This window comes from Lithobates pipiens, unplaced genomic scaffold (assembly GCF_037356315.1).
Source record: "Lithobates pipiens isolate NorthernLeopardFrog02 unplaced genomic scaffold, aLitPip1_a1.2 Scaffold_18, whole genome shotgun sequence".
NCBI lineage: Eukaryota > Metazoa > Chordata > Amphibia > Anura > Ranidae > Lithobates > Lithobates pipiens.
In genome coordinates, this window is record NW_027507758.1 from 517,622,583 (window position 1) to 517,766,761 (window position 144,179).

General features: G+C 42.6%; 2 protein-coding genes and 1 long non-coding RNA gene across 3 annotated transcripts; 1 reads left to right on the plus strand and 2 right to left on the minus strand.

Moving 5' to 3' along the window:
- Positions 1-5,540: 5,540 nt before the first annotated feature.
- On the minus strand, positions 5,541-7,739 carry LOC143988848 (uncharacterized). Its single transcript, XR_013276928.1, has 2 exons — positions 6,494-7,739; positions 5,541-6,229 (listed from the first exon to the last, which is right to left on the minus strand). It is a non-coding gene; the product is annotated as an uncharacterized LOC143988848 (long non-coding RNA).
- A 19,228-nt stretch (positions 7,740-26,967) lies between these two features.
- On the minus strand, positions 26,968-53,377 carry CMPK2 (cytidine/uridine monophosphate kinase 2). Its single transcript, XM_077488740.1, has 5 exons — positions 52,598-53,377; positions 48,724-48,835; positions 39,728-39,929; positions 29,561-29,794; positions 26,968-27,390 (listed from the first exon to the last, which is right to left on the minus strand). Exons 1-5 carry the CDS (start codon positions 53,360-53,362, stop codon positions 27,270-27,272), a joined length of 1,434 nt encoding a protein of 477 aa, XP_077344866.1. The 5' UTR covers positions 53,363-53,377; the 3' UTR covers positions 26,968-27,269.
- Positions 53,378-68,087: 14,710 nt separating this feature from the next.
- Positions 68,088-84,681, plus strand: RSAD2 (radical S-adenosyl methionine domain containing 2). Its single transcript, XM_077488741.1, has 6 exons — positions 68,088-68,482; positions 71,830-71,991; positions 73,449-73,678; positions 75,392-75,541; positions 77,280-77,312; positions 80,964-84,681. The coding sequence occupies exons 1-6, from the start codon at positions 68,182-68,184 to the stop codon at positions 81,126-81,128; spliced, it is 1,041 nt and encodes a 346-aa protein (XP_077344867.1). The 5' UTR covers positions 68,088-68,181; the 3' UTR covers positions 81,129-84,681.
- Positions 84,682-144,179: the final 59,498 nt, after the last annotated feature.

Genomic DNA, 144,179 nt, shown 5'->3' on the forward strand with positions numbered 1-144,179 from the left:
CGCCTCCCATTGAGGTGGAGATTTTTTCTATTTTTTTGTGTCCGTGGGTGCCGTGATTGAAGATGGATGGACATTGCGGGGCACTTTTCTGTTTTAATAAAGGAATTGTGAAAAACTTTGTGTTTTTCCCTTTTTGACACTTTTTTTGGTGAATGGGTAGGGGTAAAATGTGAATACCCATTCACGTGGGGGGCGGTATATGGGGGCCCCCGTTTTAAAGGGGGCTTCCAGATTCCGATAAGCCCCCCACCTGGAGACCACCACAACCACTGGGCAAGGGTTGTGGGGGTGAGGCCCCTGACTCCATCAACATGGGGACAAGATGATTTGGGGGACCCCAACACCCTCCCCATGTTCGGAGCAAGTGGCCTGGTATGGTTCAGGGGGGGCTCGCTCGTCCCCCCCATCCTGGCCTGCCAGGCTGCTTGCTCGGATAAGGGTCTGGTATGGATTTTGTTGTTGACCCCCACACCATTTTTTTTTTGTTAACTTTGGCTTGAACCCCCACACCATTTTTTTTTGGCATGGGGTTCCCCTTAACCACTTCAATACACTGTGCTATATACAGTATCTCACAAAAGTGAGTACACCCCTCACATTTTTGTAAATATTTAATTATATCTCTCTATTATATCTATAGCTTGTATAACCGTGTAAATTTGCTGTCCCCTCAAAATAACTCATATATATAAATCCACCCATGGGGCCAGAATAGATTGCCAATCCCAATTTCAGTATGAAAAGACAAAACACCCCCCAAGATAAGTACAAGGGACTTTGCAGGCAACAAGAAAAAGATATGAGCAAAAATTAGATGAATAATATTTATTTGTAAGAAAAAATATAAAATGATTCAGGTGCAAACATCACCAAGAATAAAAATGTATAAAAAACAACAAAATACTATTAGAAATCATTAGTGCATGGTAATTGTGGATATTCAGTCCGACGCATTTCAGGACAACTGTGGGGTCCTTTCATCGGGGGCATTTAGGATAAGATGCAACTACCATAGCACATTCCAAAAACAAAAACAGACAAGAAAAATAATAGGAAACAGGCAAAAAACAGAGAACAACATAAGCTCATCATGAACAAGGACAAGGAGAAGAGGAGCATCGTTGAGACCGAGATTAGGAAATCACCTACCGATTTACTGGACATTGCACTGATATACACCTCCAATTGAAGTGCCAGTTGGTACAACACGGCCGAAGAAAGAAACACACAATGGATGCACTCCCACACACCCCCTATGGCATCCATTGTGTGTTTATATTAGAAACTCGAATCAACCCAAAGGACGTCAATCCTCAAACACACATCTTTAATGATTATACAAACTTTAAAAAACATTTATTAAAATTGCAATATAACTTCCTATTAAAAAATATTAATGTAAAGAAAGAAAAATATCAAAATAATAGTAAATTAATGAGTAATAATAATAAATAATAATATAAAAATAAAGATAGAAATAAAAAATGAATAAAAATAATACAATAATAAATAAAAATATAAATAAAATAAAATAACAATAAAAATATATATATTTATTTATTTATTTATTTGAAATGAAAAAATATTTTTAACTAAAAAATGTTACCAATTTAAAAGAAAACTATTCAAATCCAACTCTATTTTTAATCCAGATGAACTCATCGCCCCCAAACAATGGATCCACTGGGTTTCATTCTAGGAGATGGCCCTCTTTAACCACTTAACAACCGGCCCATAGCCGAATGACGGCTACAGGGCGGTTGTTTAACTCTGGGAGGACGTCATATGACGTCCTCCCAGAATTACGCTCTCGCGCGCCCCCTGGGGCGCGTACTCGAGAGCATCCGTGACCGCCAGGTCCACAGGACCCGGCGCATCACGGATCACGGCCATCACGGATCACGGCCATCGCGGCCGTTTACCACGTGATCGCTCCGTCAAATGACGAAGTGATCACTTGTAAACAAACCGGCGTCATGTTATGATGCCGGTTCCTCCCTCCCCCTCTCTGTACCAATCGGTACAGCGGAGGGGGAAGAGATCGGTGTCAGCAGCGCTGTGGGCTGCATCTGCAGTGCCCACATCACTGCTCACCGAAATTTAACCCCTCAATTCCCTGCCATTACTCTGCAATACTCTGCAATACCCTGCAATACCCTGCAACACTCTGCAATACCGTGCAACACTCTGCAATACCGTGCAACACTCTGCAATACCCTGCAACACTCTGCAATGCTCTGCAACACCTGCCAATACCCTGCAACACTCTGTAATGCTCTGCAACACCCGTCAACACCCTGCAACACTCTGCAATGTCCTGCAACACCCGCCAATACCCTGCAACACTCTGCAATGCTCTGCAACACTCTGCAATACCCTGCAACACTCTGCAATGCTCTGCAACACCCGCCAATACCCTGCAACACTCTGCAATGCTCTGCAACACCCGCCAATACCCTGCAACACTCTGCAACACTCTGCAATACCCTGCAACGCTCTGCAACACCCGCCAATACCCTGAAACACTCTGCAATGCTCTGCAACACCCGCCAATACCCTGCAACACTCTGCAATGCTCTGCAACACCCGCCTATACCCTGCAACACTCTGCAATACCCTGCAACACTCGCCAATACCCTGCAACACTCTGCAATGCTCTGCAACACCCACCAATACCCTGCAACACTCTGCAATGCTCTGCAACACCCGCCAATACTCTGCAACACTCTGCAGTGCTCTGCAATACCTGCCAATACCCTGCAACACTCTGCAATGCTCTGCAACACCCGCCATACCCTGCAATGCTCTGCAACGCAATACTCTGCAACGCCATACTCTGAGATACCCAGCCATACTCGGAGATACCCAGCCATACTCGGAGATACCCTGCAATACCCAGCCATAGACATCCTCCCCCTCACGCCGCCCTCCGGTGCTTCTACCGACTCACCAATACAATCATAGGCAGAATCTTTTTTTTTTTTGTTCAGGCTTCCCAGCTTAGAGGTGAGATGATGTAAAGAGGACCTGTCATGCCATATTCCTATTACAAGGGATGTTTACGTTTTTTGGGGGAAAAAAATGTCAAACTAAAATAAATAAAGTAAAATTAACAATAAAAAAGCGTCCCTGTCCCCATGTGCTCGCATGCAGAAGCGAACGCATACGTAAGTCCCGCCCACATATGAAAATGGTGTTCAAGCCACACATGTGAGGTATCGCTGCGAACGTTAGAGCGAGAGCAATAATTCTAGCCCTAGACCTCCTCTGTAACTCAAAACATATAACCAGTGAAAAAAAATTTCATCGTCGCCTTTGGGGATTTTTAAGTAGCGACGTTTGGCGCCATTCCACGAGCGTGTGCATTTTTGAAGAGTGACATGTTAGGTATCTATTTACTCAGCGTAACTTCATCTTTCACATTATGCAAAAATTGGGCTAACTTTACTGTGTTTTTTTTTTTTAAGCACAAAATTGTTTTTTTTCCAAAAAAAAGCATTTGAAAAATTGCTGCGCAAATACCGTGTGAGATAAAAAGTTGCAACAACCACCATTGTATTCTCCAGGGTGTTTGCTAAAAAAACATATATAATGTTTTGGGATTCTATGTAATTTTCTAGCAAATAAATTATGATTTTTACATGTAGGAGAGACATGTCAGAATTGTCCTGGGTGCTCCAGAACGCCTGATAGCGCTCCCTGCATGTTGGGCCTCTGTATGTGGCCACACTGTGTAAAAGTCTCACACATGTGGTATCGCCGTACTCGGGAGTAATAGCAGAATGTGTTTTGGGGTGTAATTTGTGGTATGCATATGCTGTGTGTGAGAAATAACCTGATAATATGACAATTTTGTGAAAAAAAAAGTAAAAAAAATCTTGATTTTGCAAAGAATTGTGGGAAAAAATGACAACTTCAAAAAACTCATCATGCCTCTTACTAAATACCTTGGAATGTCTTCTTTCCAAAAAGGGGTCATTTGGGGGGTATTTGTACTTTTCTGGCATGTTAGGGTCTCAAGAATTGAAATAGGCTGTCAGTACTTCAGGTGTGATCAATTTTCAGATATTGGCACCATAGCTTGTGGACTCTATAAAACTTTCACAAAGACCAAATAATATCCACCAATTTGTACTTATTTTTACCAAAGATATGTAGTAGTATACATTTTGGCCAACATTTATGAAGAAAAAATTACTAATCTGCTAAATTTTATAACAGAAACAAAGAAAAATTCATTTTATTACAGAATTTTCTGTATTTTTTCTTTTATAGCACAAAAAATAAAAAACTGAGTGGTGATTAAATACCACCAAAAGAAAGCTCTATTTGTGTGAAAAAAGAGACAAAAATTTCATATAGGTCCAGTGTTGCATGACTGAGTAATTGTCATTCAAAATGTGAGAGCACCGAAAGCTGAAAATTGGTCTGGTTATTAAGGGAGTTTAAGTGCCCAGTGGTCAAGTGGTTAAATTCCCTCCTCTCCAGTTGGCTTCTACTCTATCAATACCACAGAACGTCAAACAACTCATATCCCTCCTATAGTGGAGTCTAAAGTGGTTGGACAAACTATGTGTAACCTTTTTTGTTCCTATTCATGTCCTCTGAGTCTGACCCCCAACATTCTAGTGGTTCTACCCACATATTGTAGCCCACAAGGACAGGATAAAAAGGTACGTGACATGCATGGTACCACAAGTGATAAACTTTTTTATCCTGTGGGACTCACCCCGTGCAAAAGATGTGAAGTGTGTGGTGCTCCTTGTCCTAAAATTGGAAGTCTTATGCCATGTACACACGATCAGATTTTCCGACGGGAAATGTTGGATGTAAGCTGGTTGGCGGTAAGTCCGACCGTGTGCATGCTCCATGGGACATTTGTTGTCGGACTTGTCGTTGGTTAGCAGGTTCTCAAATTTTCCGCCAACAAATGTTTGTTGCCGGACTTTCCAATCGTGTGTACACATACACAAGTCAGTTGTTCAAAAGTCCACGCATGCTTGTTATCTATTACGAGCCGGAAGCGTTCGGTCTTGTAAAACTAGTATTCATAATTGGAGATATCACATTCGTGAAGCGGCAAATTATGAAATTGCTCAATGCAGCGCATTCCCTTCTTCTTTATAATGGTATAATAATAAAGTTGCTTTGCTGCTCATAGTCACAGAGTTCTGACAAACATATTGTTTTATTATTTCTAGTGATCTCCGGAATAATATTTTTTTTCTTTTTTTTTTCTAGTGAGCTCCATAATATTTTTTTGTTTTTGTGTTTTTTTTCTAGTGATCTCCAGAATAATATTTTTTTTCTAGTGATCTCCATAATATATTTTATTTGTTTGTGTTTTTTCTAGTGATCTACATAATAATTAGTTTTTTCATTTTGTGTGTCAAGTTACCACACCACCATTATTATCTTGCATTTTTTAACCTCAAAGGTACAACTATGTTGGTGTCCCTTGTTAATTTGACATTGTATGTTTTAAATGTACCTGCCTACTCACAAACTGTCCTGTTTGAAGTAAAACACATAGCCAAGTATGTGTCCCTTAATTTTTTTTTTCATTTAATAGAGAGCACAAGGTCATAACAAAATATAGAGGAAGGCAATGAGAAACATTTGGAATTTGTAAAGCCTTTGTACCCCAGGGCAGACATCAATTATTTGACTGTCAAAACTGTTAACCTGAGGAGTCCATTTAATAGGGAGCACAATACTGTCCAGGACTCTGAGAGATTAGGAGCAGCAGCAGATGACATATATGTCCCGAGGCTGTAGTCTTACAACAGCCTGCATTTTTTTGCCAGACCACACCAAGCCCAGGTGATCACTCTCAACACTTCCTTCCAGACTTACTTCCATGCTGCTGTGGTGGATGGGGTGGTTGTGGTGTTGGTGGAGGTGGTGGAGGAGCATGGTCAAACTCACAGAGTTCGGTTTGATGTGTCAATTCACCCCTCGTCCCCTTGTTTAGGGCCTGTAGTATTATCTCCTCGCATATAGTGCATTGGGCCTGCTCCTTGCGTTCTAATTTACTGGTAGTGACTCATCCAAACGCCTCTTGGCTACCAGTGGTCATGGTAATTGCCACAGTGGCATGTCTTAGGAAAGCAGCCGTGGTCTCCATCAGGTTCCTTGCCTTCTTGGTCCTTTTGGTTAGAGGGTGGAGGGGAGGAACCTGTGATTCGGTCAGGCTGCTTGCCAGGGCTTCCTCTTGGCTGAGACTTTCCTGTGTATGAAAATTGTACATAGTTCTAGGTTTTTGGTCATCAATTACATACAATTTTGAGCTCATGACTGTTGCAAATTGAATGTTAATAAATAGAAAAGACTATCATTCTGACCCCACATTTTTCATTCTTATCCCAATAATTTTTGGCTACTACTGTCTATTGATATGTAAACCACTTTGTTAAATCAGAAAATTAGGATTAATAACATCTAGTTAACATCATTCAGTTTTTGACAAGAAATATCTTCAACAATGCTATACCTGGGTCAAGCCAAGCTCCTCCACATCTTCTTCCTGGGAGGAAGACCCAGGTTGGACCTTTAGGAGCCTCAGCTGATGTGGAAGGAAGTGTTGATAGTGATGGTCTGGGTTCCGTCTGGTCGGACAAAAAACGCAGGCTGTTGTAGTACCACAGCCTGGGGATATATACATCATCTGCTGTGCTCCTGATGTCTGCCGTGGGATACACAGGCTTTACTAATTCCAACAGTTTCTCCAGCGCTGCCTTCCTCTTTAGCTTGTTAGAATAGTCCCTGCATTGGACTTGCTAGAGACATGGCAGCTCCCTGTATTTGTCGATGAAGTTTGGCAGGAAATCAGGGGCTGTAAATTTGCCAACCATTTTATCTGCAAGACACAACACAAGACAAACCCTAATTTCAAGGTAAACTCTCCTAATCTTGTCCCAATATAGGCCTCAATCTATAAGCAATATAGGCCACCAACCACTGTTGCCACAAGTTACAATTGTACATTTGTTTGAACGATCATACAAAACGGTCCTCCACTCGTATGTACATTGCACACGTGTTATGCATTATATACACTGCACATGTGTGGAACTCCGCTCCTGTCCTTCTTTCTAGTGTATTCCCTGCCTCTTCTCTTTCAGAGAGAGAGCACATAGCGGAGACACAGCAGGTGTGTGCTGAGAGCAGCAACAGCGAAATACCAGAGCAAGGCAGTTCCAGATCCAGAAATAGATAAAAGGCCTCAAATATGTCCTTTGAAGAGATGGTGGAGAAGGTGGACATCTTGAAGAGCACAGACTATGATGGGAAGCATGGACCGTACAGAAACCCTAATGTGAGAAAGGCCAAAGTTTCATGGCTAAAGTTGTCAGAAGTCTGCACAGAAATTTTGGGGTACGATGATCCAAGGAGCAATTGAGGAAACGCTGGTCAGACCTGAAATTGAGGGAGCAAGATCAATATAGAAAGATTGGGAAAGTGCTGCAAAAAAAGTATTTGTCATGTGTTCCTATTATTATTATTACTTTTGTGCTGGTCCATGTGCTCTTTACTGTTGTACAGTTTAAAATGTCAAGTCTGAGGTTCGTGGACACAGGAATCGTTTGTATTAAACATCGTTCATTCAAACACTAATACAACGTTTTTGGCAGATGCAGGTTAACTACATTTGTTCATGCCTATTTTGATTAAAATAATTTTAAGTTTATTACATTGTTGTCTAGATGTTTTTGAAACTATAATGAAATGACAACTCGATTCAGAGCCCATTCACACAGGGGCAACACGACTTGTAGGCGACTTGATCAGGCTACTTGGACACGACTTGACAGCGGCGACTTGGGACGACTTCAAAACGACTTGTGATGACTTCAAGCGCGACTTGGGACGACTTACAAGTCGCCCCAGGCCAGGCGACTTTTGCCGCGGCCAAGCAGAGAATGAGCTCAAGGGGAAACTCCACGGCAAATTTCTGAAAAAAAATTGGCGTGGGTTCCCCCTCCGAGAGCATACCAGGCCCTTAGGTCTGGTATGGATTCCAAGGGGAACCCCCTACGCCGAAAAAACGGCGTGGGGGTCCCCCCCAGATCCACACCAGACCCTTATCCGAGCACGCTACCCGGCCGGCCAGGAAAGGGGGTGGGGACGAGCGGGCGGCCCCCCCCCCCTCCTGAGCCGTACCAGGCCGCGTGCCCTCAACATGGGGGGGTGCCTTGGGGGAGGGGGGCGTGCGGCCCCCCCCACCCCAAAGCACCTTGTCCCCATGTTGATGAGGACAAGGGCCTCTTCCCGACAACCCTGGCCGTTGGTTGTCGGGGTCTGCGGGCGGGGGGCTTATCGGAATCCGGGAGCCCCCTTTAATAAGGGGGCCCCCGGATACCGGCCCCCCACCCTATGTGAATGAGTATGGGGTACAATGTACCCCTACCCATTCACCTGTGAAATAAAGTACAATAAAACACACAACACAGAGAAAAAGTATTTTATTGCACAGCCGGGGGTCTTCCGTCTTCGGGGGTCTTCTCGCCGGACTCCTCCGCTATGTGTGTGTAGCTCTTTTGCCAGCGGAGGAGTCCGGCTTTCTTCCTCCCCGCCGCCGGCCTCTTCTCCCGACTTCGGGGGTCTTGTCCCCCTCTTCGGTTCTTCTGCCGGGCCACCGCGCCTGGTCCGGTGGCCCGGTCTTCTGTCGCCGTCTTCCGTTCTTCTGTCGCCGCCTTCGGTTCTTCTGCCGGGCCACCGCGCCTTCTTATAGCTCTTTTACAGGCGGTGGCCCGGTCTTCCGTCGCCGCCGCCGCCGCCGCCGCCTTCCGTTCTTCTCCTTCTTCTTCTCCTGGAGATGTTGACTCGACGAGCTCTCCGGCCGGAATGCCAGGGACGCGCTCCGCTGCCTCTTATATAGGGACAATGGGGCGGTGTCACATGGGTTGATGTCACATGGGTTGGTCACATGGGTTGATGTCACATGGTAAGGGGGCGGGGTCACCATGTGACATCAACCCATGTGACCAACCCATGTGACATCAACCCATGTGACACCGCCCCATTGTCCCTATATAAGAGGCAGCGGAGCGCGTCCCTGGCATTGTGGCCGGAGAGCTCGTCGAGTCAACATCTCCAGGAGAAGAAGAAGGAGAAGAACGGAAGGCGGCGGCGGCGGCGGCGGCGGCGACGGAAGACCGGGCCACCGCCTGTAAAAGAGCTATAAGAAGGCGCGGTGGCCCGGCAGAAGAACCGAAGGCGGCGACAGAAGAACGGAAGACGGCGACAGAAGACCGGGCCACCGGACCAGGCGCGGTGGCCCGGCCGAAGAGGGGGACAAGACCCCCGAAGTCGGGAGAAGAGGCCGGCGGCGGGGAGGAAGAAAGCCGGACTCCTCCGCTGGCAAAAGAGCTACACACACATAGCGGAGGAGTCCGGCGAGAAGACCCCCGAAGACGGAAGACCCCCGGCTGTGCAATAAAATACTTTTTCTCTGTGTTGTGTGTTTTATTGTACTTTATTTCACAGGTGAATGGGTAGGGGTACATTGTACCCCATACTCATTCACATAGGGTGGGGGGCCGGTATCCGGGGGCCCCCTTATTAAAGGGGGCTCCCGGATTCCGATAAGCCCCCCGCCCGCAGACCCCGACAACCAACGGCCAGGGTTGTCGGGAAGAGGCCCTTGTCCTCATCAACATGGGGACAAGGTGCTTTGGGGTGGGGGGGGCCGCACGCCCCCCCTCCCCCAAGGCACCCCCCCATGTTGAGGGCACGCGGCCTGGTACGGCTCAGGAGGGGGGGGGGCCGCCCGCTCGTCCCCACCCCCTTTCCTGGCCGGCCGGGTAGCGTGCTCGGATAAGGGTCTGGTGTGGATCTGGGGGGGACCCCCACGCCGTTTTTTCGGCGTAGGGGGTTCCCCTTGGAATCCATACCAGACCTAAGGGCCTGGTATGCTCTCGGAGGGGGAACCCACGCCAATTTTTTTTCAGAAATTTGCCGTGGAGTTCCCTCTTGAGAGCTGATAATTCTGTCAAAGTCGCCTCCGTATAGACGGAGATCCGACTTGGAGGCGACCTCCATTGAAATCAATGGGTACCGGTCGCCTACAAGTCGGATAGAAGTAGTACAGGAACCTTTTTTGAAGTCGGAGCGACTTCAGTAGCGTGCATTAACACGGCTCTCATTCACTTACATTGCTTTTTAAATGTTGTCCGACCTGAGGCGACCTGAGGCGACTAGGGGCGACCTGAAGTCGGATCAGGAGTTGCCCCTGTGTGAATGGGCTCTCAGTGTAAGGAGAGGACACTCAGCAGCTGTTTACACATCTGGACGCAGAAGCCCTAGTGTGGGATGTCATAACAACCTTGTTATGGTGTCCCACACAGGTGCTCCAGTGGATACTAGGGGTCTCTCTATGTGTGAAACTTGCACAAAACAGGTATGTATTCCAGGTTTTGAAAGTGAAAAAAATCATGTCTTCAGCTTGGAACTCTGCCAAAACAGACAATTGGTCAACACTTTCATATTACTATTTCTAGCCTAACATATCTGTCTGCTAAGTATACCTTTTTTTGTATTCACATAGGGGAGAAAAGAATAGGGACGTCTGAGGACACCAGTAACCCCACACCGAAAGAAGAAAGGCAACTCACCACACAACATGAGGATGTGGATGCAGAGGTTCAGGAAGTGCTGGGTGAAGTGGTCAAAATGGTGTTGACAACAGGTCAGTGTCTGAGACCACGGCTTCAGATAATAGATGGCTGCCTGCATATTTATAATACATGGTGTGTTTTTTAATTTTTAGGTGATGTTGATGTTGTGGCAGAAGAAATTCACTCCAGCAGTGCAAGTGCACAAATACTCATCAGTGAGATCATGGTGCGAAATTGTGATTATGAAAAGATTAAATTAAATATCCATGATGTTCAAAAAAGACTGAGCAACATCATTGATATTTTAGGAAAAATCTAAACCAAACCACATTTTAAAGTGGTCGTTATGTTGTACATGTTTTTACAGTTTTAAATGAATTGCAAAGCCAAATTTTGAAGATGCACACAGTGTTTTTTTTTTTTTTTTTTTTTTTACGAAAGGTAAATCCACTTTGCACTGCAAGTACACTTTCAAGTGTACTTCCAAAAATTAAAAGTGCACTTGGAAGTGCAGTCACAATAAATCTAAGGGGTATATCTGAAATGAGTGGAAGCTCTGCTGATTTTATCATCCAATCAAGTGCAAGCTAAAATGCTGTTTTTTATTTTTCTTGCATGTCCCCCTCGGCTCTACAGCGACTTTACTTCCATGTGCACTTCCAGTGCAAAGTGGATTTTCCTTTAGTAAATAAGCCCCAGTGCTATCTGCCATGGGATATCAATGTACGTGTTTTGTGGGTGCAAACCCTTCCTCCAAACTAAAGTAGGTGAGAGGAAGGGGCTGCACTCCCGAAACACATCAATTGATCCCCCATGATGGGAGCTAGCAAATGTTGACACACTGGGGCTTATTTGACACAGTGAGGCTTATTTCAAAAAGGCAAAACCACTTTGCCCTACAAGTGCACGTGCACTAGTAGGGCAAAATGGACTGTCCTTTCTGAAATTAGACCCAGTGTGTCAACATGTGCTAGCTCCCATCATGGGGGATCAATGGAGGTGTTTCAGGGTTGCAACCCCTTCTTCTCACCTACTTTAGTTGCAAGGAAGGAGTTTCACCCACAAAACGCGTACATTGATAGCACATGTTGACACACTGTGTGTTTTCTGGCTTTAGCAAAATAGGTGTAGGGAAAATACACACATTTTAGGCATGAGATCATGAGGGAAATCTAACTTGTGAGTCCCAATTTGTGCGCATCTTCAAAATTTGGCTTTTAGAGGGGTGAGATCACCCCATCTGATGAAGGCAAAATCAACACAGTTTTGACATATGAATGTCTCATATGGCCTTCAATTTAGTAAAGTTGAACTTTGTAAGTTCCTGAGTTGGAGATGTGTATGTTACGTTTTTAAACATGCCTGTTTAGCCCCCCAAAAAAAGCACATTTATGTCAAACATACATGTTATTCATCAAGATGTTGGTTTTTTACAAAACCGTTTATAACACACATGTGAATGTGCTTGGAGTAAAATGTTTTATACTCAACAATGTGTGGCTTCTTATTTCAATGCTCAATACCAGTTTATTTTTTTATGTTGGTGTAGATACACTGACAATGGGGGTTATTTACTAAAGGCCAATCCACTTTGCACTACAAGTTCACTTTCAAGTGCACTTGCAGTGCATTAGCAAACATTAAATACATAGAATGTGATGTTAAAGTTTAAAGGATAAAGCTTACCCTGATATAGTCCTTCTGCAGGACTTGAATTATGGCAGAACAGGTCTCTGGAATAATGATTCCCATAGCCTGGGGGGAGATCCCAGTCATGAACCTGATGTCCTGGAGACTTCTACCCATTGTTAAGTAACGCAAGGTGATGACGAGCCTTTGCTTGGAAGAGATGGCTTGCCACATGCAGGTGTCCTGCTTCATAATATAAGGGGACAGCAAAGTCAATAGATGGTGAAAGACGGGGTCCGTCATCCAGAGATAATTCCTGAAATCATCAGGATTATTCTCCTGGAGCTCCCGCAAAAAAAGACATATGACAGAATTGGTCAAGATTAAGCAACCAATTCTTCGTCCAAGAACTCCTCCTCCCCCTGTTCATGGACTGGACTTGGGTCAAAGCAATAACTCCAACACCAAGCCCAACAACAGCACGAATTTTCCGACGAGTATGTAACCACAACATGGCTAATAAACAAACAGCTGCTCAGAACGAACTGACAGAACGCACTGAAAATCAGAAAGGACCTGACAAGAACGAGCTGAAAATCAGAAACAACCAGACAAGCACGCACTGAAAATCAGAAGCAAACTATAAATAGAACACACTGAAATACAGAAACGACCTGACAAGCATGCACTGAAGAACAGATACGAACCGACAAGCACAACCTGAAAAGCAGAAAAAAAGTGAAAAGCGTGAATCGACACTCACCAAACTTCTAACATGAGATAAACATGAGATTAGCAGAAGGGGCCCAAAGGGTAGCACACTGGCTATTGAATTTCTTTTTATCGGCTCATCATATCTTGTATGTCACTACATTAGTAATTGTTGGCCAACATTTGTGTGACCATGTGTATGCAAGACAAGTTGGAGCCAACACCCTTCAAACAAAAATCTGTGGTTTTGTTGTCGTAAAGTCCGATTGTGTTTATGGGGCATTAGAAATCACATACCTCCCACAACTGAAAAAACCCACTTGATCCAAAAAAGTACAAACGTTCGTCAGTGGATCCACTACATTAGGAGCTAGTTTTAAATGCAATGTAGGGGGCTTGGCGTAAATGAACTGTGGTCCATCAGGTAATATTTTCTTTAGTTCTGCATCTTTTACTAGTATGAGCTATAGTATATGCTTTCTAATAATTTTCTCCATTTGTTTATGCTGGCACGTGAACCCTGTCATGAAGGCAACGCGAAAATCCTTTCTACTAGCCTCCTTATTTTTGAACAGATCCTCTCTCTTCATACCTCCAACCATTCTCTTAGGTTTCAAGAAAAATGATATAATTTTAAAGATCTAGAGAAAACTATCTACTCCCATTCCAGCTTGTACATCATAATCTTCTTTCCTAACACAATTACATCTTACTCATCAGTTGACTTTTAGGAATGGCACCCAACCATCTGGGATGATGGCAACTTCCCAGTGGGATGTAGCCATTTCTGTCAACTTTCTTAAGTTTTGGTGAACAAATGATAATTGTTCTTAAACACTACAAGATCTAAAAAAATGTATACATTGCTGATCGGATGTTACTGAGAACAAAATACCATACTGATTGTTCCCAATCTCACCACGAAATTGTGAAAAAGTATCATGTGACCCTGCCCAAATGATCAGGATATCAACTATGTATCTCTTATAAAATTTCAACTGAGGTATAGCATTATCAAAAATGGCATTCTTCTCTCAGTCACTCCCCGAGGGGGCATATCTGGCCCTCATCGCCACACCTTTCCTCTGTCTGAAAAAAATATTTTCATGCCAGAACAAATTGTGGCTCATGGCCAAATATAGACACTGGATAAAAAATATTTTTGTTTACTTTTAATGTTGGTACTGTTCAAGGCCCATTCCGCTGCTTCCATTGCATGTTGATGTTGTATATTAGTATATAAGGAATTGACATAGATGCTGGCCAGAATGCACTCTTCATCAACTTCTGTCCCCTGTAATAATCCCATCAAATCTTTACTGTCTTTCAGATAGGCTGGACATTCTTGTGCCAAGGGCTGTAAAAACAAAATATTCACCTATTCTAGCAAATAATGAATCTACTCCACTAACAATAGGTCTGCCAGGAGGCTTGGAGGGGTCCTTCTGAACTTGAGGCAATTGATAAATAACAGGAACCCTATGTGCATCTGGCACCAAATTCCTGGCCTCCCTTTTGTTTACAGTTCCTTCATCTTGAGCCCTTTTTAAGTTTAGCCTTATGTTTAACTGTTGGAAATCCCCCTCAGTTTTTCTTAAGTCACCTATCAATCTATTTAATTCTGCTAAATTATCTGATTTGTGAAGGATCACCAAGCCACCCCTCTTATTTGACCCTCTAATAACAAAACATGTTTGTTTTTTTCCAATGACTCTAAGCCTTTTCCAATCTCTGTCTTCCGTCTAATGGCGTCCATTTGAAGTTTTTTAGGTCATGTTAAACAAAGGCTTTAAAAACTTTAGAAAATGTATTATTGGTATTCTTAGGATTGAAAAATTAACTGTTCCTCAAATTAGACTGTTGATAATTTGAATGCTCTTGTTCCAATGGAGAGCTATTTTTATTAAAATGCTTATGTTTATCTTCCTCATAAATTTTTGAAAATCAATAAAAATAACAAATTTATTAAGATTCCTATCTGGAGCATATTAAAGGCCTAGTTTCAATACTTTTAATTTGTCTACTGTAAAAGTGGCATCACTAAGATTAAAATCCCCCCCACTCCCTCCCCTACACCCTCTTGTCCTTCTTATTTTTTCTCCATATGATTTGGGGGGTACCACAGGGTACCAGGGTCTCCATTCCCCTTCTCCCCTTTCCTGGCAATATTGGCATCTCCCTCTCCCTTTGAAGAAGGGGCCACCCCTCCCCCTTAATGGGGGACCTCCATACCCCCTCCTCTGAAAATCCCCCCTTTGGTTATTGTATCCTGGGTGGCACCTGACAATAAGCATAATCCAACAATGAGCAGAAAGTCAGGGCAGGTAGCAGACAATACCATAATGCAAAGACAAGTCAGCAAGGTCAGAAGCCAGAGTATTAGAAGCAGAGTGTAGTACCAGTGTAGTACAGAACTATCACAAGCCCAGAGCACTTCCCTTGTAATAATGGAGTGCCACTGACTAATCAGAGAATTAAAAGAGCAGAGAGAGCAATGAGGACATTGCCCAAGAGCATTGCTATTGTTGCTAAATAGAAATAAAGGGGGCATTGTTGCCAAAGTAGGACTTGAGTTAAGTGAGCAGCAGAGTGGTGGACTGCAGGAAGACCAAGACCTGATGCGAAAAAACATGAGAGAAGAGATGCTCCTGACCTAAAACAAAAAAACAAAAAATACTGTGGTACATATCTGCAGTTGGGTTCTATTTAGCATCATTCGGTAGTCTATACATTGTAGCTTTGCAATCTTTTTTGCTGCAACACCCCAATTAGCCCCCTTCACTGAGTAATCCCACTTTCTCCAAGCTCTACATTGCCCCATTACTGTTGCTACACTCAGTACTGCCCATGCTTTTTTTTTTACTGAAGTATATATATATATATATATATATATATATATATATATATATATATATATATATACACGTGTGTGCGTTTTTAAATGCATTAGGTAGTTTATGTGTTTTAGGTTAAGTGGCTACATTGGTAGAACTATAAAATAAGCATATTTAGTTAAGCAAATTTAGCAACAGTATCTACATTTACCTTTTATACATTGTCCTCTTTACATAAAATCCATCTACTTAAAACCCTATGTGCCCAGGGGAAACCTGTGCTTCTGTTAATTCACTTTACAATATCTATTTTAAAAAGATGAAAGTGCAATTCACTCTCACAACAAAGGATACATTTGTATGCTGTTTCCTGAACTTATATAAAAGGATATGCATACAGGGGATATGGTAACATAATTGATTTTTTGCTGCAGTGTTTAATTTAAGTGAAATGCTTTGGCATGCACATTTTAATAACAGAGGGAATATGGATATGTTCGTGATCAGGAAACTGAGCCTGTTCCTGTCAGGAGGCAATGTGAGATCTGTTTTAGGATTCGGCCTCTAGAGCTTTTACCTTCATCTCATAGTCCTTAAACTGCTCTATTCTTCTATGGACACTAAAGGTTTGTACATGAGATTAAAAGGCCAACTCCAGGAAACCTAAAAATTAGCTCATGCAGTGGGGCTAAGACTGCATTGCAAGGGATATTGCTAATTTAGTTATAGGGGATTTGTTAAAGTATATTAACCTACCTGATCCTCTGCACCGCTAGACTGGTCAGTGCAGCGTTTTCTCCCCTACACTCCAGCAGTCTCAGGTCCTGACATTATCAAGACCGATGCCTTGTGCTGGATGTGATGACACTGAGGGACAGTCCACCGCCAGAGCATGGGGGAGCACTCTGTTGGGGTAATAGAGAATGAGTAACATTAAAGTGCATCCTCTCTCCCCTGGACTAAATGAGTAATCCATTTTCAAATTTTCCAGAGTTGAGCTTTGAAGCAGAACTACAGTGTGGTGTGTAATGATATCATGTACCAGACACACGAAAATTCGTGTCTGGCAGCTATGTTTTTCAGAAATCATAGGTCGCCATGACAGATTTGGAGAACAGGTCTTGAATATCAAAGAGCCTGTTATCTCAATTTAGGAACACTACCAGAGCTGTAAATATCTAATTGAGGTTCTGGCAGGGAGTCTGGCAGTATATGCTAACCATAAACATCTACAGATTATCACTTCCCTCTGAGGGGAATTGGGATTGACCCATTGTAAAACAGTCACAAAATTCTTCAGCTCTGTCACCCATGGGTTGTAGGGCAATAATCCTATTAGGAATACACAGAGTGTCGTAAAATGTTGTACCCAGGACCAGGGCTCAAGTCCTGCAGGAACGCATGGGAACGGAGTTCCTGTACTTTTTCCACAACAGGAACTCAGTTCCCATTAGCAGCCGTGTCCTGCAAGACTTTGAAGTATGTGAGCTGTGTGGCAGTTGCTACACCAGCAGCCACCGACACAGCTCGCAATAGTAAGTGCCGCCAGGGGTGGACTGACCATTCAGGCATTGCCAGTAGGGGGCCCTATGACAGCTTGTGCTTCGATCTACCTGTCAATCACAACTAGCTGGCGGGTAGATCAGGTCCATGCTGCTAAGAGATTGTATTTAGTCAGACCTCTCGTGATGCGCTCCTCCCTGCCGACCCCTCCTGATTTTCTGTCTCCCCATCTCCCCCCCAGTCTCCTGCATACTTGCTCTGTGTGTCCCACTGAATCCCCCCCTCCTTTATCTTTAGTGCCATATGATGAGAGAACCCAGAGGAGGAGCACAGCTATTCTGCTCACAGGGCATGCAGGGAGAGAGGTGAGCTGAAGGAGGAACATCAGTTTGGGGTGGTAAGCTGAGCACAATACCTGGCAAAGTTTAATGGCAGGAGGGAAGTTTATGTGGAAATATGTGAAGGGTTGGAATAGCAGTGAGCGTGTGTTGGAGCCCTGCAGAGTTTGGAACCCCCCCCCCCTCCCAAGCTAACATACATCTCCTAAGCAGGAACACATCACTATCTCCACAAGCATTCTGTCCAGATAATGTGCAGTTCATTTATGACCTTTCCGTTTAACCCTGTGTTATCCAAACTCTTTTCAATGAAAAGTGTAAACTCACCACATAAAACACTCTATATACAAAATACAATTCCCCAATAAAGATCAGAACATGATGTTCACATTTGCATGGAAGCACAATTGAATGAATGCTGATTATTCAGAGAATTACCGTATTTATGTTTATCGAGGATTGTTTTTTTTTTATGTACTAACAGTTAAGCTTAAGTGGATCTTGGGTGGGAGTTCCCACACTTTTTTCCCCAGGACTTGACCCCTGCCCAGGACTAATTGGCACTGTAAAGCCAGTCAGGCCTGCAGCGACCTTTCAGAGATCTCTGCCTCACTCAGTTTCAAAAAATCTACACACAATTCATGAATCCAGACAGGAACAAGATAAATTGATATTAAATATATATTTGAAAGGAGAAGATAATACTGAACAAATTGAGGTCATGCATGATTAAGCTATAGTATACAGAAGGTGAGATAGCAGTCTTCTACCTCCTGGGTGACAGGCCTATCCAGAGATCCCATGTTCAATGATCAACAATAATCTGCCAGTTTCCAAAATGCAACCTTTACATTTTTGATGATATTAATATCAGTATAAAACAGTGTGTAAGAAATGGCCACGGTACAGCCATATACACAGTGACATCCCATGGCCACTCATTAGCTGCTTAATTGGTCACATCGTTTCTATCAACACCCCCCTCACTGACAAGAAAAGGGAGCTGCCCTTACTGTAGACAGCTCTTGTGTACCTTCAAACGAAGGAAGATTTGTCAAGTTTATGAGTGCCACTTTGCTCATTGATTGAACTTGATCAAACCAGAACTTGATAAGTATTTTCATTTTTTAACCCTTTTTTTGTTTTGCTGTTGCATTGTTTTCTCTTTTTTTCTCTGTAATGCCTCTTTTCTGTAAATATTTTACTTGCACCATTTTTTTTACTTTTAATTTTTTAAACAATATTTTGAAAAGTGTTACAGTCTTTAACCACTTGAGATCCGCGCTATAGCCAAATGACGGCTACAGCGCGGATCTCCTTTTCCGGGACGACGTCAATAGACGTAGTCCCGTGTACGAGCAGCCTGCGCGCCCCCTGAGGGGCGCGTGCGGCGCGCTCTGTGATCGGTGAGTCCATGAGACTCGCCTGATCACCGATCCGTGCAAGGGGTCGATCCCGACCCCTTATCACGTGATCAGCTGTCAGCCAATGACAGCTGATCATGTGATATAACGGAGCCGGCAATCGGCTATTATTCCTCCTCGCGCTGACAGCGCGAGGAGAAAAAAAAAAGCCGATCACCGGCAGCCGTGATCGGGACATCGGTCCCGATCACGGCCAGCCCTGCTAGCGCCCACCTGCCCCCTGCCAGTGCCCACCTGCCCCCTGCAGTGCCACACTTATTAAAAGTAAGTGCCCCCATCAGTGCCACCCAGCAGTGCCCATAGTGCCACCCAGCAGTGCCCACAGTGCCACCCAGCAGTGTCCACAGTGCCACCCAGCAGTGCCACCCACAGTGCCACCCACAGTGCCCACAATCTGCCTCAAAGGTGCTGCATCCCAGTGCCACATATCCGTGCCCTTTAGTGTCATCTACCAGTGCCCAGCAGTGCCGCCCATCAGTGCCCAGCAGTGCCACCTATCAGTGCCCATCAGTCCCATCTATCAGTGGTACCTATCAGTGCCCATCCGTGCCACCCATCCGTGCCACCCATCCATGCCATCTTATCTGTGCCCATCTTTGCCCATCAGTGCCGCCTTATCTGTGCCTATTAGTGCCGTCTTAACTATGCCTATCAGTCCCGCCTTAACTATGCCTATCAGTGCCCACCAGTGCAGCCTATCAGTGCCCACCAATGCAGCCTATCAGTGCCCACCAATGCAGCCCATCAGTGCCCACCAATGCAGCCCATCAGTGCCCACCAGTGCAGCCTATCAGTGCCGCCTAATCAGCGCACTTCAATGAAGGAGAAAAATGACCCGTTTGCAAAATTTTATAACAAACTATTAAAACATGATTTTTTTTTTTTTTTTTTGCCTCTTTTTTTGTTTGTTTAGCAAAAAATAAAACTCCGAGCTGTAACTAAATACCACCAAAAGAAAGCTCTATTTGTGGGAAAAAAATGATAAAAATTTCATTTGGGTACAGTGTTGTATGCCCGCGCAATTGTCATTCAAAGTGCATCAGCGCTGAAAGCTGAAAATTGGTCTGGGCCTGAGGGGGGTTTAAGTGCCCAGTAAGCAAGTGGTTAATGCCCTAACGCAGAATGTAAAGAATCCCTGTCCCGTTAGGAGTGCTGTAGTGTAAATTTCTGAATATACCTTTCTGTTGTGTTGACAGTGTATGTTATAGCCATTTATTTAAATTCATTGCAGTTATTGTAAAGGGCTGAAAAGGCCCACATCTATCTAGTGGCAGGTTATGGTGTAAAGTGCTTATCTAGCTACACCCAGTGACAATCCCTCTCAGTCTGTTGGCACTTAGGTTATAGTCTGGCAAGCTGGAAAATCTTTGTGCAGGGTAAGGCTAAGAGTGTCATTGTTGCGAATCAGTGACACTGCAGTGTGAGGTTGGCCAGCCATTTGTCATAAATCGGTGACAAGGGCAGTGGTCTTACCTGCATTTGTCACATGGGGCATACTTGCATGTTATGGCAATGTTATATCTAGTCTGTCCTTGGCTGAGCTAGAGCTGCACGATAAATCATTAAAAAAAAATGCAATCTCAATTCAACCCCCCACCCCCCCCCTCTTGATCTTAATCCGGCATTTCCACAATTCAAGTAACAAGTGCAGAGAGCTGTCAAAAAAAATAAAAAAAATAAAATAAAAAACAGCAAAGTTCATCACAACATTGCTCACCTCTGAGATAAAAAGGAAACTTTGTATTATTTGGTTCTTTTAGATCAAAGGGATAAACTTCCATCTGTAAAATGAGGTCAGCTTAACCACTTAAAGACTAAGCCTTTTTCTGACATTTGTTGCTTATGTTAACCACTTAAGGACCGGAAGGATTTGCCCCCTAATGACCAGGCCATTTTGTGCGATACGGCACTGCATCGCTTTAACTGATAATTGCACAGTCGTGTGACGCTGTACCCAGACAAAATTGATGTTCTTACTTTCCCACAAATAGAGATTTCTTTTGGTGGTATTTAATTACCTTTGCGGTTTTTGTTTTTACAAAAAAAAAAGCGTAAACTTTGAAAAAAAAAAAGCAATATTTTTTACTTTTTCCTATAATAAATATCGCCCCCCAAAAAAGATATAAAAACAAATTTCTTCCTCAGTTTAGGCCGATATATACTCTTCTACATATGTTTTGGTTAAAAAAAAATATATATATATCACAATAAGCGAATATTGATTGGTTTACGCAAAAGTTATAATGTCTACAAAATAGGGACTAGATTTATGGCATTATTATTATTATTCAGGATTTATATAGCGCCAACAGTTTACGCAGCACTTTACAATGTATAGGGGGGGACAGCACAATTACAGTACAGTTCAATACAAAAGGTACAGGAGGGCCCTGCTTGTAGAGTTTACATTCTAAAGAGAGGGGGTGGTGGTACAAAAGGTAATAGCTGCAAAGAATGATTTGATGGGGGTGGCTCAGGGGCAGTTGTTAGGGGCAGGGAGTTCCAGAGGATGGGAGAGGCTCTGGAGAGGTCCTGAAGGCAAGCATGGGAGGAGGTAACAAGGGAGCTAGAGAGCAGGGGGTCCTGGGAGGAGCAGAGGGGACGATTTTGGTGATATCTGCAGATGAGATGAGGTTGGTGATGTAGATGGGGGCGATGTTGTGAATGGCCTTGTATGTTATGGTGAGGTAGGGGAAGCGAATGAAGGGATTGGCAGAGAGGAGCAGCAGTCATGGATTGGTTAGTGAGGTGTATTAGTCTAGCAGAATTCATAATAGACTGAAGGGGGAATAGCCTGCTTAAGGGTAGGCCATTAAGGAGAGAGTTGCAGTAGTCAAGGTGGGAAATTATCAAGGAGTGAATAAGTTGTGGTGTCATTAGTAAGGGAGGGTCGAATTCTGGAGATGTTGCGGAGGTTAAGGCAGCAGGATTTAGCCAGTGATTGGATATGGGGGCTGAAGGAGAGGTCAGAGTCAAGGATTACACCCAGGACCCTGGCATGCGTGGAGGGACCAATGGTTGTGTTGTTGATATTAATGGTGAAGTCACAGGGGGAGGATCGTGAAGGAGGAAATATAACAAGCTCAGTTTTAGAAAGATTGAGTTTGAGGAAGTGGTGTGACATCCATATCGATATGTCATTCAGCAAGTTTGAGATCCATGAGGAGATCAAGGGGGTGTGTTGAGGAGTGGAGTGCTAGATCTGGGTGTAGTTGGCATAGAGGTGGTATTGGAAGCTATGGGAGGTTATCAACTGGCCCATGGAAGAGGTATATTGTGAGAATAGGAGAGGCCCAAGGATGGAGCCTTGGGGTACCCCAAACAGAAAGAGGAAAGGGAGTGGAGGAGATAGAGTTGTGACACTGAAAGTGTGCTGAGATAGGTAGGAGGAGAACCAGGATAAAGCAGAATCACGGAGGCCAAGGGAGTGTAATTTGCTGAGGAGGAGCAGGTGGTCAACTGTGTCAAAGGCAGCAGAGAGGTCTAAAATTATGAGTATGGAGTAGTGCCCATTGGTTTTAGCAGTTAGTAGGTCATTGGTAAGTTTTAGTAGGGCAGTTTCAGTAGAATGTTGTGGGTGGAAGCCAGACTGTAGGGGGTTGAAAAGGTTGTTGTCCGTGAGGTTGCGACTCATTCGGTCATGGACAAGGCGTTCGATGAGCTTGGAGGCAAATGGGAGCAGGGAGATGGTAAGATCTTAAGTTATTCAAACAGATAGGGTCTAGTGAGGGTTTTTTGAGTATAGGGATAACCAGTGCATGTTTGAGTGAGGAAGGAAAGATGCCGGAGGAGAGGAAGAGGTTGAAGATGTGGGTTAGGGAGTTGAGGATAGAGTGGGAAGGTGGTCGCAGTAATTGAGAGGGGACAGGGTCCAGGGCAGTGGGGGGTGAAGTAAGGAATTAAGGGTAGAAAATAGTTAACGAGGTTTGGATGAGAGGGTTTGTAATAGGTTTGTTTATCAGTATGGAGGCAGGCGTTGTATTTGAGAAGGGCAGATTTGTAGAGGGTAAAGCCTTGCAGGGATTTAGATTTATGCCATACTCGCTCAAGAGCATGGCTGTACCACTTGAGACTTCTGGTGTCATCTGTTTGCCAGGGTTGTGGAAGATGGGGCCTGGTTCTGCGTGTAGAAAGAGGAGCAAGTATGTCTAGGGAGGATGACAACGTGGTGTTGTAAATGGAAGTGGTCAGGTCTGGGCAGGACAGGGGTGCGATTTTTTTGTCATAAAGGCCATCAGTAGCAAAGTGAAGAAGGGAAGGGTTGAGGTTGTGAAGGTTTCTGCGGGCAGTGGTTTGTGGGTTGGCAGCATGAGATGTAGGAGACAAGGAGAGTGTGAAAGTGATAAGGTTGTGATCAGAGAGAGAGGAAAAGGTGTGTTAGAGAGGTTGCAGGGAGTACAGCGATGCGAGAATACAAGGTTGAGAGTGTTGTCATTGGAGTGAGTGGTGGTTTGTGTCCATTGTGTTAGGTTAAAAGAGGAGGTTGGGTTGAGTAGTTAAGAAGTGGTAGCAGTATTAACATTGAATGCTAAAGTCACCTAGGATGATGGCAGGCACTTCAGATGAGAGAAAATAGAGTAGCCATACAGAGAAGTCATCCAGAAAGCGTGACACTGGTCCAGGAAGCCGATAAATTTCTGTGACCCTCAGACAAGCTGGAGAAAAAAGACAAATGCAGTGCATTTCGAAAGAGCAGGGGGAAAGAGAGGGAGGTGTGGGAAGTAACTGGAAGGTACATTGTGGGGAGAGTCCGACACTACCTCCTTTTTGTCCACTGGGTCTGGAGGAGTGAGTCCAGAGGAGGCCACTGTGGGACAGGGCAGCTGGAGAGGTAGTGTCGAATTTCTGGAGCCAGGTTTCGGTTATAGCAAATAGATTAAGGGATTTGGAGAAGAAAAGGTAATTGACGGAAGCTAATTTGTTGAAGACTGAGCGGGCATTCCAAAGGGCACATGGAAGAGGGAGGGCAACTTGTGGAATCAGGGGAATTGGGATGAGAAGGTTGAAGTTACCACTACTGTTGGAGGAGGTAGGTGGCTAATTTTGGCATTGGGAATTGGGTGTGGGAAGGCTGGGGTTTTTGTGCTATGTCACCAGACATAAGGAGTAGTAGGAGGGTGAGGGTGGTAAGGCGGGTGTGGGATTTAAAGGAGGGCAGATGCTGTGGTGGAATGGAAGTGGCGATACTGTGTGGGCTTAGAATGAGCAAGAGGTGATAAGTGGAGTAATATTGAGTCGGGGAGAGAGAAAATGGCTCACTGGGCCCAATGTGGACATTTTAACTTAGGGGCGTACTCACTTTTGTTGCCAGCGGTGTAGACATTAATGGCTGTGTGTTGAGTTATTTTGAGGGGACAGCAAATTTACACTGTTATACAAGCTGTACACTCACTACTTTACATTGTAGCAAAGTGGGATTTTTTCAGTGTTGTCACATGAAAATATATCATAAAATATTTACAAAAATGTGAGGGGTGTACTCATTTTGTGAGATACTGTATATATTTTTTTTAGCAGAGACCCTAGAGAATAATACGGTGGCTGTTGCAGTATTTTATGTCACACTGTATTTGTGCAGCGGTCCTTCAAATGCAAATTTTGGGGAAAAAATACACTTCAATGAATTATAAAAATAAAAAAAAACAGTAAAGGTAGCCCAATTTTTTGTATAATGTGAATGATGATGTTATCCTGAGAATCGTGATCTTTATTCTAAGCAGAAATATTGTGATTCTCATTTTATCCAGAATTGTGTAGCTCTAGACTGGGCTCTGCTATCTTCTTTGAACCTTTAGCTACAGGTATAGAACACCTAATGATGATGCAATACCTGATACCATCTCACCACTAAGCTCTACTCTGCAGCTTCTCACAGACTGTGCTAGTCTCCTCCACCAAGAAATGCTACCAATTAGCAATTATTTTCTATCTGACTTTAGTTCTGCTTGAAGAATATCACTCAGTTGATATTCCTAATATCTTCCGTACACCTTCAAACACCAGGCTAGGTATGGGGTACCAAGCTGTACATCAATATACAGCAGCTTCAGAAAGCTTTGATCTACAGCATATTAAGATCAAGGTAGCCAGAAGCATTTACTGTAGCTGAGTCTGTTGCTTCAGCCCCATGTACTACCTTAGCATTCCAAGGTAGTAGACTTACCTGCAAACCTGAACCAGTGGAGGTTGCACATAGAAGTCAACAAGAGCCTGTGTTGACAAGCTTTGGGCTTGTATTGATGGGCAAATGCAGCTTACTTTCAGGTCTATTCTGCCTGCACTCGTCCTACATTTTAGACACACCAGAAATCATTAACAGTTCATTGACTAATATAGTTGACCTCCTTCTAACCAGCATTAGACCCCCTTCTAACGTGATCAATCTTTTTTTGTGTTCACATTGGGAGAGAAGCAGTTCTGATGCAAACAAAATCCTGCCGACACATATGTCAAGGAGGCAACATATAGAAGTTTTTAACTGAAAAAGATTATTAGTGCGCTAATATCATATATAACAATGCGCAAAGATAAATAGAGTAAATAAAAATCTGTGTACACGGAAAAACCATAAATACTTCACAATGCGTGCTCCATGAATAAATATAAATAAAAATATGAACAGAATAAAGTTTCCAATCCCTGTGTTCGCCTGGCTGCTTCAAAAGGGGATGGATGGATGGATCACAGGTATTGTTAATCATATGCAAACAGAACACTTCCGTGCAATGATACTAATAAACCTCAAATATAGCAGCTTCCATCTACAATGATAGCTTTACAGTAGTCCCATTTTGCAGTCTCTTATATTAAGTCCACAAACATCATGCCCTTGCAGTACTTAAACACTGTTCTAAATGTATCTCTTATCTTTTACTCTCTGATTTCCTCCTCCTCTTATTTACACCATTCACATGAAAAGGAAAAAAAGAGACAAGGCATAGCGTGGTACTACAAGGCAAATGAACTACCAAATACAAGCATTTCCCTTGAGAATGTCATGTGACCTGTGACGCAACGCGTCGGGAGGAGGAGCCAGTGACGCCAAGCCTACAGTGTACGGAAGCACGGGGAGGCTGTGAGGAGGAGTACAACCTGACAGTTGCCACTACTTTATGCTCCAAACAAGAGAGGTTTTGTGAGTGAAACGATGAGTATTTGGTAATTAATTTGCCTTGCAGTACCACGCTATGCCTTGTCTCTTTTTTTCCTTTTCATGTGAATGGTGTAAATAAGAGGAGGAGGACATCAGAGAGTAAAAGATAAAGAGATACATTTAGAACAGCGTTTAAGTACTGCAAGGTCATGACGTTTGTGGACTTAATATAAGAGACTGCAAAATGGGACTACTGTAAAGCTATCATTGTAGATGGAAGCTGCTATATTTGAGGTTTATTAGTATCATTGCATGGAAGTGTTCTGTTTGCATATAATTAACAATACCTGTGATCCATCCCTTTTTGAAGCAGCCTGGAGAACACAGGGATTGGGAACTTTATTCTGTTCATATTTTTATTTATATTTATTCATGGAGCACGCATTGTCAAGTATTTATGGCTTTTCCGTGTACACAGATTTTTATTTACTTTATTTATCTTTGCGCAGTGTTATATATGATATTAGCGCACTAGCAATCTTTTTTAGTTTTGCATTCTATAAGTGAGGGTTCACTATAATTGGCACAGCTTTTATTTCGATTTTATATATTTATTATTCCTTATTTATATTTTGACACCTTACCAGCGCTTGAGCACTTTGCACTTTATCAGTATATAGAAGTTTTTTGTCTAGAGTTCACCTGTTACAAGTTATTTCATAAAAGTGTCACAATCGTCTAAAAAAATAAATAAATAAATAATTGGAAAAAAATAAACCTTTGAGTACAAATCAAAAAACAATCCAATCTAGAACATGAGATTGCTACAGTCTCTATTTTATAGTACATAGTAAAATGCTTACCAGTTATTACAATTATTGTTTAATTTCATTTGGATCATTAAGGTTATGTGGTACATTATCTGAAAAACTGCATTTTTGTTAAGGGTACCTGTCATCTACACACATTGGAGACGGCCATATTGAAAGCCAGCATGATAAATAACAGATGAAGAACATTAGCATTGAATGCCATATTGGTATTATAGACTAGACTTCTTTAGATCTGGTGCTTAAACATCTTCATAGAATCCTGGTTTATCTGTTAGAAGGCCGTACCTAGATATCACAGTGTCTCTTTATAATGGATAATGTGTTTTTTAATACAGCTTCCCTTGAAGCACTGGCATCAATAACTACGCATTCAGGATTTTCCATTCTTCTGTATGCTTCTTCAACTCTACAAGATAATTGTTGAAAGTAAGTTGAAAAAGTCAAAATGGAAACAGTAGGGACACAGTACTCATTAATACTTGCTTAACCTGCCCATCTGAAACTGTTCCAAGCAATAAATCATGGTGCAGATCTATTTGGTATCTGCTTACCACTTGAGCCCAGTCAAACCTAAACCCTGATAAAGAGGGGAGTCTGGACCCAAAATACATTGGATTTTATATTGCTATGAACTCATTTGATCATAAAAGTTTGGAGTCTTGAACGTTTGGCTGAATGTGCGGGAAATAAAAAACGATTCCATTCAAAACGAGAAACAAAGTTTTGGCACGAGATAACTCTAATATAGAAGCACAAAAAAAGTAATAGTAGTGGGGTGGTTTAAGTGGCACGAGGCTCTTTTTGAGAGCTGTGGGTGTTCTTATTCTTTCTGGTATGTTCTTCATTTAAAATAAATTACAAATCAAAGCAGGAGAGTGGACCCACCTACAATGGTGTGCAAACGTGGGAGCTAAATGTAGAAATCTGTCTACAGAAGTCCACAAGAAATATTGGAAACTGGTTGAATATTTAAAGCTCCAGTATCAACCAACAACTGAAATATCTTTTGGGGTGGACTAACCCTTTAAAAAAAGAGCTATAATCATAGCCAGTCTCTATAAGTGCCAGCATTTAAAGTTGGACTCTAGGCAGATGTTTCCTTATGTTCACACACATGTGGTTTTTAGCATGTTTTGCAGTTTGCAGAAATGCACTACAGTCCATTTAACACGTTTTCCTATAGTACACGTTCACATCTATGCGTTTTTTAAGCCGGTGCACTTTTGGAAAAAGTCAGGGACTTTTTTTCCCAAAGTAGATTGCATTTTACGTGTATAAGACTTTAATAGAGCTGCATTAGAAACGCAAGTTTTGTGTTATGATGCATTTTTTGATGTGTTTTGCGGGTTTTTTTTCCCCACTTTAATACACTGTGTATAGATCCTTGCTAAAGAGTGAGCCAGGAAGCAGGTCGCTGCATCCTTATCAACCAATGAGACATCAGCTGTCAGCTGGCAAAAAAGAAAAAAAAATTGTGTAAAAACGACATGGGGTCCCCCCAATCCATATCAGGCCCTTTGGGTCTGGTATGGATTTGGAGGGAAACCCCATGCCCAAAAAAAAAAAAAAAGGCATGGGGTACTCCCCAAAATCAATACCAGACCCTTATTCGAGCATGCAGCCGGCAGGTCAGGAAAGGGGTGGGACGAGTGAACCTTTCCCCCCGAACCATACCAGGCCACATGCCCTCAACATAGGGGGGAGGTGCCTAGGGGCATGTTGATGGGGACAAGGGCCTCTCTCCCACAAAAAAAGGGTGCGATTGTGGGGGTGCGGGCAGGGGGCTTATCAGAATCTGGGGCCCCCCAGATTCTACCCCCCCCCATGTGAATGAGCGTATATCCCTACCCATTCACCAAAAAAGTGTAAAAGTGAATAAAGACAATAAAGAAATAGACAATAAAGTCTTTTATTAAAAATTAAAAAAACAATGCCCCCCGGTCAATCACGACACATGCCACCACCCAAAAAAATAGAAGCTCAGTTCGCAACTAATGCTCCTGCGATCTGCCTGCCCCGCCTTGTGACTTTTCTTAAATAGCTAACTGGCGGGGCCACCCGGCAATATCATCTGGTGGCACTGCCCCCCTGTGACATCATTGACCAGTGCATATCTATTTTGAGAAATGTCGCACAGCAGGGCAGGCAGACCATGGAAGCATTTGTTGCGAGTCAAGCTTCTTTTTTTTCTTTTTTTTTTCGAGTCCAGCGATGGCGGTGGGCGCTGTGATTGATGATGGATCTACATTGTTTTTTAATAAAGCACTTGTACTGTCTCTATTCACTTTTACACGTTTTTGGTGAATGGGTAGGGGTACTATGTAAAGGGGGCTTCCAGGTTCCAATAAGCCCCCTGCCCGCAGACCCCCACAACCCTGGGCAGGGGTTCAACATGTTTTTGGACATCTACAAAGATGGTTACTTGTACTTTGCACCATTAGGAGCTAAATAATCTTAAAAAAAATAAAAATAAAAAAAAGTGATACTTCTTTTTTTAGGGTTTTATATGTTCTGAAAACTCTAGCAGTCTTCTAATCTGCTATAGATGGTGTTTCATTCTTCATATATGCACTTACTTCTGACGGAACATACTATTAGCCTCAAGCTCTTTTTCTTCCTGTGTTTCCTGAAGTCCCCTCTTGCGAATACGACGGATCCGCTCATCATCACTGACAGTCAACAATATGACAAGGTCAGGTTTAAGAAGGTCTTCTGGCCATTGGTAAACAACATGGTGATGGTCTGGCAGATTCTGAATGTTACCTCCGATTTCTGTGGCTATAGCATAGGCAGCTGTGCTGTGCCAAAACCTAGAAGGATCATAAAGTTGAGCTGAGTATATAAACGCAATTTTTTTCCCCTAAAACAACAAGTTATACTTCATATACTGCAATTGAATGGCACAGCACTGTCCCTTACCTTCTCTTCTGGGGTCCCCCAGTGGTGCTTTCTACTAGTCCTCTTCTGCAAGTGACCCCATAGCAAGCTGGCTATTATCTAAGCACTTGTGCAGGTATTCTCCAGATCTGGGCTGTGTGTGTTGCTACAGGCCCCACCCTTTCTGTTCTGAGGTCCCCCTGTGGCGCTCTTTACTCCTCCCCTTCTGCAAGTGACCCCATAGCAAGCCAGCTACTATGGAGGCATCTGTGCAGTCACACTACCGAGCTGAGCTGAGTGTGTCCGTAGACATACACAACGTGACTTGGCCCCAGCTCCCTCCTCACAGGATTTAATTGACAGCTAGGAGTGTCCTGTGAGAAGAGGGAGTACTGCTGCAGACAGGCACAGCTATGGTTCGAGAGAGGGCTCAAGTAAGTGTCTAGTAACTTGGGGGGTTTACTTCCTCTTTGTCTCCCTGCAAAGGTAAAGCATAATGGGCTACTATGCATTGAATAGTAGCCCATTATGTGTCACTTACCTGACACAGGAGCCAGCGATGGCACCGCTGTCCCCTGTAGTCTGGAGCGTCCATCTTCTTCCAGGTATCGCTGCTCCGGCAACTCACAGCGTCGGAGCAGCGATGACATCACTCCCGCGCATGCGCCGCTTATGGATTATCGCCGATAGCAGCGGCATGATAGTGCGCCTGCATGCCGCTGTCTTAATCTAGGCTTACCTGTAGGTCAAAGTGGCTTGTAAGAGTTTACAACCACTTTAATATGTAAAAAAATAAAAATAAAAAATCACACAATAGATGTCTTTTGCTTCCAGCTAGCCTGATAAGTATACAGTTAAAGTGATACTAAACAGAGGAGTGTCAAGTGCCATAATTCATTCACATAAATCATATATATCAAGTCACTGTTAGGAATGGGTCGAACACTGTGAAAGTTCGGACCCAAATAACGAAACCCATTAAAGTCAATGGTACCTGAGCATCAAAATTCAAAAGTTCCCGTTTTGAAGGCTTATATGCAAGTAATTGGGCATACAATGGTTATAGGGGTCCGGGTCCTGCCCTGGGGGATATGTATCAAATAAAAAAAAAAATTGTGAAAAATTTTATTTATAAATGAGTAGTGATTTTTTGATTTTTAAAGTGAAAAAATGAAAAATTCCTTTTAATATAGTGCTTGGGCCTTTGAACGCTTGGGGGGTAACTGATGTTCATAGGACAATTCGGCAGAGGAGGGCATGGAGGTGGCGGAGGAGGAGGAAGAGGAGGGGGTAGAGCTCACAGGTCTGGCATCATCACCACCAGCTGTATGGAGATGTGGGGGCACAATAAGCTGCAGCACCGAGCCCTGTCCTGCATCCTTTTGCGTTGCAAGCAGCGTTACCCAGTGTGCTGTGAACAAAATATATCATCCCTGCCCATGCTTGTTGGACCACATGTCAGAAGTAAGGTGGATTTTACGGCTGACTGCCTTGCCCAACGATGCTAGAACATTCCCTTCCACTTGGTGGTAGAGAGATGGAACGGCCTTATGTGAAAATAGTAGCGACTGGGAACCTGCCATTGTGGTACAGTACATTGTGCGAATTCATGGAAGGAGGCAGAATCCACCAGGCTGAAAGACAGAAGTTGGAGAACCTACAGCTTTGACAAGCTTGCATTCAGATGCTGGGCATGTGGGTGGCAGGGACAGTATTTTTTTCCCGCTGCAGCAGATGGGGCAGAGAAATTTGCAGATTACAGTCTACAGCTGGTGGTGTGCTGCTGGCAGATGCGCTGCTAGGACCTGGGACACCCTGTGCTATACCATGGGCAGCACAGTGGTGTAGTGGGTAGCACTCTTGCCCATGAGTAAAAAAAGGTCGCTGGTTTGAATCCCAACCACGATACTACCTGCCTGGAGTTTGCATGTTCTCCCTGTGCCTGAATGGGTATCCTCCAGGTTCTCAAGTTTCCTCCCACACTCCAAAAGACATGCTGGTAGGTTAATTGGCTTCTGACTAAATTGGCCCTAGTATATGAATGTGAGTTAGGGACCTTAGATTGTAAGCTCCTTGAGGTAGGGACTGATGTGAATGTACAATGTATATGTAGCGCTGGCTCCTGACGAGCAGGGGCTATGTTTTTTTGAAAAGTTAATTTGCCTGAAACCACAGTTGGGTTTCAGGACTATTGCTCTAAATTTCTGGTTACAGTACCAGCCCAGCTGGGCTGCACTGGGTTCTCCTTGACTGCAGGTGTCGCTGTCACCACCGGCAAGAGTAGAAACGCAGTCTAGCAGGATGTATTAAATGCCATTGTTTCCTGGAACCAGCCCAGTGGGAGTGTTTCCTGCTGTGCATTCTGGGAGGTTCGGGGTTCCATATTTTATTTTCTGTCTGTTCGGTTCTGGTGGTCCTCCTGACCCAGCCCCATGGCCCTCCTGGCCTCGGGTGCAGAACCATGCATCCCAAGTCTCGGGGACCGGCTGGCCCAAGGCGACGCAACTGCAGGGAGACAGGCCCAAGCGAATTTCAAGGCCTACTGATCCAGGGATGCCATCTCACCTGAAGGGAGAGGCCCAGCAACTGAAGAACCCTGGGGGAGGACTCTTCAGGAGAAGGCCGTGCGCAAGGCTGGCTTCTCTGAAGGAGATCACCCTTCCGGCTGCTAGGCCTAGTGAGAGGAGGTTTATCTGGGGGTTGTTAAATGCAGTTGTGAAATGGTCTTTATCCTCTGGCTTTTCTATAAGGATTTACATTATTTTTGCAACCTAAGTACCTGAACTCACTCCTAACACTCTACCCTTTATTGAAAGACTCTGTTTCTGTTCCAAATAAATAACCCAAAAGAAGATTCAATGTCAGTTTCCACATTCTTTGGGCCATCTATCACGGGAATCCCTAGACGGAGAAGCAAACTAGAGGTAACGGTAAGCCCAATAAAACCAGCAGCTCCTTCGGGGGTTAGTGCTACATATATGTAAAGCTCTACGTAAATTGATGGTGCTATATAAGTACCTTTAATAATAATAATAATAGATAATAATACTATCATCCCTGTCAGTAGAGGCTGCTGAAAGGTAATGACTCAATATCGCACTGGCAGACTGAAGTGGGTAAGGAGGGGGACAGAATTGTTCCCCTTTTTGTGGCTTTTAGGTGCTCTTGCCAACGGGCTGAGTGGTTGGATGTCAAATGCCTTGTTAGGAATGTGGTACCCAAATGGCTGGTGTTTTTGCCATGTTTGATGTGCCTGAGACACAGTTTGCAGATAGCAACAGTGTGATCTGCTGCAGATGTGCTGAAAAAGCAGAATGTGATGGAATAGGGTGGCTGCTATCTACGCTTCCTTGATGTCGGCCTCCTTGGGGTTGTGCCACCTCACCTTCAGTTTCCTCCTTTGCTCTATCTGGCACCCAAGTCTCATCAGTGACCTCATCATCATCATCATCATCATCATCATCACCTCCATCTCCATCTCCATCTCCATCATTACCACTGGAGACAACTTGGCAATACACTGCATCCCTTGGGGAACACAAATGCCAATTTGTCTACCAGTGTTACTCCCTCTCCCTAGGCTCATGTTCCTGTCATCCTTTACCTCAGAACCAACATCTGAATTCAGTAATCACTGAGCATCATCAAGTGATGATGCAATTGGCTAACACTGTGGTTAAATAACTCCGCTGACTCCTCAATGGCTGATGCATAGTTGCCAACTGTCCTGAATTTCCCCGGAAAATTCTGGGATTCAGACCCTTTTCCTGGTTTTCGTGATTCCCGGGAAATCTTTGCTTTACCCTTTTTCGCCGCCGGCCGACGCTAGAGGACCGCGGCCAATAGAGACATTGCTCATTTTGCAGAAGACCAGAACGGCGGGTGGCTTCCAATAGAAATTGAGCTGCGGCGCTGCCCACCCCGCTGTTCATCTGACAGTCTGTGACATGTTGTGGGAAAGGCTGCGGGGCAGGGGGGTGGGCAGCCTCCTAGGCAGCTCAGTTTCTATTGGCAGGCACCCGGCCGGCTCCGCCTATTGTTCCACGCTGCCTGTTAGAGTCTCCGTTGCTGGGGGAGGAGGGCTGCTCCACTAGGGGAAACTGGATGTAAGGAGGGCTCCACTGCTGGGGACACCAGAGGTAAGGAGGGCTCCGCTGCTGGGGACACCAGATGTAAGGAGGGGGTCCGCTGCCAGGGACACAGATCTGTAAGGATGGACTCGGCTGGGGGCACCTGATGTAAGGACGGACTCTGCTGGGGGCACCTGATGTAAGGACGGACTCTGCTGGGGGCACCTGATGTAAGGACGGACTCTGCTGGGGGCACCTGATGGCATCTGGTGGCAGATGACACGCTGAGGGGTCCCACTGTTTCTGGATTATGGTGAGTTGAATGATTTCATTCTATATTACAATGTAATAATAGTAATAATGCGCTTCAATCATCCTGACACCACAACAACCATGTTGTTGGGATGATTGAAGCGCTAACATCAGGTGTTTGGAGTATCTTTATCTGCTGATTTGGAATATCTGGAATACACATTTCTATTGTGGTGTAGGATCTGGGCCTGCTGTCCTTCCATCCTTCTTTCCTTCCTTCTCTCTCCTTCCCTCCTTCTTTCTCCCTCCCTCCCTCTTTTCCCCTTTCTTTCTCCATCTCTCATTCATCTCAGATTCTAACCACACCCCCATTTGAACCACGCCCATATAAGCCACGCCAACTATTTTTCGTAAACCACTCCCATTTTTCACCATGGCATGCTTCACATGCCGCATTTGGATTTTTAGCCTGTACCACGACATAAGCACATGCCCCACCCCCTAATTATAAGACTCTGTCTACAGCCAAAAAAGTGTCCCAAATTTTTTTTACAATGTTGGCAAGTATGCTGATGTTGGGGCTATGGCAGGAATAGATGTGTACAAGGAGGCAGGTTTATCCACTCTGGCAACTGCAGGGGACTGCACACTTGTCTCTACTTGGGTGACAGAGGATGAGGAGGATGAGGAAGGTTTAGTAAGCCAGTCCACCACCTCCTCTGCATGCTGTGGCTGGATAGCATGGGCAAACTCACTAAACAGAGGAAATGATGCCCCGCCTGAGGACTGACCACCACGTCCACCTTTGCCTGTGGACACTGTGGCATGGGGGATTGTTCAGCTCAGTGGTAGATGCGTTTTCATGTAGTGAGTCCACATCAGATAGGCGTTTATCGTTAAGGGCCTGGTAGCCCACATTTATTGAATGATAAAAACGAAACAAAAGTCCACTCAGGAAATCTACGCAGGGGTTTAAACGTCATTCAGACAAGGTTTCAGCGGACAGTTTTTCGGAAATTCCGTAAAACCTTGTTCGTCAAACTGTCCGCTGAAACTGTCCGCTGAAAGCCCACACACGAGCGGACTGTCCGCCCAAACACTGTTCAGCGGACAAAGTTGGGCGAACAGTCCGCCCGTGTGTACGCGGCCTCAGGGATCTCCAAACTACAGACTCCCATCCAGAACTAGCAAAACCTTGAGAAAACTGACAGAGCAGTTTTCTCCATTAAAACTCTACTCTGTAGTCATGCAAACTCCGTTTGTGTATCTGCAGAGTTTGCAGATTGCGCTGTTCTATCCGAAGACTGTTTGTTTTGTTTAGGGAATCATTCATACTTATGAACTTCACTCTAGTATCACATTAGCAGCTGTTATAGCCCATATTCAGTGCCACCTTATGGACAATCAGTGGGATTTTTTCTGCGTTTTATTTACAATCTTTTTTGGCTGACTTCCCTGCCTTTGCCGTCTCTTGCTGGCTCGAGCCCTCGAGGAGATTGATGCCAGCCCTCCCGCAAGATTCAGCAATCCGCTGGGAGTTATTCACGTTTGTGAACAGGTTGGACTGGCACCAATCTATTCGGTGTCCGGACGTTGTTTTGTGTTCATTGTATTTTATGTTGTTTTGTGTCTCCATCTGTCTGTGCTTGTCTTGACTGACCTATTCAGGCTAGTTGGCAATTTTTATACATTAGTGATCTAGACAGTGGTTGTACTCCTTCACCCACATGTGTGTTTGTGTGTTTTTTGTACCAATTTATTTATGAATAAACAGTAATTTTTGATTAGAGATGCACAATGTGATTTGTTTTTCAGTGAGCCTCATCTTTCTTGTCCCCTTCTGTTTGGGATACTTTTTGTAACAGTAATGCATGCAGAACTATATGGCGCTAAACTGGCAGTAACGCATGAAAAACGATATGGCGTTAAACTGGCAGTAACGCACAAAACTATATGGCGTTAAACTGGCAGTAATGCACGCAGAACTATATGGCGTTAAACTGACAGTAACGCATGCAAAATTATATGGCATTAAACTAGCAGTAACGCACGCAAAACGATATGGCGTTAAACTGGCAGTAATGCATGCAAAATGATATGGTGTTAAACTAGCAGTAACGCACAAAAAACAATATGGCGTTAAACTGGCAGTAATGCACGCAGAACTATATGGTGTTGAATTGGCAGTAACGTACAAAACTATATGGCGTTAAACTGGCAGTAACACATGCAAAACTATATGGCGTTAAACTGGCAGTAACGCACGCAAAACGATATGGTGTTAAACTGGCAGTAAAGCACACAAAACTATATAGCATTAAACTGGCATTAATGCACACAGAACTATATGGCGTTAAATTGGCAGTAACACACGCAAAACGATATGGCGTTAAACCTGCAGTAACGCACGCAAAACGATATGGCGTTAAACTGGCAGTAACGCACACAGAATTAAATGGCGTTAAACTGGCAGTAACAAAATCAAATAGACAGTGTTCAACTATCGCTACACTGACACTATCTGAACTTTCCCTACTCTAGCTATAATGTCAAGATTGCTGACATGGTCTCACTGCCCCTACTCCCCATGTATGTATGAATGACATGATCTCGCTACACTACAGTGAAACTATCTCTGAGCTGTCCCTACTCTAGCTGCACACTATGCAAAGCAGAATGATAGTCCTTCTCACTACACTCACACTATCCCTAGACTGACACTAAACTAATATTCTACACTGACAACTGAAGCAAAATTGCACAGTTTAGCACACTAACTAACTGATAGCACCGAATCTCTCTCCGTGCCAAAATCACACTGAAAATGGCTGCCATTGAAAGAATACTTTTATACTGTGGGGCGGGAATGAGCCATGATTGGATAAAGTCATGATGACAGTGGCAGTGACAGTGGCAGGGGTGGCACAGTGGTATAGTGTTTAGCACTCTCACCCAGCAGTAAAAAGGGTCACTGGTTCAAATCCCAACCAGGACACTACCTGCCTGGAGTTTGCATGTTCTCCCTGTGCCTGCGTGGGTATCCTCCGTGTACTCCAGTTTCCTCCCACACTCCAAAGACATGCAGGTAGGTTAATTGGCTTCTTTCCAAAAAATTGGCCCTAGTATATGAATGGGGACCTTGGATTGCAGGCTCCTTGAGGGTAGAGACCAATGTGAGTGTGCAATGTACAGGGATAGGGGTAGTGGTCACATGATCTTTCCCTGTTCTTTGGCATCTGCAGGGAAAGATACTTGGGAGAGGCTTCTATTACTGCAGACGTATGCTCTCTACAGTGCGAGTCTGTGCCTGGCCAGCTCTGATTGGTTCTGTGCCAATCACATGACAAAAAAAAAAAACTGTTTCTGAAGAGCAATTCAAATTAGATTATAAATATCAAATAACTGTTTTACAGCTCCCTATGCATCTTTATTGAATAATGATTTATATTAAAACTAAGCTTACTTTCTAAAGAGTTATGAACTCTTGTAAGATTGAATGTCATATGGTTTACAACACCTAGCCCTGTGTTTATTTATAACCCTTTGAGGCCAAGATCCGCCTGCAGTTAGTTCCCATTGGGGTGAGCGGAAATTGGTTTTTCAAATACACGACCAATATCTGATATACTTGTAATTCCTACATTCTTGAATTATTATTTTTTTAATTCTCACTACATAACCGTTAAATGTGTTATTTTATGATTATATACTGTGAAAATAAATACCAAAATAACTGTCTTACCTACTATTGAACTGTTTATCTTGAAACTAATAACCATTTAAATTAAAAAAAAAATGTATAAAAATATAAAAAATAAAACAAAGCTTTCTGTAAGTGTAATCAATGTAATCAATCAGCATACTATATCCCGCTTCCATAGTGTTTAGCAATAGAAGGACGAGGATGGAGAGAGAAAGAGGGAGGTGAGTGTCATTTAACACACTGTATATGCCCACATGTGTTACTCTAGTAATGTGGGCTGCACAGGTAAGAAAAATTAGGAAATGAAGATCTTTGAAAGGAACTGAAACAGAGCATGCTCCATAGAGGACACCAGCTGATCTACACAATCTCAACCTGTAAGTGGGGACACAGAGGATAGGAAGGACAGCTGAAGGCAGGATCTACCAGGTATATTTCACTATACACAAAAAAGTTACTTTAGTGGCTTTGTAAGTCTGCACACTCTGTAATATAGTGTGTAAAGGGAGTTTGTCTGGGTTTAAAGACACTTTAATAGTATTTTGTTGTATCTTTTCAATAAGAGCAGAAAACTGTTGATCCTATTCCTACCAGATCTCTTCTGATCTGATCACTTCCTATGCTCTCTGCCTTTGCTCAAGGTTATTAGGTAGCATTGTTGCAAACTCTCTTTTAGGATCAGAGAACACCTTTCCAAAGTTATGAAGAAGAGGGAGGGGGGGGGCGTTCTGTAGTCTGATTTTAAGGTGACAATTCCTCTCTTCTATAGATACAATTCACTCAGTAAAGCCGCGTACACACGGGCGGACTGTCTGGCCAACTTAGTCCGCCGAAACACATTTCAGCGGACAGTCCTCTCGTGTGTGGGCTTCAGCGGACTTTTTCAGCGTGCAGTCTGGCGGACTAAGGCCGCGTACACACGGGCGGACTATCCGTCCAACTAAGTCCGTCAGACAATCCGACAGACAGTCCGTCCTACTTTCGAATGAACGGACTTGACCACACACAATGAACAGACAGTCTGCCGAAAGCTTGCGCGATGACGTGTACAGCACGTACGACGGGACTAGAAATACGATGTCCAATACACTGCAATGCAACCTTCGGCCGTGTAAATCCTTTCTGAGCATGCGCCATACTTAGTCCGTCCAACTTGCCTACTCACGAGCGGACTGTCCGCTGAAACCAAGTTTGGACGGACAATATTACGGAAATTCCGAAAGACTTAGTCCGCCAGACTGTCCGCTGAAAAAGTCCGCTGAAGCCCACACACGAGCGGATTGTCCGCTGAAACACGTTTCAGCGGACCAAGTCCGTCAGACAGTCCGCCCGTGTGTACGCGGCCTAAGTCTTTCGGAATTTCCGTAATATTGTCCGTCAGACTTTGGTTTCAGCGGACAATCCGCTCGTGAGTAGGCTAGTTGGACGGACTAAGTATGGCGCATGCTCAGAAAGGATTTACACGGCGAAAGGTTGCATTGCTGTGTATTGGACTTCCTATTTCTAGTCCCGTTGTACGTGCTGTACACGTCATCGCGCAAACGGACTGTTTTGCATCCGTGTGTGGTCAAGTCCGTTCATTCGAAAGTAGGACGGACTGTCCGTCGGATTGTCTGACGGACTTAGTTGGCCAGACAGTCTGCCCATGTGTACGCGGCTTAAGAATTTTCACCCTAGGAAACGTGTTACTGAAAGGATCACCACATGAAAATAAGGTTAAAAATAAGTGGGAAAAATCCAAAAGAAGGAGACTAAGTCAGCCATCACATCGTAGGACTGGTAAGCTGCAATTTACCAAATTTTTGTTCTTAGGTTTAGATATTTTTTAAATATTACCCAACCTGTCCACAATCACTGGAGACACTTCAGATGCTTTGGCGATGTCCACTGCTGCAACATAGTTACTTAATGCATAGTATGCTCTTTTTATGAGTGACGCCTCGTCATCAAAGCTTTTCCTCCACCGACTAATGGAATCTGGTGGTGATCTAAGTAGTGTTGCTTTCAGATGCTGTTTCAAAGATTCTGTCAAAGTGGATTTTCCTTAGAGGAAAAAAAAACATGATTATATATTTTTGATGATCAGATCAATACTTAAAATGGTTGTAAACCTCAGATATGAAATATGAACTAAGCATATCCCTTTATATTGTGTACTGTTCTTGTACTTGTGTAAGAGCACTAAGTGTCATTTCTGGCTGCTGTTCCGTTCCTCCGCTATCAGCATGAATCAATCCCTGCCTGACACCAAGAGAAAAAAGGTAACGGGATGGATCTCCAGCTGATTGACAGCCTCAGTTCTGTTCCTGTGTGCTGTGTGTGGAGGGGGGTGTGTCCCTTCCCTCCAATCAGCTCTCAGAGCTCTCCTCACTGAGCTCTGCAAAGTGTAACTTTAGCTCTCTGCCCCTTTTTTCTAACAGCTCACACAAGCTTTATACATTTTGTATTTTGAATGCCTGTAGAGAAGAGAAGACCGCAGATAAATAGGTGCAACTTATGTAGGAGGATGTGTTTCATCTCTGTTTACCACCTGAGACCAGTCACATTACTGGGTATATGTAAGGGTTTACAGTTATTTTAGGATTAAAGTTAGGCTTTGAATAACTTTAATCCTAAAATGGCCGTAAACCCTTACATATGCAGAGCATATACAGTGCATGAGGGCTTGCCATGTTTGTTTATTATACAGGTCCTTCTCAAAAAATTAGCATATTGTGATAAAGTTCATTATTTTCTGTAATGTACTGATAAACATTAGACTTTCAGATATTTTAGATTCATTACACACAACTGAAGTAGTTCAAGCCTTTTCTTGTTTTAATATTGATGATTTTGGCATACAGCTCCTGAAAACCCAAAAATCCTATCTCAAAAAATTAGCATATTTCACCCGACCAATAAAAGAAAAGTGTTTTTAATACAAAAAAAGTCAACCTTCAAATAATTATGTTCAGTTATGCACTCAATACTTGGTCGGGAATCCTTTTGCAGAAATGACTGCTTCAATGCGGCGTGGCATGGAGGCAACCAGCCTGTGGCACTGCTGAGGTGTTATGGAGGCCCAGGATGCTTCGATAGCGGCCTTAAGCTCATCCAGAGTGTTGGGTCTTGCATCTCTCAACTTTCTCTTCCCAATATCCCACAGATTCTCTATGGGGTTCAGGTCAGGAGAGTTGGCAGGCCAATTGAGCACAGTAATACCATGGTCAGTAAACCATTTACCAGTGGTATTGGCACTGTGAGCAGGTGCCAGGTCGTGCTGAAAAATGAAATCTTCATCTCCATAAAGCTTTTCAGCAGATGGAAGCATGAAGTGCTCCAAAATCTCCTGATAGCTAGCTGCATTGACCCTGCCCTTGATAAAACACAGAGGACCAACACCAGCAGCTGACATGGCACCCCAGACCATCACTGACTGTGGGTACTTGACACTGGACCTCAGGCATTTTGGCATTTCCCTCTCCCCTGTCTTCCTCCAGACTCTGGCACCTTGATTTCCGAATGACATGCAAAATTTGCTTTAATCCGAAAAAAGTACTTTGGACCACTGAGCAACAGTCCAGTGCTGCTTCTCTGTAGCCCAGGTCAGGCGCTTCTGCCGCTGTTTCTGGTTCAAAAGTGGCTTAACCTGGGGAATGCGGCACCTGTAGCCCATTTCCTGCACACGCCTGTTCACGGTGGCTCTGGATGTTTCTACTCCAGACTCAGTCCACTGCTTCCGCAGGTCCTCCAAGGTCTGGAATCGGTCCTTCTCCACAATCTTCTTCAGGGTCCGGTCACCTCTTCTCGTTGTGCAGCGTTTTCTGCCACACTTTTTCCTTCCCACAGACTTCCCACTGAGGTGCCTTGATACAGCACTCTGGGAACAGCCTATTCGTTCAGAAATTTCTTTATGTGTCTTACCCTCTTGCTTGAGGGTGTCAATGATGGCCTTCTGGACAGCAGTCAGGTCGGCAGTCTTACCCATGATTGCGGTTTTGAGTAATGAACCAGGCTGGGAGTTTTTAAAAGCCTCAGGAATCTTTTGCAGGTGTTTAGAGTTAATTAGTTGATTCAGATGATTAGGTTAATAGCTTGTTTAGAGAACCTTTTTATGATATGCTAATTTTTTGAGATAGGAATTTTAGGTTTTCATGAGCTGTATGCCAAAATCATCAATATTAAAACAAGAAAAGGCTTGAACTACTTCAGTTGTGTGTAATGAATCTAAAATATATGAAAGTCTAATGTTTATCAGTACATTACAGAAAATAATGAACTTTATCACAATATGCAAATTGTTTGAGAAGGACCTGTATATGTTTAGTTTCTTGTTTTGAAAACTCCAATTATTTTAGAGTTATGTGTAAAAACACAGCTCAAAGCCATATGGATGCAGCCATATATGGTTTAATGTACAAAGCTGACACATTTAAAAAGTGACAGTTATTTTAAAGTGGTTGTATACTCTTTTTTGTAACTTTTACCTACAGGAAAGCCTATAATAAGGCCTACCTGTAGGTAAAAAAAATATCTCCTAAACCTGTACGGTTTAGGAGATATTCCCCTCGTTATGCGCCGCTGACTGCAGCGGCGCATGCGCACGAGGGGATTCTCGGCCTGAAAATCTGGCAGTGGCCGGCGGCCGGAAAGAAATCTCCCGCGCGAATGCGCGGGAGTGACGATATCGCGGCTCCGGCCACTCACAGCGCCGGAGCCGCGATACCCGGAAGAAACGCCGAGGGAGCATGTCAGCTCCCTCGGCGTGGATCGTGCCAGATGTCGGGGCCTTGTTCTAAGGTAAGTATTTCATAATGAGCTAGTATGCAGTGCATACTAGCTCATTATGCCTTTTGCTTTGCAGGTGTTAAAAAAAAAAAAAAAAAAAAATAGCGGGTTTACTACCGCTTTAAGCTGTGTACAATGAGATTTGAAAATAACAGTCACAGGACTAAAATAGAAATACGTATTCTTGTGTTAAAGCTTTGTGAATTGAGCCTGAGGCATACTATGCAATGAAGCATCAAATTGTGGCCATGAGGTCAAAAGCACAGAAACAACCTGAAGGGGGACATAACTGTAATTTGGCTTTAGTCCTACTTAAAGTGATATTAAAGTCTTGTGTTTTTGTTTGTCTAAAAATAACAAACATAGTATACTTAGCTGCTCTATGCAGTGGTTTTACAAAGAGCAGCCCGGATCCTCCTCTTCTCAGGTCCCTCACTGGTGCTCCTGGCCCCTACCTCCTGCCGACTGCCCTCACAGCAAGCAGCTTACTATGGGGGCACCCGAGCTGAGCTCCTGCTCTGTGTGTCCATTCAGACATAGAGCTGCAGCTTGGCCCCACCGCCTCTCTCCTCATTGGCTCACTGACTTTGATTGACAGCAGCAGGAGCCAATGACGCCCGCTGTGTGTCTCAGCCAACCAGGAGAGAGTCCAGTACAGCCGAGTCAATTGTGCAACATCGCTGGATTGAGAAGGGGCTCAGGTGAGTATTAAGGGGGCTGAGGGGAGCTGCACACAGAAGATTGTTTTATCTTAATGCATAGAATGCATTAAGATAACAAACCTTCTGCCTCTAGAACCATTTTAAGGTCCTTTAGAATAAAAATATTACGTCTTTATAAGGCTAGATGTTTAATAGAATAGCTATGCAGCTGCTGGTGCTAAATCCTAAACTCCTTTACACAAATGTAAGCTCTTTTAACCCATCTACCATTTATTTATTTGCCACTTTTAACCACTTGCCGACCACGCACTGTACATCTAGTGCAACATGCGGGTCGCTCTAGATGTACAGTGCGTGGTCAGCAATTGGTCAAAAGTAGCAAATAAATAAATAACTGTACATCTAGTGCGGCAGTGCAGGCCGGTCGGCTGCATGTATATATACCTAATGCTGCTCTTTTGGGTAGGGGGCACAGCACAAGATGATCAGTGGGTGCCGAACAATGGAGGTCCGCTGGCACCCGCTGATCGACCAGGAGAAAAACAGAACAGAGCTCTACCTATGTAACTAAGACAGAACTCTGTCCTGTCATTGGGAATGTGGGGATTTCCCTGCAAATTGGGATTTTTTTTTAACCAAAAATATGTATACATATTGGTCTAACTTTATGGAGAAATTGAATTGTTTTAATTTTTTTTATTGGATATGTTTTATAGCAGAAAGTCAAAAATATATATATTTTTTTTAATTTTTCATATTTGTTTACTGCGCAAAAAATAAAAAATAAACCCGGTGGTGATCAAATACCACCAAAGGAAAAAATGACATAAATAAAATGTATGTATAGTATTGCACTCAATTGATAGTTTAACTAACGCAGTGAAAAAAATGGCCTGGTCATGAAGGGGGGGGGGGGTAAATCTTCCAGCAGTCAAGTGGTTAAGATACCCCAAAGAAAAACATAGACAACTTGGTAGGTATAACACACTATCTATCTATCTATCTATCTATCTATCTATCTATCTATCTATCTATCTATCTATCTATCTATCTATCTATCTATCTATCTATCTATCTATCTATCTATCTATCTATCTATCTATCTATCCTGAGCAGTGCTCAGCCTGACTTGGCTTTGCCCTGGGAGATGGACGGGAAGTTCCCATACCACTGTTGGAACACAGCGCTGTATACTGTGCATAGCTGATGCTAAATAAAGTTCATACAGTGCCGATAGCAGGCGCATCTATTTGTTTTTTTGGACCAGCTTTTGGATAAACTAACTTCAAACCTGGAGCTCCGCTTTAACTTAGTAGGTCACAGACAGCCAACAAAAATACTAAACATTCTCTACCCTTTCCAAAACCATAGAATGTTTTGGATAAAATTCTAAAAAAACTGAACTCTTTCCACAGGCTCCTCTCCTCTGCTAAAATTAGCTTTCACTGCACACTGTGAGCTTCTCATAGTGTGCATTATAAGCTGTAGCTGGAGTTACAGCTCACCTTTTTTATTGGCTTCAGGATGTCTGACATCATCTAGCCAATTCCTCCCCAGTCTGCCCTTGGCCCACCCATTTTACGAATTTTATATATATATATATATATATATATATATATATATATATATATATATATATATATTATATATATATATATATTATTATTATTATTATTATTATTTTATTTTTTGTTTTTTTATTTATTACAGGTACTTATATAGAGCTGTCGATTTTACACACTGTTGTACACACATTTATTATACCTTCACATGTTTACATGGCAGTTTCCTCCCACACTCTAAAGACATGCTGCTATGTTAATTGGCCCCTGTCTAAATTGGCCTAGTACTGTATGTGTATATATGAATGTGAGTTAGGGACCAGTTCTTTCAATCATGAAGGCTCAGCAGCACATGTGGGCTTACCAAAGGCATGCTGCTGTTTTTAGAAAACTATATAGAGCCCCCCCCCCCCAGCCATGATCTGCACGCTTTGCATAAAGAAACATAGAGACCCAGTGACATCACCGAATCTAAAATAAAGTATGTGAAGTAAAACTTTGTTATTGTGTTACTAAAGGAGGAAGCAATAAATCACAGAAAGAACTTCAGCTTTAAACCCTGTTTACACCAAAACGCGGTGCTAGAAACCTGCGTTCTATGCATGTTTCCAGCACCATGTTTAAAGCGCACTGCATTTGTGATCTGCAGCAGATGTCAATGCAAAGCTAACAACACCCCAAATGCAGGTCATAAGCTCAGTGCATTTGCCTGCACTGGATAGCATTTACAAAAGTACTATGCAGTACGGTTGCAGTGTGTTTTATAAAGTAGTGCATGCACTACTTATGGTGCGGTGCAGTTGTGATTTCAACCTATTCAAATGAATGGACTGAAAATGCACTGCATTCAAATCGCAGAGGAACTCACTCGTGCTCCAGTGCAATTCCTGGTGTGAACCAGCCATTAACCACTTTCAGACCGGACCATTTTGCTGGTAAATGACCAGAGGTCTTTTTACACTTTGGCACTGCGCTGCTTTAACTGGTAATTGCGCGGTCATGCAATGTTGTACCCAAACAAAATTTGCGTCCTTTTCTTCCCACAAATAGAGCTTTCTTTTGATGGTATTTGATTGCCTCTGCGATTTTTATTTTTTGCGATATAAACGTAAAAAGACCGCAAATTTTGAAAAAAAATGATATTTTCTACTTTTTGTTATTAGAAAAATCCAATAAACTCAATTTTAGTCATACATTTAGGCCAAAATGTATTCAGCCACATGTCTTTGGTAAAAAAAAAGTCAATAATTGTATATTTATTGGTTTGCGCAAAAGTTGTCACATCTACAAACTAAGGTACGTTTTCTGGAATTTACGCAGCTTTTAGTTTACGACTGCCTATCTCATTTCTTGAGGTGCTAAAATGGCAGGGCAGTACAAACCCCCCCCAAATGACCCCATTTTGGAAAGTAGACCCCCTAAGGAAATAGATAAGAGGCATGTTGAGCCCATTGAATATTTTATTTTTTTGCCTCAAGCGATTGAATAATGACAAAAAAAAAATTATTTTTTTTTTTTTACACAAAGTTGTCACTAAATGATATATTGCTCACACATGCTATGGGCGTATGTGAAATTACACCCCAAAATAAATTCTGCTGCTTCTCCTGAGTACGGGGATACCACATATGTGGGACTTTTTGGGAGCCTAGCCGCGTACGGGGCCCCGAAAACCAAGCACGGCCTTCAGGCTTTCTAAGGGCGTAAATTTTTGAGTTCACTTCTCACTACCTATTACAGTTTTGAAGGCCATAAAATGCCAAGATGGCACAAAACCCCCACAAATGACCCCATTTTAGAAAGTAGACACCCCAAGCTATTTGCTGAGAGGCATGTTGAGTTCATGAAATATTTTATATTTTGCCACAAGTTGCGGGAAAATTACAAACTTTTTTTTTTTTTTTTTTTTTTTCACAAAGTTGTCACTAAATGATATATTGCTCACACATGCCATGGGCATATGTGAAATGACACCCCAAAATAAATTCTGCTGCTTCTCCTGAGTACGGGGATACCACATATGTGGGACTTTTTGGGAGCCTAGCCGCGTACGGGGCCCCGAAAACCAAGCACCGCCTTCAGGCTTTCTAAGGGCGTAAATTTTTGAGTTCACTTCTCACTACCTATTACAGTTTTGAAGGCCATAAAATGCCAAGATGGCACAAAACCCCCACAAATGACCCCATTTTAGAAAGTAGACACCCCAAGCTATTTGCTGAGAGGCATGTTGAGTCCATGGAATATTTTATATTTTGCCACAAGTTGCGGGAAAATTACAAACTTTTTTTTTTTTTTTTTTTTTTTCACAAAGTTGTCACTAAATGATATATTGCTCACGCATGCCATGGGCATATGTGAAATGACACCCCAAAATAAATTCTGCTGCTTCTCCTGAGTACGGGGATACCACATATGTGGGACTTTTTGGGAGCCTAGCCGCGTACGGGGCCCCGAAAACCAAGCACCGCCTTCAGGCTTTCTAAGGGCGTTACAGTTTTGAAGGCCATAAAATGCCAAGATGGCACAAACCCCCCCCAAATGACCCCATTTTGGAAAGTAGACACCCCTAAATTTAGGGGTACACTAGTGAGACTAGGTAATAAATGGCGGGTGCCCTGAAACTATAAAAAAATAACTAACCAACCAGCGTCACCTGTAACAGTTATATGGTGATCACAGGTGAAAGGGTTAACTAGGGGGCAATCAGGGGGCTTTATGCGGTAGTATATGGGGGTCCCTGGCGCTATAAAAAGCTGCGGCGAACCTAAATACCTACCTGCCTAACTAGCGTCACCTGTGACACTAATACGGCGATCAGAAAAATGATCGCTTATTAGGCTGGGTTCACACTGGAGCGATGCGGAAACGCCGCGAATCCGCGGCGGGTTCCCGCATCGCATGCCTCCCGGCGGCAGTTCACACTGCCCTATGCGGACTGCTGGGAGTGTCAGTGAAATGTTACTGACACCCCCAGATCAGTTCGCATATCGCAGTGCGATCTGCAAACTCGGATCGCATGGTGTGAACACCCATGCGATCCGATTCTGCTGCGGGCCAAAAAAAGGGTCCCGTGCGAATTTGCGGCGGGTGCGGCGGGTGTGGCGGGTGCGGCGAATGGCTGAACTCGAATCGCACAGAGATCGGATGTGATTTGCACTGCAGTGCGGTGCGAATCACATTCGTTCTCATAAACCGCTGCAATGTGAACCCAGCCTTAGTGACACTGGCGACGGGGGGTGATCACGGGGTTAAACCTTTATTGGGGGGGTTAGGGGGGTACATTAGAACTAAAGGGGGCTAACTCTAACTGCCCTAACAGTTATTACAGTCACAAATGACACCAATGCAAAAAAAAATAAAAAAAAATGACATTGGTGTCACTGTGACTGGGGGGCAGGGGTAATTGGGGGGGTGTGAGTGTGCCTGGCATGTTCTACTGTGTGTGTAGAGTGTTGGTGCAACTCACCGATCCGCTCTCCTCCGTGTCGGAACGAAAAATACCGACACGGAGGAGAGAATACATCACTTCCTCTCCTGTGTTTACATTACAGGAGAGGAAGTGATGTCACGGGGGATTTCCATTCGTCGAGAGCGATCGCGAGGGGGTGGCCATGAATGAATGGCCGCCCCCTCATCCCGGATCGCTCTCGAAGGAATGCCGACCGCCGCAGGCACCGGGGGGGGGCCCGATCGGGCCCCCCACCCGCGGGCAGGCAGGGACTTATATATACGCCCATATGCCTGCCCGTGCCATTCTGCCGACGTATATCGTCGTGCGGCGGTTGGCAAGTGGTTAAACAATACATAGTTACACTTTCTGTTTTATGTACTCCCATTGTGTCATACCTGTAGCATCAAGCCCTTCTATTACAATGACAGGATGGGATCCTTTTTCTGGAATGGTACCAAAATCCATACATTTTAAAAGTTTTTCCGCTTCAGGGATCACTTTGGCGCTCTACAAAGAAAAAAAAACATATTTGTTAATGTTTTTCTACTTTTTTATTTATTTATATGAAGTGGATGTCACGGAACGGCTTCCCGCACTTAGCTGAGTGCTTCCGTCAGTACACTGCTTCCTCCGTTCTGGACCTTCAGATATCAGATATTACAGCCACATATTGTAACCAAGAACCAGTCGAGACTAACTCAGTTGCTAACTGGAACATGGAATGTTTTATTGGACAAGGATATAGGCTTTTTATACACTTGAAAAGTATGTTAGTCCCCCACAGACCCAATAACCCAAATATTTACCCAAAACATCACCCAATGGGTTAGATAACGAGGTAAGGGCTGACTCATGGCTACTCCCCCTTCCTCTAGCAACTACTAGCTGACAATGATATAATTAACATACTAATTAATGCAGCACTTAAACCAGCCCAGGTGAACAGACTGCCCGGCAACAAGGGTAAAGCAGAGTACATTATACATTATCCTAAGTATAATCACAGAACACCTTATTAAACAGACAATAGCAGGAGACCCCAGTAGCAGACTGATCATTGGAGAGATCAGTGTGGCCAGTTCTTTCCAGGAACATGTATAGTTAAGAATCAAACAAACCAGTAATAGTCTTCTTTATATATTTCCTGGAAGATATTGTGGATAAATATTACTGTCCCGTCTGAAGTATTCCAAACCACATTCTCAGTGTCCATTAAGTGGTGGTCCATCATTAGAGATCTATGTGCTCTCTCCCTGGGCTATAGTCAGTGGGTAAGAGGCTTGCTCTCAGTCCTCTCCAAAAGCACCTACTTAGGTTAGGTCTGTCAATGTGGTTCTAAAGGCAAAACATTTTTCTTTTACCTTACTGAATTCGCTCTATTGAAGTAAAAAAAAAAAAAACTTCCATTAGCAGCCCCCCCAAAAAACAATTACCTGAGTCCATTCTTAATCCAACACTGTCCTGTCTACAGCAGCTCTTCTCTCCTCTGTCACAGGCTTGATTGAAAACAGTGGGAGCCATTGGCTCACTCATACCCTGTGAGAAGGGAGTGAGGAGGGCTGAGCTGTGCTGCGTGTGTCTATAGATGCACACAGCCTGGCACGGTAACCCCCCACCCCTCACACATATGCCCCCAAAGTATATGCTATGGACACAGACACAGAAGAGCAGAAGCCAGGAGCTCCGGTGGGGGACCCAAGAAGAGGAGGTTCGGGGCCACTCTGTGCAATACCATTGCACACAGCAAGTGGGCAGGTAAGTATAACATGTTTGTTATTCTAATTTAGAAAAAAAACTAAAGACTTTACAATCACTGTATTATATAGGAACAGTAAAACATATTTACCTTATATCTCTATTAATGTGGTTCTAAAGCCTAAAGGTTTTTTTTTTATCTTAATGCATTTATTGCATTAAGGTAAAAAAAAAAGCTTCTATAATCAGCCCTCCTAAATACTCCCCTGAGACAGATCTCGGTCCAACGCTGTGCCCAGAGCAGCAGTGCTGCTCTCTCTACTCGCTGTCTCAGAGACAGAATGGCTCCTGCCGCCAAATCCAGTGAGGAGGAAGCAGGGGGCGGAGCATAGCCACGCTATGTAAGTTTATAGACACACACAGCCCCGCTTGGGGGAGTGAGCCTGCAACGTCTGTGCCCATAGAAAGCATCTTGCTATGGGGGCTGACAGAGAAGAGGAGGAGCAGACAGCATCAAAGAGGAACCCCAGAAGAGAAGGTTTTGCACAGAGCAGACAAGTATAACATGTTTGTTACTTACAAAAAAAAAATTGCCTTTAGTGATGCTTCAAGTTCTCCACCTTGATACAGTATGTCAACTCCCATCATCCCACAATATCTTCTTTTTTTTTTACCAAGTAAGAGGGATGCCATTATTACACTGACGAACTGCCAAAATATAGTTTAAAGCTGAAGTTTGGATTGCATTAGATTGAATTGTTCGGATTTGGTAAATCTGAAAATCGTACAGTCAGATTGTAACGTGTATGGCTAGCTTAAAGTGATTGTAAACCTTCAGACATGAAATATGAACAAAGCATATCCCTCTATAGTGTGTACTTGCCACAAATACGAGTACTAAATTCTGATTTTTTTCCTTCAGATTTACCAAAACCATGTAGTGTAAGGGCTTTGTCTGATTGCATACAAATTTAAACTCCTAAGATTTGACCTCATATTATATGGTTTTAGTAAATCTGAAGGAAAAAATCAGCAGACAATCTGATAGTGTGTATGGGGCTTAAGTGTGATTTCTGTCTGCTGCTTTATTCCTCTGCTATCTGCAAGAGTCCCTTCTGACAAGTTTTCCTGACGCCAAGAGAAAAAAGGTGTCAGGGGAGGGACCTCCAGCAGATTGACAGTCTCAGCTCTGTTCCTGTATGCTGTATGAAGGGGGGTGTGTCCCTTCTATCCAATCAGCTCTCAGCTCTCCTCACTGAGCTCTGCAGTGTGTAACTTCAACTCTCTACCTCTTTTTTTTTTTTGACAGCTCAGACAAGCTTTATAAATTCTGGGCTTTGAATGATGTAGAGAAGAGAAGCTGCTAATAAACAGGTACAACTTATGTAGAATGATTTGTTTCATCTCTGCTTATCACCTGAGGCCAGTCACTTCACTGGGTAAATGTGAGGGTTTACAACCACTTTAAGGCTTCATTCAAAACAAAACATCCTGTGAATGTGCAAAAAGCATGTTGTGCTTGTAGTGTAATTTATTGTTAATGGCACCCAAAATAAAAATGTACAAAAATGCGCTGTTAAACACTGTACAAATTTCAATGCTCAAAAAGGTACATGAGCTCCCTTGTGCATCAGATGAATTGGCTGCCCTATGTGTTCAGTGCAGAACAAAGCATGAAAAAACACACAATCGAGTCACGTTTTTACATGAGTAGAGGAGAGCCAGGGATGCCACTAGGACCACCAGGGATGTCACCATCAGCTATGCCACCCTAGACCACCAGGGATGCCATTCAGTGCCCACAATGGGCATCACTGATTGGAAGGCATTATTGTTTGGTATTGATTGGCATCCATCCATACAATTAATTCATGTACATCAGTGCCACCTATCAGTGCCCATCCATGCCCATCCGTGCCACCTATCAGTGCCCATCTGTGCCTCCTTTCAGTGCCCATCAGTGTCACCTATGTGTACCCTTCAGTGCTGCATATCAGTCCCACCTATCAGTGCCCATCAGTGCCACCTATTACTGCCCATCATCAGTGTCACCTCATTGGTGCCACCTCATCAGTGCCGCCTTATCAGTGCCCATCAGTGCAGCCCATCAGTGCCCATCAGTGAAGGAGAAAACATAGTTATTTACAAAGTTTTGTAACAGAAACAAAAAAACATTTTTTTTTCAACATTTTTGGTCTTTTTTTTTTTATTTGTTTAGCAGAAAATAAAAATCCCAGAGGTGATCAAATACCATCAAAAGAAAGCTCTATTTGTGGGAACAAAACTATAACAATTTAGTTTGGGTACAGTGTTGCATGACTGCGCAATTGTCATTCAAAGTGCAACAGCGCTGAAAGCTGAAAATTGGTCTGGGCAGGAAGGTGTATAAGTGCCCAGCCCAGTATTGAAGTGGTTAAAAACCCAACTCAGGTAGTGTGTGTATAGAAATATGTGAGTGCCAGCATGAATCTGATTGTGTGTGATACTAAATCATGTCTTCTCTGCACCCCCTATGCAATGGCAGTCCACAGAGACAATAAAATAACATGGGATACCTTATATTGTAGATCTCACCTCATGCAGCACAGACAGTACATCTTGCAGGGAGGAATACACAGCAGAACCTCTGAGAATTTCCACAAATGGAGATGGCATTGGACCATTCACTGCCACTACCTCTGACCTGTCCATCTCCTTCACTTGTCCATTGACTTCCCAGCGGCTCTGCCAGACCCGGCCCTCTTCTCTGGTATAGGTGCACAGCTGGATGTCCTGCTGGTTCTCCCTGAGAAGACCCTCCAATTTATTCTGTAGTTCACAGTGATGCTGTGGATCCAGAATTAGGAACCCTCTCTGCAGAGACCCATGAAAGTTATCAGGAATATACGAAAGGAGTTTTACAACCTGAATCCCAGGCACCATGGCAGTCAGTTCTTTTCCCATTGACTTCTGTAGCCTTGCTGCTTGCACCCATTGGCTGGTAGTTACACACAATGAATGAGCATACCCCCCTTGTGCTAGAAATGGCCAGACATTGGATGCCCCAGAGGACACCGGGCTTACATTGTCCTTCAAAGTGAAATAGAAGGGAGCCTTACAGGCAGATTCCACAGCATACATTTGGGATTTTACTCTGTGCTGACTGGCAGCACTGGCCATCCTTGTGCAGGTTCTCAGCATAGACCTGGTGTGTAGATAGAGCTGGAGGCAGAGAATGGGAAAGGCTTTACAGCCTGCCATCATTCTGGGGAAATGGAAACAGCAGCAGCTTGTTATGGTATTACTGCGGAGAATAGAAAGTGAAACCAGGAGCTCAGAGGAGAATAGAAACTTAACCATATCGCAGCCTGTTTACAGTTTCTGTTTCCTAGGGAGGTCACGGAGAAGGAATGCATGTCATCAGGAGGAAACACACATGATACAGCCCAGCCCTGTGCCTAGCAACAAACTGTTTACGTGGGCAGTTTTCATATGCGTACTTATGTAACTATATAGAAAACAAGGCAGTGTTTAAAGCAGCATTAGCAACTTCCTACCCAGGCCAATTCTGACATTTCTCTCCTACATGTAAATATCATAATTTTTTTGCTAGGAAATTACATAGAACCCCCAAATATTATATATGCTTTTTTTAGCAAAGACCCTAGAGAATACAATGGGGGTCGTTGAAACTTTTTATCTAGCACGGTATTTGCGCAGCCAATTTTGTTAACGCGTTTTTTTTGGAAAAAAAAGTTTTGTTCTTTAAAAAAAAAACAGTAAAGTTAACCCAAATTTTGCATAATGTGAAAGATGAAGTTACGCCAAGTAAATAGATACCTAACATGTCACACTTCAAAATTGCGCACGCTTGTGGAATTGTGCCAAACTTCAGTACTTAAAAATTCCCATAGGCGACACTTTACATTTTTTTTTTTACTGGTTACATGTTTCGAGTTACAGAGGAGATCTAGTGCTAAAATTATTGCTCTCGCTCTAACATTTGCGGCGATACCTCACATGTGTGGTTTGAACACTGTTTTCATATGTGGGCGGTACTTCCATAAGCGTTCGCATCTGCGTGCGAGCACACGGTGACAGGGGCACTTAAAAAAAAAATGTATTGTTAATTTTACTTTTTTTTTTTTTTAGTTTGACACTTTAAAAACTTTTTTAAAAAAATTGATCACCTTTATTCCTATTACAAGGAATGTAAACATCCCTTTTAATAGGAATATGGCACGATTAGTCCTCTTTACAGTGATATGTGGGGTCAATAAGCCCCCACATCTCAACCCCGAGGCAGCCTCGTTGTTTGAATGCAGAGGCCGGACGTGACGTCATAAGATCGCGCTTGGCCTCCGAATGATCTTAGAGACTCCGGCAACCATCTAATCCTCTGGAAATCTCGATGTAAACATCCCGGGCCGGCGGATCCTGTCTCTGTCTCACTGATGGAAGCGGTAAGTCGGTAGAAGCACCGCAGGGCACCGAGGGGGGGGGGCCTCCCCTCTCGCTGCTTGTAAGAACGATCAAGCGGCACCATTCCCTACACCATTCTTATGGTGTAGTGAATCGCTGGCTGAAAAAGCTGAAAAAGCCGATATCTGAATGATGCCTGTAGCTGCAGGCATCATTTAGATATACCTGCTCAAAGTCAAGGACGCCCTGTGACGGCCGGCGGGCGGGAAGTGGTTAAACCCAAAACTTAAAATGTAATATATTGCAGCTTATCAATCACTAGATGTGGTGGCTGCATTCGTTTTCACCTGGTAATCTGACCAGTAACACACCTCCTGTATGAGAGCGCCCTCACTCTGGATGAAGGAGCACAGGGGGCAGCAGCATTGTCAGCCTGAGGGTGAGGGGAGTGTTAGATGGATTAGCGTATTTAAATACACTAGCGAATTGAAGCAAAACTCCAGCTCACACTGCAGTTAGAGAAGCAGTTACAGCAATAGTTTTCTTTTTTCTTTTGGGATAAAACTTTCACATAAATAAATATAAGTTGATCATTGTAAGCTCTGTGTCAGTAGTAAATGGTTTGTCATCACATTTTTAATGACAGACTTGCAGGACAGCTTGTTCTGTTGATAAACAAGAGACTAAGGCTTGGTTTACATATATGTGAATTGGATGCATTTTTAACCGCATCCAATTCACATAACATGCGAGCGTGACTGGCTTTCAATGGAGCCGGTTCACACATGCCTGGAGCAGCTGAGGTGCAGTTTTGAAAAGGGTTCTGTGCGATTTTGGGTGCAGTTCAGGTGCAAATTCAAGGAAAAATTTGCATCTGAATCTCACCTGAACTAGGGAACAGAAATGCACAGGATGCCAGACTGCAACCCGCACAGCAGATATGTGAATCCACCAGTCGAAAAGCATCAAAGAAAGCTGCAGTTAAGCTGCAATATGATAAATGATTGCTCTTGGGTTTATAAGTGCTTTAGGTAAGACCGAACAGATGTCGGGCTCATTCTTATGGGTGTCTAAAACGTCTCATGTTTAGATGCAGCACATATTTTTACGCTGTATGTGTTTAGACAAATAATTTAGGCACATATTTTAAACACGATCTTCTGTTAGTTCTGATAGCAAAAAACTTGCATTCTATGCAGAAAATAGACATATGCCCATGTAAATGAAGCTTAAAGCGGTTGTAAAGGCACAAGGTTTTTTTACCTTCATCGCCTCCTCTTGATTCAGCGAAGTCTATGAGAGCCTTGCTCTCCCCGGACTCGCACTCATGAATAGCTTTTTGGCAGCAGTGGGAGCCATTGTCAATCAAAGCCAGTGAGCCAATGAGGAGATGGAGGGGGCAGGGCCGCGCCACGGCTCTGTGTGTGAATGGACACACAGAGCTGCTGATCGGGAGCACACCTGCTTGGGTGCCCCCATTGCAAGCTGCTTGCTGTGGGGGCACCTGGCAGGAGGGAGGAGCCAGGAGCTCCGGCGGGGGACCAAAGAAGAAGAGGATCCAGGATGCCCTGTAGAAACCACTGGACAGAGCAGGTAAGTATAACATGTTTGTTATTTAAAACAAAACAAAAAAAACAAGACTTTAAATCACTTTAAAGTTAGTACTAAATACTTTGAATTGTTTAGCTTAAAGTGTTAGTAAACCCACAACAGTAAAATCAGTCTGTATATACAGGAAAGCATGCTTACTATACCCACTGTGGAACCTAATGGGGTTAATACGCTGCATTGTGTAAAAAGGCTGTTTGATCCTGTCTTCTCTGATCCTTCCCTTCTTCCACAGTCCTCAAACCATTTCTTAATAGTACAGAGCCTTGGAGACAAGCTGCACATGCTTAGTATGGTGTGTATTGCTAGAGAGTTTTTTTTTTTTCTTGGGAGAGTACATGTGCTCAGCCCAAGGCCAATCAGCACTGTCCAGACAGTGTCAGTGGTCCTGCAGCCTCATAGGACAGTCAAAGGAGAATGAAAACTCTGACTACAAGCTTTAACCAGACACTTATAGAAGTCATAGGACTGCTATATATTTCTGATGAGAAAGGGCAGTTTATATGTACTAAAATTATTGCATGTCCATGTTCTGTGTACTATGGAAGACCAGATATAGTGAAAGCAGGGTCCCGGGTCTAGTAACACATTAATGCATCCTCTGCATTAAGGTAAAATATATCCAAGTACCTTTTCATGCCCCCTTCCCCAAACACTTACTGAGGCCCATGTTCACTGATGCAGGCCACCAGACCAGTGCAGCCAGCCACAGTGTCCCCTATCACTGCCAAACCAGTCACAGTTTTGCCACACTAGTGCCCCAGCAACAGTGTTCCTGATCACTGCCACACCAGAAGCAGTGTAAGCTAGCAACAGTGTTTTTGATTGCTGCCACAACAGTTCCAATGTCACCAGAGCAGTGTAAGCTAGTAACAGTGCTCCAAATCGCTGCCACTACAGTATAGTGTCACCAGACCAATGTGACCCAGAAACAATGTCCTGATCACCACCACACTAGTTTTGGTGCCACCAGACCAGTGTTAGCCATGCAACAGTGTTCCTAATTGCCACCACATCAGTCCCATTGTCACCAGACCAATGTAAGCCAGCAACAGTTTTCCTGATCTCTGCCACACCAGTCCCAGTGTCACCAGACTGGTGTGAGTTAGTAGCAGTGTTCCTTATCGCCACCACACCAGTGTCAGTGTTGCAAGACCAGTGCAGTTGGCAGCTATTTAAGGCTGGGCTTGAGATTCACCAAGATAGGAAATGTTTTTTTTGGCTAGACAGGAGTATGGATAGGATAAGAGAAGGAGCATGCTTGCTCCAAGTTGACAAGATATTGTGTTGGAGAGTTCTTTAATGAAATTAGGCAACTGGTACACCCTTGAAGGTTACCATGTGGCTTAGAACTCTCATGGAGAATCTCATTGTGAGATGTCTCTTTGATCTCAGAGTGTGGGCCCTGAGAGAAAGACTTTTCTTTTCTGGAAGGAAGACCTCTGGATGTTTCCAGGATCAGACCCAAGTGTTCCAGACTAAGAGAAGGCTGGAGAGCAGATTTTTAACTGCTCACCCAGCCGAAAGCCTGGAGCATCTGAACTGTCCTGTGGATGTTTCATGACAACTGAAAGGAAGATGAGTCTTTCAGGAGAAGGTCGTCTAGATAGACTGTGACCTGGATGCCCTGAATTCTAGAAAGCATGAAAAGAGGTTCTAGAACCTTTGTGAATACTCTGGGAGCAAAGGATAGGCCAGAGGGTAGTGTGACAAACTGGAAATGATTGTCTGCTACTATGAAGCACAGAAAGTGCTGATGAGGTGGATACATGGAACATGCAGATAGGCATCTTGGATGTCTACAGATGCCTTTTTTGTCAATGACCCCGTTTTCAATTCCTCATGCAATTTTATGACGCCAAATAAACTCTGAATTTTATAAGTCTTTATTCTGGGTGTAATCGGTGGGCTGTTGAATGGAATATATGAGATGCCCCATCCGACCCCAGCTCTGAATCCAAAAAAGGGTACTGATTAGTTGTGGTAGTATTTGGTAGTTGAACCCTTCTAGAGATCCTTTAGTAATTCAATTTCTATTTCTGACCTTGGCACTTCCAATGTGGACAGACCAGCATCACTCTGAATAATGCTGTGGACACAGACTCCAAAGTCATAGGCTACACTGCCTATTTCCATGACTCTTGTTGTCAAATCCCCATCAGTCCTGGAAAAGTGCTTGATACTGTGGTCCTTGGATGCACAGTATTAGTTACAGAATAGCATCACTGGGTTGCACTCCCTTTGCTCTCTCCCAATCAACAGTCCATGATCTACTCAGGAAGTGTAAATTCACAGTTTTCTCCATCCACTTAGCTCCTACTTCCTCCTCCACAATGTCCAGTGCATGGGACACCCAGTCTTCTTGCATTACTACATAGTGGCTGCTCCTACAGGGACCAGACGTCGGGCTCCCTGGACTCCTCTATCCGCTATCCGGCTCTGAGGTTTATGAACCCCCAGGCCTTCAAGCTCCCGGCCAGAGGCTCCGGGGTCTCTGAACGCCCGGCCCTCTGGCCCTCCTCGACTCTCAACTCTCCATTCTAGACTTCAGACTCCCCCGACCCTTGAGGCATGTGACCCCCCTGTTTATATGAGAGACCTTCCATTGACCAAGGAAATTAACCATTTACCAATTCTCTCACATGGGTTTCCTGCCACTCAGGCCTCAGTCCTTTCTTGCAAGCAAATCCACTGTCAAGCAGAGGAGGTATCCCTGAGCCCAAGTGTAGGCAGCCACACCCCCATCTACACTGACACTCCCATCCCCAAATAAACAACAAGACCTAAGAAAGAATAAGACCCTGGCCAAATTTACCTATCTCTACATCCTACTCTCTCAAAAAAACATCATTAAGCACCTTCTTAAATAGAGGGGGCGCTACATCCGCCCTCACTAAAAATCACAACTGTCCGAAGTTGTGGAAAAGAATAATCCGTGAATTTGAAAAATGTCCCTCCTTTTAACAAAGAGGGAGGCATCATATATTCTCCTGAATGTAAGTGGGGGAAATGGGATAACAGTGGATGAAATACAAAACAACACAAACATCAATTTTGTACACAACCTAGCTGTAGGTCCCTACAACTAACAGTGCATACAAGCAGAACCAGAGCATTGCTTCCAAGGGAGGAATACTCTGTTTACCACAGGTCTTCTTCTGTTTCCATTAAGGCTCGGTTCACACAGGGGCAACACGACTTTTGGAGGCAACTTGGACGTGACTTGACGTGACTTGACCTGAAGTGACTTGACGTGACTTGACGTGACTTGACGTGACTTGGACACAACTTACAACACTACTTTAAGTCGCCCCTGGCCAGGCGACTTGCCGTGGCCAATCAGAGAATGAGCTCTCAGGGGGGAACTCCTTTTGAGAGCTGATAATTCTCTGAGAGTCGCCTCTATATAGACGGAGATCCGACTTGGAGGCGACCTCCATTTAAATCAATGGGTACCAGTCGCCTACAAGTCGGATAGAAGTAGTACAGGAACCTTTTCTGAAGTCGGAGCGACTTCAGTAGTGTGCATTAAGACGGCTCTCATTCCCTTACATTGATTTCTACATGTTGTGCGACCTGAGGTGACTTGGGGCGACTTGAAGTCGGATCTGAGTCGCCCCTGTGTGAACCGGCACTTACGAGGATAGACAGCCGTCACATCCCAAAGTACCTAAGAGAAGACAACATAATATACAAGCTAACTACCAAGCTAACTAACAAATTGAACCAAGTGGCATGGGTTTTCCTGCCAGGATTGTCACCCCCTCAAAAGGAGTCTAAGAGACCTCCTGCAAGATGCATCTTAGACAGACATGCCAGCGGTAAAACACATGTATGCCCGTATATATATACTTTCTGTTTGCTTCTAAACAGAAGTCTTTTTTTTTTCCAAACCTAACAAAGGGAAAATAGCAGGAACAGCGCACTCTAGTGTCCATGACTCGTCCATGTCAGGCACCCTGAGTTGCGGCCCTTTAGAAACAGTCAATGGGAAGGCCCACCCTAACCCAGCTGCCCCCTGCACTCAATATGGGTATTTCAACACATATGTGGCTACCTCTCCAGCAGTCCTGCTCACAGATAAAAACGCGGGTCCGGCAATCTATTTAGCCTGTCTCCTTCCCCTCTCACAGAGACCGAGTAGCTTCGGGTATGTTGCCCAGCCTTCAGCAACAACACTCTGTCCTTGTAGATGGCCCTCCCGAGCTTCCACTCTTTATGAATGTCTTTGAACCGGACCCAGACCTCACTCTCTGGCGTCCATTGAGGCTTTGGAACATAGAGATAGTCCCAGACTAAATCATTTTCCCACTGCTCATGAGAGTTCTCCACGATCTCCATAACATGATCTGGGACATACGGATAGTCCAATCCCCACTCTTGTGCAACTCTCCTCTGTACCTCCCTCTGGAATCTGGAAAACCTTGGTAGTTCCTTGGGTCTTCCCCACCCAGGAAGAGCACAAGAGTCAGTGGCTTTGATAACCCATCGCTTATAAGTAGCGGCTCTCGTAGGAAGAACATTAGATGAGCTAGAAGAAAGTCTAATGGAGGGTACTGGGGGTTTAAATGCACTGACTGGCCTCTCCGATACTCCTGTGGAAGGCTCCACTGAAGTAGAACTTTCCAGGAACCACTCCTCCTCCTCACTGGACTCAGCCTCTTCAGGAGATGACCATTCAAACATATTTTCTAAGGACCCATACTTTTCCAGCACCTGCGGTGATTCCCCAGTCCACAGCCCGGCCCTTGCTCACCCTGCCCGGCTCACCTGAGGGATCCCCCTCTCTTGACTGTGGCTCCTTCCGGACAGGAACAGCAAGGGACTTACTCCCAGCCCGCTCTTCAGGGGTTTCCTCCAGAGATTGCTCATTGACACTGGCGACCACTGGGTCTCTGGCCAAGCTACAGGATTCCCCAATAGTTTCTACCTGGTCCTCCGGTATTTCCAATCCTCCTGAATCAAACGGGAGCTCCTTTACTGCCAAAGCAGGTGACACACGGCCCTCTCCGGCCCTCTGGGTCACCTGGTTTTGTGGCGTGCAAAGCCCGGTTGTTAGACTGGCAGAGTAATCCCTAACTTCCTGCTGTACCGGTCCTAAATTAGTGAGTTGGATGCCACAATGTTCGCACCGGGCCCAAGCATTGACACCGACCGTGGGCCTCCAACATCCAGGACACAGCATACATAGTCTCTCCACACCTTCGATCACTCCTAGCTCCGGTGAGCTCTAACCGAATACCAGTGTCAATTAGGACCCGATTGTGCATATCAGGTAACTGCTGCATGGTGAGAGCGTTCTGAACACCCTCCGCCATCTTCCTCCGCCTTGAGTGTGGCGCGTGGCACTTTGATTGCTGATATCTTCCCCTCCTGGGCGTGGCTCCGCCCCCCGGTCTTGTTGGTTCAGTGCGCAAGAAACTGTAGCACAACATTTTCCCTGTGCACTCCAGCGACACCTGGTGGCAGGCACTGTAGAATTGCAGGCTAAAGCAGCAGTCACTAGTTCACAGTAAAAATTTCCCCTTGTGATGTCCCAACTGTAAGGTACAAACTTCTCCGCAGTCCCGCGACACCTCCTATATCCGTGTTTCCAAGGGCAACATGGACATCCACAAGCCCCATCCACATTTCTGACTGTGTTAGCAGGACCGTTTTTGCAAATAGTGGGTGGTTGTCAGCGCTATCCCTACACCTGACACCCTGTAATTCAATGGCACGGTGCCGCTGTGATTGCCACGTATGACTACACATGTTACAGTCACTGAATGCGAGATTTTATCCTTTAGAATCTGGTTTGGTTGCCATGGTTAACGGGTTGACAAGAGATTAAAAAAAAAGATAATCTCGGTGGGTCCTCCATGTAGCGCACTACCCCCTTGGGAGATACAATGTTGTTCATTACCTTTTTGCCAATGACCCCGTTTTCAATTCCCCATGCAATTTCATGATGCCAAACAAACTCTGAATTTTATAAGGCTTTATTCTGGGTGTAATCAGTGGGCTGTTGAATGGAATATATGAGATGCCCCATCCGACCCCAGCTCTGAATCCAAAAAAGGGTACTGATTCGTTGCGGTAGTATTTGGTAGTTGAACCCTTCTAGCGATCCTTTAGTAACTCAATTTCTATTTCTCACCTTGGCACTTCCAATGTGGACAGACCAGCATCACTCTGAATAATACTGTGGACACAGACTCCAAAGTCACAGGCCACACTGCCTATTTCCATGACTCTTGTTGTCAAATCCCCATCAGTCCTGGAAAAGTGCTTGATACTGTGGGATACTGGGTTGCATTCCCTTTGCTCTCTCCCAATCAACAGTCCACGATCTACTCACAAAGTGTCGATTCCCAATTCTCTCTGTCCGCTTAGCTCCTACTTCCTCCTCCACAATGTCCGGTGCATCCCATGGGACACCCGGTCTTCTCACATTACTACATAGTGGCTGCTCCTCCAGGGACCAGACGTCGGTCTCCCTGGCCTCCTCCTCTGGCTATCCGGCTCTGAGGTCTCTTAACCCCCAGGCCTTCAAGCTCCCGGCCAGAGGCTCCGGGGTCTCTGAAACCCCGAGCCCTCCAGCCCTCCTCGACTCTCAACTCTCCATTCTAGACTTCAGACTCCCCTGACCCCCGGAGCATGTGACCCCCCTGTTTATATGAGAGACCTCCCATTGACCAAGGAAATTAACCATTGGCCAATTCTCTCACATGGGTTTCCTGCCACTCAGGCCTCAGTCCTTCCTCTCTTGCAAGCAAATCCACTGTCAAGCAGAGGAGGTATCCCTGAGCCCAAGTGTAGGCAGCCACACCCCCATCTACACTGACACTCCCATCCCCAAATAAAGAACCAGACCTAATAAAGAATTAGACCCTGGCCAAATTTACCTATCTCTACATCCTACTCTCTCAAAAAAACATCACTAAGCACCTTCCTAAATGGAGGGGGCGCTACATATGTATTCCCCTTGTTTCAAAGAGGCAATTACCAACCTTGCAAACTCCATTTTAAGTCCAGTATAATGAATTGGGCTTTGGTACCATGAAGAGGTTTCAATAAAATCCTTTAAACCTGTGTTGTACAGGTACTGACTCAGAAAGGGGGCATGTCAGGGGTCTCACTCTTCACCTGCTGGTAGGGAACAAGCTTTTTTTACATAGGCTGTAGCTTTAGAAAAAAAATATATAATAGTTCCTATGGGGGTTTTCTTCATTATCTGGATGAATTTTTGTTTGTAGCTCACCCCTCTTCCCCAGTTTGTGCTAATGCTTTAGAGTTTTTGTGTTTCTTTATCTTACCAATTTAGTATGTCCTTGGTTGATGTCACCTATCTAAAGATATTTTGTTTTTTCATTCTTTGAGCATTGCAAGTTTTTGCTAAATAAAAAATTTAGGCTGAAGATTGAAGATTTAATCTGTTAAGTCTTTTTGCCTTCATTTCCGGTTTAAATATTTTCCAAAAACAAAGCCCTGCCACTGCCTCCTGTCTTACTTTCTGTACTCGTCTACTGAACATACTACCTCCTATCAGACTCTCCACACTACTTTTCCACACATGCTGCCTCCATCATACCACTCCTCTCCTGCACATATTACCCCCTATTGTACCCTCTGCAATCGTCCCCTGCACAAATTCCCCTATCATACCCTCTGCAATCCTCTCCTGCACATATCTTCTCATCATACTTTCTGCTCTCCTCTTCTCTTCTACAGATATTGCCCCATAATAAGCTCCCTGCATACTTCTTTCTGCCACATACTGCCTCCTATCATACCCTCCGCAATCTTCTCCTGCACATAAAGTATCTCAGAAAAGTGAGTACACCCATTCACATTTTTGTAAATATTTTATTATATCTTTTCATGTGACAACACTGAAGAAATTACACTTTGTACAGCTTGTATAACAGTGTAAATTTGCTGTCCCCTCAAAATAACTCAACACACAGCCGTTAATGTCTAAACTGCTGGCAACGAACGTGAGTACACCCTTAAGTGAAAATGTTCAATTTGGGTCCAATGTGTCAATAGTTTCTGTGGCCACCATTATTTTCCAGCACTGCGTTAACCCTCTTGGGCATGGAGTTCACCAGAGCTTTACAGGTGGCCACTGGAGTCCTCTTCCACACCTGCATGACGACATCATGGAGCTGGTAGATGTTAGAGACCTTGCACTCCTCCGCTTTCCGTTTGAGGATGCCCCACAGATGCTCAATAGGGTTTAGGTCTGGAGACATGCTTGGTCAGTCCATCACCTTTCCCCTCAGCTTCTTTAGCAAGGCAGTGGACGTCTTGGAGGTGTGTTTGGGGTCGTTATGTTTGAATACTGCTCTGCGGCCCAGTCTGCGAAGGGAGGAGATCATGCTCTGCTTCAGTATGTCACAGTGCATGTTGGCATTCATACTTCCCTCAATGAACTGTAGCTACCCAGTGCCGGCAGAACTCATGCAGCCCCAGACCATGACACTTCCCCCTCCATGCTTGACAGTGGGTAAGACACACTTGTCTTTGTACTCCTCACCTGGTTGCCGCCACACATGCTTGACACCATCTGAACCAAATAAGTTTATTTTGGTCTCATCAGATCCAGTAATCCATGTCCTTAGTCTCCTTGTCTTCAGCAAACTGTTTGCTGGCCTTCTTGTGCATCATCTTTAGAAGAGGCTTCTTCTGGGACGACAGCCATACAGACCAATTTGATGCAGTGTGCGGCGTATGGTCTGAGCACTGACAGGCTGACCCCCCACCCCATTCAACCTCTGCAGTAATGCTGGTAGCACACATACGTCTATTTCCCAAAGACAACCTCTGGATATTATGCTGAGCATGTGCACTCAACTTCTTTGGTCGACCATGGCGGGGCCTGTACTGAGAGGAACCTGTCCAGTTAAACCGCTGTATGGTCTTGGCCACCATGCTGCAGCTCAGTTTCAGGATCTTGGCAATCTTCTTATAGCCTAGGCCATCTTTATGTAGAGCAACAATTCTTTTTTATAGATCCTCAGAGAGTCCTTTGCCATGAGGTGCCATGTTGAACTTCCAGTGACCAGTATGAGAGAGTGAGAGCTATAACACCAAATTTCACACACCTGCTCCCCATTCACACTTGAGACATTGTAACACTAACAAGTCACATGACACCGGGGAGGGAAAATGGCTAATTGGGCCAAATTTGGACATTTTCACTTAGGGGTGTACTCACTTTTGTTGCCAGCGGTTTAGACATTAATGGCTGTGTGTTGAATTATTTTGAAGGGACAGCAAATTTACACTGTTATACAAGCTGTGCACTCACTAATTTACATTGTAGCAAAAGTGTAATTTCTTCAGTGTTGTCACATAAAACGATATAAAATATTTGTAATGGTAGGTTATCCTCGCGCTATAGTGGTAAAGTTAGAGCAGGTTGGTGTGGTTGCAGCAAAAAACACCGACAGAGGTGCAAACCCTCCCCTCAAAGTGACAGTAAATAAGAAATAGATGGTGTTGCGCTCCACACCAAATAAATTAAGTCTAATAACACAATTACTAAATAATCGCATAAAATCTTGAAGACGCACTCATGTGATTAAAATTAAAATCACTAAATAATCACATAAGATCTTGAAAACGTGCTCATGCGATTAAAATTCCATTAATTCTAAGATAAATACCAAGTGAATAATACAGTGCTTGAAATAAAACTATTTCCTACTAATATTCATAAAATGAAAAATGATCTATATAATCGTGATAAAGTGACAAGAAAAGAATCGCAAATCTTAAAATTGTCAAAAGAATCGTGACATCAAACAAATCTGTGTCAGTCCATGAAAGTGCATCCAAGTGCCAGCATGTGTGCAGAAAAAAATATATATGATAATAAATACACAATAAAAATATGTAAAACGGTGTGTGAAAAAAATTATTATCGCAGAATACAAAAGATAATAGTCCAGCAAACGTGATAAAAAATGTCTCTAAATAAGTATAAAAAAGCTAAATCATAAAGTTCATGCAGGAAATGAAATAAATCCACGCTGTGCTATGTGAAGAAATTAATCCTATGAACAACCCCGGGATGATTCCACCAGTGATTTTGCAGCTCCTTAAACGTGGGTGCTCACACACTGAGTGCAGTGGGTACCTTACCTCACTGCTGTCAGTAAGACAGCAAAATGCTCCAGTGCAACAGTTGTGTCCTCAAATGGGGTGTATATCCTAAATGTAGTATGGGCGCCCCCAAAACCTTTTCCTCCAGATATTCCGCAAGGGATCGCAAGTCAGACCCAAGAAAGAAAGAGGGGGGGCTCCAATGGTGAAGTACGTTCACACAAATACTTTATTATAAAAAGGAACTAAGTCCTGGGTACTCACATTTATGCAGTAAAAATCAAACGTTTTTTCCACTAACAAACAACGAACGGCTTCCTCGTTCGTACCCCGGACGTCACTTCCGGTATCCTAGGATTGGCCTAGGAGGATACTGGAAGTGACGTCCGGGGTACGAACGAGGAAGCCGTTCGTTGTTTGTTAGTGGAAAAAACGTTTGATTTTTACTGCATAAATGTGAGTACCCAGGACTTAGTTCCTTTTTATAATAAAGTATTTGTGTGAACGTACTTCACCATTGGAGCCCCCCCTCTTTCTTTCTTGGGTCTGACTTGCGATCCCTTGCGGAATATCTGGAGGAAAAGGTTTTGGGGGCGCCCATACTACATTTAGGATATACACCCCATTTGAGGACACAACTGTTGCACTGGAGCATTTTGCTGTCTTACTGACAGCAGTGAGGTAAGGTACCCACTGCACTCAGTGTGTGAGCACCCACGTTTAAGGAGCTGCAAAATCACTGGTGGAATCATCCCGGGGTTGTTCATAGGATTAATTTCTTCACATAGCACAGCGTGGATTTATTTCATTTCCTGCATGAACTTTATGATTTAGCTTTTTTATACTTATTTAGAGACATTTTTTATCACGTTTGCTGGACTATTATCTTTTGTATTCTGCGATAATAATTTTTTTCACACACCGTTTTACATATTTTTATTGTGTATTTATTATCATATATATTTTTTTCTGCACACATGCTGGCACTTGGATGCACTTTCATGGACTGACACAGATTTGTTTGATGTCACGATTCTTTTGACAATTTTAAGATTTGCGATTCTTTTCTTGTCACTTTATCACGATTATATAGATCATTTTTCATTTTATGAATATTAGTAGGAAATAGTTTTATTTCAAGCACTGTATTATTCACTTGGTATTTATCTTAGAATTAATGGAATTTTAATCGCATGAGCACGTTTTCAAGATCTTATGCGATTATTTAGTGATTTTAATTTTAATCACATGAGTGCGTTTTCAAGATATAAAATATTTACAAAAATGTGAGGGGTGTACTCACTTTTGTGAGATACTGTACTTCCCCGTCAAACCTTCTACACTCCTCTCCTGCAAATACTACCTCCTATCAGGCCCATCCGCACATCTTTTCTATGCATACTGCCCCCCATCATATCATTTGCACTCTTCTCTTGCACGTACCACCCTTTAACATACCCTCTGCAATACTCTCCTCCACATACCCCCATCATACCCAACGCAATCCTGTCCTATACATACCCCTCATCATACCCTCCACGCTCCTCTTCTACACATACTGCCCCCTATCATACCCACTGCAATCCTCTCCTACCATACCCCTCATAATACCCTCCACATTTCAAAAAACGTATGACACTTAATTCAAAGATAAAAAATTTCAGTACAATACAATAGATTTATTTTCAATTTATATTTAAATGCTGGTTAGAAAAACACATGAAAAGAGTAACAAATACATGAAATTGGCACTCTTCTTACTAAATTCACATAAAATAATTTGCTATTAATAGGTTGAATGAGTTTATATACTGTACAGTATGTATCATCATGCATTGCCAAATTGCCTTATAAAGCTTCACCACTTGAGGCACTAATGAGCAGAAACGAAACTCCCTTAGACCATTTATTGTGGTTATTGCAGGTTTCTGGTTTGTGTGTTGTGAATAGAATGTGAAACTGACTTTCTCAGGAGCCAGCTGAGCCTATATAATCAGTGAAGGCATGAGAGCAGTTCAGTCACTCCCTACCTGTCAAATAAAGCTCATCTTGGCAAGATGCTGTCCCAGAGCTTTCTACCTGTTGTGGTGATACTTGTCTTCATCTGGAAGAACATGAGCTCTCTGCTTCATGCCATGAAGATGATCTCTAGGTGCTGGTTACTTTCTGCATCTGAAGTCCTTTCTGTCCCAAGCAGACAGATCCAGGATCCAGAGAGGGTTATACCCACCAGTGTCAACTACCACTTCACCAGGCAGTGCAACTACAAGTGTGGATTCTGCTTCCACACCGCCAAGACCTCCTTCGTCTTACCGATAGAAGAAGCCAAGAAAGGACTGGCCATGCTGAAGGCTGCAGGTACTAGACAAATCTCTTCTTTACTATGCTAGCTAAAGATTTTGTTATTTCCTATTGGTGAAAAAGTTGATATGTCCGCTCCTCTAGCCTGGAGCATTCTTTATGGCCCTTAGTCGGGCATTACCTACAGTAGTGTTTCTCAACCAATTTTCAGGCAAGGCACCCTTTAAAATTATGGAAAATCGTGAGGTGTCCTCCAGAATGATGGACAGTCTTGAGGCACCCATTCTAAAATGTAAAACGTTTTCTAATAGTTTTACATACTACAGCAACATCAATACATGTAGGACACACAACAGAGGTGATTTATTCTTCCAAAGCAAATTTACTTTTGCAAACTGTGAATACTGACTAGTATTCCCGTGTTTCTCTTTCCCTCAGTTTTTCTCCATCACTTAGCTAATGAGACCCCAAAGCTGATGGAGAGAGGCAGAGGAGGGTCAAACAAGGATGATATGCAGGCAACTGACATCCTCCTTATCAGGGGAGGATGTCATTGGTTGTTTGGAGGTTGGCAGCTAGAAGGTTGTAATGATGCACAATGAAAACCTGTGGATTTGTCTAACTAAAATGCAGGTTTCCTTCACCCACCGCCGGCTTATATACAAATTTGGGGTAATTTTTAGGCATTTTTCCAAGGCACCTCAGAGTACCTGGGCACCCTGCTTGAAAAAAGGCTGACCTACAATAATACCTAAATGTGGCCATACACCAGCAGAATTTTGTTTGAACATTTGGCCGGAAATTTAGAAAAAATTTGGTCGGTACTTGCAAAAATACCATTATAGATTTAAAAATTGTGTAAGAAAACCCTGAAATGCCATGCAAAAGTTTTTAAAAAGCAACAGGAATTGTAACATATTTAAAGAATAATTCCAGGCATCGGCATGTTATACATAGTAACATTGTTCCAGCTGTGACTAATGTAAATATATATATATATATATATATATATATATATATATATATATATAATGACATTCTTGTCCGACGCCACTGGAAGCTGCAAATATCTGAAGTAGACACCTCTACTCCAGTGATCTCCACTTGCTTCTGACTGTGTAGCCTCTGATCGAGAAAGGTTTTCCAACAGGAGTGCTCGACAAAAGTTGATTTTACAACTGTCCTCTGTTTTACAGGGAGGCCCACACACTGATCGAAATGTGGCCACTCCCTGCTCAACCAGCAGAATTCCAATCCACCTGTGGCCACCTTTAGTATATGTCTTGGGAATTGTGTTCACAGACTTATATTTATATCAGAACTGCTCTTCATCAAATATAAGTGATAGGGAGTAGAAAAGTAATTTCAACACCTTAGTAGAAGACCAAATGCATCAGAGATGGAATTGGGAAGCATCTTGAGCTGATTTCATCCCATCCTATTATTAAGTGGTGAGCACTTCAGCCTGGCAGCACTAGTGTTGTCAGTTTGAATCTTAACCACTGTACTACCTACATGGATTTTGCATGTCCTGTCTGCCCCTGCATAGGTTTCCTCCCACACCCCAAAGAAATGCTGGTAGGTTAATTGTCTCCTGTCCAAATTGGCCCTAGTATGTACAAATGTGAGCTAGGGACCTTAGATTGTAAGCTCCTTGAGGGCAGGGACTGATTTGAATGTACAATATACAGTGGTGTGAAAAAGTGTTTGCCCCCTTCCTCATTTCCTGTTCCTTTGCATGTTTGTCACACTTAAGTGTTTCGGAACATCAAACCAATTTAAACAATAGTCAAGGACAACACAAGTAAACACAAAATGCAATTTGTAAATGAAGGTGTTTATTATTAAAGGTGAAAAAAAATCCAAACCATCATGGCCATGTGTGAAAAAGTGATTGCCCCCCTTGTTAAAACATACTATAACTGTGGTTGTCCACACCTGAGTTCAATTTCTCTAGCCACACCCAGGCATGATTATTGCCACACTTGTTCACAATCAAGGCATCACTTAAATAGGAGCTGCTTGACACAGTAAGGTCCACCAGAAGATCCTTAAAAGCTACACATCATGCCGAGACCCAAAGAAATTCAGGAACAATTGAGAAAGAAAGTAATTGAGATCTATCAGTCTGGAAAGGGTTATAAAGCCATTTCCAAAGCTTTGGGAATCCAGCGAACCACAGTGAGAGCTATTATCCACAAATGGCGAAGACATGGAACAGTGGTGAACCTTCCCAGGAGTGGCCGGCCGCCCAAAATTACCCCAAGAGCGCAGCGACGACACATCAAAGAGGTCACAAAAGATCCTACAACAACGTCCAAGGAACTGCAGGCCTCACTTGCCTCAGTTAAGGTCAGCGTTCATGCCTCCACCATCAGGAAAAGACTGGGCAAAATGGCCTGCATGGCAGAGTTCCAAGGAGAAAACCACTGCTGAGCAAAAAGAACATCAAAGCTCGTCTCAGTTTCTCCACAACACATCTTGATGATCCCCAAGACTTTTGGGACAATATTCTGTGGACCGATGAGACAAAAGTGGAACTCTTTGGAAGGTGTGTGTCCAAGTATATCTGGCGTAGAAGGAACACTGCATTTCATAAAAAGAACATTATACCAACAGTAAAATATGGTGGTGGTAGTGTGATGGTCTGGGGCTGTTTTGCTGCTTCAGGACCTGGAAGACTTGCCGTGATAAAAGGAACTATGAATTCTGCTGTCTACCAAGAGATCCTGAAGGAGAATGTCCGACCATCTGTTCGTGTACTCAAGCTGAAACGAACTTGGGTTCTGCAGCAGGACAATGATCCTAAACACACCAGCAAGTCCACCACCGAATGGCTGAAGAAAAACAAAATGAAGACTTTGGAGTGGCCTAGCCAAAGTCCTGACCTGAATCCTATTGAGATGTTGTGGTATGACCTTAAAAAGGCCGTTCATGCTCGAAAACCCTCTAATGTAACTGAATTAGGACAATTCTGCAAAGATGAGTGGGCCAAAATTCCTCCAGGACGCTGTAAAAGCCTCATTGCACGTTATCGTAAACGCTTGGTTGCAGTTGTTGCTGCTAAGGGTAGCCCAACCAGTTATTAGGTTTAGGGGGCAATCACTTTTTCACACAGGGCCATGATGGTTTGGATTTTTTTTCACCTTTAATAATAAACACCTTCATTTACAAATTGCATTTTGTGTTTACTTGTGTTGTCCTTGACTATTGTTTAAATTGGTTTGATGTTCCGAAACACTTAAGTGTGACAAACATGCAAAGGAACAGGAAATGAGGAAGGGGGCAAACACTTTTTCACACCACTGTATATGTAAAGCACAAATTGATGGCACTATACAAGTACCAGTAATAAATAATATTTTGTGATCTGAGCCCTATTAAGCCTAATTTCTGTCTTCCAGGTATGGAGAAGATTAACTTTTCTGGAGGTGAACCATTCTTGCAGGACAGAGGGAACTTTGTAGGAAAGCTGGTGGAGTATTGCAAGAAAGAGCTGAAGTTGCCCAGCATCAGCATTGTGAGCAATGGCAGTCTGATCACAGAAAAGTGGTTTCAGATTTATGGTGAGTTAAATGAATGGAGCTTTAACACGTATTTCTATTGCAGCAGAAAGGTGTAATTGTTTATTTTCTTTATCTTTATTTAGTATTGTAAAGCTGGCCATATTCTAGCATCATTTTTAAATGAACATTTGAACAAACATTTGTTCGAAACTTCTCAGTTCATTCAATGGCTTGACGAGGGTCTTTCAAAAGTACTTCAAAATTGTCTTTGCTGTTAACATTTGATTTAGGAACGAATGGACTTTACTGAACGAAAACCACATACACTGTTAAAAATTTCCATCCTGTTTCTTCAATCTTTCTCATCACTGTGGTCGGACAGGAATGTCAATTTACCCTACTAACTATTTGAAAATCAGAAGAACATTCTTAAAATTATATATTTTCTTAAATTAATTTTTGTTAGTGTATAGCTAGCTTAATGTGGTTATATAGTTGCATAGTTAATCTGGTTAAAAAATACACATCTAGTTAAAACAATAGAAGGGGAAAAAAAAGCTGAAGTTACACTTTGTAGAGCTCAGTGAGGAGAACAAACTAACTAACAAAACAAACTAACTAGCTAACTCATATGTGCTAAGCCATAAAATCCTCATTGCTTATGGGCTCTTGGGGAGATGCACATGCAGGGTACAGCCGCCAATACAAGTGATTGGCTTTAAGCAGCCATGCTTAGGTTAATGCCGCCAGCTTCTACATCAGTGTTTACTTGTGCATGCATGTAGGGCTCTTCTCCTCAAATGTGAAATTGATGAGTCTGGGGAGAAGTGCTATCTGCACATGCTTGAGTAAAATCTGATGCAGAAGCCATTGGTTTTTACCTGAGTATGGCCACATACATCCATTCGATCATATTGGTGGCTGTACACCTCAGCATACAGGAGCTATTAAGCATCCGTGTGCATGAGATCAGTCAATTCATTTAGAAAAATGTGTAAGCTGATCTTTAATATAGTCTAAGCCCTTGTACACACGGTCGGATATTCCGATGGACAATGTCCGATAGGACCGTGTTGTCAGATAATCCGACCATGTGTGGGCTCCATCGGACTGTTTCTGTCGGAGTATCCGACGGACCAAGTTTTCCAGCTGGGCTATAAAATTTTCTGACAACATGATCCGATCAGACTTTGTCCGATTGTGTGTAGAGAATTCCGATCAAACAAAGTGCCACACATGCTCAGATCAAATTCCTAGACCAAAGCTATTAGCTGCTAGCCTGAATGTAGTCCCATCGTAAAAAAATTACGTCATGAAGTTCTGAATGATCGGATTTTCTGAAAACTTTGTCCGACCGTGTGTATGCAACAGTTTCGGACAAAATGCATCAGCCAAAATCCGTCGGACAAAATCCAACAGATTTGGTTGTCAGAATGTCCGACCGTGTGTACAAGGGCTTATACATAAAAGAACTCGGTCATGTTATTTTCCTAAATGAAGATCTATTTATGCCCCAGGAGAACACCTGGATATCCTTGCCGTGTCCTGTGACAGCTTTGTTGAAGAAGTGAACAAGCTTATTGGTCGGGGACAGGGAAAGAAAAACCATGTGGAAAAACTGATGAAGATCAGAAAATGGTGCCGGGATTATAACGTGGCTTTCAAAATAAATTCCGTCATCAACCGTTACAATATGGACGAGGACATGACAAAAGAGATCGAGATGATCAGCCCGATACGCTGGAAGGTAGGTGGCTGTTTTGTGACTTTCAGCTTTCCAAGGGTTCGTTCACATGTGGGGCCCACCTGAAGACAGACATTCAGCTGCTGAGGGGTGTCCACATGAAAAATGTAACGTTCAGTGGACATTACTACTGCCAAAAGTACCCATGCAAGTGTATGGGGCTGTCTTGGACAGGGCTTCCCTTCAATTTGCTGAGGTTTCCTATCATTTCCTGTTGTGTTTCCATGACAGGAGGTGGATGGAAATCTCCACAGCAGGACATAGCAAAAATAACTTTATCAGTGTTTTAACCATTCCCTACCTTGTCAGAAAAAAAAATGGGTATACACACATGTTAAGTTTGACTGTAACATCTCTTATAAATATTAAGCTATTTGTCTCCATACAACACAGTTACTCTGAGCATTGGCCAGTGTTTATTATGCCGCGTACACACGAGCGGACTGTATGGCCTACTTAGTCCGTCATACAATCCGACGGACAGTCCGTCATACTTTCCACTGAACGGACTTGACCACACACGGATACACGAACAGTCCCTCGAAAGCTTGCGCGATGACGTGTACAGCACGTACGACGGGACTAGAAATAGGAAGTCCAATACACAGCAAAGCACCCTTCCGCCGTGTAAATCCTTTCTGGGCATGCGCCATTCTTAGTCTGTCCAACTAGCACACTGATGACCGTATTGTCCGCTGAAACCAAAGTATGACAGACAGAATTACGGAAATTCCGAAATACTTAGTACGCCAGACTGCACGCTGAAAAAGTCCGCTGAAGCCCACACACGAGCGGACTGTCCGCTGAAATGTGTTTCGACGGACTAAGTAGGCCATACAGTCCGCCCGTGTGTACGCGGCCTAAGCTGTAAGGAAGTTTAAACATCCTTTATTGTGTTCACAGGTCCTAACAACCTTAACTTGAGCTGGCCATGCATGGATTTGAGAGTTGGCCAGTTCAACAGAGACCGGTCGAGATTCGATTCATGTATGGGCAGGCTGATTGTACCCAAGTCAATTGATGAACAACCAGCTTGTTGGATTTTTTACATGTGATTTCTGCTGGCAGCTATAGCCGCTAGCAACGGCCATTTTGTTCTGCCTGACGGGAAGGCTCCCCGCACACCCCCTGCCGGCAGAACGCAATAGTTCTGCAGGAGGTGTTCCTCCATCAACACAGTCAGTGTCGAGGAAGAAGGAAAGAAAATTGAGCCATCTATGGGCTGCTTTACTGTACAGTGATATTTACTGTACATTACTAATCCTTTAGCTTGGCCACCTCAGCTCCTCCTTACAGGCTCGTTTACATGTGGTTTTGTACTCTGGCCAATGAAATGTATGAATGCCAAAAAGCTTCATGTGCCGAAAGTGTTAAAAAATATGCAGTTCTGGGCACGTTTTAACACTGCTTTCTCCTGCCGGTAGAAAGGCGTTTAGAAAAGTTGCAATGTGCATGAGGCCTAACAAACAAATTTCCCAAGTAGCTTAAACATTTTTCCAGTTACTGTGCTCTGATATGATCTTTGCACCCACATGTATGTAAAGATACAGTCAAACATACAATGATCAATATAAAATCATATGCATATAAAATATAAATTTACTGATTTATGTGAATCTTTAACAACCCCAATGCACAGGAATGCCTAATGATAAAATATATAACAATGAAAGGAAAAAATTGTCTCCAGTCAATGCTGTTTCTGTTGATCCTCAGGTATTCCAGTGTCTCATTATTGATGGAGAAAATTGTGGTGATGATGCATTAAGACAAGCTGAAAAATTTGTCATCAGTGATGAAGAATTCAGAGGTTTTCTGGATCGACATAAGAACAATAAATGTTTGGTTCCAGAATCTAATCAGCAGGTATTGTACTTAAAAATAACTAATATGATAATTTTACACAATCACAGATCTGAATTAGAATGGATTAGGTTTAAAAATAAGCTCTGAGGGAAATTTCCATGGTGGATTGCTTTTCAGGCTTTTCTAGCATTCTTCCAAAGGTTGCTAGGGGTTTCTTGAGCTTTGGCTTATTGCTCTCTCATTTGTTGCATGGATAGAGTCAGGGCCATGCTACCTGACAAAGTTTGTAGCATGACACCATTTATCTTTTTAAACCGTCTAAGCCCTTGTACACACGGTCGGAGATTCCGACAACCAAATCCATCGGAGTTATTCCGACGGATTAATTCCGGACGAGGTCCGGAAGTGATGTTGCATGCACACGGTCGGACTAAGTTGTTGGAAAATCCGATTGTACATAATGTGATGATGCTATTTCGTTACGAAGGGACTACGTTCAGGCTAGTAGCCAATAGCTTTGGTTTAGGAATTTGATCTGAGCATGCGTGGCACTTTGTCCGTCGGAGTAGGCTACACATGATCGGAGTATGTCCGATTGGAGCATTTTGTTGGAAAATATTTCCGGCAAGTTGGAAAAGTTGGTCCGACGGATATTCCGACGGAAACAGTCTGATGCAGACCACACACAGTCGGAATATCCGACAAAACGCTCCGATCAGAAACATTCCGACGGAATCTTCGACCATGTTTACAAGGGCTAAGGGTGGCAATCTGACCACCACGGTAAAGTTTGCATTCTTCCTACTGACCACTAATGTAAGGGTTCCCCGAGACCTGAAATTTATTTTAAGGATTCCTCTAGCGTAAAAAGGTTGAGAAAATCTGCCATAGAGCATCAGTTATCACAGCTCCAAATCTGCTGGGGCTGCTGACATCACATCAGCAATGGTGGCATCTAGCAGCAGTCTCAGGACTTTTGGATGTCACATAAGGGAGGCTTATACTGGTAAATAACATGCATAAATACATTAAATGCACACATAATCTTATAGGAATATTGTTGTTAAATTAATGATCTGGCAAAAGGGTCTTTATAACCTCCAATACAGTACTCAGCAAAGCAGTTGAATGTAAGATTAGAGATGATTGTCAGATATCCCCTGTAAATACGTATACTGGGACCAATTTTTATGTACTCAGCAATGGAGATGTGTATACAATGGACAACATTTTTGGGGGTTCATGCTGTGTCTGTTGGAGTTTGTATTCCTTGAGCTGTGAGGTTAGGACAGTTATGGTGAACCTTGGCACCCCAGATGCTTTGGAACTACATTTCCCATGATGCTCAACTACATTGCAGAGTGCATGAGCATCATGGGAAATGTAGTTCCAAAACACCTGGGGTGCCAAGGTTCGCCATCACTGGGCTAGGAGGTGTTAATGGTGGATGAGAAGACCTGGTCATTGTTTTTGTTGACCCCAAAGTCTTTTAATAGGGTTGAGATCAGAGCTCTGTGAAGCCCACTTGAGTTGGGTTCCTCCACTTCAAACTCATCAAACAATGTCTTAATTGAGCTGGCTTTGTACGCAGAGGTACAGTCATGCTGGATCTCAATCTTACTGATTGTTTAAACAAAAAAAGGTAAAGGTTCTGTGCAGGGGTAGATGGGGAAGTAAAGAGCCCCCCTACACTGGAGAGGTCACAATCTGAGACCCCTTTCATGTAATAAATATCTTTATTACTGCCAGAACCATGTCACATCCGTATTTAAATATTTCTGTTTTCTTTTTATTTCAGATGCGGGATTCTTATCTTATACTGGATGAATATGTAAGTTTATAAAAAACTGAATGCATTTTCATGTCCATTCATTTATGTGTTTTTTGTAAATAATTTATCCACTGTACAACTCCCCCCCCCCAACAGGTTATATTTCAGACATACTGAGCGCCCATTTACACTATTGCAATGTGTGTTAATGTGTATTATGCTGCTCATTAATGTGCATCTCATTTAGACAGCTCATTAATGCATTGTCTGTGTTGTTGAGCCATTTAGAATAAACTCTGTTACCACTTTGCAGTTGTGTGAATGCACCCTTAAGGAAAAACTGTTGCTGACTTTCTTCTGAAAAGTTGCAAACATTGTTATCCCTTATCTTCAGCCCTGACTGAGTCACTGTTCTGAAGCAAGTATGCAGCAAGTGAAGTAAAAAAAAATCCAATATGCACTCATGTTTCATTAAAAGTAATAAAGATAGAGGCTCAATTATAACCACTAGCTTTCCACTAGCAGATCAGCAATGGTAGCCTATGTACTTCTCTCATAATGGCCTTCCTTTAAAGTGACTGTCACTAAAGTAAAGCTTTTCAGTAAAGGTTGTGAAAGAACATAACTTTCCTGATGCCTGTACTAATGAATTCCAGAAAGAAAATAAATCTTCTGCTGGAGTCCACATTGAAAGTGACACCTCACTCAGTCATTCCTCCTGCTGACCTCCATGTCACTACTGTGTGCTGTAATGGGTGGATGTCAGAGGTAGGAACCAGAGAAAGACCCAGGAGATTAACACTCTGAGTCCCTGTACACACGGTCGGAGATTTCGACAACCAAATCCGTCGGATTTTTTCTGAAACTGTTGCATACACACGGTCGGACTAAGTTGTCAAAAAATCAGATCTTTCAGAACGTGATGACGTAATTTCGTTACGATGGGACTACATTCAGGCTAGTAGCCAATAGCTTTGATGTAGGAATTTGATCTGAGCATGCGTGGCACTTTGTCCGATCAAAATTCTCTACACATGATCGGAGTATGTCCGATCGAACCAGTTGGTCGGGAATTATTTCCAACAAGTTGGAAAATTGGGTCCGACGGATATTCCGACGGAATCAGTCCGATGCATACCACACACAGTCGGATTATCCGACAACACGGTCCGATAGGACACATTCCGACGGATTCTCCGACCGTGTGTACAAGGCTTTGGAATTGTTGGATTCCCATCAGACTTCAGCAGAACATTTTGCAGCATCTGAGCAAGATTATAAGCCACAGACAGTAGGAAAGATAAGTATTTACAGACTTCTTTGACAGGTGTGCTTTTATTAAAAAGAATTCTGTAGCAACAGGGTTGTTTTAATCTAGAACAGATCAATTATTCTGTATCAATGGATATTTAAATAATTCAGTGCCCAATATAGGACATTTTGCCCCACATCCCGTGAATTAAATAGAAGAATGTACAAAAAAATTTAATTTTAGGGTGCCCAATTACTACACAAGATTAAAAGTCAACAATCCACTTTTATTAATCCATTAAAGCCAGGTTTAAACGAACTATATTCAAGTTTTATTCCATAATATAAGGCTGAATCATCATATTTCACGCTACAACAGATGATACATTGTCGACATGTTTTGCCAAGTTCACGGCTTCTTCAATTGCCTCTCGTATCCATGCGTTACGTCACAACACATGTGACTTCGACTTCGATTGTGACGTAAAGCGTAGGATACGAGAGGCAATTTTGACACCGGAACAGATGCCCAGGTACGAGCTCGGCGCTCGTTTTTACATCGCTCAGCTTACATATGGAAATGTGAGTTTTTATGGTTCTACTCAAATAAACTTCAAACCCTTTTTCAAATATACTGCACCATGGTAGACCTCTTTTTATCTCTCTTATACTTTGATACATTGAGCATGTAAGCAATCTGAGTGATCCAAGTAACTACCGCCCAGTGGAAGGAGAGGAAAGGAAAGGATCCCCCCTGGCTTTACCCCATACACAGTATGAACGCCTAGGAACAGACCGATCCGAAGGGATCCCCCCCCCTTAAACTTCGCTACATGCTGTTTACCTTACAGCAGTAAGGTAATCATTTACTACAACCACGGGTGTCAGTGACACTGAAAACTCATTCCTTTGCACTTAAAGGCACATTAACACTGAATGTCAGTATAGCAGCACACAGTGTTCCTGTGAAACACTTGAACATTTGCACTACTGTTGCACACTGGACCGGAAATAGTGCCAAATATTGTACTAGAGACTTGATACACCCAGCTTGTTAATTTAATTTTATTTATTTATATACTTTTAATTTGTTTTATATATATATAATCTCTGTTTCTCCTTGATGAAATAAGTCACGTTCTGAATTATTCACTTTTTTGCCTACTTTGCACATTTTGAAACAACACGTAGTAATACTACTTACCTGTTTGCGTAATATTGCACATGCTGGATATATGTTTTGTATATGTTTTTTAAATATGTTTACTGCACAATAGGATTTTTTTATGATGAATGCTCATGTCCCCTCTAACGTGCATGCTAATTAATTTATGGTAACATTTTAGTATACTCTCCTTGCACTTTATTTGGTCAGTTAAACCGATGAATGTTTGCTATCTATAAACATAACTCAGCAATTCTAATAATATATTATATATAAAAATAACCCTGTGATAGGAGCGCAAAACCACCCATGTTTCTGAATACTTATACATTTGGGCACGAGTTTGGCCCTTACGGTGTATGCAGCACCTATTTTTCATAGTTATAGATTCCTTTTAGCGCAGGAGTACCTACCTTACAGTCCCTCTGCATTGCACTCTGTTTTATGCTTTGGGATGGTGGGTCAGCAAGCCCGGACCACAATCTACCAGCCACTTGGCAACGATCTACTGGTAGATCGTGATCTACAGGTTGTAAATGGGACACAGTGTGTGTGGGGATTACATTCCTTCTCGTAGCTATAGCCACCTGTTCCACTGATTTGTTGTCATCAAAATTGATTGGTTCCATTATCTAATATAGATACGGATGATTCTTTAGATTTTATATTCTAACAGTTGATTCAGTTTTCTACAAAACTCCTGAAGAAGCTGGGAACTTGGCAAAACATGTCGAGAATGTAATCTGTTGTAGCATAAAATATGTTGATTCAGCCTTACATTGTGGATTGAAACCCGAATATGGTTATTGTTTTAATCAGGTTTTAATGAATTAACAAAATGGTTTGTTGACTTTTAATCTTGTGTTGTAAATGGACACCGTAAAAATCCATTTTTTTTGTACATTCTTCTATGCGATATTTAAATAACCTTCCCATTATCTTTTTACTTTTAAACCACATAATACTGGTGTTTGGGAAAGAGGCTGAGCAGGTCTGTGGAGGCTTCCTTTTACAAAATCACAGACCCCATCTCTGCATTTTTCCCAGGCCACCCAGGCAATACAATTCTGCCAGCCTACTGTGTGCCGCCTGCCCATTGCTTCCTTCCGTTTGGATTTTCTTCCACTGGTACACTTACCCAGAGATCCTCCTATGGGGCTTTGATGTTCTCTCAGTGTTCTCAGTGATGAAACTTTTCTGATATGACCTGTTGCTGTCACCTTACTACAACAGCTGATGAACACTGCTGTAAAGTGACATAAGCAACAAAGCTCATTGTTATTCTTCCTTTCTAGATGCGTTTTCTGGACTGCAGAAAGGGACGAAAAGATCCTTCCAGATCCATCTTGGATGTTGGTGTTGAAAATGCCATCAAGTTTAGCGGTTTTGATGAAAAAATGTTCTTTAAACGAGGTGGGAAGTACGTGTGGAGCAAAGCAGACCTGAAGTTGGACTGGTGATGACATCATATGGTCATATGATGGACTTTACATACAAGTATTGTATGCAAGAAGCACTTTTACTACAAGCATTTAGTAATCATTCCAACCTCATTCCGTGACATCCAGGACATATTTGCCATGCTCTAGAAAATACTAGCGACAGTCCACTTAATTAGCTTCACACCAGCATGAACTGATGAAAAAGTATGTAGATAACTGAATTTACAGTATTTTCGAACTTTTTATGGCATATGTAAGAGAGGTAAACCTCAGAAAGCTTATAAGAAGTGAAGTTTAGTGAATTATACTAAAATCTGGATTACGTAATTACTTTTGTCTTTAAAAATTTGTCTTTGGGTATAAAACAGTCCTAAGATGACAATATACTATACCGATGCCTGAGACAAACTTCTAAAGCTGTCCAAGACATATTTCATGGGATGTGACCATTCCAAAAGTATTTGTTGTATCCTATGAATATGAACATGTGCTTTGTTTTTATGTAGCAGCGTATCAGATTGTCTTCAATTACTGACCTTAGGACTTGTAATTTTGAGCACTGGATGCTATTTTCAAGCAATGCGTTTACAAGGGAATTTGAGGTGCATACTCTCTTTGATGTCCTATTTTGACCTCACTTCACTCCATCACTCTGGCTGGCCAAATAAGAGGTTACCACCATTTGGCATAGGAAAAACTCAGAGGATTGCAGTATTAGCCCATAGTTACATCTATGTGACGATGCACATTTGTATGCTGGTTTTACATGCGTTGGGCAGCCTTGTTCATTTAAAAGGGCTTCCCAATGCATATAAAATTGCACTAAAAAAGTGTATGTACCTTTTTTTTCAGTGCATGGGGGAAGAAACCATGTAATGTGGTATGGTAAAATCCACGTGTTAGCAAGGTGTGTTGTGGTTCTATTAGGAATGAACCTGCAATAAAAGCAAACGTTTGTGCACTGCATGAACACATGTGCGATTTTGTGCATATTCACATGGCATACAAATGTAGATGGGGACTTAGATGGTTAGTACCAGTATTTGCCATCTGCTTGTATAAGCTATATTTTGCATGTGATGGATGAGAGTTTAAAAAATGTTCCTCCTAAATCTCTTACGCATAAAGCAATTATCTTATAAGCTAATATATAATTTATTGTCTGTACAGGAAGCTTCATAAGCAAAAATATGTCTGTTAGTTTATTCGTGTTATGTGTACATTATGACTTAAGCTAACCATAGACTTATGCCGCGTGCACACGATCGGAATTCCGGCCAGAAAAAGACAGATGAGAGCTTTTCATTGGAAAATGCGACCGTGTGTATGATCCATCGGAAATTAGCTGTCCGAATTTCTGCCAGCCAAAAATTGATAGCATGTTCTCAATTTTCCCGACAGAAAAACTTTCTATCGGTAATTAAGATCATGTGTATGCAATTCCGACATGCCAAAAATCACGCATGCTCAGATTCAACTACGAGACAGAAGCTTTTGGCTACTGGCTATTGAACTTCCTTTTTCTAGTCACGTTGTACGTGTTGTACGTCACCGCGTTAGAAACCATCAGAGCTTTTTTCGACGAGAATTCCGATCGTGTGTACGCAGCATAAGAGATTCCTCCATCCACACAAACAAGGTGGATGGAGAAATACCCCTGCCAGGACATTGTATTCTTACATTGGAACCTGCTGCGGTCAGAATACAGTTTCAGCTTTTTCCAGCTGGGAAATAGAAATTTGTCCGATCCCCGGTAAACCAACTGAAGAAGACCAGCTCAACACTACTTAGATTTTGTTTTTTGAGATTCTACATTGTAATTAATTTATTAAATAGGATTGTTTTTACTGTGTCATGACATCATAAAGATGGAAAAGTTTATAGGTATGTAGAAGAATGAACACCGCTTTTTTTTTTTTTTTTTTTAATAGTGACAAAATAATGGTAAACCAATTTTGCATCCCTGCTCAATTAAAACTCTTCATGTTCGTGTTACAGAAAAACTAGAACTAGAAGATCCCATAACACAAATAGCTTTCTCCTTTCCTCTTTGCTTTGTAAGTTCCAGAGGCAATCAGAGCCATTATAATACTTTAATGTATCTCTTTATTTTGCAGTTTACCAATCCTTAGACATAGTGGCTGCATTCCTTTTCTTATTTTTACCCCTGATGATCCAGACAGCAACATGTTTCCTATCTTAAGGTGTCTGCTATCTAGATCAGTGATTCTCAACCAGGGTTCCTCCAAAGGTTGCTAGGGGTTCCTTCAGCATTGGGCAATTTCTGCTTCTGAGATAAGTTCCCACTGACCCCATTGATCTTTTTAGTTCTCTGTAAGGAGGTAGTTCTTCCCAATGACCACAAGTGTAAGGAGCGTTCTTCCCACTGACCATCACACTAATGTATCATGAGTTGTAGATTTCTAATATTTAGCAGGGGTTCCTCGAGACCAGAGAACTATTTCAAGGGTTCCTCTGTGTTGAAAAAGGTTGCTCTAGATGGAGGAACAACAGAGACACCTTTTGACAGCAGCATTGTCAGTCTGGGGGAGGGTAGTGTTAGACTAGCAGTTTTAGATGAACTTGACTAAGCCTAGGTTCACACTGAATGCAGGTTTGAAATCGTGCAAGTTCAGCTAAACTCGCACAATTTCAAACCTACTTTTCAGTCCGACTTCGGGAGCGATTTCAGAGACATCTCTGCAGATTCCTGCACAGATGTCTATTGAAACGTGGCATGCAAACGCGGTAAAACGGACATTTGAAATGTGGATTACTATCTGTCAAGTTAAATTGTTCAGGATAGGTTGTAAAAAATGTCCTGTGTACATGAAGCCTAAGGCTGAACTTGCGCTAACACTTGTGGAAGAAGTTGCAGTAACAGATTCTTTCATTTTAAGCATTGTAAGCACCCCTGTCAGTGTTAAATGGTTTGTCTCAAGCCTCTAACTACCACTTTTACTGGGCTTGCTAAGGGAGGTTGACAAAATAACAGACTTACTGGCAGGATCCCCAGGTGAAAATAATGAAAAAAGAACAAAAAAAGAAAATGAATGCAGCCATCACATTTAAGGAATGCTAAGTTGCAATATAATCAATTTTTGTTTTTGAGTTTAATAGGACTTTAGGAATTGAATCCAGTCAGTGGTGTATGCATATTCCTCACCTTACTTTTCTGCTGAAACAATCCATGTCTGTACTGCAGCCAATCTTTATTTGATGTGTCTTGTATTATGTCTGCCTATTAGACTGTAAGCTCTTATGGGCAGGGCCCTCTTGTATTGAATTGTATTGTTACACTGTCTTCCTTTATATTGTAAAGCACTACACAAACTGTTGCTGCTATATAAATCCTGTATAATAGTAATAATAATCATTTCAACATGAAATGCACTTTAAATACCAGATATTTACATTTTTACCGTGAATTTCTATTAATAGATGAATATTTGATATTGTGTACTGTGTATTCATGTTTACATGTTGGAAATATCCTATATTTTTTTATTTTGCGTTTTTGACAGTTTTCTGTTAGCGATTGAAACACTAATAAAATGGTATTCTAATATTATTTACTTTCGGACCTGCTTTTAATGAGTTCTAGATTTAAAAGTCAGTGATAACATTTACTTGAAGTTGCATGTAATGGCTATGGAGTCAAAAAAGAAAAGACGGGAGGCCTATGCGCAGGACCTACTGAACAACATCTAAAGTATATACAGGAATAAGGTGTGACAGATGTATACACTCTGGGGAGGATTTACTAAAACTGGTGCCGACAGAATCTGGTGCAGCTATGCATTGAAACCAATCAGCTTCCAGGTTTTAATGTAAAATCTTAATTGAACAAGCTGAAGTTGTGCCCCGTACACAAGATCAGACTTTCCGACAATATATCAGTGGAATTTTGTTCAAAGGGTGTTGGCTCCAACTTGTCTTGCATACACACAGTCACACAAATGTTGGCCAACAATTATGAATGTAGTGACATATGAGACGTACGGCGAGCTGATAAAAAGGAAGTTCAATAGTCATGTGATATCTCCATTACGAATGCTACTTTTACAAGACCGATCGCTTCCGGCTTGTACTTGATTCCGAGCATGTGTGGACTTTTGTGCAATGGACTTGTGTACACATGATCGGAAAGTCCAACAACAAAAATGTGTTGGGGAAAAAATTTGAGAACCTGCTAGCCAACATTTGTTTGGCGGAAAGTCCGACAACAAATGTTCAATGGAGCATACACGCAGTCTGACTTTTCCGCCAACAAGCTCACATCCGACATTTCTTATCTGAAAATCCGATTGTGTGTGCGTGGCATTAGAATCTAAATGGTTGCTATGCACAGCTGGAACAGATTCTGTCTGCACCAGTTTTAGTAACCCCTCCCCCACTGTGTTTGAATTAGACCACAAAAGGCTGCCAGGGTAAACAATGAATAAGTACAGAAAGCAGAAGAAAAGTAATAAAAAAGCAAATTTAAGAAAACATACAGTAGAGAGAGCATAGACAAGATGATGGTGAGATAAAAGGAAGGGAAAATAAATGTAATATTGAGAGAAAGCTTTGGTAATGGCAAAAGAAGAGAATCCAAGCTTGCTGAAAAATAGAGGCATCCTTGTTTGTACTCCAAGTGTGACACCTCTGTTTAAAAAAAGGAATTTTCTCAATCGAAGGCTAAGAAACACACTGTGCTGGTCCCCGATTGACTATATAGGCTCCACATACATACTGTCTAATCCAATGAGAGCGCCAAATAAATGACCAAAGGTCGAAAATAAATTAATGATAGAATTAATTTATAGCAGAACAAATCCAACACATTTTGGAGGACAAACACACTCTATAATAAACACATATAATATAAAATAGGGTATATACCCTTTGACTTAATATACATTATTTTTACACATATTTTTATATTTATGACCTTCTACTTTTTTAGATTTATGATCATTGTATTTGTTTTGTAGCCCTGATGAAGGGGGAATGTAATTGGCCCCTGAAATACATTGGATTTATTCTGCTATGAATTTTATCATTTTGTATTTAGCATAACAAAAAATATACAGACAAAATGTCAGGTAAGTGGGACAACATGAACAGGTACAGAAGAAATATAACAGTGATCCAGTTATCAAGGCCATCACCATCAACCTTTGAAGACTCTACAGAGTCCCAAATTCAGACCTGTAAACCAGTATTTTCTGCTCTTGTTTCTTTTTTTTTGTCATAACATAACACACAACCAAACAGTTAAACCCCAACAATACCTCCGGTAGGAAAGAGGCAGAATCCCCCCCCCCCCCCGCGCAACAGGGCCCAGGCCCCAGACCCCAGAGTAGAACAGAGCCCCTACCCCCCCCCCCCATGTATCCCAACTTAATACTTAGAACCATGGGCAGTGGGATATAGTGTAGGCACCCTAAAGAATCTTAATTTAATCAGTGTGTTGTACCTATACCCTCACCCTCCAGAGAGGCCTAGTTAACTAAAGCACCACTCCTAATCCTGATCTGTGCTCAGAGCTATATCTTCCCCCTGTGTATCCTTTGAGACAACCCACCTAATCCAGACCTTCCTGACCTCATACATCATCCGGTATAGAAGAACATCCACATTCACAACTTTCACCCACATCCCTAACGCCAGTTGTTCTCCATAGATCCACCTCGTAGCAATACGTTTCTGGACTCCAAAATATAGAATCCTCAGAAATATTTTAGTATATACATTCACCTCCTAATGGTCAAAAATTCCCAGGGGGCATCTCAAGGGGGTCTCAAGGGGGAACATATATAAGGGAGGGCAAATTTATCAGATATAAATTCAGTCACCATAGACCAAAGGGGGTGTATCTTAAGGCATTCCCAGACCATGTGAATAAAAGTCCCTTCCACCCCCATACATTTGTGACAGGAAGAAGATTCTCTGTTATGCATGCAAAATAATCTAGCTGGTGTATAATACATCTGATGAAGGTACCTAAACTGAATCATCCTATCCGTGCAAGAGATGACAGAGGTGAGATAAGTATCCAAAACTTCCTGCCACAATTCCTCTGACAACTCCAGTACAAAGGCCACCCTGCAAGACCTAGCCCTGGCTAGCAACCCAGGATACCCATGCCCCACCTCCCTATAGTATCTGGAGATGCATTTGGCTGGATCAGGGTCCAACAGGACCTTCTCCATAGCCGTATTTTGAACCCTAATCTCACCACTAACAAACTGCGCTACAGCTGCATGATGTAACTGAGCATAACAGAAATGCCAGGTCCTGGGTATCCCAAACTGTTCCCGTAATTGAGCAAAGGTGGACATTGTGCCATTCTGGTATATATGATGTAAATATTTAGCCCATACACATGCATCTTCCAGTTTAAATAACTCTTCCAACGATCAATTATACCACAGCGGACTATTGGGGGACAATCTTAAAGGCTCATCCCCTGCTCGCTGGGCACAGAGATTAAATATTCTACCAGGAAGTGCCATAACGGAGCCCACCCTTTCTACCCGGAACTTCCCTCCTATACACCATATTCAGGAAAGTTTCCTGCGAAGTAGCAACTGCAGCCTCCAGGAACGTACTTGCATTAGAAATATGGGGGGGGGGGAGCAGTTGTAAGAAAGACAGTTGCGAGGCAAGATAGTATGAACGTAAGTCCAAGAGGTCTAGTCCCCCCATCGTAACAGGTAATTTCAGTACAGCCAGGGAGACTCTGGGAGAACAATATTCTCACAGAAATCCCACTAGTCATTAGTAGAGTGACAGTGCAATTTTTTTTAGCACTGATCACTGTATTGGTGTCACTGGTCCACAAGTGTGTTACTTAAGCCTGGTACACACAGTCAGATTGTTGGTCAAAAAAGCGCCAGACTTTTGTTCCGAAGGGCGTGTGCTAGAAACTTGTCTTGCATACAAAAGGTACACAATTGTCGGCCAACAAACACAAATGTAGTGACGTACTAGGAGGAATTTCAGCTCTTAAACGCCAACCCTTTGGCACCTTCTACTAATGTTGTGTTTGGTGAGCATTGATTCTAAGCATGCGTGTTTGTACTTTCAACTTTCGTGTGATGGACTTGTGTACAGATGATAGTAAAATCTGACAACAGACCGATGTCCGCCGAAAATTTACTAGCCTGTTATCCAACACTTATTGGCACAAAGTTTGACAACAATTGTTTGATAGAGCATACTAATGGTCGGATTTTAGGCCAACCGTCTGTCATCACACAATTCCCTGCCGAAAATCCAATCGTGTGTACGAGGCTTTAGTGTCTGATTTGTTTGCCGCAATATCGCAGTTCCGCTATAAGTCGGTGATCGCTGTCATTACTAGTAAAAAAAAAAAGTTCCATAAAAATATCCAATAGTTTGTAGATATCATTTTTGCGAAAAACTAATCGAAAATACACTTATTGGGATTTTTTTTTACCAAAAACATGTAGCAGAATACATATTGGCCTAAACTGATAAAGAATTTTTTTTTTTTATTGGATATGTTTTATAGCAGAAAGTAAAAAAAATTGTTTTTTTTTTCAAAATTGTCTGTCTTTTTTGTGTATAGGACAAAAAAATAAAAACTGCAGAGGTGATCAAATACCACCAAAAGAAAGCTCTATTTGTGGGAAAAAATGTACGTCAATTTTATTTGGGTACAGCATCCAACGACCGTGCAATTGTCAATTAAAGTAACACAGGGCCGTATCACAAAAAAAGGCCTGGTCGTGAAGGGTTGTAAACCTTCCAGAGCTGAAGCGGTTAACTGTCAGTTAAGCGGTTAAGCGGTCAGTCATGGCATGATGGATGAGAGGTATGAAAGAACTTCTACTGCTGGGCACAGCCTGGTAAGCCCACCTCTCATTACATCAGGCACTTTGGCATGGCAGTTGGGTGGCTTTTAAATCTTACATATTAGTGGCCTAATTACTAGTTTTACTTTTTTTTTTTACGTTTTTTTGTGACCAAAGGTAGTAGACATGGGCAAAACCACTACAATGCGGGGGAACATGGTTAGATAAAAGTGGTAAATCCCAACGAAGACACTATCTGCAAGGAGTTTGTTGGTTCTCCTTGTTTTTGTGAGGGTTTCCTCCGGGGTACTCTGGTTTCCTCCTGCACTCTAAAGACATGCTGGTAGACTAATTGGTCCCTGTCTAAATTGGCCCTAGCATTTGTGTGGACCTTAGATTGTAAACTCATTGAGAGCAGTGACTGGTGTACACGTAAAGTATGTAAAGCGCTGTTTAAATTGTCGGCATTATGTAAAAACCTGTAATAAAATAATAAACAATTGAATCCATGGATGGCAGATTACTGTGCCTAAAAGTACAGTTATTGAAATCTTCAGAATTGCAAAATGAGAGCATTACAAGGCAATGCAACTGTTTTTTAGAGATCCAGGTTAATTTTAAGCCCTGGCAGCATGGCGCCCCTAGTGTCACAGCTTACCTATAGCAACATGATGGAGCTCAGTAAGATGGCACAATTTATCTGGCAATATGATATCCACATAGCAACAGGAGACCAATATGATAAAATGGCATCTCTTTGCCAATATGACCTCCCTCTAAGGCCGCGTACACACGCGGGGACTGTTCGCCCAACTTTGTCCGCTGAACAGTGTTTCGGCGGACAGTCCGCTCGTGTGTGGGCTTTCAGCGGACAGTTTCAGCGAACAGTCCGCTGAACAAGGTTTTTCGGAAATTCCGAAAAACTGTCCGCTGAAACTTTGTTTCAGCGAACAGTCCCCTCGTGTGTAGGCTTGTTCGTCAAACTAAATTCCGCGCATGCTCAGAAAGGATTTACACGCCGAAAGTTATAATGCAGTGTATAGGACGTCGTATTTTTCGTCCCGTCGTACGTGCCGTTCACGTCATCGCGCACGGTTTCAGCAAACTGTTCGTTCGTCGTGTGTGGCCATGTCCGTCCATGCTAATTTTGAGCGGACTGTTTGCTGAAACTGTTTGACGGACAAAGTTGAGCGAACAGTCCCCGCGTGTGTACGCGGCCTTACTCTAACAACGTAGAATGGTCACAGTTCTTGTACCACTCGTGTGTGGGCTTTCAGCGGACAGTTTCAGCGAACAGTCCGCTGAACAAGGTTTTTCGGAAATTCCGAAAAACTGTCCGCTGAAACTTTGTTTCAGCGAACAGTCCCCTCGTGTGTAGGCTTGTTCGTCAAACTAAGTTCCGCGCATGCTCAGAAAGGATTTACACGCCGAAAGTTATAATGCAGTGTATAGGACGTCGTATTTTTCGTCCCGTCGTACGTGCCGTTCACGTCATCGCGCACGGTTTCAGCAAACTGTTCGTTCGTCGTGTGTGGCCATGTCCGTCCATGCTAATTTTGAGCGGACTGTTTGCTGAAACTGTTTGACGGACAAAGTTGAGCGAACAGTCCCCGCGTGTGTACGCGGCCTTACTCTAACAACGTAGAATGGTCACAGTTCTTGTACCACTGCATCTTATTAGCAACATGGCCTTCCAGCACAGCAAAGCTGCTACAGTCATGGCTTTGGCACTTTGGGTATGATACTAGTACATTTCTGGTATGACAATACTGCATGATGCTGACATTGATCAATGGTGATCTCTTACCTAGGCATCAGTCACATGACACTGTTTCTCTACACTGTGACAAACAAGAAATTCACAGCAGAAGAAAAGTGTAGTTGGGAAATATACATATACAGGTATATGTATTTCATTAGTAACTTTTCAACTCCTTAAAGCAGTATTAAAATCAAACGCAAACATTTATTATGTAACACTACCGCCGCAGGGGCAGCTGGTTAGTGGCTCCCCTACTCCTGCACACCCAGGCAGCATGCATTCTCCACTTTCTTCCAGACACAAGAAGTAATTCCCTTGGCTTTGACTAGGAGCTCCCTGCCCCGCTTAAAAATAGCAAACTTCATACACAATTGTATGCTCTCCTTGTGTAGGACTGCTCCCAGCTGAACTGCTTGCAGGCACTACCAGCCCCCCTGGCTGCCCTGAAGATCTCCCAGGGCAAGCTAATCAAAGGGTTAAAGAGGAAGTAAACCCTGAAGGGGTTTACTTCCTCTTTGTCTCCCTGCAAAGGTAAAGCATAATGCATAGTAGACCATTATGTGTCACTTGCCTGACACAGGAGCCAGCAATGTCCCTGCTGTCCCCTGTAGTCCGGAGCATCCATCTTCTTCTGGATATTGCTGCTCTGGCCACTCACAGCGCCGGAGCAGTGATGATGTCACTCCCACACACGGGACCCGCCACTAGCGGCATATCACAGTTAGCAGTGGCATGCTGCTAACGGCGATAGTGCGCCTGCATGCGCCGTAGACAGCTGTGACTGTCTTTTAGTAAATATCTCCTAAACCGTGTAGGTTTAGGAGATATTTCTTGGACCTACAGGTAAGCCTTAATCTAGGCTTACCTCTAGGTCAAAGTGTTTTTTAAAGGTTTACAACCACTTTAAGCACAGCAATATCCTTTTAGAAAACTTGCTACATGTGGCAGTCTTCCCCTTGAACGTCCCTGGGTGTGCTAATGTACTCTGTACACTGTCCTCCTTGTTCTAACTGCCTCCCAGGCAAGATTCCATGTCAAGCTGCTCTGCTAAATGGATCCCCCTGAATCAGCCTGAGCCTAGCCTGGAGCTGGAGTCTCCCCTAGATCTAGGAGACCTCTCTTAGGCCACCGACAGTCTCTTCCTCACTTCATTTTTCACCCGACTCCCCTACTGGCATTACTCATCCATATTTAAGGGTGCCGTGATGAAGCCTTGCAGCTTTCACATGCATTTGCAAATGTGTACTAACTAAACCCCTGCTTTTAACACTTTTAGACAGGCTAATTTGGTTGGTCAGCAGACTGGTTGTTTTTGGAATTTTTTATGGTCCTGGATGCCTGACCGCTCCATTCATTTCTGTCCACATCCACCTGTCGGATTGAGCACTGTATGGCCAACCTGACAGCACTGCAGGAGGGACCACTGGATATTGCAGCTTTATTGATAGGAGAGCGTGGGATCTGATATCGTTCCAACAGGGGAGCTACACCAGCTGGAAACAGTGACTACCCGAGATTGGGAGATAAGCCCTTTCAATTGACTATCTGTTAAGCCTACATCTACTAAGGTGGTGGATACACATTACTCCACATTATATGAGGAATCGTCACTGGGTGTTTATTATTACCTACACATTGGGCTGACTTTAATGGTCGTGGACTTTTCCTGTCTTTGTGCATAGTGAACTTTATTATTTAGACTTTTTTCTTTAGGGAGTATATATACCACGGCGCATTGTGCTGTGATACACCGGTCAAAAAATGTTTTTTGCATGTGTTAGATATCAATTTTTTGTATACACATATGTTTTATGTATATATTTATTTATCACAGTGCAGCTCCTTATGTTTTTATTGATCTTTTGGTATTGTATATTACTTTGAGTTGCAGTTTACCAAATAGCGCAGTCTTTTTTTTCCCTATATTTAAGAGCTTGCTCAGCCACCCTGCTAGGCCCACTGCCTGGGGATTGGCAAAGTATGCAGATCAACCCTCCTAGCCTCCGCCAACTAACTTCTAGAAATTTCTCCAAACTTCTAGAACCAGGGGGAGACACCAGAGACATGTCTGTATGAGTCATCCAGCCTGACCTGCAATAAACCCTTGACCCAAATTCCAAACTAATTTTACCATGAGTGAAATAAACTTGCCTGTACTTAAACACCAGCTCACTAGAGGGTGCTACAATTATATGCAGCTTACCAGTGTTTAGATGTAATAGTTGTGTTTGTTTTATTTTTTAGCTTTCTTTTTCTATTTTCATCTTGTGATCCAGCCAGTAAGGCTGTCGCTTTTGAGAAGCACACACTCTCCAGCAGATTGTGTGCGTTATAGGGATGAGACATACTATTTACTACTAGCAGGAGTGCTTAAAATTATCAGATTTTATTTATTTATGTAAAACCTATATTATAAAAGAAAAAAAGAACTGTTTGCTATAATGGATTATAAAGTGTGAGCTGGAGTTCAGCTTCAATTTGTTACTGTATTTAAATATGCTAATACATTTAACACTACCCTCCCCCCCCAGACTGACAATACTGCTGTCCAAAGGTGCCCCTGTGCTCCTTCATCCAGAATGTGGGCATTCCAATACAGGAGATGCGTTACTGGCAGATCACCAGGTAGAAAAATGGGGAAAATTTGTAAAAAAAATAAAACAAATGCAGCCACCACACCTAATGATTGTCCCTGGACCAAGTCTGTCCCCAGATTGGATTTGAATTTTCACACTCCATCCCTCCATACCTCCCTTTTCCGCCTGGCCGCAGCTGTGCCCCCTATCACAGGGATGAGAGCTTTGCTTGCAGTGCAGGGTCCTGTTCTTGCGGCCAGGGGCAGGCAGGCTGTAACTTTAAGGGAGAATAGATGAATCCTGGTCCTCCTGACCTTGACACATGCTACAATTCCACATGATGATGCTCAGTAGTAAGTAAGAGAATGAGAGGGAAGAAGCTGTCTGTCAAATTTGTGTCAACCACTGGCCCGTCCTGATTACAAGGTTAGTTGTCTGCAGTTATGGCTTATGCAGGAGCAACTGATTATCTTTAACTTAGTGTAACAGAATACAAATGACTCTGTATAATTAGTTTCTTAAATGGCAGTGATATATTTATTATGTTACTCAGTTTGCTTACATTTAGCTCTTATACTTAGACCATTAGGGTGCAGGTATAAAACCAGGGTTAGACAGATAGTAATGTATTTATGGTTTTGATTGCATTTATACAACCTGCTCCACTATAAGTTCTATATGTATTAATCCTAAGATCTAATCACAAATAGATCTTCAGCTTTTATTAACTTGTCCCATAAAAATGGCATGTGCTTGGAATATTAAATGAGCACTCCTGGCATCAAAACAAATTAATCTAAATGAAGTTGTTATGGTGCCAGGATGTCCATGGTAGTAGCAGGTTATTGAATCATGTGCTTGGAAGCTTGTTGTATGCAGAGAATACTTTACTTTCATGGAGGATTAGCAATGCACGTCTTACAGGAAACAGGAGGCTACAAGTACATCCACTTAGATACAGACAATACATCCTGTTATTACATTACCACAGAGAATACACATTATAACACTGTAGTGCCACCTGCTGGGTAGAAAGGTATAATGCATATATATATTGTCAGTTTATATAAGCGACTTTACAATGCATCTTGTTGTTCTTCCAACACCCCTTCTCAACAGCATGTACTTTGTCAAATTATATTCAGCTTCTGCTAAAAATAACTATGACGTTCCTTCAACAAAGGCTTGGTGAGTGCATCTGATAGGCAGTATTGAATGTCAATAACACCTTGCTCTTGATTGTCCCTCAGTAGGGGATACTTGACGTTGATGTGTTCTAGGATAGGCTTTTTCTAATTGCGTAAGCTTTATACAACCCTGGTTGTCTTCAAAAATGGGAAATGGTTTTGACATGTCTATCCCAATGTCCACAAAAAAGTTGATGAATCCATATTGCTTCTTGACAAGCGTATGCTGCTGCAATGTACTCTGCTTTAGTTGAAAACAGTTGCTTGCTTTCGACTAGACCAACGTATGGTTCCTTCACTATACTGGAAGATAAATCCACTTGTGAATTTGTGATCTGTTCAGTCAATGGCCCATTCAGCATCCACATATTCGACTTTTGGATTTGATGTTGCTAGTAACCGTAACGTCATCTGAATTTTTCCCTTGAGGTACTGCATCACTCTTTTTACTGCATTCCAGTCACGCTGACAGGGAACTGAAACATAGTATGCCCATTGTTGCAGCTACTATATGTCTGGTCTTGTCACAGAGGCAACATATAGCAGCTTACCAATTTCTCTGCGATATGTGTCATTGTTGGGTAGCAAGTTTTCTGTTTGATTTCTCTTTTGATAGCCTGGTTCCATAGGAGTTTTCCGAGATTGATTGGTTGAGAAGATAACTTCCATCTTCTTCTCTCTCTATTTGGATTCCCAGATAGTAGCTAATGTTCCCTAGCTCTTTGAGTTCAAAATTTCCTTTCAGCTTGTGAATTATCTGATTGTAATCCCCTTCTTGTTCAAAACAGGTTATAATGCCATCAACATAGATAAGGATATATATCCATCTGTCCCCTTGATTCCTGGAGTACAGATAGGGGTCTGGTTTACTTCTTGACAATCCCTCTCTGGTAAGCACTTCATTTGTTCTGTAGTTAGGAGGGAGATTTGAGTTGGTTCAAGTATTCTGTGTGTTTTGACAGTATATGACAGCTTGTGGGGTGGTATCCCCTTTGTAGTCCGAGTGGATTTTCTGACTTCAGGTAGTTCAGGAGGATCTGGTGGAGAACTTGGTTTAGACATTGTGCGTTCCACCTCTTGTTCTGACTCCTGCACAGGTTCGCTTTGGTCGACCTTTCCTTATGGTTTTCTTGGCATATTTACTTCAAAGCTTTGAGGGATCAGTGTTTCTGGTGAGGAGCTCTCATCAAAATAAACACTATGGCTTATTGTCACTTTGTCAGTCTTTGTTTGTAGGATTATGTAACCATTAGTTTGCTCACTTTAGCCTACTAGAATGCCCTCTATTGCTATGTTCTCCAGCTTGGACCTCTTTTCACTTGGAATATAAGCATATGCTTAACATCAAAACACTCTGATGTGCCCTATGCTAGGCTTTGATCCATGCCACATTTCAAATTAAGTACTTTTAATGGCTCTTGAGGGTAGGCTGTTCTGTAGATAGGTTGCAGTCATGACTGCTTCTCCCCAGTACTTGTGAGGTAGGTTGACATCCAAAATCATGCACCTTGCCATTTCTATAAGAGTGCAATTTTTCCTTTCTGCTACACCATTTTGTTCAGGAGTAGGGATGAGCTTTATGTTCGAGTCCAACATGAATTCGACTTGAACATTTGCTGCTCACCAGTTCGCCGAACAGCAAACAATTTTGGGTGTTCACGGAACACCCTTTAAAAATCTATGTGAGAAATCAAAAGTAAAAACAGCCATTTTTAAAACTTTTTTGCATTGATACATATCCCCTGGGGCAGGACCCAGGTCCCCAAACACTTTTTATGACAATACCATGCATATAAGCCTTTAAAATTAGCACATTTGATTATTCATGTCCGTGTCCCATAAACTTTAACGGTGTTCGCGTGTTCGAACAAACTTTAATGGTGTTCACGTGTTCAAACACATTTTTTGCCTGTTCGGCTCGTCCCTATTCAGGAGTGTATGGTGTGGTTGTCTGGTGTACTATTCCTTGTCTCTTTAGATATGAAGCCACTTCTTTGCCTATGTATTCTCCCCCATTGGCGGTGCGTATTATTCTATAATTTATTTTATTTTATTTTATTTTCTTCTTTTCTTTTTTTTTTTTTTTTTTTTTTGGGGGGGGGACAGCTCCGGATATAGTATCTGTTTCTCATTTATTTGAAAGAAGGGGTTGTTTTGGGGTGTGGGTTGGGTTTTATTTTTATTTATTTATTTATTTTTTATTTTTCGTCCCCTCTCTTTTTCTTCTCGGCAAAATATAAATCTTACTCTAGAATTGACTACATTTTAATCTCCCAGAATGTGATTACATCCCTAGTGGAAGCCTCAATTGGCCCATTTACACTATCAGATCACGCCCTGACAAGTTGTGTGATAGAATTAGGGGAAGCTGAACCAAGGGAATGGCAATGGAAGTTAAATGAAACATTACTGAAGGATAATGAGTATAAGGTAAAATTAGAACAAGAACTGGATGTTTTTTTCGCAACAAATAAAGTAGGAGAAACAACACCTTTTTGTATATGGGAAGCACATAAATGTGTTATAAGAGGAATATTTATATCCCTGAGAGCACATAGAAAACGCAGATTGAATGAAACGATCGATAATTTGCTTAAAGAGATTAGGGAATTAGAAACAGTACATAAAAAATCACAAGCACAAGCAACAAGAGAAATTAGACGGTTTGCGTGAAAAATTAAATCTCCAATTAATAGAAAAAGTGAAAGCAAAGCTAACTCGAGGGAAATGGAGATTCTATGAATTTGGGAATAAACCAGGGAGATTGCTGGCAAATGCTCTAAGAGAAAGCACAACCAGGAACTCAATTACACAAATTAAGACACAGAGAGATGAAATGGTTAATACATCGCAGAAAATCACTCAGGTATTCAAAGAATACTATGAAAAGCTATATCAGCTGGAAAAGAAATCTACTTTGGCAGAGGAGTTAAAAAAAGGAGAGATAGCTAGAGAATACATTAAAAGGACAGAAATGCCAAAAATAACAGAGGAAATGGCCAGAGAAATAGATGTACCAATCACTCTAGAGGAAGTTGCAAAAGCATTAAAAATATTGAAACTAGGTAAATCACCAGGTCCAGATGGATTTACTTTGTCATATTATAGAATGTTCGTGGAGAAATTGGCTCAGAGATTCGTGGAAGCCTATAACTCAATACGGGAAGGGAAGCAAATTCCAACAGAAACGTTACTGGCGCATATAACAGTAATACCAAAAGAAGGAAAGGATCCCTCTCAGTGTCCCAGCTACCGACCTATTTCGTTGTTGAATGTGGACCTTAAATTGTTCACAAAAATATTAGCTATGAGACTGATAAATTTGATACCGGAATTAATACACCCAGATCAAGTGGGATTCGTCCCATGGAGAGAAGGAAGAGAAAATAAGCAACGAGTGGTGAACACAATTTACCTGGTACAAAAACTGCATAAGTCAATGGTGATAGTATCTGCGGATGCAGAAAAAGCGTTTGATTGGGTAGATTGGATATTCTTAAAAGTGGTATTACAACATATAGGCCTGGGGGAGGGGATGCTGAGATGGATCCTTAACTTATATTCAAAACCAAGTGCTAGGGTGAAAGTGAATGACAGATTATCAGAGCCATTCTCCATTTTAAATGGAACACGCCAGGGATGTCCCCTCTCACCCCTGATATTCATTTTGACAATAGAACCTTTTTTAAGGAAAATACGTGCCAATGTGGATATCAGGGGGGTAAAAATAAAAAATGAAGATCAGAAGTTGACAGCTTATGCAGATGATTTGATTTTTTTTGTAACGTCCCCAATTACATCTCTCCCGTCTTTACTAATGGAGCTACGAGAATATGGGAAAATATCTAACTTTAGAATAAATTATGGAAAATCAGAAGCAATGGGGGTAGAAATAGATTCGCCTCAGCTACAAGCAATATCCACACAATTTGATCTTAGATGGACGAATTCATATATAAGTTACTTAGGAATAAAAATTTCAAAAATCTAAATGAGCTGTTCGAACTTAACTATATCCCACTGGTAAGACAGATCAAAAGAGATCTTCAAAAATGGGACAAAGAGATTTTTACATGGTTCGGGAGAACTAATATTATTAAGATGAATGTGATGCCTAGACTGTTATACATAATCCAAACTATACCGATTAAGATCCCTCCAAGTTTTTTCAAGGATCTTAGATCAAGATTTATGAAGTTCATCTGGGCTGGGAAACCAGCAAGAGTACGTCGAGATATCTTAGTACTCCCCAAAGGAAAAGGAGGGATAGGACTCCCAGACCCAATAAATTACCAGGAAGCTTCACATTTAGCCAGAGTAGTGGAATGGTGCAGGCTTAAAAACGAAAAACCGTGGATACAGACAGAACAAGCAGCAATAGATATCCCATTGGAAGGATTAGTGTGGATTCCAGATACAGAAATACCAGTAGGAATGAGAAAACATCCAATACTAGGGGAGACATTACGAATAACTAAAAGAGTATTCAGAAAAACATCTATTTCAAGAATTCCCAGTCCGTTCCTTCCCATCCTGGGTACCTCAGCATTTCTACCGGGAATAACAGATCCAAAATTTAAAACAATACGAGACAGAGGCATGAGCAGAATTTGTCATTTCTCGGTAGGCAATCGGTTAATGACTAAAAAAGATATTGAAAAAGGAATGACATTAGGGTTAGATCCCTTCAGAATGAGGCAATTAGAAGCCTTTATTAGATCTAAATCAAAAGTATACGTAGAAATAAGGGCATTGACTGAGTTTGAAGAGATCTGTTTGAAAGGAGAGGAACTGAGACATTTGATGTCTTATTTATTTATTATTAAGAATTGCCCTTTCTGCAGGCTTGGGAAAGAGACTTAGGGACTACGTTCTCCCCAGAACAAAAGGATAAGATGTTGCTGTTTAATCAAAAGGCCTCGATGGCAAGCAGATATCAAGAAGGGGGATACAAGATCCTCACTAGGTGGTATAGAACACCAAAAGTGCTACATCAAATTTACCCCCAGATATCAGAGACATGTTGGAGATGTCATGAAGCAGAGGGAACACTACTACATATATACTACATATATTTTGTGAATGTCCAAAAATTAGAGTGTTCTGGGAGATGGTAGCTGATACTATTGTAAGGATTACAGGAATTGACCTGGGAGATAAACCGGCAACTTTTCTGTTGCTGGATATCCCAATGACAATAGAAAGATTAAAAAATTCTTTGCTGAGACACTTATTGATAGCAGCAAGGGCATGTATTCCGGTTCTGTGGAAAAAAAGCAGCCCTCCAGATAGAGCACAGTGGTTTCAGAGAATTGCAGAAATCCAACAAATGGAAAATTTAACAATGACAATGAGAGATCAAGATGAGAAATATCAGAAGATTTGGGCTCCATATCTAAATTATAGAGAAAGTATGATGTAAAACATTTGAAATAAGATAGAGCAGGCGGGTTGTGGTGGGGGGGGGGGCGTGTGAGGGGGGGGATTATAGTGAAAACTCTGTTTTTTTTGTTTTTTTGTTTTTTTTTTTGTTTTTTTTTTAGTTTGTTTATCTATTTATTTATTAATTTTTCTGGGAGGGAAGGGTGAGGGATGGGGGAGGATGACGTGGAATTGAGGTATGGATTGGAATATTATAAGACATAGCTGTTAAAGAAGTTGTAGATATATAACGAAATGTAATGTGAAATCTATGGAAAGAAAAGATGAAAAAATAAAGAATTTATAAAAAAAGATAAGTAGTTGTGTACCTGGAATAATCATCAATGAAAGTCATTAGATACCTGTTCCTGTCTGATGTGGGAGTTTTCATTGGACCGCATACGTCACTGTGTACGAGCTTCAGGGCGTGGGTGTTTTTTCTTTGAGAAGCCTGTGGAAGGGGAGCACGTGTGGCTTTTGCTTCAATACAGCACTTGCATTTCATGAGCACTTTGCAAGGCGCTATTGGCAAATCTTCTGATAAGCCTCTCTTTATAATGTCCTGTATAGCTTCTGGACTTGTGTGCCTCAGCCGCCTGAGCCATAAGTGAATACATTTGCTGTGTATTTCATTAGAGACTATATTGGCTTTCTGGTCTGTGGTGATGACCCTGTATAGGTGATCATCCAGTTTTCCTTTTGTAGCACTCTGAAGTTTAGGCAGGGTTACTATTCAATTTAGCTGCCAGGCGATAGTTGCCTTGTCCAATTGTTAGGAGATCAATTGATTCCTCTCCAAGTCTGGACTTGTTGCACTCTTTCTCTTCTGTCACTGGGTGGCACTACGCTAGTGACATTAGATAAGATATGGGTTTTGCAAACTCAGACAGAAATGGATGGGTTGTCTCAGGCAATGGACAGGGATCTTCTTTGGTCCCTTGGGACCTGGGAGAGCCTATTTATTTGGGTGGAGTTAGGTGATCGGGGTTTTGTGCCACCTGGACAGCTGCCTGAGTGGATGTGTGTTATGCTGCCCTGGGCTGCTAGCAGGGCTGGACTGGGACAGAAATTTGGCCCTGGACTTCATCATGACTGGCCCACTTTAATTTTGAGTGTCTCCATCAGCACTTCCCCTTACATCAGAGTGTCCTCCCTCTCCCCCCCCTCCCACGTGTACTCACTTTTGAAGGCAGCTTCTCGTTCCTCTCTCCAGTCATGTGATAAGTGACAAGTGATAAGGGGAGAGAGAATGGAACGTCTGCCAGCTGTCCATCTCCACCTGCAGGCTGGAGGGAGCAGAAGGCCTAATGCTCTCTCCAGCAAGTGACGGCAGCTGCTCCACCCAACAGGAGTGAAATCGCGATCACTCACTGTCAGAGAGGAGCGGCACCAGGACTGCACCTGACCGGCCCACTGAGCCATCGGCCCACCGGGAAACTCCCTGTAGTCCCAATGGCCAGTAAATGCCTGGCTGCTAGCCTGAGGCCTATCTCGGGACACCTGGCTGCTAGGCTGCCTGAGGCCTATCCAGGAGCAGGAGGAGCAGTGTAGGGTTGGGACTACTGACCTGTAGTCCAACCAGAAATAGCGGTCCTTATGGTAGGTAGTTATGGTAGGAGGTAGAAGGGAAAGTTGTCGCCACTAAGGGACCATCTACCTTGTTTACGGGAGACCACTGTGAGTAAGCTGAAGCCAGTACCTGAGCAGTCTTCTCACCAACTGGGAACGGTAACAAAGTGGGAAAACTTCAGCAAGTGCAAAGCCAGGGACCCAGCGGGACAGCAGAGGTGATGCTTGCAGAACATCAGTGGATGCCAAGCCAGGGACTCTTTCTTTTGTGAATAGCTCTAGCTTTCGCTGCTTGGCTTTCCAGATAGAACAGTCCTTTTTAAAGCTCTCTGCTTTCTTTGTTGTGCTTTGTGCCTTTGTACATAAGAGCTTTGTCATCATGGTGCATATTTTCTTTTTTTCTGTCATATTCATAGATTAATTTCCCTTTGACATGCGCTAATGTGAGCTCCTGCTGCGGTCTGGTTTCTAAAGCATTAATATGGTAAGAGCAGTATATGTCTCTGGAAGGCTGCAGAGGAGCAGGGCAACAATATGGTTGTACTTGATGTTCTCTCCGATGGCGCTCAGCTGCTCTATGATCTCAAGCATATCATTCACATGGTCACACAATCTTCTAGTCTCATTTTATACAGCTTTCTTAGCAAAAACAGTTTGCTGTTTAGACTTGAACGCTCATGCAGCTTTTGTAATGAAGTCCACATACCTTTCACTGTTTTCTCTGTTCTTATGTGGATAAATGGTTATCTTCCACTAGTAAGCTTATAATGGACTTTTGCTTGTCTATCCTTCCTATGCCATCCTATCCCAGTCCTCCATCTCTCCATTTGTGGGTCTGTCTGTATTTAGCACTTGCCACAAGTCATTTTTGTTAAGAAACATTTGTAGTTTAAACTTCCACAGCTGGTAATTGGCATTGTTCAACTTTGCAATAGCAAACTTCACATCTGAACTACTTGCCATCTTTCAGCAGCTTGCATACAGTACACACTGACTCACTGTAGAATTCTTTTCTGTGCCTGGTTGCCTGCTAGGTGCCCTGCTGGGTACGCTGGGTTTGCTGGGGTATCCTCTTCAATGTCTGGGTGCCTGGGACCCATAACCTATTAGCAGGTTATTGAATCATGCGCTTGGAAACTTGTTGTATGCAGAGAATACAAGTCTTACAGAAGAAGTCTTACAGAAAACAGGAGGATACAAGTACATATACTTAGATACAGATAATACATCCTGCTATTACCACAGAGAATACAAATTATAACACTGATATGCCACCTACTGGGTAGAAAGATATAATGTATATATATATATATATATATATATATATATATATATATATATATATATAACAACAAGGCCTGGGAAATGCCCAGGAAAAACCCAAGCCTACTTACCACCAGCTCGCAGACAACCAAATTAACCTGTCTAACAGTACGTTAAAAACGCATGCGTAAGCCACAGAGCCTCGTCAAGGCACCCTGGTATCTGTGGTCCTAACACTAAAATATGAGTGTCCTCACAGTGGAGGCACATGCATTCTAATGGATAGATGAGGTCAGGTGGACTGAAGGGGAGCCCACCCCTTCTTAAAGGTGCATGCAGCACACCAAACACCCAGCATGTAGCACAATGGCTGCAAAGGTGTTGGTGCATTGCTGGACCAATACAAATATGATATGAAAAAACTTGCCACCGCCCTCATCTATAGCTGGCTATAGCAGTAAGCTGCATTGGAAGGCTAAATCAGATAACAACAAGGCCTGGGGAATGCCCAGGAAAAACCCAAGCCTACATACCACCAGCTCGCAGAAGAATAGATATATTGTTATTTTATATAAGGGACTTTACATTACATGCTGTTGTTCTTCCAACACCTGTCATTGGCTCACCATTCTCAAATAGTTTAACCTCAAAATTTGTGTGTTCCAGCACCAATCTCCCAACATCCTGATTCCGGTTTAGAAACCTCTGTAAATTGGAAGGCTCCTGCAGGGCTGGCCAGCTGTACCTCTGATTGGCTGAGAGAGCGGTTAGCTGACACTGTATGCCATTCAGTGACTCCCATTCCTAAAACATACATTTTTCAAGCCAGTTTTATGAACGGGACTCACTGGTTGGCTGAGAGCCTCAGCTGACTGCCTTCAGCCAATCAGGGCCGCTGCTGAGAGATCGATGATGAGACACAAACTTTGGGGTTAAACCATTCGAGAATGGTTTAATCTCATAGGGTAAGACAGTGCTCAGGGACTTCCTAACACCACAAAAACATATTTTCGATGAAGTCGTTAATGATGCCTAACTGTTCCTTTGACATTTGTAGTCTTATAACAGTTAGCTATATTTGATTACTTACGTTAGAAGTTATCCTGCGTGTTATTACCATGCAATATTTTACTGTTCTGAATTGCTCATTTATATTGTTGTTGTTGAACCAAAATTCTTTGGTAAGATAAAAATACAAAATATGCATTACAACGTTTTTTCTCTATATTACCGTCTTAACATTTGGTAGTCATATCCCAAAAAAAGATCACACAATCATCACATAAACACATACCACATACACTGCATATATAATTTGAGGAAAATATGCTTATAAAGTAGTTTACCATTTGTCAATAAAAAAAATGTCACCGATCATTTAAAAAATCTTGTTACCTTATCTTAAAGCGTTTGTTAACCCCAAAAAAGCAGATTTTGTTCCTTTCTTTCTTCTTCGCCGCCGCCCTCTTCTTCCGACTTCGGGGGTCTTGTCCCCTTCTTCGGGGGTCTTTTCCCCCTCTTCAGTTCTTCTTGCCGAGCCTCCACGCCTTCTTCTAGCTCTTTTACAAGCGGTGGCCCGGTCTTCTGTCGCCGCCTTTTGTTCTTCTCTTCTGTTCTTCTCTTCTGTTCTTCTCTTCTCGAGCTGTTGCGAGGGGGACAAGACCCCTGAAGCCGGAAGAAGAGGGCAGCGGTGAAGAAGAAATCCGGGCTCCTCCGCTAGTAAAAGAGCTAGCAAAAGAGCAGAAGATAGCGGAGGAGTCCGGCGAGAAGACCCCCGAAGATGGAAGAAGACCAGCGAGAAGAGCTGTGCAATAAATTATTTTTAACCCTTGTGTGTTGTGTTTTATTTACATTTTTTTCCCAGGTGAATGGGTAGGGGTACATTGTACCCCATACTCATTCACATAGGGTGGGGGGCCGGGATCTGGGGGCCCCCTTATTAACCAACGACCAGGGTTGTCGGGAAGAGTCCCTTGTCCTCATCAACATGGGGACAGGGTGCTTTGGAGTGGGGGGGCCACGTGCCCCCCCCTTCCCCAAAAGCACATCCCCATGTTGAGGGCATGCGGCCTGGTACGGCTCAGGAGGGGGAGGCGTTCGCTCCTCCCCACCTCTTTTCCTGACCGGCCGGGTTGCGTGCTCGGATAAGGGTCTGATATAGACCTAGGAGGGGACCCCCATGCCGTTTTTTCAGCATAGGGCTTCCCCTTTAACTCCATACCAGGTGACGGGGCCAGTGACACTTCCTTCGCTAGCACCGGCTACCTGGAGCCGCGCTCAAAATGAGCGGACTTTTCTTGGGGCGGGAAAAGTCCGTTCATTTCAAAAGTACGGCGGACTAGCACACATGCGGCCGTATTGTCCGCCGGACTAGCACACACACGGCCGTATTGACATATTCTGGTGCAAAACTACTTTCTTAGTCTGCCGGACTTTTGGGTAAAAATAGCCCGCCGGAGCCCACACAAGGGGGGATTGTCCGGCGGACTCGAGTCCTCTGGACTCTTCCACCAGATTGTTTGATCGTGTGTACGCGGCATTAGACTGGGATGCCATTAAAGTTCATGTGCGTGTAAAGACAGGTGTCCCAATATTATTGGTAATATAAAGTATCTCTTATTCTGTTTTCTTCATTTTGACCACTAGATGGCAGAATCAGTTCAAATAAAGGACTTAATGTGTATAATGTATAATGTGTACTAGAAAACAGTAAGCTAATGAAACACCAGTGTATACCTGCAGTCAGTATTTATACTAAGCACTCATTACTCATAAAAGAAATATGCAAGGGAATGTGCCTAAAAAAGCAGTAGTTTCTGGTCTTACATCTTTTTATAAACAGTGTAGGTATACACAAAACCGTGTTTGCAAAACAAAAACTAAACATAAAAATCAGATAAACGAAAACAAAACAAAGTGACCTTGTAAGGCTTGGCACAGATCTATGCATGCATGGAACACGTACAAAATTGCAGCATTATTTTATACAGAGTTAGGTCTTCTTTCCCCATGTTTCTTGTGGTTAGGGCAGAGCAATGAAATAAATAGGTTGCCCTGCCCGTCACATACATGCACAAATGTGCACACATTGGTCTGAACCAAGCCTTAGGGCCATTTCAGAAGTGTGGCAACCTTTGCCGCTAGGGTTGGCAGGTGCCTCTTTTAACCCTCAAAAGGCTAAAAAAATCATTCCATAACCATGGCCATTGTACACAGCGGCAGGACGGCTGCGCCACCTCCTGTTTGACTTGAATGGGTTGTGTTCGGTAGCAGTACTGCCTGCTGAATGCAACAGGGGGTTTCACTTTTGCTGAGGCCGCAAAGGAAAGCATCACCCCATGGTATGTGTTCAATTCTTAGCGGCTGTATGTCTTTGTTTAGGTGGGAGGTCAGGGGACAGTAAAACTGTTGCTTTTACCGCCGGCCACACATCTGGACAAACCCTATAAGATATTTGTTTGACAAAAGACAGCAAAGGGCAAAAGACTCCAAGCAAATGTAACACTCTCCTATTTAGAGCAGGCCACTAGGTAAATTTAATTAGCTCCTCTGTAGGCAGAGCAGCCAGAAACCTAGCAATCCTCAAGTTCTAAAGTTTCTACAGCTCGGGGTATCCCTTGGCCCCCATCCCCATCCAAGGTCCTGGTTCCTCAATTAAAACACAAAACCCCTAGACTGATAACTGAGCCAGTGGAAGAATGCTGAAAATGCTGTGTGCCTGGCTGTGTGTGCTGTAAATGGGGGAAATAGGTCCAACTGCCAGCGGCTCCTATGAGGGTAGTGCTACACAAGAAAGACATCAATGTCTTTGGATCCTGATGCCCACATTATATAAATAACAGCTACAACTGTAAATTGAAATGTTACAGAAATAAATAAAAGTATCTTCTAGCCTGAATCAGGATTGTGAAAAGGTCATATTAGTGAAAGTTATAACCTAGTGAGTAGTGAATAGTTAATGAATCAGTATAGATTGAGATCCAACCCTCTCTGTGCCAATTAACAGATTATGGATAGGATGTATTATATTGTAGCACCCTCTAGTGTGTGCTACTAGAACTGAGTGTAGGTAAAAGCATTTTTCTGGCCCAGGGATAAACATGAGTCACTGAATCTGGGTCACGGTTATTAGAGGCCAGGGCTGGATGACTCATCCTGGCAGCTCTCTGGTGCCTCCCCTTGTTTCTAGAATATTGGAGAACATTCTAGAATATAGTGGGTGAAAGCTAGAAGGGGTTGCCTTAAATATTTATGTGACCTCAGCCAATCCCCAGGAGGGAGCTTGGCATGGGGGGGGCTGAGAAGACCATAAACAGACATGAGGAATGCCAGCAAGGGGGTCAGGTGGAAGATGGAGAAGCAGTGCTGAGGAGAGGCTGTCGGTGACCCTTGAGAGACCCCTACCGGGGAGTGGATTTACCTTGGTCTGGAGCTCGGGAGGCCTTAGTGCGTTCATGTGTGGTCAAGTCCATTCGTTTCGGAAAGTCCATCAGAACTCCGCCAAAATCTGACGGGAAGACCGTCTAACCTAGTCTGACGGAAAGTCCGGTCGTGTGTACGTGGCATTAGATGTAATGGCTACATTCGATTTTTTTTATGCTTTCTTTCCTTTATTTTCATCTGGATATAGTCAGTAAGTTTGTTGTTTTACAAAAGAACAAGCTCCCTGGCAGAATGTATGCGTTACAGAGATGAGACCAACCATTTAGCAGTGACAGGGGTGCTTACAATGATCAACTTTTATTATTAATTTATGTAAAACCTTTATCCCCCCTCCCCCAAAAAAAAAAAGTTTGCTGTAACTGCTTATAAAGTGTAAGCTACAGTTGTCTTCAAGTTGTTCAAAGTGTATTTATATCTCTTAGTACATTTAAAACTCCCCTCCCCCCATGTTATCAATGCTGGTGTCCAAAGGTGCCCTCTGTGCTCATTCCTCCAGAGTGGAGGCACTCTAATACAGGAGATGTGTTATTGGCCAGATCACCAGGTGAAAACAGAGGGGGGGAAAAAAGGCCAAACTGATACAGCCACCACATCTAATGATTGATAAGCTGCAATATATTCCATTTTTGGTTTTGGGTTTAATACCGCTTTAAGCACTTTTAATTACTAAAGCCCCATTCACACAATGAAGATGCAGTGGTGTGCATGTGTTTTCTGCATGTTACTGTGCGTTTTGAGTAGGGCAGCCCAATCGTTTCAATGGGATGGCCTACTCGTGCAAAATGAGCAAAAGAAGTCGATAACCCTTTTGCAAAATCTTGCTGCAGCGAAACGCATGGTGCTCAAGCATCAAGCATGTTGACATGCTAACGTACAGGTTAGCAGATACATGGAGGTGCCATTAGGATCAAATGACACTGCAGTGCACTGGCTAATGCGCATCGCTTTTCTGTGTGTGTGTCAGGAAAGCGCCCAATTTTGCGTGATTTTCTAGCATGAACGGAGTGTAAATGTAGCCTTACTGAGTATGCAGTTTGTTTATCGTTCAATCCTTGCCTATGTTCCAGTTGAAGTTGATGCCATGACCACTGCCCCAGGTTTCCTGTTTCAGGGTGGCTCCTTTCTCTTGCAGCATCCTGTGGTGTCACCTTTACATTAAGACACTAGAATTATGTCTCTTTACACTGTGTGCATCAATAGAAACATACAGCCCTATAGCCCAGGTTGGCATGGCACTTTTTTCTCCATTATAAGCCAAAGTCAAAAAAGAAGACTTTGTTTTAGTCAAGCTATAACCTAGCCCCCTAACCCTTGAGCTTAAATGTAACCAAAGCTAATAAAGAAACCTAAACCTAATCCAGCCTATTCCTTGTTTTTATTTTGGATATAGTGGAGAAGGCTAGAACCTCTGTCGTGTTTTTATTGCTGTTTGTGTTCACTTTGGGAAGAATCAACCTCATTTAGAGGTTGATTCACTGAAGGCAAATAGGCTGTACTCTTTGCAAAGTGCAGTGGCACTCTGAAAGAGCAGATGCACCAGAGACTAATAAATGAGCAAAACCTCTGCTGACTTCCACCATCCAATCGTATGCAAGCAAAATTCTCAGTTTTTTTTCTTCATTTTCCTTGCATGCGATTGGGTATTCTTCGATCAGTGAAGCTTTCCCTCATTTACTAAGCTCTGGACAACTGCTCTTGCAGAGTGTAACTGCACTTTGTAAAGTGCACAGTCTATTTGTGTTTAGCAAATCAACCTCTTAGTGTCAACACAACTACTATCACCAGCATAAAAAAAGTGAAAATTCCAAATTTTACATCTGTCACATAGTTTCATAGTATCATAGCAGGTAAGGATGAATAAAGACATTCGTCCATCCAGTTCAACCTGTGTAGGTGTATGTGTGTCAGTGTGTATAATTATTTCCCATATCCCTGCATGATGTGTTCTTTAAGATGCACATCCAAGAGTCTTTTAAAAATATCCATACTCCCCACAGCCACCACCAATTGTGGAAGAGAGTTCCACAGCCTCATTGCCCTAACAGTGAAGAACCCCCTACACAGTTTAAGGTTAAACCGCTTCTCCTCCAATCTCATAGTGTGGCCCATGTCCTTTTACACTCCCTGAGACTGAATAGTTTTTTTTCCTATGCTGGGATCGCCATTGAGGTATTTGTAAATCACTATCATATCTGTATAGAAGACGATAAATAAACATTCTCATCAACCCACCTGCATACATGAATCCAAATTGGGCCGGTCTCTGCTAAACCAGCTGAATTTAGATCAATGTATCTGCTAGCTTACGTTAAAGGAGATAGGAACATCAAAGAAGGGAGCTGAAACTGGAGCATGCTCAGTAGATATGGTAATGGTTGTTCTACACAATCTTAGGCTGCAATGGGGACACAGACAAGGATGGAGGGAAAGTGAACACCATGATCAACCAGTTTTTTTGGCAGAATACAGAAAAAAAATCCCATAGTGACTAAGTGAGTATGAGCCGCATGTAATAGAGCATGTAATGACAGTTTTTAATGATGTGGGTTTAATGACATAGGAAGCCCAGGTACTGACTAGTGCAGGTCAGGAACATGTGTATAATTGCGTACATTCCCAAAGCGCACAGAGAAGCACTACAATTCAGCAGATGCTCGGGGGGGGGGGGGGCAGTAATTCGTAATGGCATCACCACACATTATCATCCACGGTGTGATTTTGTACGCACCAAACCACATGGCTCAACGCGATTTTAAAAATGGGTCATGGACTTTTTCCCCACATTTCTCATAGGTACAGCAGACTATTCAAAAGACTGGACTAATGTACCCATGACATATGTGCACAAACGCCCCATACATATGTAAATGGGTGCCTAGACTTACCAATACCATGTACAAATCTAAGATTTGTATAGTGTATGATCACCTTAATGGGGGCGGCCATACACACTTTAATAAATGATCAATTTCTTTTTCAATAGAACTCTTCCAATAGGAATGATCTATCTATAGTCAACAACCCACTCATTCGACATGCAATGCATTGGGAAGTGGATTTCGATTGATATTTAAGATAAGATCATAGCTTATGGTAGTAAATTATTGATCACATCTCTGTTTCCATCATGTAATTCCAAAATTTGATCAATCAAAGTACAATCTTTTTCTTAAACAAAGTATCTCAGTGCTGCCAATTAATGCAAAAGGATCCATAATATTCTGCCCTGGTCGTTCAACTCAGTTTGATCAAAATTGAGTTGAAGTCAGCTGGAAGGGAATTTATTTGCTTGCTTGAGGATTCAATTGTTTTGATTAAATCATACATCATTTGGATAAAAAAAAATCAAAGCATGTGTGACCACCATGAGACCGATCATACACTATACAATCTGGTTGTATAATCTTCTAAATCTCAATACCAGGGCATGTGTTCGGCACAAACACAAGTGTGGCGCCACAGAGAAATGCCCACTTCTATGAAGCCCCATATATGTGTTATGCTGTCATTTGACAGCACCCCTGGTGAACCCAATTGGCACCCCTGTTGAGAAAGGCTTTATTGCATTATGGTGTGCATAGGAAATGTGGTCAGAGTCTGGTTCCTGTTGGACTCTGCTGTCATATTATCAACTTTTGTATGGTTGTTGATACTTTGGGGTGTATTTATGAAAGGCAAATAGACTGTGCACTGAAGTTGCTCCAGGGTTTAGTAAATGAGGTAAAGCTTCACTTTGGAAAGAGTACCCAATCACATGCAAGGGAAAAAATAAAAAATAAAAAACAACATTTTTGCTTGCGCATGATTGGATGATGGAAGTCAGCAGAGCTTCTGCTCATTTACTAAGTGCACAGTCTATTTGCCTTTAGTAAAACAACCCCAGTGACTATCTGGCTGAACATATATTCATGTGCTTTTTAAAAACCAGACAGATGTTCTAGCCCTTTTCATGCTATGTCAACTTAACAAAAATGCAGCTGGAGTTCTACTTTAACCCTGTCATCTGAGATCTTTTGCCAGAAACTATTCTGCAGATTCCACATGTACTGTTTATTGGAAATACATTTGTTTTTATCATTTTAAAAGCAAAAAGGCAGAACGTCCCCACATCCTACTATTACATCACAAAATAATCTATGTTCATCAACCACAACTGACCTTTGCTTCCTCAGTGCTGTACTTTCCACATATTGCCTGTTGCACAATGGCAGTCTGCCCAGTGCATGAGATGATTAAAGAAAGCTTTTTGGACTTTTAATGAGACATGTGGGATCACATGTCTCCATCCTTGTAGCTATGTACAAAAAAGAGAGGGTTTGGGACTTTAACCACTTAACGACCGCTCCATAGTTGAATGATGGCTACAGCGCTGATCAATAACACTGCAAGGGTGTACATTGATGTTCTCCCAGAATCGTGCTCCCGTGTGCCCCCTACGGTGCGCACACGGCAGTATCCCGACAGCGGCTGTTTACCACATGATCGCTCCGTCAAATAACGTAGCGATCACTTGGAAACAAACCGGCGTTATGTCCGGTTCCTCTCTCCCCTCTCTGCACCAATCGGTACAGTGTGAGTGGAGAGTGGAGAGATTGGGTGCAGCAGCACTGTGGGCTGGATCTGTAGTTCCCACAGCACTGATCTGCACCCATTGTAGCCTCATCCAGCCATCCATCCATGCTCAGCCATCCCTCTATCATATTCATCCAGCCATCCATCCCTCTGTCATACTCATCCAGAAATCCATCCATGCTCAGTCATCCCTCTGTCATACTCATCCAGCCATCCATAATCAGCAATACTCATCCATACATCCACGTTCAGCCATCTATACTCAGCAATATTGGTCCATCCATGCTCAGCCATTCATACTCATCAATACTCATCCATCCACGCTCAGCCATCCACACTCAGCAATACTCATCCATCCATACACCCCCAGCCGTACTCAGCAGTACCCAGCCATACTTAGCCATACCCAGCTGTACTCAGCCATACCCAGCTATACTCAGCCATAACCAACCGTACCCAGTCGTACTCAGCCATACTCAGCCATACCCAGCCATGCTCAGCCGTAGCCAGCCGTACTCAGCCGTAGCCAGCCGTACTCAGCCATACTTAGCCGTACCTATCAGTACTCAGCCATCCCATCCATACTCAGCCACCCCATCTATACTCAGCCATCCCATCCATACTCAGCCACACTCAACCATACCCAGCCATACTCAACCATACCCAGCCATACTCATTCATGCTCATTCATCCCATCCATACTCGGCCATCCACATTTATGGCTCAACCATGCTCAGCCATCCCAATCCATGGCTCATCCATCCCCATGCATGCTCATCCATGCCACATCAGTTCTCATCCATGCCACATCCATGTCACTACAGTGAATCACAAAAGTGTAATAGGTAGTCAAATTAGATTTGAAATGTATGCCCCTAGAACACCTGACAGTGCTCCCTGCATGTTGAGCCTCTGTATGTGGCCTGGCTGTGGAAAAGTCTCGCACATGTGGTATTGCTATACCCAGGAGGAGTAGGAAAATGCATTTTCGGGTGTATTTATGGTATGTACATGCTATGTATTAGAAATATTGTATAAATCGACAACTGTGTTTTCATTATCTTTCCTCATTTTCCAAAAACGTCTAGAAAAAAATTACATGTTCAAAAGACACATTATGCCTCATAGATTATACATTGGGGTGTTTTCTTTCCAAAATTGGGTAATTTTTGGGGAGTTTCCATTGTCCCAGTGCTCCAGGGCCTTCAAAAGTGTAAAGCCCCATACACACTATTAGATTTTCTGCTGATTTTTGTCTTCAGATTTGCCAAAACCATGCAGTGCAAGGGCCTGCCTGAAACGCCTAAGATTTGATAAATCTGAAGGAAAAAAACAGCAGAAAATCTGATAGTGTGTATGGGACTTAAGAGGTAGTCAAGAAATTATATATGTAATTTATGCTCCTAGAACACCTGAAGGTGCTCCCTCAAAGTTGGGCCTCTGTATGTGGCCCGGCTGTGTAAAAGTCTCACACATGTAGTATCACCATACTCAGGAGGAGTAGCAGAATGTGTTTTGAGGTGTAATTTGTGGTATGCATATGCTGTGTGTGAGAAATAACCTGCTAATATGACAAGTTTGCGGGAAAAAAGCAAAAAAAAATCGTGATTTTTCAAAGAATTGTGGGAAAAAAATACAACTTAAAAAAACTCACTATGCCTCTTACTAAATACCTTGGACTGTCTACTTTAAAAAAAATTGGTCATTTGAGGGGTATTTGTTCTTGTTAGGGTCTCAAGAAATGAGGTAGCCTGTCAGTACTTCAGGTGTCAACAATTTTGAGAGATTGCCACCATAGCTTGTGGACTCTATAACTTTCACAAAGACCAAATAATATACACCTATTTGGGTTATTTTTACCAAACAAATGTAGCAGTATATATTTGGGCCAAAATTTATGAAGAAAAATTACTAACTTGCAAATGTTATTTAAGAAACAAAGAAAAATTAATTTTTTAAAGAATTTTCAGTATTTCTTCTTTTATAGCACACAAAAATAAAAAACCCAGCGGTGATTAAATACCACCAAAAGAAATCTCTATTTTTGTTTAAAAAAAGGACAAAAATTTCATATGGGTACAGTGTTACATGAGTGAGTAATTGTCATTCATATGTGAGAGCACCGAAAGCTGAAAATTGGTCTGGTTAGGAAGGGGGTTTAAGTGCCCAGTGGGTAAGTGGTTAAATGAGGTGAGTATTAGTGGCTAAAAGATGAGACAATGTTAAAAACCATGTTTTATTCCTTTTGAACAAAGAAAAAAGACACAATGACATGGTACATGCAAAAATAAGTGAACTTGTCAATTACATATTACAGACCATATATGCATAAAAACAGTACTGGCAGTATAGTAGAACCATGATGTGGTGAAGAACGATTGTCCTTCATGTAATTGGCATATGCAATGGTATGGTGAACTCAGATTGATTCAAATGAATGAACAGGAAACATGGTGCATCCAATTAGACTGACGCATTTTGTGGATGGGGCAGGTGCACTAACATCTACAAGATCTACAAGAAAAAAACTACGAGTAAACCAGTGTGATCCAGTATCGATCTCCCCTTCGCAGAAGATATCGCACCTGATGCTGTTAAACAGAGCATATTATACCCCTAAGCGATTATTTAGGTTCGGAAAAAGACCTGATGATAGCTGCCCTAGGTGTTGGGGGTCTGGGGACCTCCTACATATGATGTGGAGATGCCCCAAACTATTCCGGTACTGGGAAGGAGTGATTAACATTTTGAAACTGTGAAAGAAACATTTGAAATCGGGCTGGAAAAAGAGTCTATGGTATGCATACTGGGATATAGGCAAGAACAGGGCGAGAAGAAGAGTACTATGGTAGCTATCTTGAGGAGTATATTTCAAGCCAGGAAAATGATCGCATTGACATGGTAATCAAAGGTGCCTCCTACAGTAAGAAATTGGATAGACACACTAAACGAAACCCTTTCTAAAGAGAGAGCAGCTTATGTAAAGAGATGCAACCTCAAGGAATTTGACAGGATGTGGAGACCCTGGATGGAAGGAAAATATAAAAATTTAATAGGAAGAAAAAAGACGTGGGTACTGGTAGGGGAGGGAGGGGGAGGGGATAATGGAAATAAGGTATAGATATTAAACGAATACATGGGGATAAAGGGAGAGGCTGGGGTTGCGTCACCATATCCATGGCCTCCTGTTGCGTTTCTTTTTTCCTTCTAAGATGCTTTCTCTTTCCCCTCACTATATATTAATGTATGTGAATCAAATAAGTCTATGATTGGCAATGTAAATGATATTAGATAAAATAATGTATGTATAATAAGTATTAATAACTTTGTTAAAGTATTAAAAAAAAATTGAATAAAGAATACAGTTTAAAAAAAAAAACAGTGTGATCCAGTATTGTACCCAAATATTAGGAAAAATATGTACATGAGGGGAGGGAGACAATCATTTATCCTGATTAAGTACTTACATAACAATTGGGTCTGGGGCATGTGAGACTGAGGGCTGCTAGAGATGTCTGTACCGGGAACTGTGGTAGGGACCCACAAAGAAAAAAACGGGCGCACAGCATAATCTCCAAAGAAAGAGGAAGAAAGTATCCGGACAATGATAAGTGTGGGCTCCAATTCTAAGGACTAAGTAAATAAAGTGTATTAGGAATATATAATTCTGTGAAATGCCAAAAAATAACTAGAGCCCAAACACCATGATAAGAGCAGTAATGTGAATGAGGTGTGAAATAGATATGTTCAAAGGATCATGAGCTCAGTGGTGAGAATAGGATATGGAACAAATGTAAATAAAAGACCAAAAGAAAAGAAGAGAAAAAGTGAAAAATAAGACACTAGAAACATGGAAAAGGGGAACTGCCCTGGTGATTATCTTCTAGTGTAGTGAGGGAACATGGTCCAAATGGTGTGCATGAGATGAAAACAGGAACTTTCCAGAGACAGATGCCCCATCTGTGTATGAAAAATTCATCAAAATCCGAGGTATGCTCTTACGTAATGATTATTGAGCCAGAGCCCAGGATGAAGGCAGAGAGTAGAGAAGTGCTGGTCACAAAAGCAGATTAAAGTGGAAGTAAACCCTCTATCGTTTTCAGTCAAGGAAGCTGCCATCTTGGCCTCTAATGATTCTTCAACTGCCATAATGCTGCACATGTGATCAGTTATGAAACCAGCCATTGGATGGTTTGAAAGTTTGGTTGAGAGCACAACCAATGTGAAAGTTAGCATTTCCGGCATGCCGGGAATGTAAGTGTTTTTTGAAACTGGGTTTATTACCGCTTTAAGCCATCCAAATGTTCCTTTTCTCAACTACAGATTTCTTCACACAAGCCTCAAAAGGGAATACTTGCCATGTATTTGCAACGCTTGGAAAATGCCCCCCCCCCTAAAGTCTCAGTGACATCTTGGTCTTCACCAGTGTACTTTACAAGATGTAATTTGTTGGTTACCCTACTGGTCCCCGGGCTACTTTGCTGTGAAATGTCACCAGGTCATGACCCTCAGGATTTCCATACCAACTGGGTTGCATGAGCAAGATTGCAATTATGTGGAGGTAAGTAGAAATCACTATAGCTGGTTGAGTTTCAAGCTGAAGCCGAGACAAGCAAGACTGGTCAAAGTCCATGCAGAGGTTGAGGCAGGAAAAAATAGTCCAGGCAGAAGTTGGGACAGGCAGCAAGCAAGAATAGTCAAAGTCCAGGCAGAAGTTGGGACAGGCGGCAAGCAAGAATAGTCCAGGCAAAAGTCAAGGCAGGCAGTAGGCGAGAAACAAACGTTTTCCAGCTTGTCCTATTGACAGAAGTTGATCTAAAGGTCAACTTTTGTCAAACAGAAGCGGCCACACTGGGATCTAAATGTGGCTGGTCTCTGCTGAACTGACCAAATTTCAGTCTGTCTGGAGACTGGAACCCCATGTTGATGGCCAAATTTAAGATAAGTGATACAACTGATGACAAATGCTTATATCATCATTAGGATAATAAGAATGATCATTTAACACAGTATCTTCCATTCTAGGGATTTCATACATGTGCGGTTTATCTTTTAGCACCTAGTGGCTGTTGCCTTTATACATATACAGAGGTCATTAGCTGAGATGGCATATAGGCATACATTCTCAGCTCAGCCTCTGCAAACCTGAACTGATTGCAGGATCTCATGTATAGGGTTGACCATTATACTCAGTTGCTATCATGCACACAGACCTTCAACTTGCAACATTCTTTGATCATCCATGTCTCTAGTTAAAGTGGAACTTTAGTCAGACTGGCCCCTTTTGCAGGTATATATATGTAAAACTTTAAAAATAAGTGTCTCTGCTGTTTAAAGTCCAGTAATGCACTGGGGTTGATTTACTAAAGGCAAATATACTGTGAACACTACAAGTACAGTTGCTCCAGAGCTTAGTAAATTAACAGAAGCTCAGCTGATTTCCATTATACCAATCATGTGCAAGCAAAAATGCTGTTTTTTTTTTTCTCCTTGCCGTGATTGGGTGCTCTGTGAAGCTTTACTTTAATTTACTAAGCTCTAGATCAGTGATGGCGAACCTTGACACCCCAGACTACATTCCCCATGATGCTCAACTTCACTGTAGAGTGCATGAGCATCATGGGAAATGTAGCTCCAAAACATCTGGGGTGCCAAGGTTCGCCATCACTGCTTTAGAGCAACTGCACTTACAGAAGGCAACTGCACTTTGCAATGTGTACAGTCTATTTGCCTTTAGTAAATTAACCCTACTGTCTCACCCTGCTTTGCACAGGTTCAGTTACTCTCCATTTGTAGGCACTTTTAGGCACTGCCGAATTTGTAGAAGCCAATCTGCTGACAGCCTTAACCACTTCCCAACCAGCGCACGACGATGTACATCGACAGAATGGCACGGGCAGGCATATTGGCGTACATGTACGTCCAATATTCAATGCCGCCCTGCCATCGGGAGCGCGCCACCGGCGGCACGCTCCCGCGCTGCTCGGGACCCCCCGTGAGTCCGGTCGCGGGACCCACGGACTCGATCGCCGCGGGCATCCCCGCGATCGTCTCACGGGACGGCTGAATGGAGGAAATGCCGTGTAAACAGCATTTCTCCATTATGCCTAGCAACTAGTGACGCTGATCTCTGCTCCATGTGATTGGAGCAGAGATCAGTGTTCACTAAATGAAAGCCCAACCCCCCCACAGTTAGTAACACACCCCTAGGAACACTTAACCCCTACACTGCCACCCACTGGTTAACCCCTTCACTGCCAGTGTCATTTACACAGGAATCACTGCATTTATATAGTAGTGATTACTGTATAAATGACAATGGTCCCAAAAATGTGTCAAAAATGTCCGATGGGTCCCTCACAATGTCACAGTCACAATAAAAATCGCTGATCTCCGCCATTACTAGTAAAAAAAAAAATTATAAAAAATTATTAATAAAAATGCTATAAAACTATCCCTATTTTGTAAACGCTATAACTTTTGCGCAAACCAATCAATAATCGCTTATTGCGTTTTTTTTACCAAAAATATGTAGAAGAATACGTATCGGCCTAAACTGAGGGAAAAAAAGTTTTTTTATATATTTTTGGGGGATATTTATTATAACAAAAAGTAAAAAATAATGCGTTTTTTTCAAAATTGCCGCTCTATTTTTGTTTATAGCGCAAAAAATAAAAACCGCAGGGATGATCAAATACCACCAAAAGAAAGCTCTATTTGTGGGAAAAAAAGGACGTCAATTTTGTTTGGGAGCCACGTCGCACGACTGCGCAATTGTCAGTTAAAGCGACGCAGTGCCGAATCGCAAAAAGTGGTTTGGTCTTTGATCAGCAAAATGGTCCGGTCTGAAAGTGGTTAAAACAGAATTATATCCCTTCTATTTATAGCCAGGGAAGCTGCTTCTGTTTGATCTGCAACTGCCATGGTGCTGCACATGGGATCAGCTATGACATCATAAGACACTAGATACTCCACTCTACGCGTTTCATCATCAAGACATGATCTGGAGCGCTCCAGATGACGTCTTGATGAAACGTGTAGGACGGAGCATCTAGCATCTGCATCACTTCCGGTTTCAGGCCATGGATTGCAAACCATCCCGACTTCCTGTGTTTTTTCAGAATTGAAGCAATGTAAGTTTTCAGTCTATTTGTGATAACATAATACAATGATATTCCAGCGCTACCAAATGTGTGCGTTTTTTAACAATATGCTCACCCTGGCTGGTGATAATACATTTAAATTTAAAATAGAATCACACTATGGAGGAGTCTCTTTCCTATATGTGGGTGATGCAGAGTGGGATTTAAAGGAGAAAGGTACACCTGACACTGCAAGCATGGAAAGATATAGCTGATATCGCATGACACAGACCTGGAGATTGCTGCACAGTGGCAGATACTGTGAAATCAAAATACCCCTTTGCTGGGTGAGTGGTTCGGGTGAGTGCAATCCCTATAGGGGGGCCTATAAGGATCACGGAGCATGGATTTGAAGAGCACCTAGCACTTTATTATTATTTTTATGTATATATTTATTTTTATTTTTGTTTTCAATTTTGACTATTTGGATCAACTTATGGACTGTATATGAACACAGAATATTTATATATTTTTTACATTAATCCTATTTATGTGTAAGGGTCACTAAGGCATGTTTTTGAAGAGCACTTGTCACTTTATTATTTTTAACCATTATTTTTAACCATTTGGATTGATGAATGGACTTTATATAATCACCGAATTTTAACTTATTTTGCATATGTGTACTGCCAGCACCAGCACATACCGTTATATGCACTAGGCACTTGCCACTTTAAGCATGTTTATTAAATTTGATGCTTATCAATTCATTAATTGTATTGGGAGTGTAACATAAGGGCACACAGATTGTTACACAGACTTATATAATGATTGTTCATTAAACAAAAGATGGCTGAAAAACTCCAGCTATAGAAATCCTTTTGCATGAACTTCTTATTGCCATCCTTAGAGGATTGGCAGTTTCTACTGTCCTGTGTCTAATGGTAGCTATAGAATGATGGGCAGTGAGACATCTCCAATACTTGACAGCATCTTCACCTATGGCCAACCTAATATATTCCTTATCTACAGGTTATTTACACCTGAATGGGAAAAGCATGGCTCTTCTAAAACCCCTCTGATTTCCCTTGACATTCATATAAAAATGTATTGGTGAAGCCAGCTATCAAATAGTATTTTAAATACAATGGGGATGTTTACCTACTTCGTAACTATAATTTATCTGATTCTGTCTGATACAAATAGGTAAAGATTAACAATCTTTCCTTTGAAGGAGATCTAGTACAGTGACTGGTAGTTCTGCAATACCATTCAGTAATCCAACTCTGTGTTTTAATCATTAACAATTGATGTCCCAAGATAAAGGAGTCAAGGTGTCTGTGTTGTCCTAAAAAAACAATCCTGTCATGTCAATGGTAAAGTAGAACTCAAGTTACATATTTGTAGCGCTTATAGCAAAGATGTTGTTTCCCAGGTCCCCTTTTCCTGTGTCCATGACTCTTCAAATAGCACTATGCATACTGACACTGAACGTGGAATATTTATTTACAAATATACAGCATGCCCAAAACCAAGGGAGTAGAAACAGCAGTAACTGCACAATAAATATGTAAAACAATGACAAAGGAAAAAATAAAGTTAATAGCAAACATTGAAACCAGAGAGTAACCCATAAACCTTATACTAGGGTTAATCCTACCTAAAGAGAGAGTTATACCACATTAACAGTTCGTTAGTCTGTATAAATTCCTTTCTCCCCACTGGCCAGCATGTTGGGGCCCAGATCTGCTGTTGGTGCGTTCAGGATAAAGTTCTTCCACACACTGTTAAAAGTATCAGCACTGTTACCCACACAGACAGAATGTAGGCAGGTGCGGTCTGCTCTCTCCACTGCAGGTGGCCCTCAACTGCAGTGACAATGCAGAGGGAGAGGAAGTCATGAGGGTCAGGGTTCCTCTAAGGTTCCCTAAGTCACTGAGACAGGGATCCGCTTGGATGCTGGCCACCCATGTGACTCTGGCAGCCATCTTAGATGTTGACAATATCTATATAATCTTTTAGCAGTGTAAATAATATAATCAACTTTAATAGTGAAAAAAAACTGATTCTATGTTTTAGACAACACTATATCCAAAAACAAAAAAATAAAAATAAAATAAAAAATTGATACACGTATATCCACCAAGGTGAACGTGTTAAAAGTCCATAAGTGAAACAATATGGTGACAGATAATGCCTGTTTAGGAGAAACGCATCGGGAAGGGCTCCTTGATGCCACTGCGTTGCCAGATTTTATTTCCATGCTTGTATTTGCCTGTAATATGTGAGTACCCATTTACACTTTTAATGGTAATAAAAGTTTTAAACGGTATTTCACTATGAGGCTGTATTTTCTTTTTGGCCTATAACATACGTGGAAGAATCTCTGTCCTCAGTCACCCCAAAAGGTGGATAGCCATTTCATCTATTTTTGGGTCATCTCTCTGTCTACTCTGGTACCCCTGAGAAGTTAGAAGTTTTGCCAGCTGTTTTTTCGTGTGGATTTACATCAATAAACTCGTGTGACTCACTAGGTATATACCTAACTGGGTCCATTACATCTGGTAAGCCTCCTCTCAAGTGGTGGTGGATCTCTGCAAAGTATTCACTGAAGTCACTATAACTTCTCAAGATACTGCACTTTGTCACCATATTGTTTCACTTATGGACTTTTAACACGTTCACCTTGGTGGATTTACGTATATCAATTTTTTATTTTATTTTTATTTTTTTGTTTTTGGATATAGTGTTGTCTAAAAGATAGAATCATTAATAGTGTTAATTTATGCAGAGTTTTTTTCACTATTAAAGTTGATTATATTATTTACACTGGTAAAAGATTATATAGATATTGTCATAATCTAAGCGCTGCACCTTTTTTATTATTTCCCCATTTTGTTTGTTGCAGTAAGTCTGCGGTGCTGGCAGCTATTATTTATTTGTTGTTTGTGGATAGCGCGTTTTTTTCTCACTTTATATACAAGCCATCTTAGATGTGACAGAGTTTATTTAAGACCCTGACCCCGGGTTTGGTGAATTTTTTTGTGAGTGGGTAGGGTAAGGAGAGGTAGCCCATGTGCTAGGTACAGTACTAGCGGTAGGGAAAGGTTCCTGACGATCAGGGAAAGCATGGGGACACAACTCTTTTGGACATCTTCCAGATTGGGCCTGAGATGGCCCTCTTACCAGAAGCTGTCAGTCTGGCTGGAACCCACTCTGTTTATGTTGCTGGAAAGTCAAAGTGTGAGTGCACCTGGTTGGGCATTCTTCCCACCAGGTTTGTTGTGAATTATTACTACATTACTCCAATACAAGTTTACTATTGCACTTGACTATGTGGATTATTGTCACTGCACCATGCTGCACCCTACCTACATCCTCTTTATCAAGGTATAGTGTGGGGTTTTGGCCAGTGACCTCTTCACTAACTCTTATGGTTTCAGTTGATCTCTATCCCCATTATCGGTACAACAAAGTCAGAATCCATTGCATTTTCTCTGGCAATCAGGCAGTAGGCTAAGAATGCCCTCCTCTAGTCCCCTGTAGCCTGGAAACAAGCCTCCTCCTTTTCCTGTCTCCAGAACTCTAGTACTCCTTGGGATGAGTAGTTCCTGCCCCAGTCTAAAAAGCTAGCTTAGTCTGTCAAGAAGTACATCTTCCACAATGCTCCATTTCTCCCAGAATTCCCAGCAGTCCATGTCCTCTTCCTTTGTGTATTTCTCTTGGGTGGAGGGTGGACTTAAACAGCCTCCATACAGCTCTATAATGAGAGTCTGCTTTTATATATATATATATATATATATATATATATATATATACATATATATATATATACATATATATATATATATATATATATATATATATATATATATATACACATATATATATATATATATGTCTTTATGCCTTTAGTAATTCCTTGCCCACCAGAAAACATAATGGCCTTTGGCAGATCAAGATTTTTTTCTTGTACTTGCAATATATTTGAAAGGGATAAAACAAGGGGAAACATAGATGTGCTACCTATTGCATTAGGGTGTGCACCCCAAACCTCAAACACACTTGTGTGTGTACACAGTATACAGTATATATATATGGGGTGTCAGTAGGACAGTGAATGTGTCAGTAGGGCAGTGGACGGTTTCGGCCTTTGTTTTTTTATTTTTAATATTTTATTTTCTTAGTATTTTTACAATTTTATTTTTTAAATAATTTTTAACAACATTCTTTTTTTGAAAATGTTTAGGAGCCATGTTGGGGGACTTTGGTGAAATATCAGGGGTCTAAACAGACACAGATCTCAGTTTTGAGACAGAGAAAGGGACAGAGGACAAAGATTCCCCAGTCCCTTTCTCTGCAGCTTCAGCTACACTGGACAATGATTGAATGGGAAATGCTCTGTGCTGAGCGGTTTCCTGTTCATTCACAAACTGAAGTATAGTAAACACAGGGGGAATCTGCGCAGTACTGGGTGATTAGGATGTGCCCATGCACATCTGGCACACCCCGTGCACACACCTATGAGGGGAAATATACATGTATAGTGCCTTGAAAAAGTATTCATACCCCTTGAAATTTTCCACATTTCGTCATGTTCCAACCAAGAACGTAAATGTATTTTATTGGAATTTTATGTGATAGACCAACACAAAGTGGCACATAATTGTGAAGTGGAAGGAAAATTATAAATGGTTTTCAACATGTTTACAAATAAATATCTGAAAAACGTGGCTTGCATTGGTATTCAGCCCCCCTGAGTCAGTACTTTGTAGAACCACCTTTCGCTGCAATTACAGCTGTAAGTCTTTTTGGGTATGTCTCTACCAGTTTTGCACATCTAGAGAATGATGTTTTTGCCCATTCTTCTTTGCAAAATAGCTCAAGATTGTCAGATTGGATGGAGAACGTCCCTGAACAGCAATTTTCAAGTCTTGCAATAGATTCTCAATTGAATTTAGGTCTGGACTTTGACTGGGCCATTCTAACACATGAATATGCTTTGATCTAAATCATTCCATTGTAGCTCTGTCTGTATGCTCGGTGTCCTGCTGGAAGGTGAACCTCTACTTCTTATGGCTTTCTTTCAACAATGGCTTTCTTCTTTCCACTCTTTCATAAAGGCCAGATTTGTGGAGGGCACGACTAAAAGTTGTCCTGTGGACATATTTTCCAATCTGAGCTGTGGATCTCTGCAGCTCCTCCAGAGTCACCGTGGGCCTCCTGGCTACTTCTCTAATTAATGAATTATTAAAACCCCCCTTCCTCTTTCCTGACCGGCCAGGCTGCATGATCGGATAAGGTTCTGCTATGGACTTTGGGGGTAGCCCCACGCCTTTTTTTTCGGCATAGGGATTCCCCTTTATATGCATACCAGGTGACGGGGCTAGCGAGGTGTCAATCTCCCTTCTTCGCTAGTTCCGTCTATCTGGAGCCACGCTCAAAATTAATGGACTTTTCTCCGTGTGTGGGCAAGTCGGTTCATTTTAAAAGTCCGGTCATGTGTGGGCAGGTCCCCTTGTTCGGAAAGTCCGGCAGACCTCCTCTGCTAAGTCCGGCGGGTTGTCCCCGCCGGACTAAGTCCGCCGGATAGTCCGATCATGTGTACGTGGCATATCAAACCTCTGAGGGCTCACAGATGGACTCTTACTAACTAATTAGGTGACTTCTGAAGGCAATTGGTTCCACTAGATTTTAGTTAGGGGTATCGGAGTAAAGGGGGCTGAATACAAGCGCACTCCACACTTTTCTGATTTTTTTTGTAAATAAAATTGAAAACCAATAATCATTTTCTTTCCACTTTACAATTATGTGCCAATTTTTTTTGGTCTATCACATAAAATCCCAATAAAATACATTTACGTTTTTGGTTGTAACACAAAATGTAATGACAAAATTTGGAAAATTTCAAGTGGTATGAATACTTTTTCAAGGCACTCTATTACATTGATGTGCTGAATTTTTGTTTACACTTTTACAGAAGAGGATCAGAAGCTTCTGAAGAAAATGAATAGAGCACTGTGTGAGAGTGGAGCAAATGAAGACAAAAATACTTTATATACCATCAGACATTGTAAAATGTATAACTAGTAATAGTATATATATAATAATTGATATGGATGGGGTATGTAAAGAGAATGGAGGAGAAGAGGGATTAATAATAAAAGTCATGAAGGAAAAACAGAGCCAGGAAAGCTGAAATTGGTGGGAAAAGTAGAAGATATATGATGATATGGTGGAAGATTTAAAATGTTGGGGAATCTGATGCTGCAGGAGCAAAGCAAGACATTGAAGAAAATGGACACCAATCCTGTGTGAAAGAAGTACACATTGATTCATTCATTTATTTATTCCATTTTATTTATTTATTTATGTGGTGCTGACAAATTCTGCAGTACTTTACTGAGTGTATAGAGACATTGCTATCAGTCGTTGCCCCCAGAAGAGCTTACAGTCTAATGTTTCTGGCAAATCTTATAGGGGCACACACACAGTGCGCACTAGAATAAATACTGGATGGAATACAAAAAACTGCAGAGAATTTAGAGATCATCTTAAAGTATTGAAGGGCCCTCCAGTAATGCAGTTGCAATTAACATGTGGCATTTGCTGCCAAAGTTCGCTAAGCAGGGCATCCAGAATTTTTTAGAACATCCAGATGGTCCAGTACAACACATGTGGTTTGTTGTGTGCTCCCCAGGGATGTTGGGGTGCAGCACTACAATGTTTCTCATGCCATGCATTGCAGTAATGTGCTGTAAAATTAGGATTTTTACTGCACATTACTGCAACACAATAGTGTGAACAGGCCCTAAAGGCAAAAGGTTTTTGTATTTGATAGAATAGGTAAGTTTAGAACCTCTGTCAGCTGTTTTTAATTTGTGTAACATGGTGGATTTTTTCAAACCCAATTGAAGCTTTGTGTATTATTACTGCAATGCACTCAGGCTGCATATTCAGCAATTAATGTGGGTATATTTTTGTTTTTCCTCTTCAAAAGACTTTTAGTAAGGTTTTCGAGATTCCCAGAGAACAGGCTGTCTGCATATCTATCATGTAGCTGTGAGGAAAGAGATCTTTGTGTCCCCCAAATCAAATTGGCTGCCTGCTGTTCTTTCCATGGTCATTTACTGAACTACTGTATTAAATCATTTTTCAACTCTTGGATCATTTGTTTGGAGCAGTTATATATAGACTACTCAGTCTGGGTGATGTGTATTTTAGGGTTACCTATTCTGTGGGGAGCTTGCAACCCCAAGCCATTTAGCTCCACTGAAGTCTTTATTTTTACTGGTAGAGGATTCATATCCAGCTTATTGCTCCCACCTCATCTTGGATGAGTTGTCAGTTATCTGGGGAGATGTTGGGAAGCGATTCAGCCCCTAGGGGCCACTGCATTAACACATTCAGGCCAGAGGTCCCCTTTACACCTCCTAATTCACATCTTCACTTTACACTTGGCTTGACACATCACACCCTAAGGCACACAGGGAAGCCACCCTTCTGATTAGCAAAGTTTTACATCCATGACCTTATGTCCCTAGGGGAGTCCTGGAACACAGCTGGCCCCAAGATGGAGACCAAGATACTAGGTGGCTCCTCTACTTTCGCACCCAAGATGGTTGTTTGAAATTTTTACTCACATGCTTCTAACTGCAAGGGTTATACTGGTTCTAAGGGCTGAAGGTTTTTTTTTACCTTCATGCATTCTTTAGACTGGCCATACACGTTCAATTTTCTTGCACAATTTTCCTTTAGATTTACCAAAAACGATATATTATGAGGTCAATACTAAACAACTTTCAACTGTATGCAATTAGGCAGGCCCTTGCACTACATAGTTTAAAGCGGGGCTCCACTGCCTAAAACTTTTTTTTTTTTTTTTTGGTACAATGACATAGATGATGTTATGTAAAATTTTAACTTACTTGTTCCCGTTTTTTGTGTTTAAGACATCCGTTTTTGCTTTAAAAGTGTACTTTTAAATCTTCTTATAGTTGGTTCTCATCTTGCCTGTGGGCATGTGAAGCCCACAGGCATCCTCTTCCGGGTTACAGTGCCGCTGATTAACCAGCATGCACTGTGCGTTGGATCCCCGAATTTGCGCATGCACAGTAACTTTCATTAGAAGCGCCGACAACAGCTCAGGTTGCCATCACAACAGGCGGCGTTGTCAGAAGTCCCGCCCCGTTGTGATGGCAACAGAGCTGAGCCAGGCCGCCGCACTGACTCCTGGGAACAATGACACAAGCTCCCAGGAGCCAGTGCGGCTCTAAGGAAATGACAAAATAGCCGCAATATCCACGCTCATATCCGGAGACTACACATACACGAAGTACAGAAGATTATAATCACAACTAAGGTACAGTGGCAAAAAAAAAAAAAAAAGTTCAGTTTTTACATTATGACATGAAGTTAATTGTATAGGTCTAATGTGTTAAAATCGGGTGGAGCTCCGCTTTAAAGGTAAATCTAAAGAAAAATTGAACAAGAAAATTGAACATGTATGACCAGCCTTACTCACCCGAGCCCGATTGAGCGATGTGCACAAGAGCAGACACTCTCCTAGGTCCCTGCCTCTTCATTGGCTGAGACACAGCAGTGGGAGCCATTGGCTGCTGTCAATTACAGCCAGTGGGGAGGGAGTGGGGGGTGGTGCTGAGCCACTCTCTCATAGACACACAGAAGTGGCTTGTTAGTGAGCACACACGAGTGCCCCCAAAGCAAGCAGCTTGGTATGTGGGCACTCAGCGGGGGGGGGTGGTACAGGGGCACTGGTGGGGGACAGAGCTGATAAGTGTGACAGACTCACCCGGGACAGAGGCTTTTGGGGGGGACTGAATGCTATCTTCTTGCCTACCAACTATGGGCCGTGGCATTTGAGGGGGCTACAAGCATTTAGGAGGATATTCTGTTATGTAATGCAAAATGACATTATTAAGGAGGCCATGATGGTCTCTGCCAGCTCGGGGTGGTTGGTATGTTGTCTCATTTTGTTGTGTACTCTTTTCTGGGTCATTTGGGGTGTGGCTGTAGTCCAATGTTCTATTGTGTCTGTCTGCCTTGGATATTATGGGATGTGTATGTAGATTAGCTGTGAGATTGGTGGGGGTAAATTCTTCCAACAGCTCTCACTGCTGATTGGACAGTCTACCCCGCCCGGAATGCAAAGGTGGGGGGATTGTCCAGAGTATTACCTGTGTACCTGTGTTTTCAATAAACAGTTCAGGCTCAGCAAGTAAACGAGTATTGTCTTGTTGTGTGTGTTGTTATATCTGATATCTATATTCAGACTGGAAGGAAGGGGTAGTGTGTGGGAGCAGAGTGTGGGATATTTTGTTACAATAAGTATGACATGTTTACTAAAAAAAAAAAAAAAAGAAAAAAAAAGCTGAACCTTTACAAACCCTTTTACTTGGTACACTTGTCCCTTCAAAAACTCTGAATCTTCTGAATCCAGAGGGTAGCATGGCTTTGACTCCCAGAAATAAAATTATTTTCTATACATGATCTTTGAATAGACTCTTGCATCTTAGATACTCTTTCCCAGTAAATGACACCAACGCATTTCCTAGTAGCTAGTAATGTATTTTACTTGCAAATTAACAGTTGTACATTGAAGTCAAAATAAATACATAATCTTCTTTATACATATCTGATCACATAAGAGTGGATTGACATTTGGCTGTACTGTTTGGTTGTGGTGTCGTTTAATTACACTGTGGTGCATACAGAAAATGGTGCATAAGTACATGATGTCACCCAAACATCAAAAGTAGTAGTCCATAGGATCCCCTCTGACTGCTTCCTACACCAGGCCCCTCCATGAGGTCGGCTCCTCAGCATTTATGCCTTTCTCAAGGGGAAGTGGGATGCACTGTGTCATAACCTGACCCCTACAACATCAGCCAAAACCTTAAAGTAACAGTAACACATTGCAGAATAAATACACAAATCCAGAACTTAAACTCAACACCTGCTTATAAGTTTAACAGTCCGGTTCAGCACAGTGCAGAAGATAGCTTGGTGCTGCGGAGGCAGGACCAGCTCTGGCCCGAGTTGGACACTTCCCATCCCCAACACAATTACTGGGGCAGTTGGTTCTCCTGCCTTGAACCAGCCCATGCATCATCTACTAAAACGATATATATATATATCAGTTTTGTAACGATATATATATCAGTTTTGGTAGATTCTTTAAATCAACCTTTCTCAACCTTTGAACAGCAGAAGAACTATTTAAACAATTATCAGTTCATAAGGAATCCCTGCTAACATAAATTAATCAAGGATCATTGAGAAGATGCCCCTTAAATTAATTGTCAATGGAAACAATGGGCTTATACAGCTAAAAAATCATTGGTGTCACGCTGGTGGCTCTGCATAGCGGTGTTTAGATCCAGAACTATGCATGCTTCATCAAATGGGAGGCCAATCATTCACAACTTTAGCAGTCTCTGAAGGAAACCTAGGGATCCATGGAATCATGGTTGAGATTGAGAATGGCTGCTTCAACAGCAGTCCCTGGCCTTGAGGAGCTTACAATCTAATTCAGAACCAGGGGCAGACTGACAACTTATGGGGCCCCTGGACAATAGGAGATTAAGGGGCCCCCCAGGCAATCAGAGATTATGGGGCCACACAGTATACACAAACACACACACATACAGTATGCAATCACACAGTATACACATACATGTACACAGGGCCGTCTTTAAGGCAGGACAAAAGTGGCAGCTGCCCTGGGCCCTGTCATTGTTGTGGGGCCCAAAGCAGCTGCCACATACTTGCCAACTATCCCAGTTTAAATTCCCTTGTCCCTTGAAGATTTAGTCCTGTGCTGTGTCCCAATATCTCAGTGTGAAGAGCTGGTACTAATGCTGCCCAGCTCTGCCCTGCAGATGACTCACCTGCAGACCCTGTGTTTACATGTAAATAACTGGCATTCATATGTAAATAGCGGCATCATTACTAAGTAAATAGCTGCAGCCAGTGGCATTAATATGTAAATAAAGGCAGCATTTGTATGTATATCATGCTCCCCTGGACTAAGGAGATGATGTGCTGTAATCTCTAGGAACTAACCAGTGAGCCGTAGTGTGTGCTGTAACCTCTAGCAACCAGTCAGTAAGCAGTAATGATATGCTGTAACTGCTGCCAACCAAGCGCAATTTCTGCCTGATCTGATACAGTAAACTGATTTTAAGTCTAGCTGCTATGTATTGTATGTCTCAGAGCAGGTGGAGAGTGAAATTGCATGGGGGGGCCCAAGAAAATTTTTGCCCAGAGTCCAATCAATATTAAAGACGGCCCTGCAAGTACACACAGTATACACAGACATGTTTGTATTGGCTGAAAAGGTACTGGAGAGGTGGGGCATCTATAATCTCGGGATTTCTAGACCAAAAGGATGTCTGTAAGGGACATTTCAGAGACAGATGTAAAAAAAAAACACAGATTTTTACATACTGTCCATGGTTTTACTGAGGCTGGCAACCCTGATGGGGCCCCCTAGTGGCCCGGGGCCCTCGGGCAGTGCCCGAGTGGCCGAATGCTCAGTCCGCCCCTGTTCAGAACCCAAAGAAAGTTTGTGCAATTTAATTTAGCACCACACTGATAAAATCACAGCTTAGTTTTCTCGTTTTATCCTCACTGATGTTTTTATGTTTGTGTTTGAAAGAATTTTATGATGAGTCACAGCTACGGTGTTCTGAAAACTTCTCAATCCTGCCATAAAGTTTAACCACTATAAGTCTGCGATTATTACAATGCCCTATTTCCAGCCTTGTGTTGTTCTAAGATCACAGGGACACTTAGTCCTCTTTTGCCAGTAATTACAGAGGGAGTGGAATGCTGCCGAATGCTGTTTTTAGAAAACCAGTTATTTTTGTAATATGTCCAGCACTGTGGTCTGTTTCATGTTCAGCAGAATCTGTCATTTGCTTCAAGACCAATGCTCACAGAAATAGAGGTGAAGGCTGAACATCGCCTACTGCTTTACGTAAGTGAATGCCTTGTACCTCATACTGAACAATATTCTTATTATTGATGAGATATGTTCCACTTGTGCTGATTTTCGGCAATGGACAAAATTAAAGCCCCATTAATACTTGAGCATTTTTGTTGCATTTTTGCTACTTTTTTTTTTGGTGTGTTTTTGAAGCAGCACCATTGATTTGAATGGGCATCCCTCCACTACAAAAACATGCTAAAGAAGTTTACTTACCAAATTTTGGCACTTAGCCAAATGCATTTTGTTTTGCGCATTTTTGCACATTTATTGCTACTCGCTTTTGCGGTGGCATTAAGAAATAATGACACTGCAAGCGCATTGCTCCCTTTAGTGTGTTTTGCATGCTTTTGCAAAGACGTTTCTGCTACACCCTGGTGTGAACAGGACTTAAAGTGATTGTAACCCTAAAAAAAATGATCCTGTTCATTTAAAGCATGATAAACCAGATAGTGCTTGTGCTGTGTAATTTTTCCATTTCTAAAATGTAAAAAACCTGGTTTGATCCTGCCTCTATCTGTGTCCCCCTGTGTGTCCTGACCACGGTAATCATGGCTGCTGACCCATGATTAATGTGGTCAGTTTACGTGCTTCTGGCAGCCCGCAGCACTCCTTTCTCTCCTCTCTCCCTGTCAGCTCCTGTGTGTGTGCCGCCCCTCCCCTTCTATCACAGTTCAGAGCAGTAGTAAAAGTACTGCTTAAAATCACTTCCAGACCCTCTGCTAGGATAAAATGTACTATACAGTGTATGTAGTTTTTTAAAATTCTTCTTCTAAATACCTTATTTCACCTGGCCAATTAGCGGTCACGTGACCGCCCAGCCGGTATCAGAGGCAGAACTCGGCCCCTCCCTCTGTAGTGCATGCATCGGAGAAGAGACCAGCAGGAGGACACGTGACCGCTGATCAGCGAGGACAAAAAAAGGTATTTGTAAGAAGAATTTAAAAAAAAAACATATACTGTATAGTAAATTTTATCCTAGCAGAGGGTCTGGCAGTGATTGTGAACACTGCCTTTACAACCCCTTTAAGTATTAGTCTAAGCATAATTAAGATATTTTTATAAATGTTGTGTTGCATACTTTTTCTTGGTAAATTTTGTCCTTGGTGATTCAACCATCAGTAAACATTACAATCATAGAAGTGCATGTAAGTATCCAACCAAACCTAAACCTGACCTGCAGCACAATTGTAGATGTTAACTGGACACACCTTTCTTACTTGTACCGAAACCATTACATGGTCAGAACTTGCAGCAGATTGGGGCAGGTTGAGCCAAGCATACACCAGTTTAAGGTAGACCAGGTTGAACAGTATAATGCATGTCCAAAGGACAACTTACTGGACCACTCAAACAAAGCAAAGGGCCCATTTAGATGTATTGTAGTAATTTTCAGTAATATCATCCCTACTGGAGTGTGTGAGAGTTTCCATGGGATATATCACTAAGTTTTGCAGAACTGGTAGCGTCTGGTTGTCGACAGTAGACCATGGACTGAATTGGCCTGGTGAAGACAATGGAACCTCAACTATACCTCTCAATTTTCTAGGACGAGAAGGAGGGGACACCTTTTAGTAGAAAGCATGTAGGCAAATGCCTCCTGTTAAATGGGTAGTGAAGAATTAACTAGCAAACGCAAAAAAATCACAGATAAAATATTTAGGGGTGTATTTATAAAAAAAAATTAAAACAAGCTTGCATAGCTATAACTGCATGTAAATTAATTCTGTGCAAACGGGCAAAGTTGAATGTTTTCAGGCTTTAGTCTCTGTTGTTTGAATGTTATTCATTGAAAAAAAAGTGTAAATAGGGAATATATTGCACTATGGCAACTAGATGGTGCGGAGGAACATACCTATTCCCTATGATACTCAGCACCATCTAGAGGCCATAATGCTTTATTTTCCACATTCAAACAGTATTTTTTTCAATTAATAACATTTTATCCGCAGAGCCTGGAAGCATTTGATTTGTCACAGAACAAATGTATATATTGTTTTGCTGGATGAACAGCTATGCTATATTTTTGTTAATACCCCCCTAGTGTAGTAAAACACATTTGCTAGTTGAATAGTACATATTTATGGAGGTCTATACATCAGACCAAAAAACAGAAAAATTGAGGAGGAAAGAAGGACAGGGGGACCTGATTCCAAAACAGGGACCGTCCCCCCAAACTTCTGGTAGTCACGACTAACAAATAAGTCTAGTGATCAGAGACAATAACCTGTATGCACCAAGTGATGCAAAGCTCACAATAATATATCAAAGGATGAGTCTGTATCATGAAGGATGCATATAAAGTCCAAAACAACATGGCAATCTATATACTTAAATTAGACCATAAGGGGGACTAAAGAGGGGGAGGGGTATTTTAGAGTATGCTTCTTTTCTATGTTGTGTAGAAAGCAACAGGTCTTCCATCTGATTTAGCTCTTCAACATTATTAAGTCAGAGTCCAATGGATGGAAGCTGAGAGTTTTTCCCAGTAAGAGGAATGCATTTGGTGGTGTTCAGGTGGTGGCGTAATATCGATTTTTTTTGTATGTTCTGACTGGTATAGTGGAAACATGAAGGAAAAAAAATGCTGGATCATCCACTATAATGTAGTTAGTAAATTTTTGGGAAATCCTCCAGTAAAATCCTTTCCAATAATGGCTAAGCTTGGGGCAGAACCAAAAGATATGTAGCAGAGTCCTCAGATCCACCTGGCACCTCCAACAGCAATCCGTAACATTTGGGAAATATTTATGATGGAGAGAAGGGGCATAATACCACAAGTGAAATTTTTTTAATTGGTTTCCTGTAATCTCATACAGATTGAGGACTTCAAGACAAACCAAATAATGTTACTCCTTTGGTCCACCTTAAATGTCCTCTCCAAGTCTAGCTTATTGTATTATGTAGCGCTGCGTAAACTGTTGGCACTATATAAATTGTGTATAATAATAATAATAATAGTTCCCATTTTTAATGGAAGGGCAATTGATAGTTATGGTCGGAGCCCTCCGCTCTAAGAGATATGAAAGAACACATAAACACGTCACAAGACTAACAACATAAAATAGACCTGAATTGTGCCCTTGGTCTGCTGTAAGGTAAGCCCTGGTGAGCTGGGTGGTGAGCCCTGGTCTGCTGGGCGATATGCCAAGAGAAGGCCGCAAAAGACTTGGTTTAGGGAGGTAATTATTAATTTATGTGCGACAAGACACTACGGGGCAAAGTTGCTGAAGGCTCAGGACATTTCCACTTGTGGATTGGAGATGTATCGAGTAAAGCAGGTGGATTCCCACCTGCCCATCTTTGATCGCGTGGACTGGGACCCCGTTTCATGAGGCTGCTGATGCTGCTCCAATGCGAAATAATGTCCAAGAAAATGACCAAGGTCCTGGCCTAATTTGCTCAAAAGGAACCTGACGTGACTAATGAACTGGTTGCTGCCTGGGGTACTAATCGGGAACGGTAGTAATGGGCTGTCCTGTGAGGGATCAAACATATGGGCCAAAAATTGATCTAGGATGGACACGGGGCACCAGGCTTTGAGAGTTTGGAAAGGTTTGATGTCAACCCCTGGATCGGACTATTGTGTTTTGGACACCCAGAGGAGCAAGATGAAGTAAGTCTGATGGCGTGTGAGGTGGCGTCTACGTAACACTTTACAACAGGGATGGTGACAGTTTTCACTGGGGCGTAAGAAGCTGTAGAAAGCCAGGTAGATGGCTGCTTGAACGACCAGGCTGAATTTAGCCAAAGGGGAATGTGACAGGATGAAAGACACGTCTCGGAATATGGCGCTGGTGATGGCTAGCCGTTTGATACTGATTTGGGGTCATTGCCTGTGAATACCACACAACATGGTCTTGAACGTATGGGCGGCAAACAAGACGGTTTGTTAGGATCTCATAAGGGGATGAAATACTGGATGTCAGCTGAGTGGGGTCTAAGGTATTGTGTGACAATGCCAACTGTGTGCGGTGGCATAATATGAAGACCAGGATGTGATGGAGAACTCTTGGTATTGCTCTGGGGTTTGAGGCTAGTAACCTGACATAGAACCTCTAGGCTGCACGGTAGGCCTTCAGGGTGTTGTGAGATAGTGAAAGATTAATAAGGCAGGTAGCGTCGTGAAAGTGTTGTTTGAATCCGAGGTTAGCTACGACCAGTGTGGGATAAGAGACATGGTCGGGTCGGTTCCAGGTTCCTGCAAAAAATAACGAAGCAAAGTTAACGGGTAGTGAGTCGGCCAGATTATTGCATTTGTCTGGGATGTGGACGCATAGGACGTTAGATTGGTGCTGTGGGGATAGTGGCACCAGCCTGCGCAGGAAGGCCACGATGGCAGGCTACTAGGACCTCCTTTATTCATAATACTGGCTGTGGCTTGGTTGTCTGTGGTGAACGTCACTGTTTGTCCTGCCCAGTTGTTGCACCAGACTTGAGCTGCTGCGACAATGGGGTAGAGGTCGAACAAAGAGGAGGACTAACTGAACCCAGGAATCAAGAGGATTTCTGACGGCCATGGCCCTATAAACCCAATTTGGCCAAGAATTGAGGTGAGGACCTGTGGAGGCTGTGGTGACCATGACTACCTGAGATGAAGAGAGAGAGATGCTTAGGGAATACACATTGGCATGCCATTCCAATTTGTGAGAAATTCGACTCCCATGGGCAGATCTGCTATAGCTGGCACATCTTAATTTAAGGATTTAGTCAGGGTCTTTACCTGGAAGAGAAACACTAAAAGATGGAAGGTAAAGGATCCCCTTGAGTCTGGCTGCTGCCTTGGCTGAAAATGAGTGGTGATAGTCAAAGGATGGGCACCCTGCATACTTGTGACCTGCTGCATGCAGATACAGGTCGAATTCTACCCTCCTGTTGGGGTTGCTCTGCCTAGCATGTATCTGACTGTCCCCAAGACCAGCACAAGCTCTGTGACAGTGAGCTTGCGATTAAGTAAAGGGTCTCTGGCCTTCAGGATGACGGAGACATCTCCCCGCGAATATGACTTGTTCTAGGCCAAGTTGTGTACTGCTATGAGGAGGGATGCTAAGTTAACGTCGTTGTCATCCAAGATGTCCTCCTAGATGCCCTGCTAGGACAAGGTGTGCAGGGAAGATGATGGTGCAGAAGTTGGGTGTATCTGTAAGTGAAGGTACAAGAATGACGGTGGTGACTGGAGCTGGTAGGGGCACGGCTGGGTGTTCCTCCAGGGCTGTCACTCTGCTTGGACTTCGGCGACTGCTGTTGACAGTGTGGTTACCCAGGAGTGCAGCTGAGTAGTCGCAAAGAAGATAGACTGAAGTGGTGCCTGGAAGGGCTGCCACTGGCGGTGGAAACAGTAGCCTAAAGGCTTGGTTTCCTGGCTGCGGCAGGGTAGGATTTACTCCTGCGACACCGTTCTGCTATGAGTTTTTTTTTTTTTTTTTATTGGTCCAAGCTCTTGTGAGACTGTAAACCGCTGCTTGCTGAGCCCGTAAAGGGTGATGGCAGGGCTGGGAAAAAGTCCTCACTGTCTGCCTGCGACATAGCGTCAACTAAAAGCAAGGGGGGGGGGGTGCGTATGTTTGAGGTAAGTTGCAAAGGTAGGAGGGGATAGTTGCGTTGGGTAGATAAGATGAAAGGCGGAAGGAAACAAGAAGAATAGGACAAGGAACGACAGCCATAGTGACAGTTGGTTTGTGCTCGAGCGCTGTTGAGTGTGACTTTAGAAAACTCAAAAGAATGCGTGACAACCGAGGTGAGCCAGGAGGTGACTGGCTAGGTAACCGATAGCTCGGGTGTCAGTCTGTGCTCGGCACAGACTAATGAACCAGAGCGCCCCAGGGCGGACTGGGCTGGGTATCTGAAGTCTGGTATACTAAGTAGGAATGTTGCGATCTGTAGTTAATTGACGTGGGTTCGGTCTACTAATGCTTGCACTGCCAGCAAGTATGGAGATTAGGCGACCTTGTCTGCGTATTGAAGGCTTGTGCTTCGAAAACAGAGTGAAGTGCACAGAAGTATGTGACAGTTGCTAACGCCTCAGGAGCAGGTCAAATTCTGTATGTGAAGTAAAAATATGCAGTGAAAGAGTGCTTAAGAGAAAGGGGGAGTCCCATTGAACTAAACACCTGACTTTATGCACTAGTTGTGAAGTCGACTGGTTGGGGTCGAGAACTGAGTTGACTGGGAGCCTGTAGTAAGGTGACATGAGAATTTCGTTTTGACAAGGGGGATTGCAAAGAGCTCTTTGGGGCAAAGCTGGCCCCCTGGTGAAGATGCAAGCCCTCGACAATGGGGTTTTTTTTTTTTTTTGGGAGATACTGTCCAAACCTGGTGCAGGGTGGACTAACTGGTGTTCTAACTGGCCTAAAAAGGGGAAAGCGACAGAGAAAATGATGAGCAGCCGTGTTGCTACTGGAGACGATGAGTGGCAGTTTGAGCCACTTGCTGAAATGCTTGCAGCGATTGCAAGGAAGCGGCCTTATTTGAATTATGAGGTGAGAATGAATGAATGGATGAATGAGGTGAGCAGCTGTGTTGCTACTGGAGATGAGTGGCCGTATTAAGCTATTGCAGAGATGCTTGCAGCGATTGCAAGAAAGCAGCTTTATTTGAATCTATAAATTAAATTATAAGTGTGTAGGAATGAGGAGAGCAGCCGTGTTGCTACTGGAGATGAGTGGCCGTATTGAGCCATTGCATTGATGCTTGCAGCGATTGCAAGGAGCTTTGTTGAAAGGCGAAAGAAAAGGTTATAGAGGAAATGTGATTATGTAGGAATGACCGTACGCAACACTGAGCAAATTGGTGGAGAGAATTGTGTATGATCATGTATGGATAGACTGAGAAAGTCAAACGTAAGTACTGCTGAATTCGTACAGTCGATGTGACTAGTTTGAACTGGGTTATAGCTATGGAATAGTCTGCGAAAGATTTGACTCATTTGAGTCGGAGATGCAACAGGATTCGGCTTGGTTGTTAGAGTTGCGTTTGGCAAGGACTGGAATCGTTGCGCCGATGCTGCGACTAGACTCAAATCCTCCGTAGATGCGGCTGAGAGGCTCGTATATGGGATCTGACCGTATCGCTGAGGATATGGCTGGGTTAGGATTGATTGAATTGTGATGGTGGTTGACGGGGCTGGTGATTGCCAATGATCCGAAACATAGAAGCGAAGTTGCGACTAGATTCGAATCCGCCGTAGATGCGAGATGACTACAGGGCTCGTATGACATATCTGCCCATATTGCCGATGATATGGCTGGGTTTGAATTGACTAATTGGTGATGGTGGTTTGAAGGGGCTTGTGATTGCAGAGGATCCGAAACATAGAAGCGAAGTTGCGACTAGATTCGAAACGGTTATAGATGTGAGGTGACTACGGGGCTCGTATGACAGATCTGACCGTATTGCCAATGATATGGCTGGGTTTGAATCAACTAAATGGTGATGGCGGTTGAGGGGGCTTTGTGATTGCCAAGGATCCGAAACATAGAAGCGAAGTTGCGACTAGATTCGAATCGGCCGTAGACGCGAGGTGAGTAAGGGGCTTGAATGTCGGATTTGACCGCATCGCCGTGAACGGCTCGAGTAAATCCGCGTTGGGTAGAAAGCATGAAATATATGAAAGATGACATAGAAAGACTTACGGTGGCGTAAGTGTGACTTTTTGCAAAACGAACATGATAAACGAACATGATAACGTAACTACTAGAGTTTAGGGGAGCGGTAACAACAAAGTCCTACCTGCAACAGCGAGTGTGTAGCGGTCCGAGCGTGGGACAATCGATGAAGATATACAACCGATCTCAAAGGTACAACTACGTGGACACGCAGTGAGTTGGCAGAGTCAGCCTGTGCAATGCATTTGACACGAATCAGCTTAAAAAATGTATGAGATGAATCTGATATAAATTGGCAGTAAGGAGTATCTGATACGAATTGGTTGTAGAGTGTATGCCATTCCTTACTGTGAAACCAAACACCTATCAACCACCCATCCCCCCAGGCTAGTCAAGTGCAGGAAAGACATCAGGTGGGTTTAATTGCACCTCAATCAGCCACAGAAACCCATACAAACAATACCTGTTTATCTCAAAAAAGGATGAGAACAGTGAATCTTATAACCAGTGAAGCCTATGGCGGGTGATATTGGAGAACGACCGACAGCGACTCGGAGGCTTGGATCTATGAATGAATCATATGTTTGGTAGAAGGAATTTACGAATGTACTATGCCTGTGCCGAAAGATGTCGGGACATGAGTGTCAACAACTTAGAGGTAGGTTTTGCGAAAGGGGTGCAGCATAGTAAGCATGATAAGCCACAAGTTTGCACATGATATGAAAAGATTCGGATACTACTTATCTGCGACCATGAGCGGGAACTGCCGACGAAGACCACGAATGAAGAAGCCGAAGTGCACCTGCGATTGGACGCACAGATAGTCGACCATGAGAGAGCTGAGACGAGTCGGCCCCTTGATGTGCAGTACCTTGCACTGGAACCGACACAGACCGTTGTAGGTGGTCTGATTATATACCTTCCGGGCTCCTCCCATAATTAAGGGCCACCATACTGGCCCTCTTATTTGTCTGTGTGTGTTACCAACAGGGAATACATTTTTGAGAGTGCATGCGGTAACACTCCTGGATCAGTGCAATATGTCTCGAACATAGTCAGACTTTGGCAAAAGTCATGTGGAGATGGGAAAGAAAAAATGATGTAACTCCAAGACCCTCCAAAAGTCCAAATGGAAGCAGGTTCTGATGTTACCCAGTATATCCAACACTAAAAACATTTTCGGCTGGACTTACATTTTAAAGCTGTGGTCCCCAAACTGCAGACTGCATGCCAGATGTGGCTCTATGCTTACCTTTGCCCTTGTGGCACTCTTCCACCCACTGATACAAATAAAAATGCATTATTCCTTCTACTGACACAACTTATACAGCATAATTACTCCCACTGACACCGATAATGAGCCAATCCCACCCACTGACACTATAGATGGGGTACTATTCCTCCCACTGACACCAAAGAGACACTCCATAGATATGTGCCTGTAGCCCACAGAGCATCATCTTGTTTAGTCCTCATTCTCTTTCTCATATCCCCTCCAAAGAACAGTTCATATGTTATTAGAGTGACTGGCACTCTTTTGTCTGGCCTCACTGTAGGGCCGGGATCACAGTAAGGTGGGATGGAGACTTGTAGATCTCTCGAGAAAGCAAGCTGAGGGCATTCTGTAATGTAATTTATTGTGACCCCAGGGGAAAAAGGTGTTATATAATGTAACAGTGGGACTGGAGCGCTGAGATTAAAATCTATGACTTATCTGATTGCACTGTAAATTTTCTCTGATGAGCTGCAATGCCCCCGCTCACCATGCTGTCCTATGTCTTGTTCAAAGAGAACATAATGGTACATATTACCCTGAGAGAGCGTCATTTATAAAATAATGATGTGCTTATAAGAATGATAAAATAAAGTGTCCAAAATAAAAAAAAATTGGACATTCAATGCTGGCTATCTATAAATGGCAATAAAAAAATCCCTAGAATAGTAATGAATGAAAACGGAATCTAACAATGCAGAAAAAAACAACTGGCACCTGTATTCAGTTCTGAAAATCATGGACAAACCATAGCACACTTTAAAATATGCATTACCACAAAGTAAAGCATTGTGCTTTGTGATTATAGATTATCGCATCCCAATGCACATCTACAATACATTGCAACGCACCTGCATTAAAGTGAAAAACCCTGTGCATTGCGCTGCACTTACAATAATCATGCAAGATCTATTATTAAGTGCATTGACAACTCTTTCAAAATTAACTAGATGACTGTCATGCTAATCCAATGGTTTCGTTTTTTTGGAGTCAATGAACTGGCTGGAGCAACATATGCAGATCAGGAGTTTTGGCGGAATTCTGACATCTAATCTGTATGCCTGTTCTGGGTCAGTGACTCAAAGTATTACAGACAGAAGCTGGGTAATACGTAGTTTTATAAGGGGGTTAGAAATTGAACTTTACATGGTAGTTAAACCTAAGCTGATACTTCTTTATGCTTGTTGTTGACAATACAAGTTCTAGTTGAAGTGAGACACTTATATAGTACATCATATCGAAGGCATGACAGTCAGAGCCTCAATATCTAGGCACATTCTATAGTCACTATTGACGTCAATGATGAGAGTCCTGTTTCTAAGGTAATGTACAGCAGACAAGCACCCTGAGTCATTTCAGTGCTAAACATGTATTTATACCTACCAGCTGTGCAGGGCTAATTACTGTGGGGACAGGAATATCATCTTTTGCCCATCTACATTAATTGAAAAAGTGCTCAAATCACAATAAGATAGTGGAAGATGTAAATCCATGTAGTTAATCTGTGCCCTTTGCTTATAAAGTAATAAGCTTATTTCCTGTAATCTACATGTATTATATGCTAAATGTGTCCATACACAAAGGAACCTGATTATTATGAAGAAAATAATCAGATCCTTGAATGATCGTCCTTCATCCGACACGACCATGTATGATAAGTTGAATCTTTATTTCTTGTGATGTTTTTTACCCAAGTGACCATATAAGTACATGAGCAGTGCAAAATCTGACTGTGGCTGGTCAAGTTGCATTGCTTATAGGCAGGTTGAACGTTGCATGGTTGTAGTGAGTAAGCAGCTGGCTCAGGCCAGAGGAAGGGGTTAACTTGTGAAAGTTCTGTTCCTGGGCTTTTTTGGTCCTAGTTGGCCCACCTATGATCTAAAAAGGGGGAAGGCTGAGGTCCTGGGCCCTTCTTGGGGGTTTACCTGCTTGGTTGGACTTTCTTAGTCTGTACGTGGAAGCGGGATTGAAGACACAGGACTTTTGGAGACAGCCAAGCCATGGACTCTTGCCTCACAGAGGTATGCTTGGGCAGTGACACCACACCACTATAGTTAGGGGAAAGACGTTCATAATGAACTGTTATACCATACAATTTTACTAAAGTTACATTAACAGTTATGAGCCTTGTCTCAAGTTATTCAAAGGGTTGCATGTTAGTTTTGGCGTATCTAAAGAACCAGGGTATGTAAAGCACTACGGTGTATGAAGCAAGACTGCTACAGAAGAGTTAACTTGGAAAAGAGAAGAGGAATGTGTTGCTAAGAGTAACCAAGTATCAGGGCTGGGCTAATGATGATATCCTGCTTGTCAAGTCATGAGACCTTGTATTAATTATAGGGGTCTCAATCGTCTCACGATTAAGAATGCTTATCCAATTACGGAGTTATTTGACCGCCTCAATGGATCAACGGTTTTCACAAAGCTTGATTTGAGAGTGGCATACAATCTTGTGAGGATTAAGGAGGGCGCCAAATGGGAAACAGCATTTAATACCAGAATTGGCCATTATGAGTACCTTCTAATTCCATTTGGCCTTTGCAATGCTCCTCCGAGATTTGTTGCAGCTACAGTGCCTTGCGAAAGTATTCGGCCCCCTTGAACTTTTCAACCTTTTGCCACATTTCAGGCTTCAAACATAAAGAGATAACATTTTTATTTTTTGTGAAGAATCACCAACAAGTGGGACACAATTGTGAAGTGGAACGAAATCTATTGGATTTTTGAAACTTTTTTAACTAATAAAAAAATGAAAAGTGGTGCGTGCAAAATTATTCGGCCCCCTTGCGTTAAAGAGGAAGTAAACCCTGATGAGTTTACTTCCTCTTTCATTCCCTGCAAAGGCAAAGCATAATGGGCTACTATGCATCGCATAGTAGTCCATTATGTGTCACTTACCTGACACAGGAGCCAGCGAAGTCACCGCTGTCCCCTGTAGTCCGCCGCATCCATCTTGTTGGTGGGGTCTCGCAGCTCCGCCGCTGTCATTCGGCGAAGCCGCGATGACGTCACTCCCGCGCATGCGCAGGGGAGCCGACACGCGCGGCAGCTCCGTCGCTGAGAATGCCACGCTCAGTGCTCAGTATCAGTTTTGCACATCGAAAAAACTGAAATTCTTGCCCATTCTTCCTTGCAAAACAGCTTGAGCTCAGTGAGGTTGGATGGAGAGCGTTTGTGAACAGCAGTTTTCAGCTCTTTCCACAGATTCTCGATTGGATTCAGGTCTGGACTTTAACTTGGCCATTCTAACACCTGGATACGTTTATTTGTGAACCATTCCTTTGTAGATTTTGCTGTATGTTTGGGATCATTGTCTTGTTGGAAGATAAATCTCCGTCCCAGTTTCAGGTCTTTTGCAGACTCCAACAGGTTTTCATCCAGAATGGTCCTGTATTTGGCTGCATCCATCTTCCCCTCAATTTTAACCATCTTCCCTGTCCCTGCTGAAGAAAAGCAGGCCCAAACCATGATACTGCCACCACCATGTTTGACAGTGGGGATGGTGTGTTGAGGGTGATGAGCTGTGTTGCTTTTACGCCAAACATATCGTTTTGCATTGTGGGCAAAAAGTTCGATTTTGGTTTCATCTGACCAGAGCACCTTCTTCCACATGTTTGGTGTGTCTCCCAGGTGGCTTGTGGCAAACTTTAGACGAGACTTTTTATGGATATCTTTGAGAAATGGCTTTCTTCTTGCCACTCTTCCATAAAGGCCAGATTTGTGCAGTGTACGACTGATTGTTGTCCTATGGACAGACTCTCCCACCTCAGCTGTAGTTCTCTGCAGTTCATCCAGAGTGATCATGGGCCTCTTGGCTGCATCTCTGATCAGTCTTCTCCTTGTCTGAGCTGAAAGTTTAGAGGGACGGCCAGGTCTTGGTAGATTTGCAGTGGTCTGATACTCCTTCCATTTCAAAATGATCGCTTGCACAGTGCTCCTTGGGATGTTTAAAGCTTGGGAAATCTTTTTGTATCCAAATCCAGCTTTAAACTTCTCCACAACAGTATTACGGACCTGCCTGGTGTGTTCCTTGGTCTTCATGATGCTCTCTGCGCTTTCAACAGAACCCTGAGACTATCACAGAGCAGGTGCATTTATACAGAGACTTGATTACACACAAGTGGATTCTATTTATCACCATCAGTCATTTAGGACAACATTGGATCATTCAGAGATCCTCGCTGAACTTCTGGAGTGAGTTTGCTACACTGAAAGTAAAGGGGCCGAATAATTTTGCACGCACCACTTTTCAGTTTTTTATTTGCTAAAAAAGTTTAAATTATCCAATAGATTTCGTTCCACTTCACAATTGTGTCCCACTTGTTGGTGATTCTTCACAAAAAAATAAAAATTTTATATCTTTATGTTTGAAGCCTGAAATGTGGCAAAAGGTTGAAAAGTTCAAGGGGGCCGAATACTTTCGCAAGGCACTGTATGTGTGGTGGTTTATCTCAACTGTATCCTCATATTTTCCAAGTCCATAGAGAGCCACCACACAGATG

Bases quoted from the DNA above. Each gene is read 5' to 3' on its own strand.
- CMPK2 (XM_077488740.1), bottom strand. From the start codon at position 53,362: ATGGTTAAGTTTCTATTCTCCTCTGAGCTCCTGGTTTCACTTTCTATT. The intron at 29,795-39,727 runs GTTGGGTAATAT...TGATCCTTCTAG, and splicing joins TCTCCAGTGATTGTGGACAG to GTTTTGGCACAGCACAGCTG. The intron at 27,391-29,560 runs GTAAGTGCATAT...ATTATCTTGTAG, and splicing joins AATAGTATGTTCCGTCAGAA to AGTTGAAGAAGCATACAGAA.
- RSAD2 (XM_077488741.1), top strand. From the start codon at position 68,182: ATGCTGTCCCAGAGCTTTCTACCTGTTGTGGTGATACTTGTCTTCATC. The intron at 68,483-71,829 runs GTACTAGACAAA...TCTGTCTTCCAG, and splicing joins GGCCATGCTGAAGGCTGCAG to GTATGGAGAAGATTAACTTT. The intron at 75,542-77,279 runs GTATTGTACTTA...TTTTTATTTCAG, and splicing joins TTCCAGAATCTAATCAGCAG to ATGCGGGATTCTTATCTTAT.